Below are 144,179 nucleotides of genomic sequence, written 5' to 3'. Positions count from 1 at the left end.
TTTAGTGTCTGCTGTTCCTGTTTGTAAAAATCGTGCACAGAAAATGCAATAAGAATCTTCCCTGCTGGTGTGTGAATCAACCCAGAGCTCCTGCAATTGGCAATGGGAAGATGGCCTTCTGCAAAGACAGTTTTTTACTAGTATGAGATCCAGCTCTCAGCTACTTGTCACCACCCCTTTGCCTGAGACAATTAGATTTCTAGATCTAGTGGTGCAGATGATCATGTCAAGTAGTTCCATGAAGATTTCATCACACATCACTGGGTTAATTGATGCTGATGAAATAGCTGATCTGGTCTAATCCTGATGATTTTGTGCCAAAAGAGTGAAGATGAGTTCTGTTTGCACATCCATCAGGTCAGTTTCCCAAGGCAAATGAGATACTAGCAGCAGCTCACAGAAAACACCTCTTCTACCAGCACAGTTGTCTTTATAGTGAGCATTCATCTGCAGCTAAAAATGCAAATCCATCTGTCATTCTGATCAATGTAGACACGCTGTTTATACATGTGGCAATGGAAACAATAAGAAGCAGTTAATTTTAAGTCAGTTTATAATTGTGACTACAAAAGAAAGCTTACATAGCTTTCCCTGCCCACCCTATGTGACTGCCATGGAGAACTTGATTCCAAGTTATTTGACCTGAGTTCAGCATCACTACATAACTGTTGAAACTTCCATTTGAGTACTAATAATGCAGCAAATACATTTTTCCACCAGATTTTGCTTTTATTAGCATTTGCTAAACAGATAACTGAGGGAGACGAGGATGACCACATTATTTCAAGTCTTTTAAATAGTCTTTTCCATACAGCACACATATTTGGTTTATACCTTACCTATTTCTTCTTATCCTTCAGCTTTCCAAGTTTGTCAAAGAAAATGGTCAAATATATTATCCAAATCCACCAAAGATAGTGGCCCCTAGCCCCATTTTAAAAAGAGCTCAAATATAACTTTTCTCCAAGAATAACCAATACGCTACAAAACACTGAAAGGACTCTGGAGATCACAACATCCAGTCAGGTCTTCACAGGTAAGCAATTGCCATTAAATTAATTTAGTTGGGATAGCAATGTGAGACCACAAATTGTTAGCCCCAGAATTTCTCAGACAGTGATTTTTTTTTTTTTTTTTTTTTTTTTTTTTTTTTTTTTTTGTCACTTAGTAACAAAGGACAAAATTAACTGAGGCTTTTCAGGGGGATTGTGGATTAGTTCTGATTTTCCTAACCCATAAAAATGTGTGACAAGAAAACATGTCTCTATTTAGGAAGAGTTCTAATATATTGCCTTATCCTGTGAAACTATTACATAAAAGCAGTTTGCAGATTGACTGGAGAACTAGGTGAGGACACAGAACTAATAAATACTGCATTTACTAAGAAACTCATGCTTCCACCACAAGTAATACTGGCAACAGTATTATCAGATTCAGCTGGCAAAATTAAGCCTTCTCTTTGACAAGACTTAAGCACAGGGCAAAGCTCACTCTAAAGTAGAGGCAAAAGTTCAGAATACTAAATCAGTCCTGACACAGCTGGTTGACAGAACTTCTGTAACAGATTAATGGCTTCTTAGGGGTTTGCAGGAGGTGAAGTTACTGTGATTATCTGCTTACTTTTTATCTTATCATTTTAAGTTGGTACCAACACACAACAGCAATTCAAAAGTCCTTTTGCCTTGAGTAGTAGGTGTAACAGTGTTCATAAAATGAGTTGGCAGCTGTCATGTGAATCGGGCACCACGGCAGAGACTGAAATGTATTGGCCACATGTTCAGCTGCTATTAATCAGGACAGTCTGACTTAGCAATTTACTGTCCTTATTGCACTATGTATTTGATAAGTAACTTATTACCATTGCAGACTACTGCTTCCTTACTGCTTCCTTCCTAACCATACAATTTAAGTTTGGAAGAGCTTCTATGATTTATACTCCTCTATTTGCATGGGTGATTTGCCTTTATTCCTCCAGGGGGCATCAACAACATTAGCAGATTCTATTTTAATGCCAAGATTTACTCTTAAGGATGTATAAAACTATATTGAAAAACTCTGTTTGTTGTCTTGAATGCTTTTTATATTCTCTGTGACCTGCATAAAAGTGAAAAGGTATTATCTGCATTAAATGCTAATCATGCAAGCAGAGCAAAATACAGTAGACAACTAGAGTTGAGAGTTGTGTTTTGCTAATGCATCATTACTTGTGATGGCTTTATATACACAGCTCTGATTGATTGTAACTCTAAGCAATTGTAACTGACTCAGCAATTCTGCAGGTAAAACAGAAGGAACACATTCCTTCTGCTGCTCTGCTGGCTTTATAGCACTTCCAGATTCAAACTGCATGGACTTAAATAAAGCAGGGTAACTAAGTAAGGTACTGTTATTTTCTTAGTTCTAGTTCAAAATGGCCCTGGATTAGAAGTCCCCAAATTGTCCTGCTTTTCTTCTATTGGATTAAAACAAATCCAAGTAAGGAAATCCCTTCTGATTTACATTTTACATTTTCTGATGCATTTACAAATTTTTGATAACTGAATCCCTGTATCTGAAATGGAAAAGCTGTCTAACTTTTTTTCAGTGTGATGAAGGAAAAAAATATTTTGCTTTATGATAATGAACACTTCAAAGAACACTTTCATCAATTTGTCTCTGGAAATGACAATCCAGACCAGCACCTTACGTAATTCAAAGCTGAGCAATTTTACTGCCCTCTGGCTTCCAAAGTGTGATTGGCAGAGGCCTGCCCTGGGCCATGCTGATTTACCTGAACAGCACTCATTCCCTCAAAGCATACATATGTTGAATATCAAACACTGAGATTCTTCAGCACAGTAACTGCTCAAGTTCATTCTCTGGCTACGGGACTCAAATGTACTTTACAACTGAACGGCTCCTTTGGCTCTGCACCAGCATCTGAACCCTCAATAATGCAAATGATTCATAAAGGTTAACAGTATGTGAGCAGTGGATCAAACTGTGGTTGAGAAAGCTACAAAGTCAGACAAAAGTGAGCATCCTAAAAACCACCTGCAACTGTTCCTAAAAGAAGTTAAAACCACACTAACTGAAGTCACTGTTTATACTATCACTCATATGACAAGACAGATGCTTATAGAAGAAAGAAGAAAGCACAAGACATCTATACCCGTTTATATTTTATGCACTGGAGTGGAACAGAGTATTTTATTTTCCAAAACATAAAGAGTGACTCTGAGCTCCCTATATGACAGGGGCACTAGTGAAGGTCTCGGCTGCTTCTTTTTGACTGAGTGACCTCTAACTGTGCCTTTTCACTAGTCACGGTCAATGGTCTGCCAAAATAAGCAGTTCCTCCTAAGAGACATAGATGGCAGTATAAATCCTGCTACTTTCTTCCTACAGAAACATTTCTGCTGGTCTGTCACAAGTGAGATCTCCTGAAGGGCGCACTGCATGCTTACTTCAAGGTGAACATTCCCATGAATCAATTCAGCAAGAACAGTACTCCTTCAGATGCCTCCACCTGCACTCAGCATTCCCCCTGCTGTCACCAGCTACTAAGGCACAATGCTAAGTGAAATAAAAAGAGCAACCAGCTTAGGTCAGCAGTGCAAAGTGACAGAAAGCACAGATCAATGAGATGTGAGCCAAGAGCAGGATACTCTGTCTCAGACATGCTACCAGAAAGTTTCTCATCTACATTCAAGCCCAACAATAAAACAACCTTCTGAAAATCACTGACATGTTGCAAAAGGAAGCATTGTAGAGGTGGCAGCTTTCAGGAAGGCCCAAATTTTAATCCCTTCCAAAATCTACACGTTCACTTTCCTACGAAGACTTCAAGCCCAGATATTTGGACCAACATAAAATATGGGAAAACCCAGTTAGCCTAAGTAAGCGAAGTTTACCACTGAATATAAAGCATAAATAAAGTGGAATTTTGTTGCACAGACTTTTGCATTGAGAAACGTTTGCCTGCATGGAGACCAGAGGATGGGCCAAGAGAGATAACAATGCCTGAATGGATCCTTAGCTGTGAAGTTTCTCAGCACCAGACAGCACTGATGGGGCTGCAACATCTATTTTCTAAGACAGCAGCTCAAAAACATTCACATGATTCTGTAAAGGGAGAGAGAAAAAATCCTCACAGATAACAATACTGAGAGAAAGAGACACAAAAACTATGGTTTCAATGGTTTTTTACTTCTTTAACTGGCACATTCTTTTAAAAATGGTGTAGCAATTAAAAAGAACTTCAATACAAATTGTCTGGCCTTTTCCAGAGAACCATAATAAATTCAAACAGTAAAGAGAAGAGCAATCAGAGTAGCCCAGGACATGTGCAGACTATCTGAGAAACTAGAAGAGCTTGAGCTAGAGGCTGTGAAAACATGACTATTCTCGAGAAACACATTAGTGGGATAACCACTGGTTTGGAAAGAGTTGGTTCATTAAAGGCCAAATGGATTAATAAATGAGCATTACAGTCTGACTGGGAATAAACTTAGGGTGGGTATGACAAGAGGATTCTTAATGTTCACAGCAGGGAGCTTGAAGAACAGCTGAGGAGAGGATCAGAAAAGAGGCTTCTTCCATTTAGGAAAGGAGCCATGACACAGTTGCCAACAACAGCTGGAGGTCAGAGTTACTGCCCCAATGAGGCTCTTTGCAAGCCCTCCCAAACACCAAACTTCCACGTTAAATGGATCCTCTGCTACACTGCAGGGGGTCAAGCAAAACAGTCCCCAAATACAATATATTTAAATATCTTGAATATTTTTGGAAAGAGTTTTGCAAATAAGGAAGCAGCAAACGAAACTTCTGTGGAAAGCTATCTCATAATAGAATGTAAAGAATACACTTGAATTGCTATTTTCTGTGTGCTGACAGATTTATGATGCTGCTACACAGATTTCAGGAACATAATACTGGAACAGCTTTTTCAGGAACAGCTCATATTGGTTCAATGTATATCTTAAGCTGCAGCCAAGTGGGGATTAGAGAAGCAGAAACAGCACAGACATTCATTAGTTGGTTTTTTTTTTTTTTTTTTTTTTTTTTTTTTTTTTTTTAAACTCTTAATTAAATGAGGAATTATTCAGTTGTTTCCTAGAGAGAACCTGAAGAGGGAGCAAAATACCATTGTGTTTTTCATTGAGAATCTTTTTCATTGCATTCTTCTAAGCTGTCCCATCAAGGAATCACATATATTTCCCTCTCCCTTCAAGCAAATCACCAGAGTTCAGGAGACTGGCAGGATCATACCCTGAATACATGGCTCAAGCAGAACCTTGCTTCCAGCTAATCCTTACCCACTGAACTTTCCCTTACAAAAAAGAGATACTAGCAAAGAATCATGGCACAAATCCCCTATGACTTCCTTTATGTGTGAGATCTTCAGGTCAGTCAGGATCATGTTCCCCGGCAGCGCACTGTTTTCTGTGCAAGTATTCAGAGTACAAAGGGCTCCAAGGCTACCAAAAGGCTATAACTAAAATTATATGATTGGAAGTCAGAGACCTTATTTTCCATAAGAAGAGGATACTCACTTTCCATCCCAGCTTTACACATTTCAGAAACAATGAGACTTTGAGTTGTTAAAACAGAGGTGGTTTTTGCATTTATTAGGACACAAGAAGAGTATAGGAGAGCATCTAGAGGAATTAATACAAAAATAACCAATCAGCATAATAATAGATGAAATTTTAAAGTGAAGTATGAAGAAACTTACTGCAAAGAACTGCTGAAGACAAGTCAGCTGTAAATGGGTTTTTAGATGATTGTTACTTCCTGAAGGAATTATTTTTATAAAAATGAAGACCCCTGCCTTTTGCTCTGCTTCTAGTACAGCAGAATTCAGGACAGAAGACAGAATATTATGTTATTTGGATCTTGCATTTAGTTTTGTTCAGCACACTTCCTAATTAACAAAAACCAAAAAAGTCTGGGAATATGATGAAGACAAAAAGATTGACAATAATTTTTTTAAGTCTTAACAGCATAAGAATAACATCTTCCACACTAGCAGTTTGGATTAAGTGTACTCAGAGCTCTGAAACTCCACACCTTAGGATTATAAACTCATCCTGGGTAGTTTTTTGTGTCTTCAAAACATCCAGCATTCATCACTGTCAGAAACAGTACTAAACCCTTAATCTGGTCTGACAGAATACTTGACACATATCTGAAGTCAGATGTAAAAAGAAGCAATGAAGCTGAGCTAATAAATCTGATTCTAAAACTACCAGCCAGGTGATTACTTGGTGACCAAATTCATGAAAACTTGACACAACAGGCAGCAAAACAAGCATAAGGTCCTTACAGGGAGGCAACCCACCTCTCCCCTGACAGAAACACTCCATACCACTTGCAGGAGTGACCTCCTCTCAATGAAAAAGAGTATTAGAAAGACAATCCATAAACATGTTGTCTCAGGACTTGGTCAGGCTTCACATTCAACAGCTCCTCCTGCTGCTGTACACAGCAGCCTCATAGCTCTGCAGAGAACTGGGTTTACACTTGCAAGAATTAAGCCTGCCAAAGCACACTAGTCTCATTTCTGTGGGAGAGTGGAGAGAAATTTGCCAGTTTATGGCCTTATCTCTATTTACACTATAAAAGGTTTCTCCTTTGAAAATTCTAAGGTAAGCAAAGCTTTTATTTTTAAGGCTGCCATGTAACTCGTGGGACCATACTAGTGCTCATATTTCATGCAAGGTTCCCTGTCTGGCCTACACCTTAGACACAAGAAATGCATAGGCTTTAGTAGATTATATTAGATTAGCCCATCATCATTACATAAGGAGACCCAACCATACAAATCTTACAAAAGGACTCTTAATTTTAAGCTTTTCTTCGGGCTAAGTTGATGCTTTGGAGACTAATTTCACAATATCTTAATTTAGGCTGTTACAGAGGTACTTCTCACTCAACAGCTTGGATTATTTAGAAGACAACATCCCAACTGATCATGTAAGTGAGAAGACAGTAATCCTTGGCTCCCACAGATACACAAAGCAAATGTGTTATCAATGTAACTGTCATCCTTTCCAAGTAGGATATTCCATAAATTCTTCCAACTGTTTGATTCACTACAAAGAAAAGAAAATATGGAAAATGGGGTAGTTTTGACCAACTACTTACCATCCAAAAGTTGAAATTGAGGCCAGTAAAAATTACTGTTATTGTGGCATGCTTTTTGTCAGATGCAATCAGACTTTCGGACAATGTTCAAGGACATTTATTATACCTCTACTGTTTTAAGCTTTCCAGTAAACTGTGGCAGACTACACAATAGCATGAGACTAGCTCTAAAGTTAAAAACATAATGGACTTGATAAAAGAATATCCTTTAATTTGCCTTTCAGTTCTTGAATCCCTAAAGTTAATTTTGAAGTTCTTTTCCAAAAGAAACACAGTTATGTCTTTAAGAAAAACTGAACTTCTGGAAAATTGCTGGGTCCTGAATCTTTCAAATGTGAAAATGTGAATCACCTTCTTGGTTAATTTAATTAACTTTGTCCTTGAACTAAAAAAGTTCTTTCTTTTCTTTTCTTTTTTTTTTCTCTTCTTTTCTTTTTTTTTTTTTTCTAAATTACTATCTTGACTCACCTCTGTTTTTAACCTACTTTCACTATGGGAACTGGATTATAAGGATTCAGAATGATTTTTCTGAGAGTAAAACAGAAGTTGATGCAGTCCCATCTTAGGACAAGTCTTGCATTCAGTCCTTTCTTGCTATTCCATGCTTCAGTGCAAATTCCCCCAACTATAAAACATATGTTTTATACTCACTACTCCTCTGTACTCATCCAAACAAGAAGCCTCTGTTGTGTTACTTGTCTCAAACCATCAGCTGATTACAGAGAAGTTGTTTCCCACACATCTTGTTCTGAGGTCCAGGGTTACTTGTCTGTGAGCCCACCAATAACAAGGCATCTGTGAGTCTGCTGGCAGCTACTGGGGCAAGTGCTTGAGCAGGACAACCCTGCATCTCCACACAATGAAGGCAAGCATTGAGTCAATGTTCTCAGTTTGAGGTCTGTGTTTGCTTTAAGTTGACAAAGATTGACTCTGAACCCTAGATCCTCTTATCTACCCAGCTCCCCACAGGCCAGGTGAATGACAGACTTCTACCTTCCCCAGTCCTGGGGACACTTTATCATACAATAAATAGCTGCTGAATAAACCTTCATGCCTGAGGCATAAAACCACAGCATCAAAGAATGGTCAAAGTACTTTGCTATTTTCACACCTGTTAAACTCCTCAGTAAATTTATTGCTTGATAAGCCATGTCATTATAATGGTTGTGCAATTGATTCAGCCAGGAAAGCTTGGCAATCTCCCAGCTGCCCACTTTGCTTTGTACTCTGACTGGATTGGCTGCTGTCTCCACCTGTGCCTCCTGTAATATTTTTTTACAGCCTACTGCAATGCTGAGCAGCATTGCCTCACCCTGTGCCTAAGTGAACCTACAACATCCTGGTCAAGCAATTCTCATTACCCGGCACTTAAGAAATGTCCCTTAGTGCCAAGTAGTTGCTTTCAAAGTTTCACAAAACTCACTCTCCAAAAACACAGGAACAGCAGATACGGAAAGAATTCCAAGTTCTGCCTTCCTCTGCTAAGATCAAATCCTTCAACTGCCACTCTATGCATTGGGTGTGGAAAATATTTTTACATCTCACTCCCAAATAATTTGTCTTTATAACATAGGAATGGGACAATACAGAAGCAGCTTTTTTAAATGTGGGACTAGTTTCCTCCTTTTCAATAATGGCAATTAAGCACTGAATGCAAACCAGATACTCAAGTCAATGTAATACTTGTGATTAAAATAAAACAAAACAAAACACGATATTGTCAGAAACAACTCCACAAAGAATAAATACACTGCCACAAGAAATTACTAAAAGCAGTCCTCAAAATAAAACCAGGAATTTTTTGGTAAAATATTACACAAAAGTAGATGCTAGGTCAATATTTAGCTTTGTCTTAAGAAGGAATACAGTCACTTTTAGGAACTGCAGCATCTCAAAGATTGCCCCTGCAACTGTTCAAAGCAGTAGCAAAATTGGCTTCTCTGTCTCAGACTGTATAAAACACAACAAGCACTAAAGATTAGAGGCACACCATTCATCAGGCATTTTTATTTCCTTTTCAGTCTCTAATGCTTTTCAAGTTTGTTCCCAACCTGTTTGGGTGAACAGGTTCCTGTCTTCCTCCAGAACAGCCTGTAAAAGACATAATAAACATAAGGTCAGCAGCATATTTCAAATGACAGGACTTGTACCATAAAAGTGTTGAAAAATAACCCTAAACCCGTATGTTTGCCACTGTGATATATTCCTTTCTGAAGGATACTAGCATAAAAAACTTTTCAAGCCCAGACCAGAAGAACTCTTTCATCTTTATGAACTGGGCTTTGAAAAACCCAGGAAGAGATACACCTTTCTCCCAAACAATTCCAAAAGCAAAGATTTTAAAAAAAAAAAGCAGGTTTTCCAACTGCTTCAGCGCAATTCAGAAATCAGAAATCATAACAGTGCAAATTAGTCAGTACTTCTTTGTGATGAGGTAAGACTTATGACTCAGGTCATAACTCTAACTGTTTCTTAAAACCAGGTTACACCACAATGACTCCAGTGCAAATCACAGATTCCCCTGTGCTGACACACAGTTCGCAGGTAATCAACATCAGCTCAGGTTGTCCCACTTGCACATGGTAAGGGGATGAAAACAGGCCAAGGTACTCAAGCTGCTCAGGGATGAGGTGATGATTTCCACAAGAAATGTGTTCTAAGTTATTTGTCAAAGACTAAACCAGAAGTTTAGCACAGAGTTGAGAAAAAAGAATCACATATTCTTCTGAGTTACAGTCTAGGTCCATAATGCAAGGTTACCTATTTTCTTTTATTTGTAGTGTCCCTCTTGAAGAGATCTGTATGCCTCTTTTGACATGTTTTGTTTACTATTGGACTCGACACATTTTATTTTTCCTTCCTTTGGGACAGAATTACACAGAGTTACACACAGAATTCTGATTGCAAAATAACAGTAGTTCCAGTGTGTAATGGCCTAATCTAGTAAAAAGGAAAAGGTATTCCAGGTGTAACCACAGCGAATAACTGAAAGGCTAAATATGAGCCTTCTAGGCAAACCACACCAAGGCAAACAGTCTAATGAATGTTAATGTATGTAGAGTAAAGTATAGAGCACCGAAATTGCACCCCAGTCATTTTAGTTTATCCCAGCAATTCAGACCCACAAAGCCAGGAAAGTCCCGCCTTTGTCTTCAGTGTTGCCTCTGGAAGTTCCACACCACACTCTGCCCTACACAGGAAGCCATATGTAGGATTTCACATATAGGTTGCAGATGCCACATTTAGCAGAGAAGGGAAAAATTTCACTATTGGTCTGTCCTATCACAGAACATTTCAAAAAGTAAACACTGGGCACCTTGAACAACATCCTTTCCTACACCTTCTACTTTACTTACAGGTCCGTTCTTACCACAGTGTTGCTCCAGATCCACCCTTAGTGATGCCCAAACAGGCTCAAACAGATATGAAAAATCCTTTCCGTTTGAGGTACCTCTTTTTACTGGTGAAAACACATCCTCGAAACTACTATCTTGTTGTATCAGGCAGAACCTCTGCTTCCACTAATAATACAGTACTGAAACCCATTAATACTCTGTATAATTTACATCTTCAGGAAAGAGTATTAGATCATGACTTCTGGCAGCCAGTTACACTGCAGAGATCTACGTGGTCAGGTCTAAGGTTGATAAGATAACAGTTCATTTTACAGACTAATTTTAGTATACTAATCTTTAGCACTGGAAAGCTCAAAGGTTTAGTATTTTCCCTGAGAACATTACTTCCTTACTTCAGAAGTTTAATAAAAAGCAATCCAGTTGTCTTGAATTAAGCTGCACTTTTCAAAAACAGTTTCTTGGGAAAAAGAAAAACTGAAAAAAAAACATTGCTACAATGTCCCTCCACACACATCAGAAGGGTTAACGGTGAAACACAACACAATTCTCATAATGGAGCATACATATTTAAAAGGCAAAATGCAACAGAAATTAAGAGCGCTACGGATGCTTGAAGTTTGCGTTCTATGAAGAAAGGGAGAACCTCTGAATAGATGTCAGCAGGCATCAGTCCACCACAAGTGCTTAAAGAGGGTTAAGAATTTACACTGATGCAATTTCTTAGAGCAGCTTAAAAAGCACTTTCAGCTCCCGTCTTCTTTAACAACAGGAGAGACCCATGGTTTTAAAATGAGTCTTGTGGTAGTAAGTTACATCTGGCCCTTGGAATCATCTAAGACACAGAAGCCTTACTAAATGAAACTCAGTCCTTACAATCATGATAAAAAGTCTAAAAATGAGAGTGAAAGGCACCATGAAGGTTCAAAACCCAAACAGCAAATAAAAGAAATAATATTTTTTCCAGTCAACCTCATAATTATGGCAGCCTGACATGATTTGAGATTTGAGTTGGGCAACAACAGCAGAATTCAAGATGCTGATTTAAAGTGGTTTCATTGCACATATTTCTTCACTCTTAATGAAGTTAATGAATTTATCTGTATATCATTAGCAAAACAGTTTTACTATGGCCAGTGAACTGTCAATAAAATCACAGCATAAATTGTTAAAAGTTTAAGAATGCATATTTTGTATATACCTTGTGATGAAGTGTTACAAAATGCAAAAAAATTTGGTTTGTGCTCTAGACACCATGAGCTTTGGAAGGCAATGCACTGTCTGAACTAGGGAGTGATGATTTCTGAATGGTCTTGTGAATTATCTGCACAATTCTGCCATCAGAGGAACTCTTGATGTATTTTTACAGCCCTCGCTCCTTTCTGCTTCATGTTGACACTTCACATGAGCCCTGCCCCATGGGCAATTACAGAGGCCCACCAACACCAGTTCCAGCACAGCATTAAAGCACATACAGGAAAAAATGTTTTTCAAATGACAGACAGTGGAAAATTCTGACAGTTTTAATGTCCATAGTTAAAGCAAACAGTCCAGGTCTCGTGAACACTGGACATTACTACACTGGGCTTTCCCAACAGCTCTTTCTCCTCCTTGCCAAGAAGAGCGAGATGGCAGCCATGTCTGGAATTCACCATTTAAATTCTGCTTGGGAGGCCACAATGTGTGAATACTGATGTGTCCTCTTTGAGGACTACAAGACTGCTGGACTGGAGTTTGGGACACTTTCATCCCTTCTCGTGGCAGTCCCTTCCGTAACCCTCTCATGCGTCAGAGCAGCGTGGCTTTGGCATCCCACACAGATGATGGATCCAGGCACAGGCCTGCTCCCCTCCAGCCCTTTGTGGGGCCAGGCTGGCAGGGGGCCCTGGCCGCCTTCTCCGGGGGGATTTTGTCACACTTTGGCTACTGCAACACTTCCACATCATTACTCCCTTGGCTCCTTTGGAGAAGCTTTTAAAATTCATGGACAAGCTGGTGAAGAGTCTGGAGGACGTGCCCTGTGAGGAAGAAAAGCTAAAGGAGCTGGGGTTGTTTAGCCTGGAGAAAATGAGGTTGAAGGGAGACCTTATCCTCTACACATGCCTGAAAGGAGGGTGTACCCAGATGAGGGGCGGCCTCTTCTCCCGGGCAACCAGTGACAGAAGAGGGCACAGCCTTAAGCTACACCAGGGGACGTTCAGGTTGGACATCAGGAAGAATTTATTCACAGAAAGCGTGATCAGACATTACAATGGGCTGCGGAGGGAGATGGTGGAGCCGCTGTCCTTGGAGGTGGTTAAGACTGGACATAGCACTTAGTGCCATGGTCTAAATGACACGGTGGACCCGGTGATCGGAGGTGTATCCCGCCCTCACTGACGCTATAATCCCGTGACTGCCCGCTCTGCTCCCGCCCGGACGGTCCGACCGCCACACGCCGTCCCTGCCACCGCCCCTAATCACTGCCCAGGCCCCGCCCACCGCCGCGGCCACATGCTGAACGCGCCGCGCGACCCTTGCTTCCACTTGCGCTGTGCGCATGCGCCCGCAATCCCCGCGACCCTCTGCTGCGCGCCCCCCCCGCACCGGAGTGACGTCTGACGTCACTCCGCCGGGCTAGAGGGCAGAGGGGAAGGAAGGAAGGAAGGAAGGAAGTAAGTCCGGGGGCCCGCCGGTCGCAACCTACCCCACTAGCCTCCGGTGGCGTGACGTCAGCTGACTGTAACCAATCAGAACTCCAGAAGCCGGCACTTGATTGGTTTTCACGGCGGAGAGGCGGGCCGCGGGCGCCGGCAGGGGTTGGTTGCGGTGGTGCCGGGTTACATAGGGCGGAGTACAGCGTGTCCTTGGGCGCAGACGGAGCGAGAGGCGTCGGAGTGCGGTCGCTGTATCTGAGGGCGCAGCGGGGCAGGCAGGTGCGGGTGGGCGGCCGGGCTGTGGCTGGGCCCTCTGGGTGGTGCTGGCCGGCAGGGGGATGGGGCGAGCAGGCATTGCTCTCGGCCGTCCTGGGCGCCATTCCCGCCTGCCGGGGCCGCGGCCTGAGGCGGAGGCCGGGGTGCAGCGGAAGGTCACCGTGCGGCCGGGCGGCCCCAGCGCGGGCGGGGGCCTGAGGAGAAACTCAAGTCCGGGCCGGGCGCGGGTAGAGCCGAAACCGGGCGGTGCGGGCGCCCTTGGGCGCTGCCGCCTCCTGACGCGTGGCTGCCGGCGGACCCGGGGGGTCATCCCGGGTCATGGTGGCAGCCGGGTGCCCTCTGCCCTCCGGCCCTGCCCGGGGGCCTGGCTTGTCCGCTTTTTCAGCTGCAGAGGAAAAGCTTTCCGATTCCGTGCTTTTACACGAGGTCGTTCACGACTAGGAAACTCCTGTTACAGCTGTACGAGTTATGTTAAATTTATTCTTCAGAAATTGTCGCCGTGCCCTTTAAGTGCTGTGGGGCAATTGGTTTGTCCGCGGGTCGGTTTCTCCTGCCCTTCAAGTGTGTTTATCACCTTGATACCTCTTAGGTAGTCTCGTGATTCTATACTAATCTTCAAGCTCAGGAGCTGTAGTTTGTGGACAGACAGTGCTGGAGAATTGCCAGGTTCACGCTCTGCATATGTTGGGTTTGTAAACTAGTGGGACACTTTAAAGTTTCAGCTCAGTCGATGACCTTGAGGTTGTGATACTGACCTCTGTGTGTGTTCTTGGTCTAGAACTGACAATGGGAGACGTTGAAAAAGGCAAGAAGATCTTTGTCCAGAAATGCTCCCAGTGCCACACGGTTGAAAAGGGAGGCAAGCATAAGACTGGACCCAATTTGAATGGCCTATTTGGACGGAAGACTGGTCAAGCTGAGGGTTTCTCTTACACGGATGCTAATAAGAACAAAGGTAAACTTAAAGCTGCCCTTAGGGGACAAAAATACTTAGTTCTTGGTGATAGTTTTAAAAACCTGCCAAAAATTGAGCCGAGGACAAGAATATAAGTGTTTACTATTTTGAATTTAACTGGTTGCTTTTTTTTTTTTTTTTTTTTTAACATTTTAGGTATCACCTGGGGTGAGGATACTCTGATGGAGTACTTGGAAAACCCAAAGAAGTATATCCCTGGAACAAAGATGATTTTTGCGGGTATTAAGAAGAAGGGCGAGAGAGCAGACTTAATAGCATACCTCAAAGTTGCCACTGCAAAGTAAAAGTTATCTGCTGCCTTATTTATTTTACAAAGGAGATGGCAATGGAAATGTCTGTGATGAGATTGGTTTTTAAACTTTCTATTTTTACATGTACTGTGTCTAACCTTAGAATCTGTCTCACCCATCTTATGGTGGGTCGCTGGAGTACACGCTTGTTTGGCAGCCATTAACTTAACAAAGACTATGTAATTGGGTTGAGCCATCCCGAATCATAAAAATTAAAAAAAATAAATAAACATTTCCTGCCTCTTCATTGTTTAAAAAAATATGTAAATAATCAAATGAGTAATTGTCAGCAGCATAATAGCTTTGACAGCTCAGCTCTTTAACAACAAAAAGCAGGGTGGTTTTTTGGCATCTTCCACCATACATCTTCTGTTACATTAACAACAAAGGCTGTTTAAAAAAACCCCAATCCCAATATAATATTTTTCTAAATTTAATCAGTGCTAGGTGTTGCAATATGTATTAATCTGTCTGAAGCTTGTGATAAAAATGCATTTCATCTGATTCGAGTACTATTTGTGAACTGGCAGTTGTGCCCAGCCACTTGTATTTTATCTAGGGGAAGCATGTTACCTAATTCATCCAGACTTTGACAACTGCATGCATCTATAGAATAGAACTCCCCTTCAGAAACATCTCCAGTTTTGACCTGTTATTGATGCCCTTTGCTCAGTAAATCTTCTGAGACCAGCCATTCTTAGTGTAAGAGAAAAACACCCTGTTCTGGGAATACGAGTGCTAATGGCCAAACTGAGAGATATTTAATCTTCTTAATTCAGCAGAAACATTCACCTAGAATCTATTGTTACAGGCAGTTTCAGATGAAGGAGTACAGGAATGAGTGTGCTGGTAGACTAAAAGACAAAATCAAGCAGTCTTCCTCTGTGCCTGGTTGCAGCCACTATCATTACTTCAGAAGGTTCTGTTTCGCACATTGTAAAACAGTGTTTTTAATGTTTTAAATGCATTTTTTTCATACTAAGTTGTTCAGAAGAATGTATTTACTGTATACCAACAGTAAGGCATAATTTGGAGCAATCAATACTGTAAATTAAAAAAAAAATTAAAAGTCTTGCTTGCTGTATGTGTATGAAATTAAGTGAAAAACAGTGGGAATGCAGAGCAAAGTTGGGTGCCCAGATTTACATCATTAGGAAACAACAAAAAAAGCTCCACGTGGAAAAAGGTAAATTCTAATTGAGGTGGTGGGGGAAGTATAAATGTGGCAGTTAGTATTTTGGACCAGAGCCAGTAAAGCTCTTGCAGGGATGTCCTGCTGAACAGCATTTTCTGCTGTGCTTCCAGAGTGAGATGGGAGAAAACTCAAGGTAAGTTAGAAGCTGTGGCTGTGCTGTAGGATGGGCTGCATTTGATTTGTACAAAATAGTGTAGTTACTGCAAAGGACTTCACTCGGAGTAAATGAGTGAAAAGAGCTAAGATTACTAACAGTGGTCTCAGTGACTGCTACCATGTGTGTTGTGATTATTTTTTCTTTCCAGACTAACCTGCAAAGGGTCTTAAAATTATGGATACAGTAGTAACCAACAGCAGTTTTTTGAGTAAAATCTTGTTAAGAGAAAACTGGAACAGTAATAAATGACTACAATTTGAAGCTTTCATAAGTGATGAAAATAGCACTTTTATGGCTATGCAGAACGAACTGAGTGGTTTTCCATTCCAAAATCCTGATAGAGCAGTTGTAGATACAGAATGTATCTACATGGGTACAGCAGTACCCAGCTGTGCAGTCTTCTGAGATGATGATGGTGAAGAGAGAGAGTTGTGCATGGGGAGAGTTGTGACATTTTGTTCTGGTTCACCTTTGTGAAAGAAGACTTTGATCTCCAAGCTGCTCTTCTTTACAACTTGTTTCTTTGCTAGATCACTTAGGAAGGAGGATTTTTTTCAGTAAGGTGTGGTAATTCTGCACAGATTATGATTTACAACAAGTAAATTACCCATCATTAGAAAAACTTAAAGAGTAGGCAAGATATTTTTTTTTTTCTTTGCCTAGTGTAAGCAGGGGACGCAATTTAGCTTGGCTCTTCTATCTGTACAAAGACAAATGTTACTTCTACATAACACTGAAGACTGATAAAATTTCATTCTAGACTCAGAATGCATTCTTGATAATATGTTAGGGAAAAGACCATTTCGACCTTTAAACTTTCTGTGTATACAGACCAAGAACAGCAATGGCTTAAGAATTTTGTAGTAGGTAGCTAGCCAGCCATTTGCCACTGGAGAAACACAATACTGTGGTGTTTGTGCTAATGGATAAGTGAAGAATATTGAAAGGGAAGAAGCTTAGACTATCACATGAGGTAAGTGTTCATGCAAGGGCTTGGCTGAGTTCTTTGCTGCCTGGGAAAGGCATTGTGATCAGTGACATAATCAAGCTTTAATTCTTTGTTTCCTCGTTTATATTAGGGAATGGAGGGGTGGGGTTTTGCCTTTGTTTTGTGAAGCACCAAGTTCATTCTGACAGTGATACCAGTCTGGACACATGGTATTTCAGTAGTTCCTTTACAGTTCCCAATCCGGGAATCAAAACACCACTGCCAAATGTTGCACCATCCTGGAAAAATTGCGTTTGGCTAATGGTTCACAGCTTTGATGGGGCATGCCTTTGAAACTGATCTTGTGATATTTTCTCATGTAATTACGCAAATGAATGAAGGTAGTTAATGGCTGGAAAAAAAGCAAAATCCAAAAGAACACCTTTTCATAATATGACTTCCAAATAAGTAGGATGCTTATAAAGCTACAAAACTTACTAGTTGTACATCCAGTTGAAATTTAGTGATACAGAAGCACTCTCGCTTGTCTAGAGTCTTAACAATTCAAGTGTAACTACTCTGTAACCAGCTTGGGAAAGTTCTATTTGTTACTGCCTGTACAAATGTAAACTATTGTTGAAGATAAAGATTTTAATTTTGATAGATTTAGTCTTGTATGGGATTATGTAATACTTTCCCTTTTTTGGTATAAAATACAACATCAGTTTCTAAAAGAAATGTGGTGCACTATCCTCCTCCTTTTCACAGGGGAGAGCAAAACCAGCTAATAGGTAATAATTAGATATTCTAATCTCTGACATGTATCAAAGCCCCTTGAAACGCACACATTTACCTCTTTAGTAAGCCTTATCATTTGCCTTTATCCAAAATAGATCCTAAAATCTCATCCAGGGCTAAAGGCAACAGAATGTTTTACTACATACAGGATAAATTGAACCATTTCAAACTGATGCGCTGAAAACCAGGTTATTCTGGGAGGTGAGCAGTCCAGAGCTAGCAGGAGGACATATTGACCCTGGGAAAGAGTATGAAATCCTGTCCCTTCCCAATTGCAATTGCTGAGTCAGGACTCCAGGTAGTTGTAACTGTGCTCAGATTTAAAGCTTGCATATGAGTACTTGCATGCTTTTTTTCAGGTTTGTTCTTGTAATCTGAAATACAGAAAATACAGTGGTCACCTTTTGAATGATTGCTTTCTGCTTAGAGGTCAGTGTCACAGGAGGTAAAAAGTGGGTGATGTTTGCTTCTGTAACACCATTCAGATTCACATCCTCAGTTTTCAGAAGACTGCAATAACCAACAAACTGAACCTGTGTGCTGGGAAGAAGATGCTCCATCCTCTGTTGAAGCTGTTTTTATGCAAAAGGAAAGCCAAAAAGAAAATTAGCAAAAGAGGAACTAATTATAGCACAATGTTCAAAACACATACCTGGGAGCCGGGGAGATGTGTTCTCTCCTGGTTATTTATGCGTTTAATTTTAAACAGCCTTGGATAAAAATAAACCTGTCAGTGAAGTTCAGAAGTCATTACTCTGCTGGTTTTACATCTCATTAAAACTGTTCAATGCAGCTTGCTTATGTAATGTGAGCCACTGCTGTTTTCCTTTCAGAATCACCCACTCTTACAGATCCATCTCCCCTTTCCTCTCTGTGTTAGAGCATATTTTTTGTAAGTCTGTGCTGTCCCCGTGTTACTTCACTATCAGTCTTCTGATCATAAGCACTCAAATGAAAAGCTGTTAGCAGAAAAACCAAGCTGTATTCTCACCCTTACAGTAATTCACAGAAATTGACTTCTGATGGCCCCATTCAGTTGTGTCTGGTGACAATTTCTTTATAAGATGTCTCATGGTTCTTAGGATATGAGACATTGCCTTTTATTGGTGTTTTTTAATTCTATGTTTTTAAGAGCTAACTAAAGCAGGTAATTTTAATGTGACTTTTACCTGCACTATGGCTCAGGGTTTTTGTTTTTTTTAGTATGGGATACAGCATGATTATATGATCATTCCCTGATGTATAGTCCTTCCAGATAAGAAGAAAGGTGCACATACACTGCATTTTAAAAATACTATGGTTGTCACCTATGTGTCACCAGTACCCTCAAAAATCAGGTGCTCTTACTGAGATTTCGTTGCAGGAATGTTCCTATATTAACTGTAAACTGCCTTTTCCTGGAAGTATGTCTCATATTTCTACTTCCACTATTGATTTTTTGTTTGGAGAACAGAGAGGAAAGGAAATTAGGTTTCTCCATACCTTGCCATTTTTCCTATAAGACTCTAATTTTATTTCCATTTTTCAGTCAGTTTATTTGTTATTGATCACAGAATCATTTCAGTTGAAAAAGGCCTCCAAGATCATGGAGTCCAACCTGGGACTGACCACCACCTCGTCAGCTGGACCGTGGCGCTAAATGCAAACCATGTACAGTTGTTCTTGAACACCTCCAGAAATGGTGACTACACCATCTCCCTAAGCAGTCCATTCCAATGCTTAACAACCCTTTCCTTGAAGAAATTCTTCCTGATGTCCAACCTGAACCTCCCCTGGAGCAGCTTAAGGCTATGTCCTCCTGTCACTGGTTGCTTGGGCGAAGAGGTTGACGCTCACTTGGCTACAACCTCCTTTCAGGCATTTGTAGAGAGTTGGTAGGGTCTCCCCTGAGCCTCCTTTTCTCCAGTCTGAGCAGTCCCAGCCCCAGCTCCCTCAGATTTCCTTGTAGGACTTGTTCTTCAGACCCTTCACCACCTTTGTTGCCCTTCTCTGGACTCACTCCAGCACATCAATATTTTTCCTGTAGAGAAGCGCTCAGAACTGGACACAGAACTTGTGGTGCAGCTTCACCAGTGCTAAGTCGAGGGACAATCATTTCTCTGAATATTAGATATTAGATATGTATTCCTTCCAGTGGTATTTTTATAGGAAAGGTACCACATTTTCAATTCCACAAATTTCTGCCATAGTGAATAATTTTAATTCTAATACTCATGTACAAATTGTCACGGGTTAGCTTGCCCATCTGGTTTTTCTCTTCTTCATTTCACATGTTACTGTTACATTTTATACTTCTCATGTCTGAACTGCATGCAGCTTCTCATACTTTATTATTCAAACGTAGTCTTTATTTAGACATTTTTAACTCTACAATAGACTCTAAAACGTACATCTCTAACATGGACGCTGAAAGTAAAGACTTCAAAAATCCTTCTACATTGTTTAATTGTTTAAATTTTTTTGCTTTAAATTCAGTTTCAACTGGATACCTAAGAAAGTTTTTTATTGTGATCCTCAGAAATATGCTTCCAAAAAACAATGATAGGAGTGCTGAGAAATGTTTTTAATTGGCAGTTGATCAGTTTCTTGCTTGCGCTCAGTGAACAGGAGAGGGAGCCAATGTACAAAGAAGCTGCAGAAGAGTTGTAACATGCTCTTGAAGGTAGTTTTGAAGAAAAAACCCCGCTTGAAAGACGAATTTCATTTGTACTCAAAGCAGTCTTAATGCAAGTGCTCAGCAAAAAAACGCTGGAGGTGATTATCCACCCGAATACAATGATATGTCTGCAATAAATCTGTGGTATTCTGAAGTCTTAAACCAATTCATGTTTTATATTTCATCAGACGTGCTCAAGTTTGAAATAGTCTGTATTAAATTTCAGCCTATTCAAATGGTAAAAGATTCAGCTAGAAAGCAAAATGTTTCTTTCTGACTGCTCAAAAGAATCTTAAATCAAAGGTGGCAATCTAACGTGTATTCTGGATTTGTTCCTAATGTGGAGTTCACTTTGGTGTCATCAGTTGAAGTATTAAGCTTGAAATGGATATACAGGTAATATAGTTTCTCCACTAGCAGTTAGGCAGAAGCATTGTGACTTTTGTTAGCAAAAATGCACTTTAAAATCTGTTTTTAATACTGCTTTATGAGTGGTGCTTGGTGATTGTCTCAAATTACCCTGAAAACTATGATGTTTTACAATACATGTGTATCTAAATACTAGCATTGATACTGTATAAGATCCTACAAAAACTAAGATTTGTAACGTTTAGTTAGAATTTTACTTAGCAGGGATATTTCTTATGAGGATATCAATGTTAATTTAACTATCGGTATGGATTTTCTGGCACATGCCTTATCATGAAGCATTTGCAACTCTTCAAAAGACCATGCTGCCTTTCGTCCTGTCAATTCATGATCAAGGTGAATGTTACAAGTTAAGTTTGTTTTGCAGTGCCTAACCCTACCAGGAGCAGTCTGATCAGACATTAAAAATTTAGGTTTGCTCTCACTCTGAATTCTCAGTAAGATGACATCTCTCTCTGTACCAGCATCCAGTGACACATCGAAAAAACTCCCCAAAGGGAGATGCAATCAAAGGCAGAGCTTTGCAGATGAAAGATACTTCCACATCAGAAAATCCATCAAAAACATAGGGTAGTCTTCTACAAATGAACTGGATCATAGGATAGAAATCAAGATGACACAAATGAAGCAAAGAAAGGGAAAGCAAAGTAGAAATTAAATAAGGTTAGTACAGGGTGACATATGATATGTTCGACAGGGACAAAGAATGCACCTGTGATTTCACCTATTGCAGAATGAAGTGAAAAGCGGAAAAAAGAATGAAGTGGAAACCCAGAAGCAACAAAAACCAAACTTGTGTATCTTCAGTTGAAGGTTTAGAGGCAGTAGGTGTGTGTGCTCAGTGAGTATCTCTTTGGTTGGATGCATTTAATTTTGCTTCAGCTAATTGAAGTCATCGAATTGAGGCTACCTGGCTCCAGCAGTCTGCACTTCACTTGCACTGGTTTTACTGATATATGTCCGACGTTAGCAAATCAGCCAGCTGAGAAATGGTGTGATGTTTACTCAGTGCACCTATCAAGTGGTGTTTTGCAGGGCTGTAAGCTCTGATTCCTCAGAAGCGCCAAAGCCTAATGTTCCCGCTTACACAACATGCTTGAGTTACGCTGCAGTTGATGGCAAATTTAAATTTCACTCCAGCTCCAGAACTTACCTGAAAAGTACAGGTCAGTAATCTTTAGTAAATGCAGTGAACAAACTGTAGATAAAAAGGTAAGAAGAAGGGCTCTAGCACAGGAGAGAGTAGTCACACAGTAGAGTCAGCATGAAAAAGAGCCTTTGTTCCTTAGCCAGAATGTATAAAAGTACTGATGGGGAGCTTGGCTTAAATTACATTTACGTTGCTGATACATTTTATTTTAAATGTAAGGATGCTAGTTCTCTGAGCTGCTCTGTGCCAATCCAGAATGCAGTTGAAAATCAAGTCATCATAAAAGTCTCCAGAAGTGATGATAAAAAGCCCAGTGAATCCAGATCTACTGCAGTGCCATCTGTCTGGCTCCTTGCCTGTCTGGCTCTTTAACACCAGTTTTCAGTTTTTAGGTAGTACAGGCTGATGCTCTGACTGATCAGATTGGCCAACTTTATGTTTTTCTCTCAGAAAATGCTTTCTAATAACCTTTTTTTATCATCTCAAGATTTCAAGAAAACTATTCCTTCGGTAAAGCTGTTTTATTTTTCTCATACAATCAAATCAATGCTGTGTATAAAGCTGGTGCTATTGCCAGGAAAGCAGGAGAGGGAAAGGTCACCATTAAGGCTTCTCTTGCTGCCTCAGTGAGCTGGGATAATCCCCTCCCAGGGCTTCACACCTTGACCCAAAGACAGCACTGTCCCAAGCTGTGCACCCACAACAGTTTGGTGTCTGGCAGCTGGAGTGTTTATGCCTTAGCCCTCTAGAAAGCCTTTCTGGATCCCATGCCCATTGCTGCTGTGGCTAAAAGAGGGGGGGATGGAGGGAGAGATAGAAACTGCTGTCAGTTTCTGCATTGTGGTGTAGGGGTTGGGTCCAAGAGAGTTTGCAGTTTGGGATGGTGTGCCAAGGGATGTTTTTCCACACAGATTTATCTTAAATCTTGACCTTCCCACTGCGCATTGCCAATAATGTCTGCTACCTCTCACCTCCTCTCAGTGCAGCTTCTTTTCCTCCATGGCTGCAGCAGGAACTTCCAGTAACCAGATCACAGATACTGGCTTGACTTCTTCAAAAAGGGGGACAGTCTCCACTGACCTTTCAGGTGTGGGGAATTTCTTTCTACCGTGTTAAAATTTCCAAACATCCTTTCTTTCTCATGTCAGGGTTACAGATTTTGGGTTTTACTTTAAAGAACAGCATAGGATCTTAGGATCACTAAGAACAGAAATCTTTAGATTTCTCCAGGCCTTTGGAGCAATCCAGTCACTCATCTGCTTAACTGAAAGGGTTGGGATCCTCATTTTCTCTAAGGTCTTCTAAGATTCAAGGAGTGTTTTTGATTTTTTTCCTGGGTGGCTTGTTTGTTGTTTGCTTGTTCATTTGTTTTGCAAGAACTACTAATAGGTTTTTATTTAGAGAGTCTTTCAAAGGCCCATCCAGTCCCTTCCTCATGGGAGAAGAATATAATACCATAAACACGAGGGTTTTCCTTTTATTTTCCTGTTTGTCTATCTGCTTGAATTTGACCCTGAGAGACTTCAAATACAGGGCAATTATTGGGTAAGTATTTCTTACTACTTCATCTGCAGATATTCACTTTATTGGTACACATCATAGGCTCAATTTCTCTTTATTTATGCACCTAATGCAATATAAGAGCTTGTAATGTCACTGAAAGTAATAGTAAATATCAAATGTACATTTTATGGCAGCACTCAACATTAAAAGGTTTCAGAGGCAGATTTCTTAACTTTCAGTAGCACAGGTGCTTAAGTCTAAACAAAAGCTTTATAGTAGCACAATTAGAATCTTTAACTTGGAATTTCATATAAGAACAAGAAAATATTATTGAAACTCTGAAATGTTTGATCCTCTTATAACCCATCCTGTTTTCTTTTGCTGTCTACAGCTATTCCAGCTACATTTTTCCAGAGCATCAAATATATAGTTGTAGTGATTGCTAACACATTCAGCCAGCAAATGCTTGGTTTAAGCTATTTTTAAAAAACATTCTGCATAAACACAATAACTTGTTCATATTTCTTTTATTTTTATTTAATTGAAGGCCTTGTCTCTCTCTCACAAACATGGAGGGTGGAAGAGGAAAGAGGAGCTTGTGAACTCTGACTGCTGTACAGAGCTCTTTCCCATAGCTGTGGATGTAATCCTTATGAGTGGGACTTTTTGTCCTGTGACTTGTTCATGCTTACAGTTTCTTTCCAGTCCAGAGGAAGAGACCTTCTCCCTCTTCATGAAGCCACCTTTTAAAGCAAAGCCTGTTATTTTTTTACCTAAGCCCATCTTTTCCAGTAAATGTAGGTAGAACCAGTGTGAGTTTGGACAGTCTTATGATTTTCTCTGTTCCTTTGCAAGTTTTAAGTGGTGCAGGGGTTTTGTAATATAAATAGAAGAGTTTTCCCTACTCTCATGAGTAGTATCCACTTACAATTGTAAAAATTATATGCTTTGAAGTTTCTAGCTGAGGGAAAATATACATTTGTCTAAATTTCGCAAGTAGGTGGAATTTTTCTGTTTTACAAGTTTTGTAGGAATTACATAGCACTATAAGCATTTTCTAAGTATTTAATAGACTTTGATGAGTTCAGAAGTGCTGGGGGTTTTTCTTATGCTTTAATGCACATGTGAGACTGTGAACCTGCCAATACATACCTAATTCCAGAAAATGCAAGTGCCAGGAAGTCTACACAGCATGTATAAAGCATGTGTGTGAACTTGATTGTTTATTTCTTGTCAGTCTCAGGGAACCCAAGGTCTTAAAACATTGCAGGTGTTGACTTTAAATTAGTATGAACATGTGTCCCACATCTTCCTAAAGTTTGGCTCCTACACCCAAACATCTTTGGATAAGATTTACTCTCCATATTTGCCTTAGTTTTATTGCCCTGCCACCATAACCAAAATGAAAACCTCATCTGGGGGAATTTCACATGTATACAACACTTATTAAGGCATCTCAATAGGGGCTTACAAGGCTGGTGTGTGTGTGCATATATATATATATATATACACACACACATATATATATTTATACATTTGGGGTTTTGTCTTTCAGCGTTGCTTGGTTCTGCAATTCTGTGTCCTATCCTGAATTGTTTCTCAGTAGCTTCAATTGTTTCTCTGAGTTTCTGGCTCAGAAAGGCTTAGAGGACAATATTTATATTCCTTGCTTGAATTCCATGTTATGGAAGACAGAGGAGGCAGCCCAATAATTATACAGAAGTGAATGTTTTGCTGCTCTTGCATTGAATCTCATATAACAAGAAAAGCTAATTTAATGACTGAAGCAAAAAGTTTGGTTAAAAATACTTCCTATGTGTGGAATCCTGGATTTATGTCCTTTATATCCCTAGAGGGATCAACTCTTCATCCTTCATTTATCCAGCATTAAATAGTCCATTCAGGATGAGCTTATTTACCATGAATGGATGCTGAATTTTCCACCACCCCCAGCCCAGCTCCACCTGAAAAAGTTGTGGTTTCTCCATTCTCTTTGAATGAAGCCTTTTCTTTGTTTTGCTCTGCTGTTTGCTCATTATTTACTATCTCAAATGTATGTGTGTGTGTGTGTGTCTTCTGTAGTCTCTTGCTTCTTCACAGTTTATGTACAGATAATAAGAAATTTAAAGTCTGAATCATATAAATTATTTCAATAATGATTACATCAGTGCATCAGATTCGATGCACTGAGAGATTTTTTTTTTTTTTAAGTAATGATCCTAGTAATTCAGAACTCATAAATAGGATGTGGGATAAAGATATGTAGCCCAGGACAATGTTTTCAGCACTCCTCTTTTTGCAGCTCCTTTCCTTCTATTCAGATGCATTTTCTTGATTTGTGTCTGAGGCTCAGGAGGAAAATAATCAGCTTTTGTGGGATTTAGGCATTAGAGTCTTTCTCTGTTTCTAAGCACTCAAGTAATAAAGGCTCTGTGAATTATCTCCAGCATACAGTCTTAGTATCTTTCCAACATTTTCATTGCAGTTGAGTTTAATGGCTACTGTACAACTTAGAAGTAGCTATAAAAATCCAAGAGGATGGCACCACAGCTACAGACTGAAATCCAGAAAGCTGTAGTTCTCACTCCAAGAAAAAAATCAAATCCATTAGCAGAACATGACTTCATTAGCAGCATTAAAAGTTATCATTTACGGGAAGGCAAGCTCTACTTTGGCAAATATTTCAGTGAATGACAACAGCTTCTTGAATATTTCAACTAACATGCATTGACAGCTGGTTTAGGGCAGCAGATCTAAAAGCATTTAAAATTACAGCAATGTTCCTCAGTATAAAGCATTGTTACTGCACTAATTTTCTTCATTCTAAAAAGACATTTTCTACAGTGTTTAGTGTATACTAGTGTTCATATGTAAGTAGAGCCACAGACATGCCTCCTAGCTAATTATGTTGCCCAGTGTCTTTCTAAAATATAGTGTTTTGGAAGGGGGGGTATTTTGGTTTGGATTTTTTTTTTTTTTTTTTTTTTTTTTTTTTTTTTTTTTTTTTTGGTTGCTTGCTTGCTTGCTTGGGTTTTGGGTGGGGGGATTTGGAGTTTTTGTGTTGCCATAGAGAAAGAAACATATTCTGCATTTTGCTACTTTCTGACTTAAAATTTTGCTTACAGTTGACTCAATTTTGGGACTGGGGAGGGGTTTATTTTTTCCTTCTGCTTCTCCTCCATCTTCACCTCTATACATGAAACCACATAATGCTCATCAGTCCTTCCTTCAGCCCTGGCAGGATTTGTTGATTATCTCTTGTTTCTATGTTGCCTGCAGTGAGCCCTCTCCTAGGCTGCTGCCACTGCCACGCTGAGGTTTAGCTTTTGTGACATTATCCTTCTGGGAACAGTAGATAGATTTCTTGGATTGCTGCAAGCCACCTATCTGAATAAGAATATATCACTCTGCAGTTCAAAGGCTGGTATTCTTTCTTGAGCCAGCAAACCAATATTGATATTTCTTAGCTGTTTCAACAGTTATTTTTTTCTCTTCAATCTCATGATTGTTAAAAGAATAGCTGCTATAATTTTGATTTAGGACAGCATCATTCAATGTTTCAGAAAATCAAGATCAATTTTAATTAGGCTTTCTAAAATATCTTTTACTTACAAGAAAAGAAAATCAAAGTGGGTAGAAATGCTACTCTGTCTCTGAGGATTTCTTGTTTACACATGTAAGACTTGATTCTCTTCTGTTTTATAGTGACACAAATGAGGCATAAATGTTAGGCACAATGTAAATGTAGACTGATGTAAAAGTAGGGGGAAAGGAAAGAATTTGGGCTTAAGATGGGCAAAATAGAGAATGCTTAGATGCAGGTAGAGTGCATGATCTTCAAAGCAGAGAAGGCAAAGACAGAAAGTCCATGAATGTGAACAGGAATCTGAACTAAAATCCTGCAGAGAAGTACAAGAGGTAGCTGGTTTGATGCCCCCTCCCAGTCTTGCAGCAAATATTTGTTTCCAGATAGACCTCTTCAGACAGTAAGATGTACAGGTAAGACATTTGACAAACAGAAGGGGAACATAACCACATCATGCAAGCCTTCCCTGCACCTCCAGGGACTGGGACAGGAGAGGAAAGGCAGACACACTGCTCCCATGTGCTATTTGATTTTGCCTGGCTGCAGAGACCAAATGCACCTTGCCATACCTAAGAGTACCCAGGGAGTTTCTGGAAAACAGGAGAGCCTCTCAGCAGCTGCAATGGCTGAAGGGCTGCAGAGCTCCAGGGGCTGCCTTTGCTGTGCCCAGGCCTGAGAGCAACTCGAATAAAGGAAATTTCTCTTCCAGGCAGCCAGAGAAGTCATGGAAGCCTCATTTGCTGTCACTGCATCTCAACAGAGCCATGAGCCTTTTCTCTAATGGAGCTGGATACTCTTGCTGTCATATAAAAGGGATAAAAAATGAAGTTTAAAGACATTTGAAAAGAAAAAAGGAAAGTAAGCAAAGTCAAGGTAAAATCAAGCCTGCTTCTTCAGTGCATTACAGAGAAGAGCAGGGACGAGAAATCAGAAAGTTCTGGAGGGAAGGCAGAAGGCATTGTGCCAGTTAACAGTGGGAACTGGAAGTGCATGGAATATTCACTTGTTTGCTCACATCTAAATTTCTACTAATGTTTTCAACAAAATGGCCATTAAGCAGCATAACACATATATACACAAAATCTATATTGTGGAAATGGTCACTACAGTCCACCCCGTGGCACTAAAGAACTGCCTGAGCAATACAAGGAGCTGTTTCCTCTGGCCACCTACTGGCACTGCAGGCGTCTGTCCTGGCTCTAACTTACTAACAGGAGCTTTGGCATCCCTGATTCAGCTGCAATGTCACCAAAACAAGCAAAGTTTCCTCGAGTCACTGAAAAATCGACTACATAATTCTCATTTGGCAAGTGCACAGAGAGGAAAGAGCAAATCAGGCAAGTGGTTTTAGTGTGCTCCATATCCAGCACCTAGTTGGAGAAAGGCATAGGCACATATATAAAAGGATGAAAATTCAGTTGCAGAAAGGAGTAAGGGAAACATGGAAGGGGCTGAGGAGATGGAGAAGAGGCCTTGTGATAGAAAGGTCCCCAAGACTCCCACTCTTTTGGAAAAAGAGAACAAAAGACTGGAGAAAATCAATGGAAAGGAAAGCTGGTGAAGTGCTCACACAAAAATTAGGGAGGCAGACCTGATAACATTTATCAAGGAGACAGCACTGAAGGGAGGACAGTCATGGGAAAAGCAGGCTGCTTTAGGAAGGAACAAAGCAAATGCAATTTAAAAGAATCAAAGAATTTCCATGAACAGAGTGAGACATGAAGAAGACTACAGAGAGTTTATCCAGACATAAAAGGACGGTGGTGGAGAAAACGAAGGCAAGAATCAGAGCAGGACTAGGATGCTATTGACTCTGTTTCATTGAGTGTTTGGCCCATCGAGCATTCTGCCCTGTACATGACTAATAGCTTGCTTCCCTCCCTAGATTCTACTTCTTTCAATACAGCCTACACCATACTCTTTTTTCTTTCTTCTGAAAAGCTGCCTGATCTTGCACTCATACAGCTGAAAGTCCATAAAATTTTAAAAAAAAGTAATCTTACAGCAAAAAGCAATATTACAATAGCCAATCACTGCGCCTCCACAGGCAGCAGCTGCAGGAATGGGGTCTAATTTTCACTCTAACCAGCTCTTCAGCTGAGCATTTTCGCATTTTCATATGCCCATGGTCTCATTCTTTGCAATAAATGAGAGCCTACAACTGAAAGCTATGGAGAAGCTTCATATTATTAATTATGTAGTTACTTCATTAGTAAGTACAACATACATAACAGGACCACATATACACTGAAACAATTAGAAGTTATTCCATTGCAACCATACTTACCAAAATCCCTAGGCAAACTATGTTCTATTTCATATGGTTTTGAGTTTTGTATATTATTTGTCCATAAAGATATGAATCTTCTAATTTCTTAAATTTGTTCTTATACAGAAGAAAAAAACACCCATGATTCCACTTTCTTTGGAGGAATTTCAGAGCATAGAATAGCACTGGTGGCACTAAATACCTCATTTAGCTAAGACTTATTTGCAAAAAGATAAAATAATAGCAATTTGTGGAAGCATCTTTCATTGCTGAAATTGATAGTCCTGTAGTGTCATGTTCTGATTAAAGCTGTTCTGGAAATATAGAGTTGGGAAAATTACTACCCAAGTTCTGTTTGCCTTCCTTTTAATCATGTTGGCCTACAGTTCAGTTATAACCAAAATGTTGAAATGTTGATTATATGTAAATACATAGAAAGTTTCTCTCCTCTGATAATAAATAAAAGTCTAGGACCATCTGAAGCACAGGTTTAATTTCAACTGAAATGAAGTTTTAAAGAGGTTTTTGTGCCTGACAGGCCAGGAACATTACTGGGTCTTTGACTAGAGTATTTTCAATTCTGATCAGCTTCCTCTATTCTTCTTAAATGTGTGCTTAGGAAAAGGCCTGGTTAAAAGGATGTTCAGCAGTCAAGTAAAAGCTGCTTAGGAAGCAACGTTTCTGTACTCCCAGGTGGCAGCAGAAATGGGGACTTCTGCTATTCTCTTCCATTCTAAGCCTGCTCATCTTTTCACTCTCAGGGCTAGGTGCACCTGTGCTATACGATGCAGCACAATATACAGATTTTTCAGGCTAATTCTTACTGAGCTATCATTGGCAGCAAAGAGAGAAGAGCTGCATTAGCAGAGCACTGCATCAGAGCCAAGTCCTCCAGCTGAGAAACCACCCCAGATGCCTCTACTCGTTTAGCACTTAGCCTCACAGGCAGGCACTGTGTCCAGGCATGGAAACACAGGCAGTGTTTCTGAGGGGGAGAGCACTGACTGCTTCCCCTGCTGATTCACCAGCTCAGTCTGCCTCTTAACAATCCATGCATGGTGTCCTGTGGCCTTCCAGAGGACATGTTCAGTCATGGGTGACACACAGACGAGACCTTTGCATCTTTGGCCTCTGACCGAACTCCTCCAAGAGAGGAGAGGCAGAGGCTGTCTGGGAGCATCGATCTGAGTATTGACTGGTTTCTTTCTCTAGCCTGAGCAGAGCAGGATCCCTTCTTTCTAAGGGAACTGGCTGTGCGAGGTCCTGAAGCAGCAGCATGTGTCAAGTGCCCCTGGGAATGCCTGGGGAGGCTCTGAAGTCATTACAGCCAGTGTTTTGTCCAGCACCAGGAACAGTGTTATTGATTCTCCTCTGTTCTCTTGTCATCGAGCTGAGTCAAGAATCTATTCTTCTAAAAGCTGCATTAGAAAAATGTCAGCAGAGGATCTGCTGCACCTCCACAAACTGTTCAGGGAGCTCACAGGTTTATCTAGGCCTGATGTGGTAGGACAGTATATTGTCTTTCTGATTGATTGCTGGAAATCTGTTGTTATGCCAGGCTCTGACTGTCCTGAGAAAGAAGCAGTACTGTGCCAAGTTTCATACTGAGTGAGTGCAGTTCTATAAATCAGCTTTAGTGCTTGGCTTATTAGAACCAGAGGCAAATGAGAGGCTAAATGAGCAATACTGGTATTTAACTATGCATGAGATATTATTTAAGCAGCACAAGGCCTGTGTGTTGGATGTACTGTCAGTGGACTCAGTAATGAAGCTCTTTACTGAAGAACACTCACTTTCCTTTAGCCAAATGACAAGAAATGCTTTTTGGCATCATATGACTATGATATTGCAAGTTTTGCAATGCAGAAATAAACTCAAAAATCTAATTTAACACTGAGCAATAAATTGCTGATCACGGGCTGTTAGATTTATCTTTAGGTAAATCACTTTCCTCTAGACAACAGCAATTGATGTTTAGACATAGTGCTATAATGGGCAGTTAAAAAAAAGAGTAATGCCTTCATCCCCATGTCTCCTAAACTCATTGTCCAAAATACATGTGGCCCTACTTAACCTTCACCAATGTCCTCTGCAGGACTTACTGTAAGTGTTCCAGATATTTGTTGCTTAAGGAATGATCAAAAATATGAGATAAAAATGGTTGTGATTTATTCTTGAAGCTGTTTGTTGCAAAATTCAGACCCAGATTCAGCCTTCCTTAGGGCAGTTTTGTGCTGCACCCTGGAGTGCCCTTGAAAAGGGCAGAGCTGGCACTGTGTTTGTGGACTACACTCCAAGGTGTACTAAGCAGCAAAGGTCAAATTCTGCTTGCTCTATGAACTCTTTTTTAAAAGTCAGAAAAAGCTAAAGGCAAAAAAAAAAAAAAAAAAAAGTACTTAGTCTGTAAAGAATATGCTGTCTAAAACCTGTGTTGAATCATGTTTGGTAAACAGTGCATTAACAAGAAATCAATGTGATTCCTCCAGTAAATCTGAAATCAGACCTTATTGCTGAAAAAAAAAAAAAAAAATGAAAGGGACAATAAACCATTCTAGCTATGTTTGCACTTCAGTACTGGTGCCAGAAGTGCCAAGCTGTCACTCAGAGTCCAGCTTTATAAACATGACTCTACCTTTTACCTTTCGCTGAAGTGCTTTGTTACATAACAGCGTTCTCATTTCTTCTTTTCCTGAGAGATGGGATTTTGTCATACTCATTCTGCTAAGAAAAAGAAAGACTCATGGGAAACACCATTATGTCCACTGGCTTTAGCTCATACCTGAAACTCATTTTTCTTCTGCCAGTCTGTCCTGTTTGCATTCTCCTTCCTCCTATCCCATTTTCATTTGTCTTCTTCACCCTTTTCTGTCTCCTTGAGCAGGTAGGACCGTACACCTCCATGACAGCTGGATTAGAAAGCTGTGCTTTAAAGAGGCTGAATGCTAATGCCAGCTCACCAGATTTCACAGGCTGTGGATTTAACCTAGTTGCAAGGGTGCAGGAAATGCTGCAGCAGCACAAGCCTTATCTGTATCTCCTGCATTTTCACACTGCTGTCTACATTCTTTTGTTTATGCAGAAACGCCAATAATTTCTCAATGACTCTCTTTGTCAGTTCTTCTTTTCTAGAGACACTTTTCAGGCATGTTTCAGCCACTGGGATGATCAGATAAGTGTGCATCAATAAGGATTTCTGTCTCACTGTTGCTAGACCAGACAAATTCACCTTGATACATAGAAAAGCAAGTCTTCTTTCCTTTTTCTGCCTTACATACATGGGCATTAATACATGTATAGCCTCCTACCTGATGTTTCTCATCCCTATGGGCCTGATTGTCACATCAGCAGGCTACAGCATGATGGAATGAAGTTTCCATTCTCATATGATTACATAGGCCCAGTGACATCCCACCCCAGGAAAAACATACAAGATCCAGAGCATTACTCACAATCTGGAGTTTGTGGCTAAGGAGCCCCACTGTGCATTGGGACTGCCAGCAAATGTTTTATTCCTCGTTTATAAAGAACCTGTACTTCAGTGTTTTGCCTGAACTGTCTCACTTATCTGTCTTAAGGACTGAGGAGACTGTGACTATTGAACTCAGCACTCCAAACTGTGTTTAATTGTTACTGTCATTCAGAGATATGATTATGCTAGACCCATTCATTCACCTGGCCTGTTTCACCACCAAAGTTTGCTCAGCACTTGCCGGACAAGTATCTTTTACTTAGAAAGCATTCTATGGTTACATAAGAGCGCTGATAGAACACTTTTGCATGTCTATTAGAGGAGGCCAGCACAGCTGATCTGCAGAGCCTGGGGCCTAATTCTTCAACATGAATGAAGCTGAGATGGAAATGTCTTCCCACACTTCAGCTCATGCAGAAGTCAGAATGCAGAAAACCTTTGTTGTGACTGATAGCACAAGTAGACCACAGACAATCCCAAGCTGCAGGAAATGCATCTTACAAGATTAGGTAAGCATGCCAAAAGAGTTGAAGGCTGATGCAGTCTGTATGATTTCTATCAGTGTCAGAGCTTTTGCTTTCCTCACTGGAAAATAAATGCTTTTGTATTTTCTTCAATGGAAGATTTTAAAACAAGAGTGAAGCAGGTGTGGAAGTGTCAGGAATAATCCCCATATTGTCCTTGCTGCCAGTGTCCTTGGAAGCTGAGATTGGATTGATATTTTCTTCCCTTAATTACGTCAATTTTAATTTGCTGGCTGTTCATAAGGAGCCACTTGCCTGAAACAACTGCTGGGGCTGTGTAAAATTAACCTGAGCCGTGTCCAGGGCCCAGTAGATGTGTGCTGCTCTACACAAGCTGACACATTTGATGCTGACATCCGATCTTGAAGCAGAATGCAGAAGACTGAAAGCTGGATATGCCCTGGAGATCAGTATGTCCTGCCTTCCTCTGGGTTTATCTTCTTAGCCCTTGCAGAGATGGATTTGCAGGGGGAAATCAGGAGGAATGTAATTCTCCTCATCTCTAAGTACCACAAGTGTGTTTTGTATTAGATGGGGAAGTGCCCATGGCAGGGACTGCTTTCTCCCTCAAAGTGTCATCATGACTCTCTTATAACAAACATTGAGCTCTGAAAGACCTTTGGAAAACCCTAACTCCCTCCTTTCCACCCTAAAGGATATGACAAAGTTTCTCAAACTAAGGCAAATCTGCCCTGGCTGGTTTACTGCAGCTAAAACACAAAGTGACTCCTAGGTGGTAAAGGTGGCTTAGCCTGGGATCAGTGTCCTGTGTACTGTGGCCTGGAGTGGCTACCTCTGGGCTTTTGACTAGAAATTTTTACCTCATAAATAAAGGTTAGCGGTTTTGCCCTGGTTTTGCCTGTTTTCTGAATGATATTATTCAGCCTCCAGTGCTCCCAAGACAGTCCTTGGCTACAATTTTCCCAAGACTAGTTCTGTCCTGTGACTTTAAATGTTCATGTTTTAAATTAAGGTTATGTTTCATCAGGAAAATCAGCAACATCATGGTGACTCAAGAAGAAGTATGACTTAATTGACATAACTTGAAAAGGGAGAAACATGCACATTGAGATTTTATTCTGCAAAATGCCTTTGAATCAATTCAGAGAACTTTTTCATCAAGGACTAAATCCCCAAGGATTAAGGACAACTTTAGTCACATTAGGACCACTTTAATCCTAAACGAGGACACCCATTTGGGGCTTTAATGCATGTTGATTTTCCATGGTCAGATAAATTTGCTTAACTTGTTAAAGTGTGTCCCTCTGCTTACAAACTCCAAGTCTCCTTTGTTTTGCACTTCTGCCATGTCCTACAGGGAAGGACTGCTGTGTCACGCCTGCCACCCCACGTGTGCACAATCCTCTTTCCTTCTCTAAATCACTGACTCATCTCTTCCGGCAACTCTTGACTGTCTTTGCAAAGTTTTGTATGCTGCAAGCTATATAAAGAAACAATTTTCATTCAACTGTATTCACAATCAGCCTGAAGAGTTGGGGTCTTTTTTGTGGGGGGTTTTTTTTGGGGGGTGGGGGGGGAGGAGAGTGGGGTGTGTGGTTAGGGGGGTTCCGTACAGAAACCCATTTTCCCAAATCTTCAAACTTTCCTAAACACTTGACTGCTATTCCTGAGTTGTCAGCACTACTTCGTGGCTGTGTTTTATTTCTTCATTCATTGTGTTCTTTATTCAGAGCTGATAAGTTTTCCAAAATTATTTAAATGATGCTACAATTACCATATTTCACATAGAAATAAGAAGTCCATTTATTATCTCACTGTAATTAGAGAGTAACATAATGCATTGAAAATAAATAGCCCAGGCATGAGGTGGTTTTGTGGAACAATACAGAACAAGTGGGTGGACAAGAATGTGGAAGTAAAGCCAGGATTTGAGTGGTAAAAATTGGCTCATATCCATTAGCTTTCCAGAGTTACAATAGCTTGAACTCTTGCATTTGGCAATGAGTGGTAAAATTATAAAAATATGTAGTATCAGGAGAAACATGTTCTTTTAAGCTTTCTTTCAGTGAATTTCTGCTGGCAGCAGCACAGCTTTAGAACAAAGGATCTAAAGTTAGATTTCTGTAGTTGCACTCTTGGCTATAACTCATGGAGTTACAGCAGAGAAGCTGTGTAGAATGGGGGTGTCTCTGTGATAGTTGGAATGACTGGTAATATGATATTGTAGTGAACTGAATGACCAGGAAATACAACAGCACAGACCAACACTTTATGATTTTTATGCCATTGAGCAATGGAGAGTAAAGAACATTGAAAAACTTCTTTGATTTTTCCCCCTTCTTACTAGCATAGCTGCTTCTTTTCCTGGAGCACTGTTTTTGAACAGCAAAAAATGGCTACATACCTTTAATAAAAATCAGGATACAGGTTTCAAATTCAAGGTGCTGCTGGAAGTTGTATTCCTATCCTGCCAGTCATCCCTAACTTCATATCACAAGTCTCCTACACCATTGCTTCTGTTTATAGTTTTTTACAGGCAGATTTCTGGTTTGTGTAGATTGCTTGGTCCCTCTTGGCATCTTTCCAGAGATCATAGCTAGTGCTCAAAAAAAATGAAGCACCTAAAATCTGCTTCAGCCATAATTTTGTTAGCATTATAAGGAGAAAATCAGATCTTTGTGGTGCAGCTTTCTGGTTCAGAATCTTTGGATAGAAGACCTTATCTACTTGTTTGTTCCTGTTTAAGGAAGCCAGGTCATTAAATCCAGTTGTTCATATCAATCTTTACTTGAGAATTGTGTTTGTCTATTCTATTTTTCTATAAGTCAAAATATGACAGCTTAGAAATATCTGATTGTAGCTGTGCTATATTTATTAGTTAGGAGTCTTGATAAGATGTGGCTTTATGACTCTCCAAATATATTCTTCCACTCTTATTTATTTGCTGCTTCTGGATGAAAGCATCTCTTCAAATGGCTTAACATAGAACATAAATATCATGAATTTGCAAAATATGGAGCATCAAAGAGAAGAATTGCATCATACTCTGTCTTCCCTTATTTCTCAGGCTAATATAAAATGTCATATGCTTCTGTTACTGAACTGGAAACAAGTTGTTGCTTTTCTTAAAATTTAGGTTACGGTAAAAGGCTTAACTCCTACACACTTCCATGGGAAATATCATATATATGAATCAACATCACTGCATTTTCCTCCTCCCTGATTCTAGCTGTAGGGCTCCTGATCTCTCTCAGCAATGAGGTTTTGTATGTGGTTCCCATGCCTGATCTGATGGCTGGGGTTGTGACCAGTATGGGGTTTTCACAGTTGTTGGCTGAGTTTCATGCTTACACTACTCCTATTCTGAAATTAGCAAAAGTATTTGTGCAGAGCTCCAGTGAGCTGTTAGATTGTTTTGCATGGCTGTGTCAGGTTCCCTACAATGACTGATCCAACACTAGTCTGTATTGCCACCCATCTTGCTGAGGTAGACCGCAGGAGTATTGGATGACCAAAATTTGCTCAGAATTGTTAAACGCTGATAACAGTTGATATATCTGTGGCCTTTTAGATGACATCTGCAGCTCTGGGAAGGCTGGGCAGGAGAAGTCAGAATTAAGAATCTGAGAATTTGCTGGGTGCCTCCCTCCTCAAACAATAGCTGCCAGGGCCTGCCATCATCACTTATCTGCAGACAGAAGGACATGAGTAATGCTTTGGATGTCATCTCACACCTCCCCCACTGCAGAGAGGTGGTGCTGCTGCAGCAGAGCCACAATCGCCCCCTGGAATCCAGGGTGGCAGCAGGAATGAGTCCCACTCACACTTTATATCACAAACATCTGGGCATAAATGACAGAAAGAAATAGCTTTGGCTACAAAGAAATACAGAGCTGAATATGAGTTTTCTTCCCTAGATTTTTGGTAGTTCTTCTCTTACTTGGAGCAGCACATACCTCCTTTCCTTCACCAGGTTCTCACTTCTGTAGGTTCGCACTGTCCAGTGTATTAGAATGCTAGGTGTGCACATTCTTCTTTGTGGGTAGTTTTTCATGGAGAGAGACAGAAAGAGCAAGTTGGTTTGTATTTTTCACTGACACATCTTAAGGAAATAAAGTGTGTGTCAAAGAGGGATGGCTGAGCAGCGATCTCTGAGATGTGAAGATCTGACAGATGACTGGATTGGGAGCAGGAAAGAGGGAGCAGCAGGGAAAACTCAGGTGAGATTTCTCTCTGACAGCAGCTGGTTAACCAGTGACTGTGCCTGTAGCTCTTCATACCATGGGCTCATTTGTGCTCAGCAGAAAGCCTAAAGGCTGTAAACAAGGAGCATAAGTACGTCTCTGGATGCTGTATGAACAGGACAAGGGACTGTAAGAGGAGTTTGAGGTGAGGAGAATTTAGGAGAGACAAAGACTGGGGACATGGTGATGGCAGTAGTGCATGAAACGCGGGTGAGAGATGGATTACTAATATATGTTGGAGATCAGGGCACATAACACACATCTGTAGCTTGTTAGACTTAGTTTGCTTTCCTGCTAATGGAATAAGTTATTTCCCTCTTTAGTTTCAATTGCCATAACTTTGTCATTGTATCAGCTCCCCCACCAACGACTAGGAAGGCAGACACAAACATCCAAAGCAGCTTGAAATTTTTGCATGTCAAAAAAGAGTGTTTCCTAGCCATGGAACATCTCCTGAGTAACTGCAGTTAGCAGATGGAAGAGCCACAGCTCTGAAGCGTGTGTGTGCTTCTGTCAGCATTGGTCTTCTCTTTTGGTGCAGCAATCTCTACAAATTAGAGGCAGAAGTCACTATAGAGCCAGCTCATGGAAGTAGAGCTTGCCCAAAGTGTAGTGTTCATCACCTTTTCCTACTCTTGGATTTCTGATGTGTTTACTGTGGCTGTTCTGCAAACGTGGATAGGACTTATCAAGCTGTGACCTTGAAAGTGCTGCTGCTTTGCAAGAAACCAGATTCTGCTGTACAATGCTTGTGGAAAAGTTACTAGCAGTCTACAATAGAGTAATCTGCCACTTCCTTGATGACTGGAGTTTTTTCACTTGGTAGCATGCCTAGTTCAGGGTTAGTACCAGATGGAGGCTAAGTCTGGATCTGTTACCTACTTCCAAGAATACCATTTGCAATAGATCTGATTACTGTTCCCTTTGTCAAGGTAATGGTTTTATTAAAGTCATAAGGCAAAACACAACAGGAATAGTATTTTAGTGAGCTTCAAATGAAGTAGTGGGATATAAAAAATTGAAAAAACTTGGGATAATTACCCCCAGATTTCCAGGATCTGTGTTACTCCTCATGTATGTGATTCTCAGGAAACAAATGGCCACTGGAAAGCCTGGTGTCAGAGAATAAACCAGAGGCTTTGCCTGGTATTTTTTTCACCAAACTGAAAGATGCTTCAACAGTATTCTTTGTAGACAGACAATGGGGCCAGTCTGCAAAAAAATAGTCCAAAACATTAAAAGACCACAAGTTTACTTGCCAAAAATAGGAAAGCCGGGATGTTTTATTTTCCTAATCTAGGACTGTGAAGATCTAGCAGTAAAAAGTGAAATGGAAATTGCATGCCAAACTAGTGACACCATTGTTTTCCTTCCAAGAGTTCTATCACAGTCAGGGTTCTCACTACTTTGTCTTGCTGCCCTCACTAGTAAGTTTCAGAAAATCTCTGAGAAGATAATTGTTTACAGCTTTTATGATTGCATCACTGGAATGCTGTCAGAAGAAAATGCCTGCCCTGAGCAAGGTATTGAGCTGCCAAAGAAGCTGGGTCTTTGTAATCAAGGAACTAGAGATCTCTGACTTTTCTCAGCTCTGCTTACAAGACTTGTTGAAAACAGTGAAAAGCATGCTACATCCACATGGACAGCTTAACATGCCCTTAAAGCAAATATGTGACATTCAGAAAGAGTTGTCAAGAATTTATTGTGGAAACAGAGGAGAGAAGAGAAGCAGATTGCTAATACAAGGCTAGTGCTTGTTATCCAGATGAGCTTAAAACACAGAAAGACAGAGGATGTCATTGCAAATCTCCAGTGCTTCACTTCACACCACAAAAAGGACTTGAGCTTAGTCACTCAAGAATATTCACTGTTAGATGTGGGCAATTTCTTTGAAAAATAAATATTACTATGACTCATCTATACACCTGTCAATTTTACTGCATTGTAAATCAATTATATTCCTGATAATTTAATTTTACTTGTACACATTTTAACAGTTTACAGACTTCTTAATATTGATGAGTTTCCATATTAGATTTTTTTTAATTGCATCCAAAAAAGGCCCTTCCCATGCAAACATATTTAAAATACCTGCATTTTTTTTGACTCAGACCAGTGTCTACTTTTCCTGCTGCATTACTTTGGTTCAGATGCCTACTTTCAAAGGTTAAAAGTGTCAGTGTTCCTTTCCCACTGAGAGGTGTGCTTTGGAGTGCTTTTTGTACCAGCTGAGAAATCTTTGGAGGAAAACAGTAATTATATGACAATGTTCTTTTTTTGTCTTCTTTATTACAATAGCAAAGAAATGCACAAAAGTCACAAGATCTGACATCATCACTAGCCCTGGAAATTCAGACTGCTTTAAATAAGACAATGTCATGGATGAGACAGAGCAAATGACAACCCACCATTGATCTGGGAACTGAACATTACTTAAAAACCAACAAGATTAGAATTTTTACCCTTCTTAATTATTTCATATACTCAGTCCTACTGAGTCACTTCAGTGTCATGTCCTCTAAATCTCAACTTCACAAGCCAGCAGGAACATCACTGTTCAACCATCAAGGCCATCCCCTGGCACTCACCTACACACAGCCCCCAGGCCTCTAGGATCTTCCTCCACATTCAGGATCTTTTCTCTAGCCAATATCTCCACCTTTCTTTTTGCAGGCCACTTTATTTTTATTGAGACCATTTCTTATTGGGAACCTGTTATTTTATCACCAGCTCTTCTTTACAGAATTCAAGGACCCCATTTTCCCCAGTCTTAGTAGTCTGAAACAATGCGTATGATCAGCCTTGTAAGTGGTGGCTGTCTCATGTATCTTCACTAATTACAGGATTCAGGATATACCACTTCTGTTTAATCCAGGTGTTACCAAAATTTGCTACCAGCCTGTATTAGTTGCAGTTGGTAGCTGGTTTCTAGGCTGAGCTTGGTGGTCTAGAAGTTCAGCTTTAGACATTCTCCCCCATACACATACATCCAAATATCTGTCCCCTGTAGCTTTCACAACTTAAATCAGTTTTTCACCTAGGGCAGACAGGGCACAGACTTTCTACTTTCCTCACCCAGTTTTAGCTTGGACAGGATTAAAGTTCTTGGGATGAATGCTTGAGGACAAACAGATACTGAAGTATATTCTGCCTGGAGAAACACTGCTGAATCCTACCTGGGTTCTACTGGAAGAAAGAAAGTATTTGGGAATATCTTGTATGTTTCTATCCTCCCTGGCAGTCCATGAAGACCACCCTTTGTTTGCCAAGCCAGATTCAGCAGCACAATCTTGCAAAATTAGTCAGCATAATCCTGCAAATTTAGTCATGAGGGAGGTATTAGGATGAGTTAGACTAGAAAATACCAGAGCTAATAAAAATGCTGGTAAAATTGACATCAGCATAGGCAGAGTATTGTGCATTACAAGGCTTTTCAAACTAGCATAAGCTCAATGCAGCAAGTCCTAGAGTGCATCCTCATGAGAGCACGGCTATATTGCTTCCAGATTCAGCTCATCTCACATGGAGCCCATGGGGACATCTCCACACTGTGAGCAGTTACCGTACCACCTAGTTAATTCTCCACCAGCTGGCTAGGAGGACACTGTCATTGTTTTGGGTTTGGATGGGTTAATATAAACTAAAGCCCACTTGCCTGCATTTCATACAAGCTCAAAAAACAAGAATTAATCTGGTGGCTGGGATGATATTTTTTTACTGGAAATCTGCTCCATATTTGCAGTACTTCAATGCAGATTTTCTTAGAGACCCTTCTGCCTTTCTCTTCTTCTGTATTTCCAGAAGCTAATTTCCATTTGCAAAGTTATTTCAGCTGGATCAGATAGCTAAGCTTCACTTCATTTTCAATGGCTGAAAATGATTTAGGTCTGTTCATTGTGAAAAGAAGCCCCAGAGTGCTGGGCATTCGCAACAGAAAACTATTTTTAGTCTGTTTTCTTAAGGAAGCAATGCCTGCTCAGTGAAGTAATTTGTTCACCCATCTATCAATTTAGCTGTAACAACTATGAACATCAGACTGATTTCAGGCAGATTTGGCAAATTTGCAACATTCCTGCAAATTGTATTAAAACCCTGTGGTTAGGTAGAAAAAGCCTATTATTTCCTTCATGATGCAGGAAAAGGAGGCACTCAGGCACTTTTCTTTTGGGTGAGAGCAGGCTGACCTCTTCATCTTGTTACTGATTGACTAGGGCTGAGCTTGAATTCAGCTACAGCACATCTGGCCTCTTCCCTGCCTGGTAATTAGAGGGCCTGGAGTGAGGTGAAACTATTGTAGGAGAGCTGAGGGACATGTAGGTAAACTTTGCAAGATGAAGGGAAATCCATGGTTATTGAGTCAAGCTTTGTGAGAAACACGTAGAGAAACAAACGTAAGAGAGCAAACTTCATTAGTTCTGCTGCCCCTGTCATACTGTCTTCTCTTTCCCTCTGAAGTTTCTTACTCTGATTTTTTTTCTTCCATTTATATTCAGAAATCTCACCTGAATGATTCAGGTCTTTTCAGCTGCCAGTTTGAAGATATCTGTCATTGCCATTGAGCCTACATTTGCTGAATAAAAAGACAGTCACCTTTCTGGGCACCTCCTCCCTGAGCGGCTCGGGCTCACAGAAGCTCAAGCAGCACATCCATTCTTTGCCAAACACTTTGTGTCACTTTCCTTCCTTTTATTTTTTGGGAGCAGAAGCTGAATATACAATATACTCACATTGACCCTGGGGACCTTTTATGATCAAAGTTATGATTTGTCATGCTGGTTATGTCTGGATAATTTTCTTTTAGGTGAGAGATTTCAAGAATTGAAATTAAAATAGCATTTTAAGCAAAATGTGCTTTTCAAATTCAACCTCAAATATGGAAGTGATAGGATGGTCACCTGAGGAGATGAGAGGGGAAAAAAAAGGAAAAAATAGTAGAATAATTGTTTGGGTGTGCACTTAAGGTGCATGTGAGTCTGGTGAAGGAACAAAAGAGAGAAGAGATTGATGAAATGAGGGAGTGGAAATGCAAAAAGCTACCCAAAAAAGCAGTGTGGGATGTCTTTGAAAAATGCCTTGAAGTTTCAAGGGCTCCGATGCAGCCCGTTGTTAAGTGACAAAGTGAAGACCAAAAGAAGGCTATATGGCATCATATTATTTTCTTTATTACCTTTCATTTTCTTCTTAAAAATGTTAATACTTCACTCACTTCTTGACAATTGCTGGACACTCAGCAGATGTCTTGGATGAACTGACAGCATGCATTTGCATCCTGAGCACCACAAATTGATTTGACAGCTAAACTGGACAATTTAAACAAAAAGTGGTTACAATCAAGACTACAGTCTATCTTCTTGTCAAAAGAAACCCTGGATAATACTAGTTCATTTGACACAAATATTCCATTCAGCCTCAGAGAAATATTTTGCTTAGAAGAAAAATAGAAGAAAATATAGTCTAACCCAGCAATTTTACTGTTCCTGCTTCTTTAGTGAGTAAGCATGAAGTGGGAGCCCTAACCTCTTGTCTAAAGCATTTTCTGGGAATCAAGCATTTCCTGACAGGAATCAAGGTTTTTTGTTGGGGAATACCACTTATTAAACCCACTGGATTCATAAAGACATTAAAGCACTGCATCTTCTTAGGAATAGTTTAATCACTGCCAAGGTCAGGGATTCATTATTTTCCTTTTTTTCTCCAAGAAAATGAAATAATTCAGTCTGCACCCTTTGGCACAGCTTTTGCTGTGGTAGTCCTGTGGCATTCCCCCATGACATGTAGACTTCCCTTACAGGAAGGAAGGGGAACTGGTTCTCATGCATCTTTTCCAAGTGTTCTAGTTGCTAGTTCACGTTTTTTAATCTGGCCCTTGACATCTTTTGGGTCTTGTCTTGCTGAAACTATTTGGCTAGTCAGTTCATATTTGCAAACACTCTCAAGATGACAGCAACCACACCAGCAGTTTTACTGGTGCTTTTTTAATGGTGCTTCTTGCCAGTTGTGCTTAGAGCTGTCCTTGGAAGTTGCAGTTCCACCAGAGCCCGCTACACTCAAGTGCACTACTACTTCCATTCCTTCCAACAAGCCTTATCTTGAACTTTCTTTGTTGGTGCCCTGATTTTGGCTGAGACAGGGTAAATTTTCTTTCTGGTGGCTGGTGCAACACTGTGTTTTGGATTAAGTATGAGAATAATGTTGACAACACACTAGTGTTTAGTTGTTCCTAAGTAATGCTTTCTCTAAACCAAGGACTTTTCAGTTTTCCATACTTTGCCAATGTGGAGGCACAAACAAGCTGTGAGTGAGCAGCACAGCCAGGGCAGCTGATCCCAACTGACCAAAAGGATATTTCACACCACAGAACATCATGCTCAGTATATAAACTGGAGGGAGGTGGCTGGGAGGAGCAATCTCTGCTCAGGGGTGTGCTGAGCATCATTCAGTGGATGGTGAGCGACTGTATTGTGCATCACTGGGGTTTTTTACCTTGAGTTTTATTTCTCTCTCTCTCTCTCTCTTTCTCTCTTTCTCTCTCTCTCTTTCTTACCTCCCTCTTCATTACTATTATTAGTAGGAGTATTAGTATTATGCTGGACTTTATTTCAATTACAAAACTCTTATTATTTTAAACCACAAGTTTTACCCTGCCCCAATTCTCCTCCCTGTCCCACTGGGGTGGGGGAATATGTGAGTGGCAGTGTGGTACTTAGTTGCTGCTAGGGTTAAACCATGACAGTTGGTATTTCATTTACAATCATACTGCTTCCAAACGTTTACAGTGGCTTTATTAGATCCATCTGGTATTCTTCATAATTCTCCCAAACTGTGCCAAACCCAAATAATCTGTATCATAAGCAAATTTTACTACCAGACCATTCATCTTTGCAGACTGTGAATATTATACAGAACAGTGGCTCCAGCCAGGGTCCTTGGGGCATCCTGCTATTAACCTTTTTCCATTTTAAGAGGCAGTAATTTATTCTAGCTCTTCATAGTCTCTCTCTCAGATAGTTTTTAACACATGATATGACTTTACCTTTCACTCTGATTCTCAAGTTCCTTTACAGCCTCTTGGAAAAAGACTTTATAGACAGTGTATCAAGGCTCTCAATTAATTTTGTCTCTTCATCCCTCACTAGTCAGTATTTTAATATTGAAATAATGTTTACATCTTAGAAAATAAATGCTCACAATTAGTAAGTGACTTCATTTTGGCTTATCAAAACCAGTGCTGGCAGGCATATTTGCTAGTTTTTCTCTCCCTATTGTTATGACTGTTTGCTTCCACTCTATAATAGTCCCCCAGCTGCCTCAGAAATAAATACACCTTTAATTCTTTACCTCAACACTGACTAAAACTATAATCTATGAAATTCCTAAAATCAACATGAGTTCTACTTTAGAGAGTGAATATTGCGTTGTTTCATTTTTCTCCTTGTAAAGTAAATATTTGATGTAACACATTGCCTTAGCTTTTTGAGGTCAGTTTAACAGCCCATTTAATTCAAAGACCATTTTTCATTTTGTGGGATGGATTTTTTGAATTCAACTGCTTCTTATTTTAGTTCTTACTAGACATTCTTATATCACCTGCTCCCAGTTATGTACTGTGATTTAATTTCACCTTTTCAAAGATGTCTCCAGGAGTCTTTTGCCTTTATTACTTGTAAAAACCAAGAAAACCCTGAATTCCCCACAAGTAGTTATTTCATGCCATTTGATTATACCAATTAATGTGATAATCCCAGAATCTTGAGGCTGGAGAAGGCCTTTAAGATCAACCATTAACCCAGCACTACCAGGTTCACCTCTAAACCATGTCCCAAACTGCCACATCTACATGTTTTTTAAATACCTTCAGGAGTGGTGATTCCACCTCCCTGGGCAGCCTGTTCCAATACCTCACAACACTTTTGGTGAAGAATTTTTTTCTAATATCTAATCTAAACCTCCCCTGGCACAACTTGAGGGTGTTTCCTCTCATTTTAAGTTTATTACTTGGGTGAGGAGGCTCACTCCTACCTGGCTATACCCTCCTTTAAGGCAGTTTTAGAGAGGGATGGGGTCCCACTTGAGCCTCCTTTTCTCCAGATTAAACTCCCTCAGCTCCCTCAGACACTCCTCATAGGATTTTGCTCCAGACCCTTTCCCAGCTCTGTTCCCCTCCTCTGGACACTCTCCAGCACCTCAATGTCTTTCTTGTAGAAAGGAGTCCAAAACTGGACCCAGGATTTGAGGTGTGACCAGTGCTGGGTGTAAGGGGACAATCACTGCCCTGGTCCTGCTGGCCACACTATTGCTGATACAGGACAAGCTGCCACTGCTCTTGGCCACCTGGGCATATTCTGGCTCTTGTTCAGCTGCTGTCAACCAGCACCACCATGTCCTTTTCTGCCAGGGAGCTTTCCAGCCACTCTGTCCCCAGCCTGTAGCACTGCATGGGATTGTTGTGACCCAAGTGCAGGACTCAGCACTTCATCCTGTCACTGTCATACCCTTGGCCTTGGCCCATCGATCCAGCCTGTCCTGATCCCCCCTCAGAGCCTTCCTACCTTCCTGCAGATCAACAGCCCAGCTCAACCTGGTGTTGTCTGCACACTGACTGAGGGGGCAGTCCATGTCCTTGCCCAGGTCATTGATAAAGACATTGAACAGGACTGGCCTCACTACTGAGTCCTGGGGGATGCTGATGATCCATGTCTCTGCCAAATATTTCCCTACTTCAGTTCCTTCATTTTTATAGATCATAGTATACACTTGTTCATCCTCAGTTCCTTCAAATGTGTACAAATTAATCACCTCAATATTTTTGGTACAATAATTGCTGAACTTTCCAACAGGTTTGGTTTTTTGTTTGTTTGTTTTTGTTGTTGTTGTTTCTCAAATTCTATTTTAAAATAACAGTTTATTAAAATAAAAATCTTAACAGCTGGTAAATATCTATTTATTTGTATTCAAAAAGAGGTTTTAGAAGTGGCTGACTTTAAAACCTTTTACAGATATCTATTTCCGACACCTCTTCTGGAGGCAGAAAAGTGGAAAGGCAGCTGCACATCTTTGTCATGGCTGAGGGCACTGTTAATTGAACTTGTGCTAAGTGACTGATCAGCAACTGAGTGGATTGAGGATTGAAGAACTGGCTATACCTGGGCTGCAGGTGTGTAAACTTCCTTTCATACCTTTTACTCATGACCTCTATATTTGTATTTGCCCAAGGCGGACTGTGTGGGAGGTTTGCTTTTCCTCTATTTCACTTTGTCAGCCAGTTGTGTCAAAGTGTGGCACTAATGCCATAAATATTCTTGTTCTTCTCTTTCTCAGCAATCACCTTTGAGTTCAATTAAAGGCTGTCATTGATTTATCATTGTCAAAACTTTCTTAACCACAGAGATCCCTTCTCAGCAGTAACCCCTTAGAAAAACAGCATGGATGAAAGGATGCATTGAGCAATAGCCTGTGTGACCCATCTTGCCTCAATTATCATGAGGCAATAGTGGGGGGCAGTACTTGTCTTCCCACAGCTGCCTGGATTCTCATCAATATCCTAAGATGCAAGGGAAAATCACAGCCACTCAACATTTTGATCCATTAGGTGAGGGATCTGACACAAAACTCATTGAACTTAAAGGATGATTTTTCCACTGATTTCAATAACTCTAGATATGGTCTGATGCTCTGCCTGGAACAGTACTGTTACTTCAAAAAAAGCAGAAGATTTTATTTCTTGGATTTCCCTTCTGTCTGGAACAATTTCTGACCTCTGGCAAATAAATAAATAAAGTCTGCCTGGATTTATTGACTTGTTTTGTGTGGAGCCAGGGTTTTGATGTCTAGGAAGACATATTTTTCTGTCAAATAAGGTCTAGCAGTAAAAGTGAGAAGTAAGCTTACTAGTATGCATCTGAGCTATTTTAAAACTCAGGCTATGACACTAATGGCTGCAGTACAGAAAGAGGAGAGGCTACTACTGTACCTCAGTAGAACTCAATCTACCTAGCTTAGTTTTTTCCCCCAGCTAACAGTAACTTGGCAGTCATAATGAACAGTTTTCCTGATGGCAATCTCCTGATGCAAAATGAGCAGTTCATTCACAGCAGTAACAGGCATGCTTTCTACAGTCATCTGGTGAAATTCTTACCTATGTACCTGTGTCTAACAGCTGTGACATTGGATAGTTTTGCTACATTAAGTGTTACTGAGGTGCATGTCTGGGGGTTGTGCTTGTTTTAGCTGGGGTAGTGATAATTTTCTTCACAGCTAGACTTGGGCTGTTTTTTGAATTTGTGCTGAACACAGTGATAATGGTATGTTTCTGTTATTTGGTTTGCACAGATCCAAGGCCTTTTCTACACTTCATACTGTAATGCTGGTGGGGGGACTGGGGGTGCATGAGAGGCTGTGAGGAGGCACAGCCAGAACAGGTGATCCCAACTGACCAAAGGGATGTTCCAGACCACGGGACATCATGCACTGTATAAAGAGTGAGGGGAAGAAGCAGGAAGAGGGGGACATTTGGAGTAACACATACCAACAAATATGTGTCAGGCATGATGAGGCCCTGCCCTCCTGAGCACCTGTCTGCCCCTGTGAAGCAGTGAACTAATTCCTTGTTTTCCTTTGCTTATGTGTGCAGCTTTTGCCTTGCCTATTAAACTGCCTGTATCTCAACCATGACTTTTCTGGCTTTTTATCCTTCTGATTCTCTCCCTGATCTCACTGGTGGGGCAGTGTGAGAGTGACTGCATGGGGCTTGGCTGCTGGCTGGGGTTAAACCACGACAGAGTGGGAAATATCAATAGGCACAAACTGAATGTAACTGCCCCATCTGAGAATTAGGAGATTGTCTGATCACTGGAGCAGGAAGGCTCTGGAACAGCTCTTTGGCTGGAGGCCAGAAGCCTAACTTTCAAGTGAGTGTGAAGAGAGTTGGTTCTCTGTTCTTCTGATGCCAGTCAGTAATAGCTGTTTGCTAAGTTTAATGGTGTAGCTGGACTTGCACACATTGTCGGGGTCATGCTTTTTACTGCCATTATTGACACTTGCTGAGTATCACATGCACTCAAGTGAAGTACTAGCAACTTCGAGGTGTTCACACAATGGAAAACTTTGTTCATGCAGGCAGGAAATGTACCTTGTAGGTCCAATTAACAAGGTTTGAGCAATATAATTTATTTTCCTTTGAAGTGAAATGCAAAGGTATCTATCCTATGGTCTTCCAGATGTCTTATCTTACTTCTGTGTTTATGGTCCCAAAAGAATGAAATAACATGGCATCAGCAGGTTTTGTGCATTAGTGTTTCCACATTTTTTCCTGTTGTGTGTATTCAAAAGAAAGGACCAGCAAAGCTAGTACTAATGAGAGAAGCTGGGATCCTACTCTCAGAGCAGAAAGCGTGACAGTCATCAGAGATTAAAGAATCTGTGTGCAGGTCCTCTGAGGAAAGGAGAACAGGGACCTAACCTCTGATTTGAAGTGCTCCATGCTGTGTGCAATACTTGAAAGAAAAAGAGTAACACAAGAGGTATGCCTGAGCCTCACCCAGAGCCCAGGGAAGTAAGTAGAAACTTTGGTTGCAATGGACAACATATTAAGTCATCCATCTACATCTAGGTGGGACTCCAAAAAGTCGACCCATGGGTGTGGAGTATCTCTGCTAATCCTTTGTGCCCCACAGGAGGTTTCTGTCTCTCCTACTCCAGGTAGAACTCCTCACTAGCAATCCAAATAACCAGGCCTGCATCAGTAGGGAGGGATAATCTGGCTTGCAGTGCACTGAATTTCACTGTTGCCCAATAGCTGTATTGCCCTCTGCCAGCTGAACGGCGTCTGGCTGCCAGATTCTGCAGAGACCTGTGCCACATCTCTGTAAACATGCTTGCTGAATGCAGTTAACCTCCATGTACTCTGATATTTTCTGCCTTAAGTAATACCCAAAAAATAGGACTAATTTTTTTTTCCATCTGACTGCTTTTTAGATAAATACTAAAATCCCAGAACACTGGGACAAATGAGTAATAGTCACCAATGAGGGGGAGGAGGATAAATGTTATAAAACAGCATCTGGTATGTATAAAACCAGCACTAGACTGAGAAATCCAGACTCTCCAATTGCCAGTTTGTTTAACTTCTCTTCTGAAGGGAAAATGCTACTATAAAAAAATCAGAAGAACTTTCTCTTGAAAACCTTGAAATTTCCTCTCATTTCCAAGACAATATTAAATTACTGCTTGAAAAACATCCTCATCTGTGTGAAGAGGAAACTCAGTGATTCTTAATTCCCTGTTTCACTAGAGGTCTCAATGTTAATTTTACTCATCCACCACACAGTGACCACTTGACATTTGAAATTGGCTCTCAAATGCAGTAAGCCCAGGAACCAGACCAAATGCAAGTGGGCACTCACAGTTTCCCTGGAGCTAAATAAAATAGACAAGTAAAACTCAAATAAACAGCAAGAAAAGTACTTTTAATGAGCATTATTATTTGGAATTCAGTGGCTGCCAAGTCCACAGATCCTATTGTGGCAGGTAATGCACAAACAGACACATTCACAAAAGACAGGGTTCTTGAGAGACTGCATTTTTGACTTTTGGGTCTTTTTTGAGCAGCATATATTGTATGCCTTCTCTATTTCTTTGGTATGCACTGGTGGCTTCTGGGGCAGATCAGCAGGGTTGTGGACAGAGGCTGTGAAGCCATGTTATGTTATCATGTCATGTTATATAGATCATGTAATATTGTGTATATCAGGTCATGTTATGCTATGCATGGTCACGGCAGCTACAGCAAACCTGTGCATCTCTTTAATGTTTGCTGCCTGGTTTGTCCTGTCCAGCTTTGTAAATTTTAGACCAGGTCAAACTTCTTTTAACCATTTGGCACAGGAAGTCTCTTCCTGAGTGCCCAGCTGGTGAATATTCATTCCTTTTTAGTTTTTCACCTTCCCATTTTGACTTACTTCTGGCCACACACCTGCTTTGCCAACACAGAAAGACTACAAGCCTTCCTGTTCTCTCTCTCTGCCCTCAGAAGTAAACAACAATCAATGTAGAAGTTTGTAAGAAGAAAAAGAGTAAAGGATGCTGTGACATCAGGTTTGCTTTCCCCCACAGCTGTAGGGCTCTGATCACCATACAAATTATAAGGCGCAATCAAGATTGCTAAAAGTACTGCAAAAGTTAATGAATTTTGCAACATGCATGATATGCTTTTACCTCAGAGGTATCCAGAAGGGCTCCAAAGGGGATTTAACAGGGCTAATTCTAGCTGGGAAGACAGACAAGTCATGGAAGACCTAGTAACCATGGCCATGTGAAAAGAGGCCTGGGCAGCCTAGGGAGATAGGCAAGCATTTAGAAGTGCCAGCAAGAAAGACACATGAAAGGTGGTGCTGATAGCTTCCATAACACCAGCCAGCAAGTGCAACAGGACAACAGCAACATTTGCCAAAGCACCATCAGTGGGATAGAGGCTCCCCAGTGGTGACAAAGAATAACATAGAAGGTACTGGCATAAGGACAGAAATTACATCATGGGGAGGGCTGGTGGCAAGAAGAAAGCTCTCAAGGACAGATTTATTTTTGTGCATGAAGAAAGATGTTTCTGAATTTCAAGATACATAAGTCCTGCCCAGGACTGAAAATATATGTGCACAGCCATCAGAAGAGTTAGACAGATGAATCCAATAACTTTGCAACATGCGCAACTCTTCTGCTGCTCACACCTCAGCCACACAAATACTGATAAACATATCCATCTGCTGTAAATGTAGAAGCTCTTTGCAAAACTTATTTGTCAGTTGTTCAGCTCAAACCACAGGACAAAACTTGTTTCTCACAATGAGCCTTTCTCTTTGTGGTCCATATACATGAAATGGAAACTGGGTCACTCACCAGACTAAAATTGCTTAAACATGAAACATCATTGCCTGTCTTTGAGTTCAATAGGGATGCAATAATTATTTTTACCCAATAATTAAAAGAAAAAAATCAAGCTGGAAATCAAAAGACAATCCTTTTCATTGCAGCACTGGAAACATTATCATGAACTGTCTTTACAAAACCACAAGGAATGCACAAGCTAAAAGAAGAACACACATTTTGGTAGAGTTTTAATTCAGACAATGTAATTTAATTGTGTATTATAATAGATCAAAAGGAAACTGAATTAAAAAAATAGAACAACCTGTTGGATTATGCAGTATGGAGTTCCTCTCCTTAATAGCTCTGAAAAGATTACTGTGTCATGAGGCTCCATCAATCAGAACAGAAAACTCAAAGAGCAAGGATAAATCAAAGGTTAAGTGCATGTTGCTGAGGAACACCCTAACCACCTTCCTTTTATGATTATAAACCGGATGAGTTTGTGTTGATGGATGTATTAAGAACAAAACCCAGCAATCCATATTCACACAGAGGCTTTCTGCCCATACATTTCCCCCAATGTGTACAACCACATTGTATTTTGCCATCTCAGTTAAAGAACTGTCACTCTTTCTCTGTGTGTTGCTTTTCTAACCAAAAGAATGATCTTATTCTCAAAAGGCTGGTTATTACTTTATTTCTAAACTTTTCTTTAGCACAGGAGAACAGAGCACTCCAATATGTTTTCATTGTTTCTTTTTGACAGAAGGGAAGAACAAAAGAAAAGGAAACAAAGCCCTAAATCCGTAAGAAGATCCAACTCCTTCCTGATGTAACTCCAGTGAAATAATACAATACAGCCCATGGATGCACCCAGTCCATGATTTTACACAGGAACAATAGAAGTCCTATGTTTTTCAGGAATCTCAAACAGGACAATGTCTATGCAACAGGACGCAAGATGGAGATTTTGGTCTAGAAGATAATTTTATTTTTGCAGTTTGTGTCTTTTTTATTGCAGGGCCTGGAGATTGTACATCTTCAGGGAGACACACGGTTGCTTTCTAAATTAAAAGCTGGTCTGAGTTTGGTTTCAGTAGAAGTTGGAACAGGCCACACATGCATAGGAAACATGCTGTTACCTAACAATGTGCTATTACATCATGGGAACACTAGAAAGGTGTACCATCAATATATTCCAAATGTCTAATTTTTCCTTAACTGATTTGATGCTGCAAGCTGTTTGGTGGTTTTAGTTTAAAAATTGTGCTCTTTAGAATGGCAGGGGTTGCTAATTTTGTTGTAAAACTTAGATTTATAAAATCAAACTTTTCTAAAAACTGAAACCCAAGGAACTGCTATATGCTATTTTTAAACTCTGCTTGTTTGCACACTGATATATATCCTCTGGCAATGCCTGAATTCCCATACAGCAGTAACTTGGAGCTACATTAAACAATATAATGAAAACTAAAACAACCTCTGTTGATTTGCATTGACTTTGATGCTTGATGCTGACTAAAAAGTTGTTGCTTCATTGTGTAGGCAGCATCTCCTTAAGCTATCATCAGGCTATACAGCTACAGTCAACAGCACAGGCACCAGAAGCCCTCTCTGCTGGAGCATCACACAGGCCAGCTCTGAAAGCAGCTTTCAGGTTGTTTGGGTCACTGCTGCTGATGGCTTGGGAAGCCCATGATGGATAGTGTCCTTAATAAAAGTGATACTCTGTGGCCTCTTTCATGCCCTCACAAGATTTTGTTCAAGGTGCAATGTACTGCTCAGCTCCTGGGCTATGCTACCTCAAATTCCAAGATTCTTAACTTTTGGGATGTCACTTAAGCTTGCTTTTCCAAATGCTTCTGCTCTTTTTTAATGCTGTATGATGGTATACATGAAGAAAAACGTTTCCGTTTCCCTCCAGTCGAGAAAAGCACCGAGTTCTGAATGGAATTGAGAAGCAGCTGATCAGTTTTGGACTTGTGAATCTGAGTAAAGAAACCGGGGTGGTACTTCCCCCCCGCCTCCGTTCCTCCTCAGTGTGGATTCAATCGCACTTTGTAAGTGAAAACGGTGCGAATGGTGTGCCAGGTCACATCCCGTCTGCCTCCTCGCAGGCAGTAACAATTTCTGGAAGGTTTAGCGTACACATTCAGGGGTCATGGAAGACGTCCAGCGCGCTTCTAACGGCTCGGATCTAATTAGTCATTCAAGTTGTTTATTTTTAAATAAGGTACAGAGAAACAGGATAATTTTAGGATGCCGGTGCGGGGTGGGGGTAGGGGGGAAGACGGGGCGGGGTGGTTCTCCCAAGGAAGAGCTCTTCCCGGGGCGGATGGCGAGGTGGGGCGCGGGAAGCGATGCCCGTGGGCGGCTGTGGATGCGGCGATGCCCCGACAAAGCCTCTCCTCCGGCGCTCGCCCGCACTTCGCCCCTGCGGGGCGGGAAGCCGCGCCCTGGGGACCGGGCGGCTCAGGGAGCCATCGCTGCCGGGGCTCCCCCGGGGCCGCTGCGGGATTAGCTCCCGCCTGCCCCTCCCCGGCTGCTTGAGGCGGGCTCGGGGGCTCAGCCCGGGTTCATCCCGGGTCTGCCGTCCCCGCGTCCCCCGGGGCCGCTCCCACCTGTCCGGGGCGCCGCCCGTGACGTCATGGAAACACCCCCGGCCCCGCCCGCCGGAGGGAGGGGGCCCCGCGGCGGCTCCGGCTCCGGGCGGGGCAGCCCAGCCCAGCCCAGCCCGGCCCAGCCCAGGCTCCTCCCGCGGGCCGGCGCCGCCGTCACTCCAGCGCGGCGGTCCCGCCGCCGCTCCCGCTCCTGGGCGCTCCCCGCCAGCCGGAGCGAGCCTCAGCCCGGACCGGCCCTTTATGCTGGCGGCTGTCGCTCCTGCCGGGCTCCTTCCTTCCTCCCTCGCTCCCCTCCTCGCTCCTGCCTGCGGGGCGCCGCTGCCCGGGGCCATGGCGGGGGCGCCGGGCGGGCCGTAGGTGTGGAGCTCAGGTGGGTGTCCGCCGTAGGGATGGGACGGGACGGGACGGGGCTGGCGGCGGGGGCCGCTTCCCTCGCTGGAGCGCCGCGGGACGAGCCGGGGCTCGGCGGGACGAGGTGGGCCGGGAGGCGGCACGCGAGAGAAGTGGCGTTTTGGCGCCCAGAAAGCGCCTTTCTCCCCCGAGCGGCGGCCGGGGCGCGGGGGGGCGGCTGCTGCCGGTGCGGCGCCTTATCCCGCCCGCCCCGCCGAGCCCCTGAGCCTCCTCCTGCGCCCCCGGGGGCTCCGGCTGTCACAGCCCCGCGAGGCTGTTCCGGAGCGACAGCTAACCCTCCTGCTCGGGAGGGTGCCGCTGAGGGGCTCATTTGGCGGCCGGTGCGCTCCGCGTGGCGCCCAGACGGAGCGGATTGCGGGGAGCCGGGACGGCCCGGGCGGGCGCTGCCCCGGGGGGCGCTGGAGCGGCTCTCCCCGCGGGAATCGCCCCCCGGGCTCTGGAATGGAACTTCAGAAATCTTGGGTGTGTTTGCAAAGCCGTCGATCTTTGCTCGATCTGTGGTTCTCTGTGCTCAAGTGAAATAAAGAAGGAAAAAAGCGCCACCATTATTATTATTTTTATTTCTTGCCTCTGTCTTAAATAGGTTAATTAAATCCAGCTTGTTTCCAGGTTGGTTTAATTTCCATTTGAGGACCAGTTAGGCAGTGTGAGCTTTTAAATAGTTCATTATTTGAAAACTGTTTGGTGTAAAGTTCAGTGACAGTGAAGTACTCTTCATTGGGACTGTTTTATTTTTACTAGGGGGACATCTAGAACAGCTAGAGAAAAGGGCATTTAATAAATGTAAGGTAATTTTCTGCCTTATGTTTTTGTCCTAGGCCGCTAGTGATGGTAACAATGTTCTTCTCTCTCTGTTTTCTTGAGAAGGGACAAAGCGAACAGTTGCTTCATCACTTGACTTTCATCGATTAATCATAGAGTTCAGAGTGTTTCACTCATAGAGTTCACAGTGTTTCACTCTACCTAATTTCAACAGAGCTTGTAAGTCCGGTTTGGGTATTTAAAGCATGTGTTTTCATGAACACTTTCTGTAAAGCCATGAGTAGCATCAGTTTTAATTTCCATGAGCTTTGTTTTTTTTATTGTTTTAAATTTTTTTAAAAGGTATTTTAAAATAATACTCCCCAGTCTGCACTCTCAATAGATTAAGCTAACTAGTTTTCCATTGTGGCTCCTATCCATTTTCAAAGCAACAGCATTCACAAGTCTTGATTCTCTCTTTACTCTTACATTGCCTTCCCACGCATTGCATTAGGCCCACTTATGTCCTCTCTTTTATAATTTTTATGTAGTATCTGGTTTTGCTTGCAGGAAAAATGGGAGGGGCTTTCTAGGTGTTGGAGATGTTCTCTATGTGTGCACTGAACAGTTGTGGTTGTGCTGAAATTATTAGTGTGTTCACCAAGGACAGGAAATGATGGTAAGGCTCAGCTGGAGTCTGCCTGTTGCAACACTGTGTGTGGCTAGCTCATTCACTGTTGCAAAAGTAAGTATACTGTATTTTATACAAAACCTTATTTGGTTTTTTTAAAGTAGATGTGTGTACATTGTTGTAGAGAATTGGGTCTTGTTCAAACCACATCTATTATAAACAGATGCGTTAATTCCTGGATTTGTTGCATTTTCTAGGTCTTGTTACGTACTGAGGAGAAAATAAACTCAAACATGGCACTACCCCGACCTTATTGCTTCTAACTGTAAAACTGAGTTTTCACTTTCTACAAATGGTGCTCTTAGCCACCAAATGAGAAAAGCCTCTCTGTAGAAAAGTTAATTCTTATCTAAAGTGCTAATATGTTTTAGGTTTAAATTGGGTTTGCTGCAAAGTCCATTTCAAAATCATGCAGTGATGTACGAGGTAGCAGAATGTTACTGTGCATGGGGTACTTTTACACGTCAGCAGCAGTGTAGTATCTGGCTCAGCATATTTTGATCTCATTAAATTTAATCTACTTTACAACAGTTAAGATTTGACTTACCAAAGTAGCAAAGTTTTGCTGGTAAAAGGCTGGGGTGTAGATACTGTGATACACAGTACTACTTAGGTACCAAAGAAACTTCTAGGAGAATCTAATTGCTTTTTTTCTGTATCAAGTTTCAGATAATAGGATGCAGATACACTGAGATCTGACAAACAACTCTCTGGACCGGGACTAATGTGTTACCAAATTTACCCTGCTCTGCTGTTTGAGATGCTGGATTTGCATGTCTGTCTTCTGCATTAGTCATTATGTTCAAACATTATACTTTGGGGGTCTGACACTGTTTTTAGGCTCCTGCAGCTGTCACTTTTACTACGTCCTTGAATACTGTGCCTTGAAATACATATTTTGTTGCTTAAGTTTCTCATTTGTCTGAAGGACAAGGAGGTTTTGTGTATTGTAACATTCTGTCCTGTTGTGGGTACTTGTCTTTATTCTGCTAACATAAAATAGATCTCCTCCAAGTTAATTTCTAATTACCTTAGAGGGAGGTTTTCTGTCTGCCTTCAAGGTTGAGTGATGTGGGTAATGATGCTAATGACTATGATAGTCTAGGTAAAGTTGTAGGCATAATAGCTAAGAAAAGCACGGCTCTGGGTCTGCCCTGGGAGGCAGGATATCTAACTCCTTTCAAACTGCTTTGGCTTGTTACTTGTGCAAAGTACTTGAAGATGCTTGTGGCTTTCACATAGGGTATATGTTCAGAAATAGATTCTATTATATATGAAGTTATGACATGAATGAACAGCGTTGGGTTTTTGGAACTCTGTCAGCACGAAGCTCATGCACGTTGTTGCAAGTCACTTGAAACATTTAAAAATAAAGTTGACAGCCTCAGCTGGGAAAGAAAACTGAGAACTTGAACAAATTCTTTCTGATTTTCTGTATTCAGCTGTTGCAACTGAGATAATTATTAAATGATGAGAGCTGTTGTGGCTGCTGGGTTTGTTTTGGTTTTTTCTAAAATACAAATTCGATGGCAAGTCTGGTACCTGCCTTGCTGCTAAAAGCAATGAGGACTCTAGGAATGCTGGCTGAAACTGGGAAATGTACTTGGCCATTGCAGCTCAGCTTCTGCTGTCCTGCCTGTCTGGTGTGCCTGACTCAGTGCAAGCTCCTTAGGGATAGGAGTCACGTGTTGGTGTGTGGCACTGAGCACAGCAGGGCCTAATCCTATTTCAGTGTCTGGGCACTCCATGATGTTAACCATGAAAGTAAAGAAATAGAGTTGAGCTGCTTTCAGTCTGGCAGGTGCTGAGCAGTTTTTGCAACGTCTGTTTGCTATTTGCTGATGATTCTCAGTCTTTGAATGCAGACTATTCTAGATATGCCTCTTGACTTGTGGAAAATAGGTACTGATTAGCAAGACTTGACAGGAATCCCTGTTATGTGCAACAGGAGAAACAAATAAGAGAGAGAACTAACTTTCACTGACTGCTAAGCCCTAAGCTGAACTAGTACACTGAGAATTGCTATGTGCATCTAGCTCTTAGAGATATCTCTGAACTGAATAATTGTACATCTGGCTATGAGACAGACAACCTGACATAAAGATAGTGGCTGCCTAATAGCATCTGGTAAGTCACAGGAGGAAGGCTACAGATAAGATGTTTTATGTGTCTCTGTTGTTTGTCAATATTGTAACCGTTTAGACTGAAGGTGAAAATTTGTCCTTTGAAGTCATTGAAAAGCATACTAGGCAAACTCTGCATTCCTTGCCCAGCCATGAGGTGTGTGGATACATCTGTGGTTTTAGATTTGTCAGTTTCAAGCCTGGTTGTTAAACTACAAGTACCTGATCTGAACATTTGCTCTCTAGTCTTTAAGTTGTGGGAGTTTGGTACCTGAGTCATATTTAGTTTGGCAAACACAGATGCTGCCATGTCAACATTTAATTATTTCCTTCTGAACATTTTCTTTGGCAATTATGTTAACATGAGTGTGCAAACAAATCTCCCTTTCCTCTGCTTTCGAATGTAATGCGTTGATTGAGACTTAAGGACATTTTTCTTTTGATTCATCTTTACATATTAGCAACTTTTTAAGTCATCTTCAGATTCTGCCTGCATGCTTGTTAAACATAAACCTGAAAAAAATCACAGCAAAACCATAGTAGTATGTGGTGCTATAGTTGTCATGCAGCACTTGTATGTAATTACTGTCCTTAGAACAAAGACAGTAACAATACAAAATAGTAAAGGTGAGAAACTCATCCTTGTTTGTGTTTCTGTATATACTGCAGTGGAATCTTTTGAATTTCAGTAGTGACTTTTTTATTATCATTAAAAAAAAAGTAGTATTGGGCTTTCTGGCCATTCTGTATATCCTCTGATGAATGTTTTCAGGGTAAAAATCTTAAATATTTCCCTTACTCTGAATGTAGTCATACTGTTCTCTCATCTTAATTGCAGCCAATTCTTTTATTATTGCTCATGATGATCCTGCAGAGTCTGTTATCAGAATTGTAATCTCTTATCTCTTGTACCAGTCACTTAGGTCACTTTTAGGTCATTTCTGTCTTATCTGATGCCACTTATTCTCATGATTCTGGAGGCATTTTCTAGTCATAGTGAACACTTTTTTACCGTTCCAATTTTAGTCTGTTCCACTTTCATATAGTTGTTGGTGAAAATGAATGAAGCTCCTGGTGTTAATGGTTCTGGTAAGGAGCAGCTGTGTGGATATACTCCATTTGCCTCACATGTATGCTCTGCCCAGAGAGTAGCTGAAACCCCTGAAGAGACAATTTCTGAACAGCCTGGCAATCAGCGGAAGAACCATGTGTTCAGGAGACTTTATCCTTCTCAGTGCACAAGCCCATCTGTGTCACTGTTAATTCTGCTTGTTACAGAAGGTTAAGTCCTGCCCTTCAAGTTTTCATGTGAGCAGAGTTAGGATATAGGTCTCTGGTACTACTTTCTTCCATCTTGCCAGTCATGCATGTTAAAAACATTTCGTTGCAATGTCTCTCTCTTCTCCAAGATAATTGCTTTGTCAGTGGGCCTAGGAAAAATAGCCTTGAGGAGGGATAGAGTTACTTCATGCTCGTAGTTGCTGAAGTGAAATGTACAATTCTTATTTTTACAGAACTTTTTCTGTCCTGTCTGCAGTGACAACATATGACTTTGAGACCAGTCTTGCTAAGTGTTACTGTCAGAAAGGTTCTGGTGCTACCTCAGGCTGTGAGGCATAATCCTGGCATCTGCCCGAAATATGATGTGGAATGCATCGTGCTCACACTGGCAGCTGAGACTGCATTGACTGTAACTGTGCTGCCAGAAAAGAAGTTTGTTTAATAGTCTGATGAAATACTGTGTTCTGAAGGAGAATGAATGATTGTATAATTTTTCAGTATCTCTTGCTTGTGACAAATGTATGTTGTGTGCTGAGATTCCCTACACAAAGCTTTGACAGCATAAAATCTGAATTTAAGTGCAATTTATGATAAGAGGAAGGAAGGTTCACTGTGAACGTGATTCAGTCACTGACAGTCTCATATACCTTAAAAAAAGGAACAGCAAGTGTCTGTTAATCTTCTGTGGTAGTGCTTGACTGATTTAAAATAACAATGTGTAAATCATCAGTAGCAACAGCGATCCTGAAGACAGGCAAGTGATTATTGTCTGTGTATTTGGGAGCAGATGAAGCGAGCTCCAAAGGATGTGGGCTACTGAGTCTCTGCTAGTTCAAGATGACTGTGGTTAGGAGTTTGTGGTGGCTTTCTCAGGTTCACTCCCTGTTACCTTGCTGCTTGCCAAAGGAAGGCAGGCTGGTACTTGCTCAGAGATGCCTTTCTGCAATTTGGTAGCTGTGTGGGGTTTTCCCCCTCAGCTGGATGCATCTGTGTTTGTGCAGCATAGAGGCACGTGAGCTCTTAGTTCATGGGAACTGTGCAGCCATTTAGGTAGCAGGTCCATCTTTTTAGCAATGACTTCATCACCTCCAAAGAAGTAGGCCACCTAGAATGCATGAAGCTATTTTTGCTGGAAGATTGAAGGTATTTGCTTATTAAATAAGCAATATTGGAATAAAGAAACAAAAAAAAAAAAAAAGGAAAAGGTGTTGGGACTATGCCTGAAGAAAAGGCTTCTCTCCTCCTTTTTCTCCTTTTTTTTTTTTTTTTTTTTTTTCTAATAAGAGTAATTGATAGGACTCTATGGTCTACCCTGGGAATTTGTCAGGACTCCCTCTTACTTGCTGTTACTGTTAAATAGAGTTAGCTGAATCACTCAGAACAGCCATGTCAGTTTCCCTTAAAAGATAACATGTTGGTAGTGGCTTTGTCACCTCTTGAGATGTGTGAGAGGACCAGAGACAAAGGGCATTGAAACAGGAGAGGTTCCATCTGAGCATCAGAAAGTTTTTCCTTCACTGGGAGGGTTAATGAGCCCTGGCACAGGTTGCCCAGAGAAGATGGAGTCTCCTGGATGTGATCCTGGATAACCTGTTTCAGGTGATTCTGCTTGAGTGGGGGGTTGGACCAGATGCCCTCCAACTGGAGGAGTCCCTTGCACCATTCTATGATAATTTTACTAGGGTATTTTGAAGCTCAGTGTGGTGCAATTCTGCTCTTCAAAATTTTAGACAACAAATTAATTTTAAAAAGCCAGCCAAAGTCTTGGTGGTTTTTTCTGGTCTCGCCTCCACCTTAAAAAAGTCAATAGGCAACCTTGTGGTTGGGATACAGGTCATCTCTCACACAACAGGGTGCACCCGTTGTTGGAGTAGGCTTCCTGTGGAGGATTGGTGATGTCTGAGGGAATTTTGAGTTTTAGAAGGAGCTAGAACTACTGGGGTTTTCTAATTTGCCAGATACTGAAGTCAAGTAACAGCAATATGTATATGAAGAGAGGAGAATCTAGGCTAGATCTTGTCCTGTTATTGAGCTCTAGTAACAACCATGTCAGGAAAGAAGGGTTAATATTTCTTGTTTGCTTTCTGATAAAGGTTAAACAATGGAAGGAAAAGAGTTTAGGTGTTGGTCTGCAGGGTTTTGTCATGTCTTGGCAAGAAAGATACTGGTTTTTAAAATGTGAATTCAGTAGGTGTGCTCTTACTAGTGTCAACAAATACTATTTAGTGACTAGAATGATGGACAACAGAGATGTATCATGGACCCTCATTTGCCTACAGCTGTGGTATCTGTACCACTTCTAGGCTGAGAAGGCAGCCAGCTGGCTTTAGGTTCCAGGAAAATTTCTGTGCCAAAAATCTCAAGCCCCAAGCAAAGTATTATGATTGATTTTTGTCTTCCTTAACTGAATGATACTGATACTGTTTTACTGAGTGACTTAACTAGGAAGTTAACAATTCATAGTTCTTACACTACTGCCACAGCTGCTGAAATTCAGGAAGTATAAAACACATTCATTCTTTCCTGTTGTTAAAAAAAAAGTTGTATCTGTGAGTTCACTTGCAGATTTCTTACTGTCTTTCATATCCACCAATTTCAACTGTAAGACATTAAACCAGAAGCACTCAAAATTATAATAACTTTATAAACCTTATAAAATGAAGGCTCACTTATTAATCATCTCCCAGCGCTTAGGGAGTATCAAATTGTTGAGGAAGGAGAACTTGCTGAGGTAGGGAAGTGCTGCTGTGGATAAAGTAGGTTCTTGCCTTTTAGCTGATATCCAATCTGTTTTGTTGAAACAAGCTTTTTTAACATCCTATTTCTTAGAACTAGAATACAAATGCTTTGCTGAAATCATGTTGTTTCACTCACTGAGAATAAATATGGAACTTCAGATTCAGAGATAAGAGGTTTAGAATTTTCCACAGGATGGCTGAATCATAGACTTCTCTCCACACAGGGACACAATTTTACAGCTTATTTTCCTGTGTATAATACTGTATTGTACTTTACTGCTTGAAGTTCATCAGGATCAACGCTTGCACTTGAAAATCAACAGCAGAGACATTGCCGGGATAACACTTTTACTGATGACACTTGCTGTTTGTTTGCTTGTTTATGAAAAAAAAAAACAACAACAAAGTAATGTCAGGCTTTGACAAAATGCCATATTTGATAAGTGTGGTTTATAAAGTCTTTTTTTTTCCTTTGCCAGAACACTTAAGTATACAATATCACTTTCTTCTGCAATGTCATATGTGTGCAATTGTTGGTGTACTGAAGATCCCTTGCAGATAATATTACATTTTAAAAGATCAGGTTTCAAGTAATGGGACACCATTGAGTATTTTTAAATGCATGCAAGTAATTGTTTTCACCAGTAAAGTTTAATAATCTGCTTTTAGTCCTAATTGATTACTTAGATAAGCTGAGCAGGGAAAATGCAACTTCCCATTTATTTCTGGCTGTGGTGTCAGCCATCTCTGTTTTTAAAGTGTTTTTCTTAATTTCATAGTAATTTGGTGCTAGAACAGTGGCTGTATCTCAGTGACATCAAGTGACTGTTCTCACTTTGGGAGATATCAGCTTCCTATTTGAAGAGGTTTGGGAAATCTTGGTTTCTGAGGCACAGCTCAGCATTTGAAAACATTGGTGTTTTCCTAACTATGGATGCCATTTGAGTCTTCCAGACATGACAGTTCACACTGAACTACCCAACACTCCTTGCCAAGTGAGTTTGCATTATTTACTTTAATATGACTAGAATGCATGGTTAGCATAAACACACCCTTCTGTTCAGTGTAGGATGAGAATTGTTTGCTTCTGGTTTGCTCAAATTTAAATAGTAGTTCAGTCTCCAGAGCTCTTCTACACGAGAATGTTCTTTGCTTGATGTGAAGTGAATTTTATGTTCTAAACTTAAAAGAAAAAAAAAAAGTTTGTCTCTTGACTATTAGAGAGATGCAATGCCTTTCTCACTATGGCCTGTCTCCCAGCACTCACATCTTGCAGAACTAGAATCCTTGAGGGATTTTCTTTCTTAATATCATTACTCAACACTCTGCAAATGCATTGCTACTTGATCTACCTTGTGATGGCTTACCTAAGAAACATGTTATAAGCTGTGCATTTGTTGTACATTAATTTATTGATAAAATCATGTCTTATATTAGCCCAGCATAATGCACTTACAGTTGAGAGGAAGGATGGTATTCAGTAATGGAAGTAGAGATGAAGGGCAGGAAAATAGGGTTTTATATTGTTTTCTTAAATATTAATGTACAAAACTTAAATTCTTCTCTTTTTATTCTGGCTTCCTGACTGCTTTTTTATTTCCTTGTGGGTTTTTTTGGCCCCTGAAAATCATGAGGGTGTTTTGAGTAAAACAGCCAAGTCATCTTGTGAAACTGTTTTGCCCAGTCCTTGAATGCTACTGACACATTTGCATGCAAAAATGCTTTGCGAAATGTAGGAGGAGTGCAAACAAAAATTGCACAGCATAAATGGGTTAGATTTGTGCTCGGATTGACTTTGAAGAAGGGAGTTGTTCTAATCTCCTACTTCCTCCTTTCACTGAGATTTTGAAGCTTGTTTCTCTGTGTCTGTGTCCCAGAACTCTGGGGACTGTAGTTGTCTTTGGAAAGGCAAGGACGTGCAAAGCATTGGCATCAAATCAAGAAGAAAATATGCGTAACTTTCATTGTTAGAATTGAAGCTACGTATGACTGGTAGCCTAAACATAGATTCTAAAATGTAACACTTCTAAAAATTACATTCCTTAAAAAAATGCCATAAAGACACACAAAAACTTTGCACAGAAGAAATACATGTAAGTAAGTAAAGACAAAGTAATTTCTTTTTATTAATGGAAACCTAAGAGTATTAAGGCAAGGTCAGTTTTCAGCCCAGATTAAATCAGCGATAATAACATTGGCAAGTGGTATATAAAGACTTCCTTGCTGCAGGTGGCTGTACTGACATATAATACGACTGGAAGAGAGTTTCTGGATTCTCATGTTCAGTATCTGTTGCAGTCAATGCATTTGTATATTCCCTTTTGTAAAGTTCCCAAGCATCTTAAAGTACTCAAAGCTTGTCTCATTAACATATTATTTCAAAGCTTACGTGTTTGGACTAAAACTTTATTCCAGGATTCTGGCTAAAAGTACTCACAACCAGTTTGTGTGTCCAGCTGGATAAAATTGTTTTTTTCTCTTGGTATTTATAAGAACATGTGCATCCTTTGTAAAGGGATTTTTCTCTCTGTGTAGGGGAGACTCTCTTTCCCCCAGTCAGTTTAGAAGACTTGCATTTAGACTTGAAGAGATGCAGGGAATCTTGTGATATGGCTGATTAGGTATGTTCATGGTACTCATTTCAGGACAATATTCTGCTTTCAGTCTTCCCTGCATAAACTTACATATATCTCACCTGTGTCTTAGGTGCTATTTTTACATTTTCTAACAGATTAGATACTGGCCAGATTTTTTGATGCTTCCCTATATGGCTCTGTAGGAAATACCTTAATTTATGTCATGGGTAGCTTTTTTCTCTTTTCATACCTTCATCAGTTTTGTAATGAGTTGATCAGATATGTATTCCATGCATGTGTGTACCTTCCTCTCCTTGGCCACTTCCCACTGTCTCAGCAGATCTTGTGCTTGACTTACTCCTTGGATCCTGACATTGCCTCCAGGGCTGATGAACTGCATTCCCTGTCGCTGCTTCTGTTCATGTGACTCTTCTCACATGGTGTCCTAGTTGATTAGTGGATCAGGTGTGCCTCTATACCTTTTGTCAGCAGCAACTTTTAGTAGACACCTCAATTCCCTTGCCAGTAGTAGGACTGTTAAATAAAACTAGCTCCAAAATAATTCTTGGCAACTTCTTCTGATGATCCATGTCCAGCCTGATAATTTTTTTTTGTCTGTGGCCAGTCAGTCACTTAGCAATTCTACCAAATAAAATTATCACCAGCATTTTTTAATGCAGCTGTTGTTGAGTCCAGATGAGATCTAAGATTTCTCCTGTCTGTTTTTAATTTTTTACAAAAAGTTACTCTGTTACTGTTGACTGTATGGTACTGATTGTAGTAGGGCTGGTGTCTTTTTGCTTTTCTCCCCCCCAGCTTCAACTCCAAAGACAGGAATTCTGTTTGCTCTCCTGCCATCAGAGAATAGCTCCAACTGGGGTTTTTGTCTGCTTTAGAAATACAGATTATAGGTTTTAAATTATTTTATTGGCTAGAGGTAAAGTAGACATAAAAGCTTGAGAATACATGAAAGTTTTACTTGCAACTCCATGTACAATTTAATTTGCCTTTTTTTTTTTTTTTCTTTTCAGAAATCTGTAGTGGTTTCATCTGTTTTTCTTCACACATGCTCATGAAGATGTTACTTTTAATTTCATGCTGGTTTTTGTAGTTAACAGCTCTGTTTCACAGTTGACATCCTATATTTGTTTCTTTACTAAGATATTTTCTCTTCCAGGTTGCTACTTCACATAGTTTCTATGAGTTGTTGAATTTTGTTTCTAGTATCTTTTAAATCAATTTTTTTTAAGCTATAACTTTATTCCTGTACTTTAACATCTGAGGTGCAGCTTCTTTAATCAGCTTCTTCTCTGCCTTTTGGGAGCTGTGGTGAAGTGCTTATCTAGTTGGGCCTATGTGATCCTTCAAGTTATCTACTGCTTGCTGCATCCCATGAGGCATTTCCAGATTTGTTTATGCACATTTAATGAAGCAGCAACTCAGCATTTTCAATTTAGAGAGTCTGAACTCCTCAATCTACCTGACTGCTTAAGCTTCATATGAGTCAGAAGTTAATCTCTTGTAATACCCAACTCACTGGGATATTTTTCATTCTAATAAAATAAAGTCTGTAGCAAGGCTGGTTTCTTTGAATCTACTGTGGACTCTGAGCAAGGCTGTCTTTTTTAAGTGTGGTTGGTTTTGTTTTCGTGTTTTTTGTTTTATTTTTTTTTTTACTCAGTTGGGTTCCGTAAGTTCTTTTGCAATGGTGTTTGTTGTGTTTTTTCTTAAATCTGTCACAATATTAAGGGGTGCATATTTGAACCCATACTTCTCTGGGCTCTTTTTGAATAGCATGTGCATTTCATTATGTTTTAGCCACTAAGATGCTGTTGTCTCTGTGATCTTTAGTCTGTTTTTAATTCATGTGCATTACATTGTTGGAGGCCTCTTTTTTGTAAGTACACAGATACTTTAGAATGTCTTATCTTGTCATGCCTGTTTACCCAGGCAGACTGCTTGTCTGCCTGAACCCTGTTCTGAACTGTGCTAGGACTTTCAGCCCTTTATCAAACAATCAGAGATAAGAGTCCTTCTTGGTCACACTCTCATTTTCCTTTACTTGTGCATCGAGGTTGGATGTGGAGGTTGTGTGGGTGCCCAGCAACTCTCACTTCTCACTTTCATCTGTAGCTCCCTCCCTGGGTGTGTCACTTTGTCCTTCATGGTCAGTGTCCTTGTCTCATAATTGAGAGTCCTTGAGCAGGAGGGTCCTGCTGAGTGACTCTGCAATGCTGCAATGTTTCACCCATCTTTCTCTCTCCTCATTATTTTAATGCCTCTTTATCAAGTCACTTGAGATATAGCTGGATCAATTGTTTGAAGTCCTGCCATATAAATAATCTCTAGAGTCTGTCCCCCGCCCCTTAAGTAACTTTGAACACGCAGGTAGAATATAGCTTTGAATCAGCAGGGAAATACATAGAGAGCAAGAGACAAGAGGAAAGCCAATATGTGTGAAACTGTTCACTTAAATGTGACTTTTTATATTTTATAATCATAAACCAACATCCCCCCCCCCCCACCGGTGTTGCATTTAAGTGAATATAGATAATTAACTGAAAATACTTATGTCATTTTCCTTCAGTCACAAATACAGTAGTAGCTGTTGCCAAAGTTTATCAGCAGCTATTGCTACAACTAAGGCAAATTTGCAGGTCATCAGATGTAGAGAAAAACATCTGGTAAATAAATAGATTCTGGAATTTGTCGACATCTTGACTGGTCACACCTACTTGATTTTATTTATTTTTTTTTTCAAGAAAATGTCTCTGAATAAACTTACTGTGATTAGGTTGAAGTTTCTGCAGGATAGTGTTTATTTATTTATTCTGGTGGATGTTATGTATTTACTCTGATGGATCTTGTTGCTTTAAGGTAATTGCTTTTAAATTAATGCTTTCATGACAGTTTTGTGAATATTTAGGCCATAATTGTCTTGACCTGAGGCTGATAATGTCTTTTTTTTTTTTTTTTTTTTTTTTTTTTTTTTTTTTTTTTGGTGGCTTTCTTTATATACACGTGACTCTTAAGAGGGGAAGGAGTTACACTGTAGATGTTCTAATTTTGGAGGGGAGAGCAAAATCTCTTTAGTATTATGGATGACAAGAAAACAAATTACCTTTTTCTGGTATCTTTTCTCTCCTGCTAATCCCCAGATCCAGATTTAGAAGCATTATGTGTCTGTCCACCGTAGCTACGTGGTTTCTTTCCGGTCTGATGCTGCAGTTGCATTGGCTGATCTCCACTGTTCCTCCCTTCTTTCACTCATGTGGGTTTTCATGCTGATTTCTTAAAAGGCAGCATGTGGTGTGTCTCTACTCACTGCACCTCATGTGGGGATTTCAGGCGTGGGGAGAGGGTGAGAGGCAGTTTGTTGCTCAGGACTGGTGCAGCCCTGGCTGACAGGCTGCCTGCCCTGCCTCTGTCTGCTTACTGTTGCCTGAGAGCCAGCAGCTCAACTCGGCAGAGCCCCGTGGAGGTCTGGGGCACTAAGCTCTGAATCATGACAGCTAACACATAGCTGGGAGACTATATTTATCCACAGTGTGTGCATGATGTTTTGTACACTTTGCATGTTTTTTTAACCTGCAGTTGTTCTAAGTGGTCTGTTGTGATCGGCAGTTTTAAAATAAAAATGTGTTCTGTAAGAGTAACCAGATCTAGTGTGCAAAATGCCTCCAGTACTCATCCCTATTTGTGATGCTATTTACCCACACTTTGATTTGTTACTTCAGAAAGAAAAATCTTAATGAGGAATGAGTGTTGTGATTTTGTGCCTTACCGGAAGTTGGTACATGAAGTCTGCACCTGCACTGACAGTGGGGAGCTTTTCTGTTCTGGGGCAGCTCACTTGCAGTAGAGCACAGATGTCCCAGTGCAGAACAGTGCATGTCAGGAGACTCGCTTTAAAAGCTCTCTTAAACAGCAAACAGAGTTCATTTAACCTGTCTTATTCAGCCTGGTCTGCACCTCAGAAATGGTAGGTCAGAGGGCAGAAAATCAGTGGCCTACTACCTTTGGTCTTGTTCAGTGTAGTAGGTACTTCTTGGCAGCCCTCCAGGCAGTGTTTCTAAAGTGCTTACACAGCTCTAAGACAGGCAATCCTGGAATTTTACAGCTGAAGTGAAGGGCCAGGTAATGTGGCATTTGGTGATTCATATAAATGAATGTAAATACTTTATTTTCTGTAAGTAGCATTATTCTTCTTTTCCCCATTGAGTAAAGGAGAAGGGGATGGATGAAACCAGAGAGAAAATAGTAAGATGGTCAGATGATGGTTTGGAGGGGGGAGGACAAAGTTCGGACTTCTGGCCTGAGGGATAGTGGGAAGGCTTGTCATTGCAGCAGTGGTTACTTTTGATTTAACTCCATGGATTGTAGAAAAACTGTGAGCGCTTTAATTACACGATGACCTCTAAAATGAAGGTGAACAGAACTGCTGAATTCATAGAACACATTTCTAGCTGTCAGCCAAATTTTCTAAGTGAAACCCGTTATCAGCTCAGAGAGGGGAAAATGAACTTGACTATATGAAACTTTTTTTTACATTTTGAGAGCTTTATTGGGTATTAGCAGGCAGAAGAGAGAATTTGTTTCATGCCTTTATTGAAGTTCAGCTGTTCCAGCAGATTTTGAAGCCCCTTGTGTAAGTAGTGCCAATGCAGAGGCTGCAGGGAAGGGGCAGGCTGTATATGAGTGTGCAGCCTTGCTCTTCTTCCTGCCCCGTGGTGCCCAGCAAGGTGGCACAGGAAGAAGTGTGGGGGCACCACAGCAGCTTTCCGGCAAAGACATCATCTTTGACTGGAAGCACAGGGCAAGCAAGATTTATAGTCTGCTAATAAAGCAGCAAAATGGCTTAGTTTGGAAAGGTATGCATGCTTCCATCACCTGCTGTAACTGGAACCAGAGTGGTGGAACAGGGAGACATTTGGTCTCTTGAAAAACAGGAGTTCTGAATGAGTGTTGGAGACTAATGTAATCATCTTAATGGTTTGCTTCCTGCTTCGCTGTGGTAACATTCCACTGTGTACGCCTGTGTGCTTTTTCTAACGAGAAGATTTTTCCCTCCTTGAAAGACAGAAAAGCTGAAGGGGAGCTATTAAATTCTGAAAGCTATATTTAGCTGGGAGCAATTAAAGCTAGCACTGTATAATGACACTTGAGACTAGCTTATCCATCAGGCAAACGGTAAGATTTTAATGTTTGGTTTCAGTCAGACTTAGCATTACTGTTAACTTTTGCTTACATTCATTAAATTCTGCATTTTAGAAGGTGTGTCTGGTGTGGGTTGTTTTGGAGAAGTTATTTGCTTTCTTACTGTTCTTGCTTTGTTCCTTCTTCCATTTTCAGTGTAAACCCCCATAGTCTCATGTTGCTTTTGAAAGAGGTAGTTCTCTACCCTCCAATCAGCAGATGCCTGGTTTGCTCTTTTCATCATCTTTATGCTTGCAGCATGTTGGTGCAGTGAAATGACTCTGCAAACACTATGGCTAAAAATTTGGCTTTTTCCATCTTTAGTTATTAATTGGATTAATTTTCCACTCTAATTTCACTCTGTAGTCATGTTGCTACCAGCTTTAGTAGAACTTGCTGTGGGGATAAATGGCTAACTTTGAGAAGGGAGAGAATTGGCTGGTTCTTCCCCAAGGGCCCAGTTCTGTGTGATGCAGACTTATACCAAATTGCACTCCATTGCCAGACTGAGTCTTTGCCATACTCCTGGTAGGCTCTTCTGGAAATACTTAGAAATGTGTGGCTTCCTTAAGACTAATGCAGTACAAAACAGCTTAATTGCTGTAGAGTTGTGAAAAGGTCAGTTATTGCATGTTCATTCTTTTTTTTTTTCCTTGGGTACTAAATAATTGATTTTCTCAATTCTGCATTAAACGAACATCTCTCTATGGTGCTCACATGAGCCATAGTCATCCACTGCAAAATATGTTTATTGCTCAGTTTGTTCTTCTGTTCCAGTGCATCAGTACTAGAATTTTTCTGGTCTAATGTTATCGAGTATGTCTGTACAACTATGGGTTACTTTTTTATTACACAGACACAGAAAAAGTTATAAATCAATCAACAGTGTCTTTAAGCTGATCTGGATTTCCCAGATGATTTTCAAAATTGTGTACCTGTGTTGCAAAATATTTAGAAATGAAATTGTATGGGTACTTCTTTATGCTCACTGATCAGAAGAAATCTCTTGAGTGCAGTGGTTTGGGGACCAAGGGGGAACACAGAGCCTTTTTTGGACCAGCAAACTGTGGGAGAAGTTTCATTTTGGGAGAAGGAAAACTCGATGTCCATACAAAAAGTGGAAAGATTGTGGAACAGCAAAGGCATCACTTGGATTTTTGGGGTGACTGAGTGGTTGATACAACCATCAGCTTCCTGAACTGCTGATGGCCTAAGGTGCCTCATGAAGGATGCTTAGGCTGTGTCTCCTTATATTTGTCACTTTCCTTTAGGGTTGTTCTAGGGTCCCTGTTACTTCAATATGATGTGTAATATACTCCTAGTAACTAAGGTAGTTCTTTGTGACCTGTGTAAGATAAATTTTTTTCCTGTTTTTCTTACAGTGTTCATGCAAATAGCACAGAGAATTAAAGGCACAAATGTTTCAGATCTAGCTTGTTGGGGTTTTTTTGAAGGCTTTTTATAAGGTTATTCTGTTGCCTTAACCATGAGAAGTTTTTAATATATAATTAGTTGGAAGTTTCAAATGTAGAACAGCTTAATTTTTGAGTTACTGGGAAAAATGCCAGCCATAGATTTGGGAAAGTCTGAGTAATAAAATCATAAAGCTGGTTCATTGCTCAGATATGTTGTTATTTCAGCTGCCTCTGCCCACTGCATGTTCTTACAGGCTAAAAATGTCAATAGGCTCTTATATTAATAGCTATTTTAGGACTCTAATCTTAAAAGGCAGTACAATGAAAGAGCCTTAGATTAATCAAAATTATCAAAGTTAGCACATCAAGTGTTCTTTCTTACTCTAGTTTAAAAAACTTCCACCCTTAATACTTAGATGATTAAAAATGCACAAGTTCATGTGTTGAATTATCCTAAAATTAAATCACAGATGTTTAAACTACAAACCAGATGGGGACACTGGCATTTTTAGGAATTGATATAGAAGAAGCAAGAAATTGAGTGTAAATGTGAAATTAGGAGATATTAAATGCAGACAGCTAATAGGAGAAGGCAAAAATATAGCTCAAAACTCTGAGTTGAAAACAGGGAAAAGAATTTCCTTTTTCCTTGAAAAATATGGTAAGACTGTAAGAATAATATTAAATAAGGGCAGTAATACCAATTCAAGAAATGCAGAAGAATTTCATTTCAATACTGAATTAAAGCTGTAATCTGACAGCATGTAGAAGTAATAGCTAAGAAAAAGTTAATTTGTAGCAGTAATCTAAATTCAAAACTGTTATCACAAGTAATTTGAAGAATTGTCTGTTTCTAGTATTGAAGAAAGATTAGGAAAGCCTCAGCGTTGGAGAAAGCTTAACAATGTGCTAGTTTTTATAAACAATATGTGATACTCAGACACTGGTTTGTCTGTGGCTGATTGATTGCAGACTTATGGAAAATTAATCATCAGCCTGATATGGGAACCGACTCAGTGCAGTAGAACTTCAAATCTAATAATTGGAATGAAGGACCATGGTTACATAGTCCATGAATATAAAGGCAGACTAAACAATTGTTCCTTTTTAGCTCAAATGGAGCACGTGAAACTTTGTCATAAGCAATTTCTGTTTGATGGTGTTCACAGTGAAGTCCTGCAGGCTGCTAAAACTGTAGAAGTGAATTGTTTTCAGAAAAAGTGCATTTGACTAAATGTCAAAACCCTGTGTTAGTTGCTTCAAAGCAATGGCTGAATAATGATACAAGTTTGTCAAGGAGTAGCACCCTGGCATCTATTTCTGTTCATGATTCTTCTTTCTTGTTTTGTGCTGACAAGATGTTTGGGTGTGTTCCCCACAGCCTCAGTAGAATTACACACTTGTGCAGAGTTCTGGATCTTCAGAGCAAGAAGGGTTTCTGGTACAAAGTGCATTGCTCTCATAGTGTATTAGTAGACTAAAACTCGAGTTGCTTAGTTATACTGGAGAATGTGGCTAACCTGAATTTTTAATGTATATCTTTCAGAAAAAAATGTCAGCTGTAGATGCTGTATTTTAGGGATATATTTTGGGAGAAGAGAATATTAAAAAAAACAAGGTAGAAAAATTTTCATTCATATATTCTAGTTGTTACTTCCCTTGTGCTTCTCCGGTATGAAAGGACAATGCAGCAGGAAGTTTTATTTCTCATCTGTTTTTTTGGTTTGTTTTTCAGATCCAACACAAGACTCGTGAGCTTGCCACGTCTTGCCTAATGGTAATAGCTCATGCTTTCACTTCTGTAAGAGAAGAGATTTGGATTCTTACTAGTGGCAGTGATGCTACCCACTCACTGTAAGTCAGTCACCCTTCTATCATGGCTGTGTTGCCCTCCTTCTAGGAAAGCAGAGGTTAAATTGCTGTGGAGCCTGTTTTAGCCTAGAGAGAGCATGATCAAAGAAGCTGTGTAAGGAGCTTCCTGGTATGAAGAATCACTCAGTCATGGAGAATGGGAATATACAGTATAGCTGTGAAGAGGCAGCAGTTCAGTCCCCTTTTGGGATGAGACATTGTGCTTAATTAGATTCTGTCTAGAAGAACAGAAGGAAGTAACAAGGAAATAGAATAAGTAAACCTGAAGCTGTGCTAATGTAACCTTTTGTTCTGCTGAGACGAGGGTAATTGTTCAAAAATACCTCAAAGCTGTGTTACTTTTGAGGAAAATGGGGAAAAATAACATTTGTTGGGTTGTGCTGTGTTTGGGTTTCCTTCAGTCTAAAGCTTTGAGTTTCCACTGAGCACCCACCGAATCAGGGAGGGGGTCTCATCCATTGCATCATTGGACTGTGTGGTTTGTGTCTCATTCTGAAATGTTCTCTCTAGACTGCAGCCAAATAAAAGACTTGGGCAAGGTTGAGATTGCGTTATCAGTGACAATGGAAAAACTTCTTGTCCTACTGATGGATTCCTTTGCCTGAGTGTTCACTAATTGTGAGATTTAGCATTAGGAGAAAATTCTGTCCTGAGTCCTATTTCCAGTCATGGCACTTGTGGCATTTTATCTTCTCTAATAGTATGTAAATGTAGTCACAATGCATTCTGAATACTTTACAATTTCTCTTTTGGTGTAGGAACATTAATAATGTATTTGAACTTTCTGGCTAGCTACTTGTGCTGCATTTCAACTTTTTAATGTTTGTAGATGTGCATATGTGTATAAATAATATATTCTTGTCCTTTTAACCTGTAGGGACTAGATAAGTATTTTAGAGCACATAGGGTGGTTAGGATGTTGTAAGGCCTTTTATGTGCATGTAATTTACATATTTGATTGCAGTTTTGGAAGGCTGGATGTTCTGAACTCTGCAGTTCTTACAGTCCTTATATGAATTGATGTTTTTAAAGTCTGTCTTGATAGACTTACATGGATCTTATACTTGTAAACCAGAATATAGCACTGCTGTTTGCACTAATTTCTTGTTGTACTTGCACCTGTGTCTAGGTAGGCTTAATCAGTGCTTTAAACTTGGTGAATTTTTAGGTTGAATCTCTGTTTCTCTTGAGAGCATGTAAAAGGTAGCACTAGCTCTATGATGCCCACTAGGAATTTTCTTTCCTCTGGAAAGCTGGAGATGAGTCATAAGAACTGAAGTATGGAGTAGGCACAAGGACTGAATCTTTGCTAGATGTGACTGCTGTAAAGCACATTAAAAACCACATATGTTTTCAGCTTCTCTAAATTAGAAGCTGTAAAGGTGTCAGTGGAGGAGAGCAAGGAGTGGAAAATACTTCCACTTGGTTATTTCTGTTGGTAGGTACTGCAATGCTGCTCCAATGGGAGGTGCTCAGTTGCTATACGATCCTTTTACCTATGAAGATAGTGGAATTTATCAACGCTATTATAAAACAGTTCACTGATAAAGTTGGGAAGTTTTATGTTTAAGTAGCAAACCAAAGTTTTGTGATTGTCTAAGGACTTTCAAAACATTTCTGTACAAGGCAGAAATGACTATAGACCTGCCCCACCCCAGTATGGAACACGTGGCAATTTTATTTACAGAGGGGGTTCCTGTGGAACAGATACGGTTGTGACTTCACATGGAGTCATGCAGGAAACTTGTGAAAAACTCTGCTTAAGACCTGGTCTGCTTGTCCTAATTTTTCTGGTGCTCCCCATTGAAAGGCAACTTTGATAGCAAGGGTGGTAGATTTACAGGGATACAAAACTGATGGCATTTTAACAGTTGCAAAAAGGGAATTCATTGCTCCTCTAATAACAGCAGCAGAAGACTGAAATGAAAATTATGGTTTATCTTAACAATGTTTCCATTTTCACACTGACATAGTACAGTCCTGTTGGTATATGTTTTCAGAATGCATTAATACTTTCACACCCTGGTTTTGAGATACATTAAATCTCCCATTAACACGTGGTCTAATGTCACTGAATAACTCTGTATCTTTTGAAAAAATGAAAGAAACAGTAGCTGGTGCTCAAAGTGAATTCACCTTTAAGTGGCTATCTTCAATTCATTTTTACAAAGCTTGAAAATTGAATCTATGGCTGTTACAGAAGCAACTTCCTTGTGTCACTGAGCCTTTAGAATAATTCTTTACTGATCTCCTGAATGTAGGAAAATACAGTGAAATAAGTGCTCTTTCATCCACATAGGTTTTTTTTAAAGAAACTTAATGGAAACCTTGTGTATTCTGGTCTTTGCTGGTGTTCTGTTAGTTTTGCCAACCTAAAATGCCAAGCTGGTTCTTTGCTGTAAATACTATGTACATTGACTATTTGGTTTTATCTCTCTTATGAAAGGTATTTAATTTTACTTTTTAAGCTGAATATTGGCAGCTCAGTGTTGTCTGCTGACTCTGTACTAATAGTCTTATATGAAAAACTGTTATACAGAACAAGATTCTGTGTTAAAATGTCATTTAGTACTTCCTCTGAAGGAAAAAGAGGCTGAATCTTAGCATGCATGTGCTTGTAAATGCAAAAATAACTAACGTATAACCCTAGCTTTTGTGTACCAGCTCATGACTATAAAGTTAAGCCACTTCTCTCAGATGTGTTTATTTTGGAATTAGCTATGAATATTTGTACTAACTTGTCCATTGAATAGTAGCATAGATAAACCTCTTGCAAAAACAAAGTGAAGAGGGAAGGAAAAGGCTGTTTTTAAACTTCTTGTCTTGCTAGTTGCTGTTGAAACAAATTAGTTTTGTTATTTTTTAAGGCCAAAACAAACCCTTACATCTGAGTATCATGGATGGCATCTGTGGTTGGGAGGGGTGAATGAGTAGGTTACCTACCTCATGGAAGCATGACTTGTATTTTTTAGTTTTAGTCCTAGATACTTTGATCTAAAACAGAGAACACCTGCTTAAACAGAGGAGCTGTTTGAAACAAGCAGACTGCTGATTTTATATGATCTCAGAATAAAGTCGTTTTTAGGACTTGTTTCAGTAGAAAGTGTTTGTGAAATTACTACAAGAAGGATGAAATATACAGGCACAGTTTTATTAATACAGCATGATATAATTTACCATTTAAATGCATCTCTTAGGGCAAATTGTTGCTTGTAAATGCCAAATGTGTCAGGCTGATGTTTTGCTTGAGGTGGTGTGACAAGGTTGTGAACTCCTTGGTCCCGTGGTGCCAAGGTGACAGGCCATTCTCCCTGGATTAGGGACAGAGTATGCCACACACAGGAAAATTCAGGTCTTTTTGGTAGTTACTGCTTGCTACTTTGCCAGAGACTATGAACTTTAAGTGCTTGAAATAGCTAATTAGCATAGCCAGAAGTAACTTAGAAGATCATGAGTCTTGTCTTATGTTATGGAAACTTTAGATTCCTTACACTTAAATGCAGAGAAAAGTAGCGACTGCTGCGTGTCTGGTTGTTCCAGAGACAATCAGCTGGGAACACATTGCCTTCTTACTGACATTACAGTGAGGATTTTAGGAAGTGAGATTCTGCATTTTGCTTACATAAAGTGATACAGATAGTCCATATTCTTGCCAGTGAAAAGGTTTTGATCACACCCTCGCTGAGCAGAAGCATACTCTTTTCATGAACTCAATCCTGTGATGTACATATTTTTTTTTGCCTGGAGAAGCCAAAAGAACTTGTCTCTTCTTTTAAGAGTAGCTCTAAGAAACCATCTCTTTCTTTCAATATATGTTTGAACACATGCTTCTGCCAGCCTTATTTTTTTTGAAAAAAGATGGGGTAAATTTTTCCTCTTTGCTAATGTATCCTCTGGTAATTTCACTATTTGTCCACCAGCTGAAGAATAGAAATAAGGCCACAGATACATCAGAAGGCAGAAGATTCGTCAAGTTTCAAAGGTGGCCTTACAAATGAAGACCAACAGCTATATAGGTGTGTAGTTGTAGAGCTTCAGGGCCCCTCTTTCCAATTGTGCCAAAGCAAAGGTTTTGTGTGCAAGCAGATTGCAGAGGAGTGGAGGAGAAGATTGCAGTTGTTGGTGGGCTCCTCTAGGGTGGTAATGAGGATATGAGACTGAATCCTCAATCCTGCCATGTGTAATAGTGAATGAGGTATGGCTTTGGCCTCTAGTGGCTGTTGCTCATTCACTGATTCCTAGTTTATATGCCTTATACTCACATTTGCTTCAGAGAAAATGTCATATTCTTGTTTTAATTCATAAAGCAGGTTCTCGTAGCACTAGGTATTTGAAGACAAAATGAAAATGGTAGTTTATTTAGTTTGGAAGAAGCTTCCTATTAAGCAGAAAAATATGATTATTGAAGTAGTTAGTTCTCAAAGAGAAATAAAGATTACTTTTAAGAACAAGTAAAATGTCGACAGTATAATTTTTTTGAGCTATGAGTATAAAGTTCAATGGCTTCTTCAGTTTCACTCATTGGGCTTCTGTTACATGAATGTGTTTTAATCTTATTTTATCCTTGTGTGCTTGCCCAAGAATGTAATGTCATAGATTTTTTTGTTGCATTTCTTATCAAACCATATATGAGGGTGATTAATAAACAGACTTTTTTTATTGAAAATGTAACATTTGCAGTATTTGTTTAATGAGTTTTTTAAACTTATCCAACTTTATCCATCTCACACACAAAATGTCTGTTGTAGAGACACATGCTGTTTAGTGACCAAACCATAGCAAGAATTTTTCAGAATAGAGGTACATTCTCACATCAACTTATGTTTCAAGAGCATTAACATTCTAAAAGAAAAATAGGAAAGCTGTTGCCTGACAGGGAGTAAAATGCACTGACACACCAGTGAGCATCAAAGCAATGATAAAAATAAATTGATGATAAAATTATGAAAAACCTTTACGAAGCCTTCAGTGCAGCAGTGTGTTTTACTGTGTCTTTCACTGCTCTTCCTTTCAGAGGAGTCCAGGTGAATTCTCTGTCTCCAGATCTGGAGGAGACCTGGGCTCTGCTGCTGTATTTTTGGAGGATGGCAAGTTATTAAAGAAAAGGAAGGTTTTGATCTAAGACCAGATTTCATATGATGCTTTACCTTGAAGAGTAGCAAAAAAAAATTTTTCCCCTTAAGATTTGCCCATGGTACGTTTATCCCATGGAATTTTTTACTTCCATTGCTTAAATGTCTGTACAACTTAATGACTGTCCACAGGTGTGTTTAATTGTACTTCAAGCTGTACTTTATTTTAAACAGCAGGAGTTAGGCTTTCAGAAAAAAACCCAAAGAAACTCAAGTTATTATTCTACTTTATAAGTCTAATAATAAAGGATTAATAAAAATGTTGACATTAGTCTTTCTGTAGCACAGCATTTGTTTGGAACTTCTAACAAGCTGCCAAATGCTACAAAAAATAATTTTAATTCTTGGGGGCTCTTACATCAGTTGAAAGGTAGAAGCTCTCAGCTGCATGCTCCAGAGGCAGCAGTACTCAGTGTGGTGACTGAAAAAACTGTGTATTTCTGCTTGAGGGGCACCAATAGAATTTGGTATTGCTGATGAGAAGGACAAGGAAGACTTGAAGAATGGCCCTCTCCCTTTGTGTGTGATGTTTTTAATGCCAACTTTTATTGGGCAACAACTCTTTGCTTGTAAAGATTTAGACTGTTAATGTTGTTTTGAACACATTGTAATGAGTCATGTGCCACTCCCTGCCTGCTTTTATTCTTGCCATCACTGGACAAAATCATAGCAACAGGTGGTTGGCAAAGTAAAATGTACCTTAATAAAAGCTGGGTTTAGTTTTACCCTTAATACCATTCAGCATCTGGCCAGCAGCTTTTGAGGGAAAACTTTTGTTTCAGGAGAAATAGAAAAAGCATTCATTGTTTAGGTCAAGCTTGAGAACTCCAAAGGAAATTGGATTTTCCACTGTATGGAGTGAGACAGGCTGCACAATCTAGAACTTAAAAGTTCAATAGATTTTGATTTGTTGTGAGGGTAGTGTAAAATAAACATTTTCTATGGCTCTTTGTTTCATCTTGTCAAATTATAGTTTGTACTTCACCTTTAGCATTTTTACATATGGTTTGTGTTTTGAGCTTGAATTGTCTGGGTTTTTTGATTGTTGGGTTTGCTTTTTTTCCTCTTTTTGTTGTTTTGTGGTTTTTTTCAGTGCTGTATAGCTATTGAGGAAATCTAAAAGAAACCACTAATTAAGAGGTGGTGATAGCGAAGTAACAGCTGTTAAGGGCATGATTCAGCATCTCCTGCTGCAACTATCTTCCCCTGCAAGTTGTGGAATCTCAATCTATCCTGTATTTGCAAAATCCTTGGTAAAGAAGTGCAGGTAACCAGGGTGCAGGGACTGTCACAATGGATGTGTGGTGGGTTGACACCAGGTGCCCACATAAGCCACTCTGCCACTCCCCTTAGCTGGATGGGGCAGAGAAAATATTGTGAAAGGCTGATGGGTCAAGATAAGGATACAGAGAGATCACTCAGGAATTGCTATCATGGGCAAAACAGTCTTGACAGAGGGAAATAATTATAATTTAATGTCAAATATAGGATAACAAGAAATAAACCCAAATCTTAAAACACCTTCCCTTCACCCCTCCCTTCTTTCCAGGCTCAATCTTCACATCTACTTCCTTCCTCCCAGTGAGCAGGGAGTGAGGAATGAGGGCTATAGTCACGTCATCACACGTTGTCTCTACCGCTCTGTTCTCCTCAGGGGAAGGACTCCTCACTCTCTTGCCCTACTCCAGTGTGGAGTCCCTCTCATGGCAGAAACTCCTCCAGGAATTCCTCCTTTCCGTGGGCTGTAGTTAATCATCAGCTGCTCCAGTGTGCATCCACTGTGGGGGTCACAGAATTTGTGGAATACTTCTGAAATGGAATTTTGGCTCTAAGCTGGAGGCCCTTTTAATAGAATCTTGTGAGAAATAAGGAACCACTAATACCAGCTTTTGCCTGGATGTCTGGCTCTGCGTGGGATGCTCCAGCTGTGCTGTACAGGCTATTCACTGAAGAGTTGGACTCAATGATTCTCATGGGTCCCTTCCAACTCAGAATATTCTGTGATTCAGTTGTCACCTGTGGGAAGATAAATTCATGGTTTTTTCAGTTACATAACCATGCATCACATTTCATTTAACTTATAGCCCAGAAATCTGACTGTAAGGCACGGGATATGATATGTGCATTTAAAACACAAAGACATTGTTATAAAAAAAATAAATGTGGTTATTAAGACCTGATTAAAAAGGGATCATTAACACTTGAAGAAGGCGTTAATATCACTTCAGATGCATATATAGAAAACATGAATATCAATATGCCTATGCATTGCATAGGTATTGGAAATGCAACAGTTTTATGGCCAGCAAGAATTATGGGATTTGCCATGGAAAGTGCAGCAGAAGTTCTTAGCCTGATGAATGGAACAGAGCTGCTGAAGGTGTATTTGGTATAGAGGAAGGCTGCAGTCCCCCTGAGTGTCCACCTGAGCAGGTGGGAAGCTGATTGATCTGGGCCAGCTCAGAAGGCCCAGCCATGCAGATGGTGAGTGAAATGTCCAGATCTGAGTCTCTGCAGTGAGTCAGAGCTCAGGGGCTTCTACCTTTGCTTCCAAATGTGCTGCCATCAGTCTGGGTGTAATCTAATAGGCAGTGACCTTTAATTGCCTTTTGGCCTTGTGGCATCAAGCTGCTACTGCTACAAATGACAATTAGTAAAATTCCTCTCATTAGACTGCAGTGAACAAAGGGTAACATGATAGAAAGTGCAGGGTAAGGAAGATGTATTTTCCTTCATAAAGAATATTTTATTCCTATCACAAAAGCATTCATGTGACTGCATGCATTTGAATTTCAGAGTATTCTGAAATGACTGTGAAAACTAGCATTGTTGCTACTTATTTATGTAAGTTAGCAGTAGCAAAGGAGTTCTGATTCAGTATGTTAAAAGGAAGATCAAATGGAAGACTTTAGTGGTTTTGGATAAATTGTGGCAACTCAGTTTGGACTGTTTGCTTTCACCTGATTTACTTAATTTGCTACCTGTGCAATACCGTTTCTGTCCATGGGCACATGAAGGGTCATTAATGTTTTTGAAATAATGTCTCTCTGCTTGCTCAGCTGAAGAAAAGTCAGGCCTGCAGCATCCCTGAAAGTGGTTCTGAATCTAAAAAACAGGGGTTGTTTATGTACAAAATGTTAATTGTCACTCTGCTGTCTTCAGACATAACTAATGTGTGACTTAATTTAGACACGTTAGCTGAGAATCATTAAGTTCACAGGGGAAGTAATGCATTTGTCACATGTATTTACTTTCTTGTGCTTAATGCATAACATCCAACTTGACAATTCCTGCACTTGTTGGTGAGTTTAAGCTTCTTAGATTTACTGTGTAAGGTGGTTAAGCTGCTGGTTTTAACTTCCAAATGCCTAATGCTTTTTCCATGTCCTCACCTAGCTCTAGAAAAGTATCCCAGGCATGAGGAATGGGGCAGGGAGGAAGACAGAGAGAAACTGAGCCGTCCATACTGGTAGAAGGAGATGTGAACTCTGAGGAATTAGTGAAGTCCCCAGGCAAAATTAATATAAAGTCAGATTCCTTTGTGCAAGGCAGTAGCATTTATTGGAAAATTTAATTATTTTAAAGCATTGTGTGCTGGATTTGTATGGACAATCTCTAAGAACTAATGACAGACTTTTCAAAATTAGTTGCTGAATGCCATGGGGAGCAGGAGCAAATTTACATTCCAATTTTGGGAATAATACTGAAATTTTGAATAGATTGGCTGTTGGTAATAGGTCAAAATTGTATTTCTGGTAATGCTATCATTTATGTGAAAGAAAAATGTGAGGTGTGAAGGTGTGAAAGCTTTGACTGCAGTTTTGTGTCTAAATGAACTTCACCTTAGTGTGGCTATTTTAGGAAGCACAAAGATGCAATCAGCTTTCACTGGATGCTGTTCAGAGCCTGGCATGTGACTACCATTTGTCTCATTTTCAAAATTCTTTTTTGAAAGCCTAATGTGCTAAAAGGAGAAAAACATAAGGAGGGAGATCAGAGTCTTTTATGTACTTGACACAAATATAAATTATGCACATTTTTATGTATGCACTTCATAAATGAACTGTTTTGTGTCTCTAGTAGCATTTTATTTCAATTGGCCAAAATGACCAGTTGGAATACAGTACCAGGTCCCCAAGAAATGTTTTGTGTTGTACTGTATTTTCTTTCACCTTTTAAGAGTGTGGTACCCATTCAACATGATAAACAATCTATTTCCAAAATCATCTCTTGTGATGCAAATGATACTGGAATGTAGTAGGAGATCCTGCTTGTCACTGTGTTTTATAGTTTAGTAGTGACTTGAAGCAGTGATCGTCCTCACTGTGACCTGCCTAACTGGTATTGTAAAATCACTCTAGAGGACAATTTTTTGCTCTCTCACCCTGAGAACCATATGGGAAGAGCTTCAACAACACCTCTTATATTATTCTCACTGTTAGTGTGAGTGTCCTTCTCTGGAAGATCATTATAGTGACAGATATCATGGAGCTGGAGAGCAGTCAGGTGAGTCAATCAGTTTGAGAAGAGTCAGAATAGGAGCTGGGGCACAGCCAGCTCCTGCAGCCACCTTGTTTGTTTCCAACTAGAACAGACAGTGGGCTGATTTTCTTATTTTTTGAGTGCAGAAGAGAAGACCGTCAAACTTCAAATGCTGAAAATGTAACTTCTCCAAATGTCATCCTTCCAACTGCCATTGGTCATTCCCAGATTTATTTTTAATGTTATGTTCCATGTAAATACTTGTGATTTTGGTGTAACAACACTAAAGATTTTTGACCTCTTTGACAAAATGAAAGAGGATGTGATCTCAAAACCAGTATAACATATTAGGAGAAATATATATTTTGTGTCTGTATGTATATACACACACACACACACACGCACACGCACACAGAAACAGTATAACATGTTGCAGAAACAGTATAACGTGTTGGGTGCATTTTTATATGGAAATCTTAGGGAGTTTTTATTTAAATTACCATTCACTGTAAATTTTTTTGACTTTTCTTCTCCAGCTTCTCATTTTCTACATACATTTAATTTTTCTACCTTTTCACAATTAAATGCATAGAAAAAAATAATGAAAATCGGTTCGATAGTTCTAAGTGCCTGTATTGCAGAGGTGTATTTTTTTCTACAAGACAGTGTGAGTTATAACCATGCTTTAATGTCTGCAAATGTCATGTTTTCTGATCAAGGCGGGATGAAAACTTTGTGCATAGAGTTTCAATATTGAACAGCCTTTGAGAAGACAATTTTATGTCAGAAGTGTAATTTTATGTCCTGAGCTTTTCCTCCTTTATGCATTCTATATTTTATAATGTTAGAAATATGTTCTTGAATAAGTTTCTCAAACTCTTAATGCTAAAAGTATCACTTGGTGACAAAATTATAAAATACACAATTAAATCAGTGAAAGATTAATATTAGTAAAACTTAAGGGAAAAAAATATGGGTCAGCACAGGTGAAGTAGGCGTGAGTGCCATCTGTTAAGAAAACAGCTTTCAGTATTATTTTTCCTGCACCTTCATATGTTGTTATTTTAGTAATTTTAGACATTTTTATTAAAAAACCCCAAACCTTTTAGTGCCTTCCTCTTAGAAATTTCTTTGTTCTACTTTCCTTTTCAGAAATTCATCAAGAGGGTTATATGAAATAAGACTTAAGTATTGTGAGAATTCACTTTATGTGCTATCCATAATTAACCACAGGTTTGATTTATTTTTGTGTTGTAAGTCCTGATGTCTAGCAAAGCCAATGCCATATGCCAGCAGTTTAAAAAATAACACAAAACTGATGAAGGGTTGGAAGGAGAGTAGAGAGTGAGAAGGAAAAGACTGGTGGAACTATTTTAATATTAAGCCATTCAAGGGGAATCTACATCACTTGTGAAAACTTCTGTTTATTGCTGTTTTATAGCCTATAATTAAAATCCAGCTTGTTAGTTGCTGTTCAAGTATAACCAACCTCAAGAATGCTATGAAGCAACAAAAATGTTGGACTGTACACATTATAAAACTCTGTGTTGTCTGCCATCTCTGTGGCCTGCTTGCAGTGACTGGAGCTCAGCTAAAAAATTATATACTACTTAGAAATAAAAAAATATGGATAGTTTAGTTGTACCACCCTTTCATTGAGCTCAAATCAAGTTCTGTGTAAATTATTCATTCTCTGTTATTGCTGAGGCAGCCTAATTAAAACCTTCCATCTTTTAAACCTCTAAAAATACTTGAGAATGAGAGCATAGCTAAAGCTTATTTTAATCATGCAGCATTTCATTTGTTTTTAATTAAATTCAAATAGAGAGCTGCTAGCTTGCAAAACCTGAATCTAAATGTAAAATGAGGGACAGAGTGTCTTGTTCAGAACTGTCTGGATCAATTGAAAATAACACTGCTTCCACTGTCTCGTCCACCAGCTGGTGATGACCATCCCAAAGCAAAGTGTGTGAACTGCTTGCTGTGACAAAAATTGTGCTCTACTGAAGTGGATCAGGGAGGGCTCCTGTGATTTTTTTAAAAAAAATATTTATTTTTGGCAGGAAAACTATTGATCTCCAGGAAAGGACAGTGACAAATTGCTTGGGAGCAAGAATTTCTTTAATTAATTTGGCAGGTTTGAAAATTAATGTAAATTTGAGCTCTAACTTGTCAATGGAGGCACTGAACTGCTACTGAGACTCAGCAGATTTGTATTAACTTTGAGCTCTATTGCTGGAGGCAGGCCATATTGGGATGTCAGATTGTAGTAGACTTGTAGAAACAAACTTACTGCATTAAAACTCTTTGGGTCTTCTTTGTTCTGGGCTGCCTGTAATAGTTATTCACAGTTTTCTTTTTTTGGCTCACCTCTGAACTGGCTTTTAGATTTCATACCCTTGTAGCTAGACAGAGGCAGGGCAAGATCTGACATCAAGTCACTCACTCTGAGATGGACTTTCTTCCCAAGTATAGGTTTGCAATTTCTGCAGCTTCATGTTTAGTTTCTTCCCTTTCCAAGGGCAAAAGTTCCTTTTCCAGCTCTGTCCAAGTTGAGCCTCTGTGGTTACCCTAGTTGGATTTGTCTTCCCTTCCAGTATTTCAGAACTTGACAACATGGTGGTGAGATTGTATCATTTCAGGTCAGGAGAGGATCCCTTTTATGGTTCTTTCCTGTTCAAGAGCTGCCCTGATAACCAGAGACCCTCACTTCGGGCCTGCATCCTTTTTTGTCTGACCCAGTTGTTGTGATTGATACTTTCCCATTTCTTATTAATTAGGCAAAACATTGCATGTAGTCATTCAGTTTTATAATCTGGATTCTGACATCTCTTATCTCTCTGCTTCTAGGTCTTTTTCAGTTCATCTTTTCCCTATGCCATGAAAATAACGTTGCAGAAAACTTGATCCATGGAACTGCTTTCCTGGTTCCCATTGTCAAGGTGTTCATTGCAAACATAAATATGAATAGATATAAGACCAGATGTCTTAAATCCAAGAATCTTCCAAGAGTGTAATTCACAGTATCTGTGACTTTTGGTTCCTGTCACCTGCATACATGGATGTGGGTGACGTGTGGTTCCAGGCAAAAGGACAGCTGCAGGCGTCCTGTCTGTCCTGGAGGAGCTCCCAGTAAAGCCTTAAAGGTTTTAATTTGTGTTTAAAATAAACACAATTCTGTGAGATATTTAGATTAAATATTAAGAAGAAATTCTTTGGTGTGAAGGTGAGAGGCACTGGCACAGGGTGACCTGAAGAACTGTGTGTGTTCCAACCCTGGCAGTGTTCAGTGCCAGGTTGGATGAAGCTCTGAGCAACCTGGTCTAGTGGAAGATGTCCCTGCCCATGGCAGGAGGGTTGGAACTGGATGGTCTTTAAGGTCCCTTCAAGTGACCTAAGCCATTTGATGATTCTGTGGTTCTCTGTATACTTTTTTCCTTCATGCTGGCTTTTGGGGTGTTTTTTTGTTTGTTGGTTTTATTTTTTTTTTTGTTTGGTGGGATTTTTTTTTGTTTGTTTGATTTTGGGGTTTTGTTGGGTTTTTTTGTTGTTGTTTTTTGGGGTTTTTTGTTTGTTTTTTTTTTAATTGAAAACTTGGAATTAGCAAACTCCTACCTTTTGGCATTAATAATAATAATACTTAGCACTTGAAGTACTAATTGTTCTCAGGATACTTTATAAGTTATTATTTCCTACAATGCATTTCTAAAGTGTTGATGTTTGTTTGCACATTGTGTTTAGAAACATGGTGTTCAGAAATTAGTGGCCTGTCACCTAAGGTGGTATTAGAAAGAGTTAACACTGATCTGCTAACAACTACCTGCCCTTGTTCAGAACACCACACACCTCTTTGGTGGTTTCAAGCTCTCTCAATATGAAAGACCTTTTGTAAAAACCCAAATCTACATAATATTTAAAAGAAAGCTGAAGCGCTACATATATATATATATATATATATATATATATATATATATATATATATATATATATAATGCTTCACTAATGTGAAGTACACTGAAAAAGGTGTCCTGGAGTGGACTTAGAGACAGAAACCTCTAAAGATACATTAAGTTGATCAGGAAGAAATACAACATTTTTATAACTCATCATCATCACACTTTATAAAATGTGTGAATGAATTTCTATGCATCCTAGGAAGAACTGAACCTTGTTACCACAGTTATTAAAATTAATAAGATTTAAATTCTGAGGTAATAGGCCTGCTTACAAAGGAAAAGTACTAAACATTCTCAAAGGGAAGTGCTGTTTACTTTGTACCTGTTTTCTCTTAGCAACTAGTGATATACAGGATGAATGACAATTCCAATGTATCATGGAAAAACGAATTTCTAAGAGGGGATCAAAAATTTTGTTTAATTGGTTTGATGGGGTTTTGTTTGTTGCTTTTCATGGGGTTTTGGGGTTTTTTCAGGGGTGGGTTTTTGTGGGTGTTTTTTTTTTGTTTGTTTGGTTTTTTTTTTGTTTGTTTGTTTTGTTTTGTTTTGTTTTGGTTGGTTGGTTTTTTTTTGTTTTGTTTTGGGGTTTTTTTGGTTTTTTTTTAGAAGTAGATTATGCCAAAGTGTGAAAGGTAAAACAGCACATCAAAGAGGACAAAGCAGGTTTGTTGGATCCTGTAACTCTTTAATGAACATGTCTAGCTCTCCTGCATGAGATAAAGAATCTGTGTTGTGTTTGCTGGTAATAGCACCCTCATGATATTTTCTTTCAGGCTTTGATGAGGATCATTCCTGGGCCAACAAAACTCTTCCATTATTTCCATTTGCTGTTCTACTTGAAACCAGGGGTGACTGGGTTTGGGTTTCTTTCTCCCTAGATAAACCAAGTATGTCAGCTGGTTTAATAAAATATATTGTTTTATGTTTGCCTTGATAGATTTATGCATCTCACAGGATTATGCAGTTCATCAGGTCACAGAGAGCCTGTCTGATTCAAAGTTACACCAATGCCTTCAATGATTTGACAGAAAAGACAGAAAAGTGATGTCTTTTTCTTATGTGCAGGCAGTTCTGTCTTAAGATCTTGATCTACTACATGCTGACAGACTGACAGATATTTCCAGAGCTAACATTGTGCCTATCAAACCTCCGGGACAACAAATAATGTGTTTTTCAGTAACACCTCAGCAATAATGACTGCAGTTTTGTAAAGGAATAAGCCTCAGGGCCCATTTAAAATATCTTTGTTGTCGTGAACAAAGCAAAGCTTTAAGTAGCAAGAGCAGAAAAATGAAAGACAACCAAGCTCCTGCCAAATATTTCCCACTCAGGGATGTTATCACTAAGAGATGGGCCTTTCCAAGGTTTTCAGTATAGACTGTAAAGTGATACCATGTGCTTGGTATTTTCCTTACTGGAAATGATAATAAGCTTGTCTCTCCCCCTTCTATTGCCTGATCATCTTTTGTAAGGTTTTCTCTAGCTGAGCAGCAGTTGGGTGCAAACAGACCTGCTCCTGGTTTGTTATTTGAGCAGAGATAGGACTGTCTGCCTCCTTAGCACGGCTGTGTGCAGTGTACCTGCACCCAGCCTAGGCTTTGATCACAGCTCTGGAGCTCTCCACCCTCTTGGCAGGGACACTGTGGACCCCTCTTTTACTGGGTCACAGATTGTTTCTCGTGGTCCCTCAGCTTTTGGCTTACTGGGTGAGTGTTCAGCTGTGCCAGGAGCTGGAAGGGGCTGTGGGGCCCCTCAGTCCTGCTGGTGAGCCCTGAGCTGCCAGGCAAGCCCTAGGGAAGGCTCTTTCTGAAAGGGGCAAGGAGAGAAGAGGAATATTAATTATTGAGGGCCTGACTGTGAGCTAGGTTAGACCTGTTAGTTATGATTCTCAACTGCGATTGAAATTTGGGTGGAAAAGTTAGTATGACAGGTGACTAATTACTGTAAAAATACTGCCATTACAGTGTGTGTTTTCTGTATCACTTGTCACCAAGACTTTTAACATGTCTATCTAGTTTATATACCCGGTAAGTTTGGAGGTTTTTTGGTACAAGTGCAATCTATCACAGATCTCCTGGGGGGATGGAAACACTGTCAAGAGTATGCGTTTAAAATGAACCGTGTCATGTGCAGTATTATAGTCAGTTTCTGTGGCGGATGTGAGGAAAAGGTGGTATTTTTATATGTACTCATATTTCAGGATGCTGAATGACCTATTTTAAAATTTATATAAGATTTTCATAATGTAAGGATTGAATTATCTGCCCCAAGGTTCAGTGAAGCAGCAAATATTTGCTTTTTTTTTGCATCAGGAAAGTGCAACTAGACTTGACATCGAAGCATGTTCTTTGATGTCTTTCTTGGGAAGTATTCTACTGCATTGTTTCTGGGGTGTTGTTTTGTGGTTTGTTTTCTAGTTTTGGGTTTTTTTGCTTTCTGTGCACTGGAACATACAGGATTTTCTTTCATCAAGTGATGAACATTATACATGATAAGCAATCTCTTGTTAAGTGCAGTATGGTTGTTGTTTGTCTAGCTTTTCCCCTTTCCCTCTCTGTCTGTCTCTCTTGATTAGATAATTAGGAGAGTTTTCTTTGAACTAAATTTTCCTCTTTTGGGTCACCGACATCACATGATTGTATTGCTACAAAAGCCTCCTTAAGGAGACAGGTTTGATGGAACTGTTTCTTTGCACCACAGACTACTTCAGAGTAGTATTTTTTCATGGCTGATGAAAACATCTGCTCAACAGAAGTTGTGATTTGGGTGAGCACCTATCTGATGGAAGGCAGTTCTGAAATGCTTCCTGTTATTGTTAGTCTCCCTAAGCTGTTTGAACTTCTGCTTTCAAAGATAGGTTTAATAACCTATCAGTAAGAGTTGTTTTAAACTGCTTTTGTTTGTTCGTGCAAGTTTTCTTTACTAAAAGAGAATAGCTAGTAACAGACAGGATTTATGTGCTTTGACATTCAGTAGTGTGAATCTTACAGTAACTGAGGAACAGCAAATACCTGCCTTGAAAAGACATCTCCAGTAGTTGTACATGGTGCATCTGTAGCCTATAAATAATTCTTTCCTATTTTGAGCCAGATGAGACACCAGGATAGTCTAAAGCTGGCAAATTGAACTATAACAGAGAGAGACATGAAAGCAATACTAGGAAAAGACTACTGCTTTGTTTATCCAGGCAGACGTGAGTGAATGTAACTTAATAATAGCTGCAGAGCAAAGGTTTCAGCACAAAGTCTTTTTTAATTCTGTGAAAGTCACTCAATGTTGCTTCATCTGATTTGGATTACTCAGTTCCATCCTTGTGGTATCCACCTGACTCTCATCAGGCTTTGTTGTTTCTATTCTTCTATCCAAAACCCCTTAATTGACTACAGAATGAGATGTACACTTCCAGTTTTGCTCCTCAAAGTCTCTAGTGTTCCTTCAATGCTGAATCAGCTTTGAAGCAGCTGTTAAGGCTTTATTTTTCCTCCAGAACTATGGCAAAAATAATTACATAGTGTTGATTTTTTTTTTTTTACTCCAGTTATACATTTTTTTTTCTGAAATTCACTTCCCTTCTTTTGTGAGATGTGAAAAAAAATCTTTGATTTTGCTGTAAGCTTATTGTTTTCAGAGTTGTGAGGGACGAAATGATACTGCAAGGCTGCTTTGAACTTGTGCAATTTTAAAGGTTTGAGGGCAACCTGGGATGGTACTATTTAAAAAAAAAGAATTGTATTCCTGTTTTACATATGATCATGTGTTTACTTTAGCTTTAATTGATGTAGAATGATAAAGCTCTTAAGTTGCAGATGATAAGTAGAGATAAGTGCTGTTTATCATTTTATGGGGTAGTAGCTCTAACTAATAATTGATACTCATGTATTCTTAATTTTTCAAAATGTACCTGGGTGAGGTCATTTGCAGAGGTACTCTTGGCCTACTTTTGCAGCAGAAAATAATTAGGCCAATACTTAGCACTTGTGAAAATTACTGTCCTAAATTTATTTGGATTTGCCTCAGCTTCATACCTTTAAGTTGTTTTTTTGGAGTAGACCAAGGAAAGTGGCCCTGTGTGCTCCAGAGAAATGTGGGAACAAATACAGTTCTGAGGCCATCCTGTGGCATGGAAAGAAGCAAATTCCAGTGAATTTGGATCGTGATGACCTTAAAAATCAATATTAGTTGCAAACTTCGCCTCTTTAGCATAACACTGCTTTTTATGCTTGCTTTAAAGTTGTAATTCCTCTTATACATGGTGGCCTTAATTTCCACAGGTAATGCAAAATATCATTTGCTCTAGAGAGGGCCAGTCACTACTGCTGAAAGCCAGTCAAATTGGGATGCAGGATCAGTTTTCTCACCTTCCTGGAAGAATGAGTTATTGTTGAAGGGCAGCCACAGTTTTCTTTTTTCTCTTCTAATCTTGAAGAGAATTTTAAGAAAGGAGCACAAAGTTGTTGCTGGAATACACAACAGTTTTTACAGAGGAGTTGGGTCCACGATCGTTATTGACATATGCTTTTTCATTCTTTAATCTGGAAGTCTCAAGGTAATAAGTTAAATTACTAGGAAACACCAATAGAATAAAGTACTTTAGAGAGAGGATACATTTTTCACTCCTGAATTCTTCAGGGCTGGTAAGAAAAGCCTTTTGTCCAGCCCATGAAGTAATTCATTTGAAGGAATAAAGGAAAATTCAAAACCCCTACTTTAGAAGTAGAGTGACAGAATACTTCAGGTGCACTCTGCTGGATTTACCTCACCTGTCTCCTGCTCCTTGTTCAGGCACCTCTTGTTAGGTAGTGAGTCATCTTCAGCTCATTTGAATTCTGGAAATGTGCCCATCTCACTCTTTTTGATTCCAAAAGGACAAATGACATTGCCCTAGGAGATCTTAAGTGCTTTCTTAGGTGGCATAAGTTTGTGTCTCTCTGACGTCAATGTTAGCAAGTGGAGCAGTGCAGTAAAACTGGATCCTTGTAGTCAATCATACTTAGAAGATCTTATATCAGACCCTGCATAAGACTCACCAGGACTACCTCTGGTCTGATGTTGTGGAGTCAATGCTTTGAGCACTGGATGCAGTCCTGGAGCACATTTAACCCAAAAGGGATTCAGTTTCCATGTTCCAAGGTGCCCTGCAGTGCAAACCTTGTCATTACAGATTTGCAGAGGAAGTACCCCTCTGTTCTGTCCTAAAACATTAGTGTAGCCAAACCTTAAGTTCATTTAGACTCCATACCAAAAGCATGATGATAGAAATATTCCTATGATTATGTGGCTTCTCTGTGTTGAAGTCCAAGAGACCTCTAGGGTTTTTTTGAGTTCCTTTACATTTCCAGGACATCACAACTATCGTGCGTGTTCGAACAGGCAAAGGGCATTGAATACCTTAAATCTAGCATGTCGTGCAGCTATACCCACAAGGTACTGAAGGCAGTAATTTTCAGTGCATTTGGCTGCAAATGAGAGCCTGTTTCTTGCCATGAACTCTGCCAATCACTGCCAAAATACCGGATAGTCACCAGTGAAAGCTGAAGGTGCTCATTCTGAACAAGAGCAGTGAACAGAACAGGGATTTATCTGAGCAAAGTGTATTCCAGAAGCAAAGCACTTGCTGCCTGGTTTCAAGTGGGTATCTGAACAATGAGTTGGCAGAAGTATTTCTGTTCCTGTTGAGAGTGTTTGATCTCTGCTTGTTAATGCAGATGTTACCATTAAACTATCTTGCTAAATGGAACTTGCAAGTAAGGAAGAAAAGTATCCTTTATATTTACTCCATAGTTAAAAACCTGAGATGCTTCTAACCTGCTTTAGAAATAAAAGTAAAACAAATCTAAACCTCTGAAATGTAGTAGTTCTCAATGAAATGGCACATGAATTTATCTTCTAGATAGAAAGTGGCCATACCTTCTCCAAAATGCACTACTCCTAATCTCAGTCATAACTTCAGTCTAAAGTCCATGTGTTGGGCCCAGATCACATAGACCTTGCTGTCACGTTGCTGTTCTGGGGTTTTTTTTGGCCTTCCTTGTGCTCACTGTCTTTGTAGCTCTCTGATGGTTCCTGGAATATTTACCAAGCTGACTCACCTTCACTCCTGGAAGAACTCCAGGAGAATTCATTTCTCACCTCACTTGTGGAGGTTGGGGCTGTATCACAGATTTGTTCTGGAGGTAACAGAGTATTTCTAACTAGGTAAAGTAAATGCCATAAGGAGAGATTGTTTCAGGTGAAAAGAGGGCATGTTGATTGAAATGTTACAGCAAACTATATTGCCAGAAAGCACTGTAGATTGGAAAAGATTTCTGTTCAGAAGGTGGATGCTTCAGACTAGAGCTGCAGGGAGAGATGTTTAATTTTGTGTTCTGGTTAGTTTTTCTTTTCTGTGACTTTTGATGTGTTTGTTTTGTTTTGATTTGTTGTTTTTTTTTTTAAGGAAAATGAATTCTTAAAATACACAATGTTTTACCAGGGATCTGAAATTATCACTTCTCTCAGAATAGAATGTAAGCCTCTTAAAGAAAAAAATAAATGGCAAACTTCAATAATCAGTGATCCCAGCTCAGGACTGTTGTGACAGTGCACTCAAGGGAATTGCAAAGCAGTGCCCCCCTGTTTTGGAAATGAGATCATAATTCATTCTGTGGAAACTTTCTTACCTTTCTCAGTGGTTGTTCTTGGACTCTTCCTAACTGTGACTTCTTTGCCCAAGGCAATAAAATTTGAAGTGATACACAGTTTATACAGCCACCTCATGTTTTGGAAAGCATCACTCTTTTGTAATATCCTCTATTTGTTGTTTTGGTTTGGTTTGTTTTTAAAAAGTATGCAGTTACCCTGGCAACTTTTACCCACGCTGGAACTCCGTTACTGGGAGTTCCTGGCATGACTTTTATTTGCATGTGCTGCAAGGAGCACTGTCATTAAACAGACTGTTAATTATTCTACCAGTCACTTGCTGAGACAACTGATGTGACAGTAGATAGAGCTTTCTGATTCCAGGTAAAAGTGGTCATGCACAGCTCTATGCAGCTAAGTTTTCATGCTCACTACTTTTAGGTATTACTCTCTTATACAGAGGTTTTTGTTTTCCTTATAACATGAAGCCAAGCTTAGTTATTTAAATTATCAAGGAACAGAGAAAAAGAGACATTTATTTGATTTCACCATCATTTTTGGTGACATTTTATTGGATATTTGCCTCTCACTTTGGATCTATTTTGGGCCATTTAATATTGATATTTATGATTTTCTTTGTGTGTGTTTATTATTTTTTAAGTTAATTTAAATGTATAAAAAGATGCTTGATACTGTATTTTGTCCTCTGAACAAATAGCAACAATTAAATTGTTTTTAGGACCCAAAATCTATGTCATTCCTGTTTGAGACTTGCAAATTTATCTTAAAGTGATTATTCAAGTTATTTCTTATAAAATACAGTAATGTGCTCAGCTTGTTACCAAAGGCTAGATGGTTATGATTCATGCTAGAATATGGCAGCAAGAGACAGCATCTAATAACTTGGCTTTTATTGTTTTCTTCTCCCTTTTAGGAGTTTCCATGGGATACAGATCATGCCACTGGACTGCATTTTGGTAAAGGATGAGTTCAGTGTTTCTCTGAGGAGTCTTCCAACACATTTTCCAAATTACCTTTTCATGGTGGTCTAAGTGAGCCTATGTGAAACAAATAGTATTGGATCATGAGTGAAGAAAAAAACTTCGGTGCATCCCAGAAAATGTTGTCTCCTTCAAGAAGTACTAGCAGCTGCTCCTCCAAGCAGGGAAGTCGACAGGTACTTTTTTTCACTAAGCTGAAAGTATTGCTAAGATTGGCTGTTACTTTTTTCCTTGAATATCTGCAAATCTCTTAAACCTTGTTTTCTTGTTGCTTGCTTGTTTTATTTTATCTCTTCTTTGCTTTCCTTGCTCTCTCTCCTTTTGTTTTGTTTTTTGTTTTTTTTTTTTTTTGTTGGTAGCAGCATCTTGTTTTGAGTCAAATGTGGTAAACACATATTACTGAATAGCAGGCGTGTATAAGACTGGAATGCTTACAGTGAATTTTGATTTCTATCTCCATATATGTATGGTGTCTTGATAGTGAAATGGAGCTGCTGTAGCATCTTGGTCTCAGTGGTTTGATCCTGAAATACCAAATCTTTTCTCTTAGGCACTACTTTTGTGGTAGAATATTGTGTAACTGCTCTGTTTATTTCAATTTTCCAAGGAAAGGTGTACATGCATGTGTGAAAGATAATTCATTTTTCATGAACCTAACACAGGGTTTCTTTGAATACCCATGTGTGCTGGTTGTTACTGTAGAACCATAGATAGCAAAATGAGCATTCCTGTAACGCGATGCATCTGTGTGCAAATGTAAAGGTTGCTTTGTTTTCTGCAGAGATGATGCTAATCTTTAAACCTCTCAGTTTCAAAAGACGTGTCTACAAGTGTTTGCACCTGACAGGTGAGGCTGCTGGAGACAGCCTTGTTTGTGGGCAAGAAATGCTGACCTGCAGCCGCACTGAGATTTAAACTTAAATGTGCTCAACCCATGCTTGCAAAATCATGAGCAAAGTGCTCAACATAAACTTTTATCTATACAAGTACTGGCATAGTGGAGCTCTTCAAGCTGCCTCAGGCAGAGATTTTAATTGGAATTGAGCATCACAATCCCCCAAAAGCTTTGGAGTCCTCAGCTGTGTTTTGAAACAGCACCTGCTCTTCTAGGACTTCTGGCCCTGTTCTTACAGTTGGCAAGGCAGACAAATGTCTGAACAATTTATGACTTTTAAAGTGCTGTGCTTGTGAGAAGTGCTGTGCATTTCTAGTATGCTGAACAATAAAATCCTTGCTCTCAGGATGTCTTTTTTATTTTCCTGTGATGCTATCTTTTATATCCTCTGTATGAGATTACCTTTGAAAAGCATAATTTAAAAGATTTGGTATTGTCTGTTCAACAGTTCATGTCTATCCAGTGTTATCATGTATTATTTAAATAATAGGATTTACATGAGTATGACTAAATCCACTGATGTGTAATACAGCCAGTATAAGGAACCATACTTATGCCATTTATTTGCCCTTTCCACCTATATACTAGTTTAAATGGCAATACTTTAGGTGTTCTATTAAGAAAACAGCTATCATCTAAAGTTGTAGGAAACTGTTAAAAATCCCCTAATCAAAAAAGGACCACATGTACCATAACCTTCAGGTGCTTTTGTTTGTTTGTTTGGATTTGTTTTGGTGTTCATTTCTAAATCCTGGTAGAATAGTGGAATATAACACGGTTACTGATACTTTTTTATTAATAGTATCCTGAAAGTTTAAATGATGTTGCCAAGTGCTGTGCAGGTTAGGGAATGATACGCTATGATTTTGATATTCTTTTCTTCATATTCCAGCTCCATGGAGGGCTTCTTATTCCTCCTTCAAACACTTGCATCTCTTGTGCTTGTGGCTTTTGGGTTAGTGACACATCTTCCTGGCAGGTGCTTTTCTCTTTGCTGCTGCTCTGATGCAGTACTTCCTTGAATCAATTAAGTAGAAAGAAGATCTGACAATTGCAGGGGGAAGAAGAGTTGGAGCAGGGTAAAGTTTGCCCAAAAGTAGCAGGATCTGAATTCTGAGTCTCTCTTGATTTCCTAGACACAGGCTTTATTGCTGGTGTACGCCAGCACCAAATCAGTGACCTGAGGCTGGGGTATGGAAGCACACTAGTGCCAGGCTGCTGAAGTTTAGTTACATGTTGGAGGGCTGCTTGTATGGAACATGACTCCTGTGATGTGGAAAATCAGCCACTGTTCTAGAAAGGAGTTGACTTAAGCAGAGCTGCAGGACTTTGAGGGATCCATTCGTTCCTTTGCTACATTTGGTGCCTGTTTCCTGCCCTATATAGTACATTTGTTGTGTGAACTGAACAGGTTAATCCTCTTTCACTAAATTCACCTTCACTTTGAAGCCCCCTGAAAAGTTGGAAGCTACTGCCACTTCCCACCTCTTTCCCTCTCCTTCATTTATGGAAGGGGATTTCTTCCACAGAGACACAACTCAAATTCAGTTTTATGAGAAAAGAAAACGAGTTTTGACCTTCCTTAAATTTAAGTAGACCTGTGATCAAAAGAAGGATGTTGTGCTAGTTATTTTTAAATCTAATATGCTAACTAACGTTTAAAATAGATCCACCAGGGAGAAGCTTTGTGACAGGAGAAGTGTTTAAAAATGCATGTTGCATAAAAGAAAATTAAATAATTTCTGCCAATTTTATGAACTGTAACAAATGCCTTAGTTGCAGCTGATGCCAACCCTTATCCTCCAAAAAGTAGGTTTCTATTTTTGGCAGCTAAAAATATTTGGTACAACTGACTGCATTTTGCACTGAAAGAAAGCGTGGCACTGTCATCTGTTTTGTTCAGGGAGCTGCAACTGCAAGCGTCACTCTGAGAGACATTCAGAATCATTACTTCATATTTTCCCCTGAAACAATTTGCCTTAAAGAGCTGTATGAAGCAGAATATTGTAGAAAATGAGAAGGTTTTGATTATATCAAACAAAGAAAATTAATACATTTACCTAATAATGGACTTATCTCTGAAGACTAATGTTTGAGTTTTTTCCTCAGCTGTAAACCAAGTATGGGACAAGGAGTGTGTGCAGAGGGATTTTTCAGTGCTGCTCTCAAATAAGCACCTGTGGACCTGATAAAAGTAGAGTTTGTTCCTCCCTTAGCCTCAAGTGAAATTTCTTCCTGGGCAGCAAATGCAGTGTTGATCATTTTGTGTAGATTTTGGCCCATAATGATGCAACATCTTTTGTAGTGTCATAATCTTAAAACGCAACCAGTCTAGACATCAGACTTATGCTACAATTTTTAAGGGCATTCATCTGGGAGTTTTGGGGTCTTTTTTTGGGAGGGAATGTAATTTTTTTCAAGTTAGTGCCGTGTTTTGGGCTATCTCTCTCAGTTCCCTATTGTGGGGTAGGAAGAGGAAAAAGGGAGTATAATCTGAATGTTTTCAGGATATTCTTTGTCTCAAATTTGTTCCTCTGCTGTTTCAGAGGGATGAGTAGAGATGATAATCGACCAGCCTGATTCATTTGCCTTCATTTTAGAGAGTAAGCAGTTTTCTTTCACTTCTGCAGCTGTTCCCAGGAATAGCCAGCTGATGCCTTTTCCTCATTCAGTGAGGTGTCAAATCTCTCACAAACAAAAACTTGGTCAAGATCTGTAGGGCTGGGGTCAAGTGAATGGATCCAAAACCAGTCACAGCAGCAGTTTTTTAAAAAACGTGAGAGTTTGTTCAGGTGGGAAAGGTTGGAATCTGGTCCTCTTCCATGTATGTGGAAGAGGACCAGATTCTGTTAATATATCATGGCACCTCGCATGTGTCCAGCAGATCCCCAAACCTTTAATTTTGCGAGCTTTTAAGAGGATCCATTTCTAATTCAACTAAGCTACCTTTAGGTACAGCTGACAATTGAAGTGTGAGGTTACCAGGGTAGAGAGATGAGTAGCAGACTTGCCTTCCACCTGAGATTTGGCAGGCTGTCAAGCCTGCTTGAGGGGAAGCAGTTCTTCCACTTCAGCTTTTCTTCCCATTTTCACAGTTTTTATTTGAGAAGTCACAATCTAGGCCACCTTGCTCCCCCTAAAGAACTATGATAAATATGACTTTCCTGCAGGAATGTGCGAGACACCTTGTGTCTGTGCTGCAGGAGAGGTCCAGGCAAAATTGGAGTTATAATGCAGGGAACGTTGTATTCTGTACTAAAAATTTTAATCAAAACTATTAACACTGTATTTATTCCAGATGGGTGTAATTGGCAGGGCTATTTCTCAGCTGGTTCCTTTTTCTTCACCTCATACACCTTGTATCATGGGTCTGTCTCATTTCAGGATTCCCTCTCATTCTAAGCTTATCCTTATGGAAGTATGAAGCTCCATGGTGACTCATTGCAGCCTTTTTGAGTACTTAATGGAGCATATAAAAAAAGACAGAGGATGGTTTTTTAAGGTAGTGATAGGATGAAAGAAGGGAAATTTAGATTAGCTGTTAGGAAATTTTTTTTACTGTGAAAATTGAGACCACTGAAGCAGAGTGGTCTCAACTCAGAGGACTTGTGGATGCCCCAGCCCTGGAAGTGTTCAATGCCAGGTTGAATGGGGCTCTAAACAACCTGGTGTAGTGGAAGATGTCCCTGCCCATGGCAGAGGGGTTGAAACTAGATGATTTTGTAAGGCCCCTTCCTTCCTGAGATAATCTATGATGCTGTAAATCTTCCTTGACTGAAATCAAATTTCTGCTTGTCTCCTGCAGCCAGGCCACTCTTTCCATGATACACTGTGTTTATGCTTGATCTGATTCTGTGAAAACTTGATCCCACAGCTGGAGAAAGTTCTTTCATTAGGTGCAACACTAAAATATTGAAAAGGATCTACTGTTCACTACTACTAGATTAGTTATCAGTGGAAAAGTTACATGCTTGAGTACTGCAGTTTAATATATTTTGGCAAGACAAGGGAAACACCTTGTGTGGGATTTGGGCAAAGCAGCTTCTAAGCTCTTCTGGCTACTTTCAAGAAGAAAGAAGCAAAACCATAAACACAACGTTTTTCTTAATCTTGCAGCTGTTCCTGTCATTTCTTGATTAGAATTGTATGACAAAATGTGTTCCCTCATAAACGTTTTGGGAAGGACAACTGCATTTTTGACTTGTGTTGTGGCAGTACAGCATTGGATGGGCTGTAGGGTGTTGAGTGGCAGGAGCTGCTCAGCCCTACATTTCCACTGCTTGTGGCCTATTTGTGGTGAGTGTTGGGAGACTAAACTCAAAACAGGAAATCAGAGCAGCTTTGTTTGTTCTATTAAGTTGTTCTATTAAGCAGAGCAGGTTTGTTCTATTAAATGACACACAAGGAAAATGACAGAGGGAAAACGGAGTGCCACCAATAGTATGGTGGAATTCATAGATGTCTGTTCGAAGATGGTTTGCTTGGAATGCCTTATTACACGAGTGATGAGCATGTTACCTGATGTAATTTTTCTCTGAGTTTATAGAGGTGAATTTTAAGGATTCTGAAGATGGATAAATGAAGACAGCTAGCACGCTTGCTGATTTTTGGTTTAATTTTGTTTAATTTTTCTTTTTAAGTTTTTTCTTAAGTTCTTTTTGGGAATACTTTCCTATGTATCTTACAGGGAGCACCATGAGTACTTACCTACCTAGAATAGTTGTCTTTTCACTAATGTGCTCCATACTAGTCCCTTTTTGTTATTATACTCTTATACTACATACTCGGTATACTTTAATACATATTAAAGTATTCTTTATCTTTTTCAAATATAAGGGGATGGTACTAGCACATATCATTTCCTGTCAGCTCTTTATAATTCTACATCTGCCAAATCCTGGCAATAAATAATTCATGAGATCTCTGATCCGAAATCTTGAAACTCATGTTACATTGTCATTTGTAGTTGTTCCATAAATAAAAACTATAAAAATACTATGAGATTTGGACTCTTCTCTGTTTTGTTGCTGCAAGGTCTTTCAATTAAGAGTTCCTGGTGGCAAAAAAGGGAAATTTGCTTTTAATTAGTTTTATCTGAGGAAGGGTGACTTCTGTTTTTCTTGTAGTTTTGATTTATGTCATATTCCTCATTGTACTTGAGTTACTTCCTTGGCTTCTTAATTTGTTTTTTAGTTTAGTTTCATTTAATTTATTATTTTTACTTTAGAGAGGCTGTAATTAGCACCAAACACAAAACCTTGAGTTACTGAGTATGGACAAAAGAGTTTTATAGGAAAAAGGTCTTCATTTTTAGTGTTGTATTTTTTTTCTTCATAACCTACAGAAGCTATTCTTTTAACATAGGCTGTTTCTGTCTCTGGTGACAGAAAATTTTTCGTTAAATTGTGACTATGCTATTGGTTGTGTACTGTGTGTATGTATGTGCAGGAAAAGATACATATAAAATTCTGGCAAGCCAGTGAAGGATAGTGTCATTAAAATTGTGTTTTGTTTAGTGGTATTATTTTATCAAAATTAAAAAGAACCTTATCTCTCTGATTATGCATAACAAAGTGTAAAGATGGATCCTTGGTTATATTTCAACATGAATTGGGTTTTGTCTTTTTTTCTTATAGCCCTCTTCTTCTTCTTGAATCTCTCTTAACAATTCAGTTCTTTGGAAGAAATAAGATCTACATTTGGATTTTCTGTTTAAGCAGGACAGCTGGGAAATTGTAGAAGGACTCCGGGGAGCAATGAATTGTACCCAGGAGCCACAGAAGCAGGAGGGCTGCTTGCTGAAAAAGAGGAAATGGCCTCTGAAAGGCTGGCACAAGGTAGGAAAGGAATGTGTATCTGAAAGCTTGAGTGGGACTTACTTGGTGTGGTTTTGTGACAAAAAGGTTACATAAAAGCAGAGAAAGTGTTCTCCAAAGAAATGGAAGGGGGGAGGATGTTTGTGCTATTTTTCTGTTTGTGGCTTTTTTGGTGTGTTTTGTTTGTTTTTAATTCTCTACATTTCTGTTTACAGAGATACTTCTTTTTGGACAGAGGGATTTTGAAGTATTCTAAATGCCGAGCTGATGTAAGTGATCTGAAACCCTTTGAGGCCATTATAAACTAACACCACTCTTTTATCCAAAATAACAGTAATTCCCTATTGTTGGCAATGAGAAACAGAGTTTTCAGCAGTTCTGAACAGTAGTTTGAGAGGGGAAGAAATGGTGATTTCAGAAGGTAATATTTCTCCTTTTGCTTCCATCTGGAGTGATTGTGTTTTTACTTTTTACTTTTTTTGCAGATAGAGAGAGGAAAACTTCATGGCTGTATCGATGTTGGACTTTCTGTCATGTCTGTAAAGAAATCAACAAAATGTATAGATTTGGATACAGAGGAGCAGATATACCACCTGAAGGTAGGTCTTCAAGATTGTTATAATCTTGCTCCCAAACTAAAGACTTAAGCTTTATGTGTTGGGCGGAGCATTTTATTTTTTGACAACAAGAGGTCTCTTAGCTACACTAATAACTCCTTAGTCTCATCAGTTTAGTTTACGCTTAATAACTTGAGAGGTCTTATTGTACTGTTTCAGGGCCCAGAATCAGTAGCCCTGTTCTGAACAGAAACCTTGAAGATGCCTCACGTTTTAGCAATGCTTTGTTCACTTCTTGCACAACTGCTTTTATTTTCAGTAGTTGTATCTTCATCCTTGTCTTATCCATAGGAAGTGTTTTCCATAGTCAAGTATGGGGATTTATACTTGTGGAATAAATTGTTTTAAAATACACCACCAAAATCTAATTTCTATTTGTAATTAGTTAAACACCGACCTAGCTTTAACTAGAGCAATTAAGAAATGACAAATTAAATGTGAGGGGGTTTATTCAAATTTTAAGGGTTTTTTAATCTGTAAGTTGCTCTAGTATTGTGTTCTACATTGGAAGGCATAATTACTAACTGTAGTTTCTTTTTATCATGACTTTATCTTGTGGTTAATTTTCTGTCCTGACTAAGCTCATACAGTGTGCATTTTGGTAGGAACATCCTTAGAAAAACTTTCCTGATACTTTGCCAGTAAAGGTCAGCCAGGCTAGCTGTCTAACGAGCACAAAATACTGTCATTTCTTTGTTAGTTATTTTGAATGCGAATGTCATGAACCCTGAAATTTTGTGTAGGTGAAGTCTCAGGAGCTGTTTGATGAATGGGTAGCAAAACTTCGCCATCACAGAATGTACCGCCAGAATGAAATCTCCATGTTTCCTCATGACGCCAATAATATTTTCTTCCCTGGGTCTACTACTACAGACTCTGTCCCTGGTTTCTATGATTCTGCTCCAGGTAGAAAGGTAATGGTTTTGATTTATAAATAATGAGCTTTCACGAGGAATGAAATGAGTCTAATCTGTGTTCATTAAATAAAGAGCATAATGGAAGTTTGTGGTGGCACTTAAGTTGTGTTCTAAAATGTCAAGAGGAAAATTTATTATTTATTGATTTACATCCAAACAATTTCCTTTATGGTGCTGTTAAATTTTATAGTAGTTTTCCACTATTTTAATCCAGTAAATTGTATTTTCACAGTGAATTTCAAAACTGTATATTGAGTTAAAATCCTCATAATTTTTGGGACATATATCAGTATTTGTCTGATATGTGCTCGTGATTATTAGTCACAGAGGTGTACTCATCTGGGTATTTTTTTTCCTTTGGCATTTTGCTGTATGTCCTTTAGTTCATAAACCCTCTTCCCTTTTACATAAATGAAGCTGACTACTTAACTAAGGAGTATATAGGAATTATACAAAAAGCCATCAACTGGGACCACTATTTATATTTTTAACTGAGGCAGAAGGGTTATTCAGATCAATCCAGGGGCTGTGCTGTGGGTGGATATGGGGTCTGGGTGGGTCTAGTCAGCAGTGTACTTCTCTTCTGGTAAAGTCTGTGAATTAGTTTCACAAATGTCCTGACAGATGCTCAGTCCAACCCCATAAATGGCCTCTGCAGTTTCACGGAAGATGGCGTGTATTCTGTGCCTGAACACAGCCTCTGTGCCTTCAGCTGTCTGTACAGTGATTGGCTGACCTTCACCCAAAGCAGCTCTTCTGCTCCAGTGTAGAATCGCTGATTGCTTTGGAGAATCAAAAAAACCTGTTCTGTGTTACTACAACTGAAATGTAGTAACTATTTCTGTCAGCTCCAGAATGACTCCTAAGCAGCAATACCCTTCTTCTATCTAAGGCTTTCTTTTCCCTGGTGTAATTACTTTATGATCTGAGTAGGCTTGTTCCCCAACACCCGCAGTTCATCACTTTATCCTGTAACAGAACATGAGTTTTAGCCAACGCAGACATGTGTCTGAACAGCTTTGTGCTCGTGGTGGAGAGGGAGGGGACGTGTGTGAGCGGGCAGCTGAAGGAACAATAACTCACCCTGCGGTAACAAGGCCACCCTGCACAGAGCTGTCTGCACGCATTGCGTGTGCCAGCAGCTCCCTGCTCTGACAGCCTGCTCTCCTGAGGCACTGCCTGCAAGGGAATGGCAAATCTCCTGTGGCCATTTAGTTATTTTCTCCCGAAAGACAGCAGGGATAGACGTGGGGAAGAATATCAAGGGCAGAAGTGGAACATTGCAAAATCCATGGTATGTTTATGCTGGTGCCCTCAAAAAAACCCAAAAAAAAACCCAAACCAAAGAAACCTATGTGACCAGCATATCTAAAATCTATGCTTACTGTCAGGAAACTAGACATTTCTTCTTTGGCATGAAAGACTTTAATTCAGACTATTAATCCAGATTTGCACTGCAAAGAAGCCCTACTTATTTTCATGTGAAAAATAGAAGGGGATAGTTCTTAAGCTGGAGTTAATCACCTTAGCTGTGCTCAAGCTAAATGGAAGTCTGCCAATTTGCACCAGCCTTAGCTTGGTGTTAGTTGATATCAATCCAGCACTTAGGTTATTTTGAGAAATATATATCAAGTGAACTTTGAGTTGCATTTTATTTGCTTTTAGCAACACCTGATTGGTTTTTGCATCTTTTTATGATTGTTGAGAGAGAGAGAGACAGGTGTAGGTATCTCTCCACATGTTTATGTGGAATTCTTGGATTCTAAAGCTTAACTGTGCTGATTCAAAGCAAAACTATGAAAACTGGAGCTACACAAGCTCTTTCTTGTCTGCTTCTTGGCAATCCCTACTTCCTTCCTTCCTCATGCTCATGTCACTTATGTATATGAGTTCTGGAAAATTTGTTTAAGTGAGGCCAATTTCTGAAGAGATAAATGTGGAATTGGTTCACAAAATGCCAATATTATTGCCCATCATTAAATTCAGTTCACTTGTGCTTTTAAAGGTGCTGAGATTATTATTTGGATATATGTGTGTGTGTGTGTGTGTATACATATGTCTAAATATATGACTAAAGCTTGTACAGCTTTATGTAGGAATAAGCCAGCTAAGCTGCATTGATTAATTTAAAAACAAGTGTGCTCACTGATGCTTACTGCTATTGCATACTGACACAATACTGAATGACATCACATGGATCATGCATTTTATTTATTCTGAAACTCAGGTTGGTGGTTATGTTGTAAATTTTAAAAGGCCAACTAAGAAAGCTGCACCTGACTGAGATGTAGATGAAGTTTCTTATTAATATATTTTAAAATTAGTACTACTGGAGTTCTGATATAAGGTGAGCAGGAGGTAACAAAGTTTGTAAATTGTATGCTTCAGAGAAGAGCCAAACAAATTAGTCAGCTTTTCTCATAACCAGTGAAATGTCTGTGTAATGGCAGTAGGATGAAACAGTTTAAAACTGGTTATTAACAAGATATTGACAAAGCATGTGACTTGTGCATCTTCCTGACCTTGGTTTTCTTGAAAATGAAAGGTTTAGTAAGATGTACAAATAATTAGGTATTTGAATGGCTATTATATATAGTTATATCAGAGAAGAAAACAGCATTATAGGCCAAGTGGTAATGGTACTGGGTAAAAATTCTTTCCATTGGAAGCTATTTAATTATACTGCTCAGTTAGCTTTTATGAAGAATTTCCATCACCTCTTGAATCATTTGATGATAGGCACTGCTGAAATTGAACTAAGTGTGAAAATGTTTACTGAGGTGTTGTCAAAGGGTAGACTTTACCCAGATAAGGTGTACGGCCATCGCTGTATTAAGGCCTGTCAAGCCAAATCCATGCTGAAGTCATTCAACCTTGTATAAAATTTTTAATGACATCTAGTGTCAAAATTTTAAATGATATCTTGTCTTTACTGAAAACCAGCTTTAACAAATGTGTGTTACATCTTAGTTACTTTTGAGGCTTCTTTGGGAAGCATGGGGGAGGAACAGAATGTCTGAATTTGATCCTCTTAAGAGGATCAAATGTTCCAAGATATGGTACTTTGTTTTACTGAATCACAGAATGACTAGGTTGGAAGAGACCTTCAGGATAATTGAGTCTAGCCCAGCCCTAACACCTCAACTAAACCATGGCACTGAGTGCCACATCCAGGTTTTTTTTAAACACATCCAGGGATGGTGACTCCACCACCTCCCCTGGCAGATTATTCCAGTATTTGATCACTTCTTCCGTAAAAAACTTATTCCTTATATCCAACCTATATTTTTCCCTTGGCGCAGCTTAAGACTGTGTTAAGTTGACTTAATTTATGCAGAACTTTGCTCTTCCTCGAAGTTTAGTTTTCAGCAAATTTTCATGGTTCCTTGAGTTTTTCTACTGCTTGTGGACAGTAGTTACATTAGTTATCATGGCATTGTGCTCAACGGCTATATGCCTAGTCTAGATCATACAATTTTTCCCCTCCGTGTAATTGATGCCTTCAGTCTTTGTCCATGATCATGGTCCTCAACTGTTGGTTGTCAGAATTTGTGCATACAACATTAAAATATTGTGTGTTAATAATTCACTTGTTCTTCTTTGGAACAGGCAGGCAGCTTGACCAAACAGAATTCAACGTCAACTGGAGGTAATTTGTCATTTTCTTTTTCAAGTAATGAGTCCAGGATTTCATCTTGGCTACAGTCTTCTGAAGACATGGAAAAATGCTCAAGAGGTAATGATATTTGAAGAAACTTGAAAGTAGCCTAATATTTCTCCTAATTTTTCTTAACAGTGAGAGTATAATACACTAAGTAGTCATTACTGTTAGAATTTTCTCTGAAACTGGAGGAAGGAAAGAGGTTGTTGTTGATTAAGTGGTTACTCACTTGTTTGCAAAAGAACTGGTAATTTTGGATGTGGGGGTAACAATTGTGGGCAGCTCTTCAAGGAACTCAATGCGTTTCAGTACATTTTCTTTTATATGGGAACATCACGTTCAGTAGTAAAATTTGAACATTCTTAGGCTGGCAAAAGGGAAGCATCCAAAACCTAGTAACTTAAAAAGCACTAGTCTTTGTACTTCAAAGTCACATTCTGCTTTGATACTTTCCTAGGAGCATGAAGATCTTTCTCATATTGGCAGTGTCTATGTGATATTTATTTGTTAAATTTCTACCTACCAGTGAGCTTCATCTCTAATGCAGAGGAGCCCTACCTCTAAGTCTGAATGCAGAATTCAGTGTTGATGCCTGTGGCATTGTTACCCTCACCATGAGGAGCTCTGGCAAATCTCAAACTGCAGAAATTATCACATTCTTCTCATTTTTCTGCATCCAGCTAGGAAAAGATACCATGATCATCATACATGCCAAATAGATGCATTTCAATATTTTGAATTTGAACTTGACTGTAGGATACAATCATTTTATCCAGCAGTCTAATGCTTTTAGTCAATGAATAACTTAGGCTAGCTGCAATCAAAATAGGACTAACCTACAAAGAAAGCAAACTGTCAGTGTGTCTGTTACTTTAGGGCAACTGAAAATATTCTCTTGTTCCAAACAGACCTCTCCAACTGTCACACATATTTACTGGAAATGAATCAGTTGTTGCAGAGCATGGATGTTCTTCACAGGACATACTCAGCGCCTGCGATAAATGCTATGCAGGTTTGTTGTTTAAAAACGAAACCAAAAACTATTTTCCCTATTTCAAAAATTATTCAATTTTTTAAAAAAAAATTCAAAAAATAACCCCAAATCCTAAAGAATCAAGTTGTTTCCTAATGTTGTTAGATTTATGGCAGTCTCTACTGTTTTTGTCCTCTGTGTTGTTAAAAGGTTGGACCTTTTGAAAGCCCAAAGAAGGAAAAGAGAACACACAGGAGGTGGCGATCCAGAGTTGTTGGGAAAGAGGCTAAAGGAATGTTACAGGTAACTTCAGTCTTTCCAGGGCCCATCTTCCTCCAAGCCTTAGTTATTGATCACTTCTTGGCATGACCTGTTAAGGAAATACGAATAATTTTTAAGTAGCATCCTGTGTTAGCTCATTTTAAGTGGTAATATATCAGACAAAACATAAATGTGTTGTCATTGATATCTGCAATAGAATCTGTCCTGTTACCTTCTGGACACTGGCCATGTTTTCTACCCATTTTCAATCTTCTCTAATTTGTTGAGTTTTTGGGTTTTTTTGTTTTTTTGGTTTTTTTTTTTTAATGAGTACATATTTTTGCAAATTCCCTAGATATTTTTGTGCACGTTTGCATCCAGAGGCGGTGTGATTAGATATTTATAAGTGGGGTGAAATAACCTAGCATATGTAACAGCTCTCAATGGAGTTAGCTTTTTGAGTTTGGCAACCTCCCATTATGGCACCTTGTGCAAAGTTATATTTCTGGTTTCATTTGCCAGGTGTCATCCATTCAAAGCTTATTGATAATAGGCAGTAATTTTTTTTTCATTTTTGGTGTCTCCAACATGGAATCTGGGTGGGTACAATAAAACAACATTTTCTTTACAGTTTATAAAAACATCACTATCCTACTTACAGGTGCCTTCAGTATTTTCTGCCCCTATGAGACTGCATGCTTCCAATCCAAACCTATCTACAATAGATTTTGTAGAGGAGAAAAATTACTCTGATGGCTCTGAAACATCATCAGAATTTACTAAAATGCAAGAGGACTTATTTCATGTTGCACATAAAGGTAAATGAAATTGTCTTTTATAAATGATTTTTTATCATCCCGGTTTAGATAATGATAGGACTTCTGAGAATGCTTCCTGTTTATTGTTTAGAAAAAGCAGAAAACACCCTTCCTTTAATTTCCTTGAGGAATTGCAAGTGTTGAGATCTTGAGTAATTTGAAAAAGGTGGCTTAATCACCACTTTTTAGGGTTTTTATTTCATAGTGAACTGCTCCTAGGTTTATGTGCTAAAAGCCTAGATTTTTTTATTTGTTGCCAAAAGGTAAAATACCTAAAATCAGTTGCTTGAAATGCAGCAGTCTGTACTCTCTTGTGTTTGCACGCATATTTGTGCATATGGGCACATTTATCTTTCTATATTCTGTGTGCTTCACTGTAGTTCAGAGTCAACATTTGTTGGTGATGCAAGGGTTGCTATGGTAGTAACCTATTTTTAGTGAATACAGAAGAGTAAATCATGCAAAGCAGCCAGAGGGGGAGCTTGACTAGAAATATTTCTTCCCTCAAAATCATTTTTCATTAGCAGAGCTTTCTTCCATCACCCTCACACCAGAAACATTTTTATTGTTTAAGTGATCTTGGTGAGGGGAGGCACTTAAGCATTTATAGCTGAAAGGCTTTTGGGAGTATTGGCTTTGTCCCCTTTGGCACATGATAATGGTTGATGGTATCAATAAGCATTCCTTGCTTGCTGTTCGCCTTTGGTGCTGATGTATCTTGATTCTGTTATGTAAGGAATATATGCAAGTAGTAAACTTCATAAAGCCAATTATAGTCAAAACTGACATATGTTTTCCAAAAGATGAGAAGAAGTGAGGGTGGGATGCAGTTGGAAAAGTTGCTGTTAAGCAGAGCAAAGAAATCACCTACTCATGATCATCTTACTGGAATTGTCCACGACAGAAATTTTGGTTAGATTGATCCACACGTTTGAAGGGACAATTAACTTTGTTCCATTGACTGCAGAATCATTTTACTAAGAGGATAAAGAATTTTTCTCCAAAGTTACTTCATAGCACACCCCTTTCAAGAAAGAGTAGTGGAGAAAAATCTTGTGCCATCTTTTTGATAGAAATTGAATAAAATGTAACATTAGTAGTTTAGTAGGTAATAATTCTTGAAAAGTAAATTTAGTATGCAACATACTAAATGTCATTGAAGGTCACTGAAGATTCTGGTCATGTTATCTACATATAAAAGAAAGCCTAACAGAGTAGATCACATTGGATATATTTCCCTCTCCACTCTGTGGTACTGTTAAAGATTTCTTTGGCTAGTATAAGAATTAGCTTTGGAAATGCTTTGTAGTGTTGGAATATACCTTAATTTCTCAGAAGACTAAATTAGGTTACATAACTACTCAGTGAAATTATAAAGATTCAGGTTAACTCAGAGCGGATGATTAGGAGAGAGAACTATTGGGAATTTCTTGTTGTTTGCCCTTTTCATGCATCCATGCTCAGATTTCCTATCTTTGCTTCCCTGTAAATAGATTCATTTTTGTATTGGCAAGTGTCTTGACTATATTACAGGGCTTGATTAGGTCCTCAGAACTCCTCTAATATTCCAGTCAGATGAATGTTGAAAACCAATACAGACAAATACTGCTCAAATAAATTTTTATTCCTTGTTGTTAAAGAGAAGATGCAATGTTGTAATGGTGAAAAAAATTCTAAAAGTGCATTCCCCCTATAAAATCCCCTGTAGTGATTTTAAAACTGCATGATCTGTTGTCTGATTTAGATGTATTGTGCTGGTGATAATGCCTCAGGAAGGAGCAGAAGTAGCAGCATAACATGCACATCATTCAGGATCTGACCCTTTGAGTCACTAAATCATCTAACAAGCTGAAATTTCTCTGTCACAGGAAGAGATAACAAAGCACAACACCACAGTTGACTTGTCTATATGGAAACTACTAACCCTATAGCTGTGGCACAGTATGTGTTATAGCTGCCCCTTTTTTGATTACTTTTTTTTCTACTTGATTTTTTTTTTTTTGTCTCTTCTTCTCCTCCACTGGAATTTATAGAGGAATATGGAATAGAGTCATGACCATCTGAAGATTCAAGCTAATTGGGAAACAAAAGCAAGTGAAGAGCAGATGTGGTTAGTTAGCTTTGTTGCCATCTGTCACAAATAATCAGAGTAATTTTGACCATGGCTAATATAGTCAACCTAGTAGCCTTCACCATGAACATGTCTCCTACAAAAAATCTACCCTATAATCTTGATTAAAATTACTTGTTTTTAGTAACCCACCCTGGATCTCTCAACCTGAATTCTTTTTTCTGTCACTGTAAATGATGCTTTATTGGAGTTTTATGTAATTGGTGTGTATACAATTGGTAGCAGCTGTCTTAACTGTCACTTTTTATGGAATGGTTCTAGTTTACTTCACCTTGAGGTCAGCTTTCAGCACCATATCCACAGAGAGAGAAAAGCTGAAGCAGATGCTGGAGTACGATGCATCGTCATCTCCATCTGCACAAATAGTGGGCTTGAAGAATGCCTTAACATCTGTAAGTGACATGCTGAACCTCAGCAAGCTTCATTGTCATCAGATACTACTTTTAAATTTTAGAGTAGTTATTTTCTGTTTCTTTAGTGTCAGCTGTGTGCTAAAATTTGCAGAATTTATTCACAGTAAGTTATTATAGATTGTGTTTTTTAAGACTTTGCTAAATGTTAAAGGTATTGCCAGATCATTGTAGTTTGATAGGCAATTGATTTAGGTATGAACTCTTCTGTATCCTTTGAGATGAAGAATTAGAGGGCTGCTCTGTGACCATGAGTCTGCTTTCTTTCTAAACATGCTACTACTCATTTCTGATGGGTTGCAGGTTTCCTTTTCCTTTTCTTTACCTGAACAGCACTCAAATATTCACTGAATGACTTGGCATAAAATAAAGGTGGGAGTGGCTGAATGCAGTCCCTTCTAATGCACTAGAGCTTCACCATGCTGCACCAAGACACTGCAAAGCAAATTCAAGTACAGCTTATTTATATTGACTTCCAACCTCAATTATCTCTCAGTCCTCTAAAAGCAGAAATGGAGCTGTTAGGGCAGAGTTCTAAATGACAAAAGAATGTGCTCTTTAAAAAGGTGGGGGTTTGGTTGGTGTGCTTTATGTAGTTGGTTGAGACCAGAACTTTTCTGGTCATGTTTAAGAATGTCAACCAAACTGACCTGATTCCAGAGCAATGAGGGTAATCATTACCATGGCCTTAAAATTTCAGTGCTTATTACAAACACCACATCAGAGGCAGGGGAGACTCTCTGGCACTGATCAATGTGATCTAGATCATCTTAGAATAATTTCATTATGAAAACTTCCCTTTGCTTAATAAAAGCTGCATGTGGTTTTAGTTTTAAGTGTATGACATGCCTCTTTGCCTGGACCTATAGAGGCTGCCATGTCTCCACAATATTTAGAGAAAATTGAAGCCTTGTTGCATAACTGTACTTGTTCACATGCACTTCTTTGTTTTTGGCTTCCAGATGTCCCACTTCTGGTATCTGAATAGTGACTTCTATTTTTCTAGTGTTATTTGTCTACCATTTTATATCAGAAAATCAGTTGTAAGATTGTTGAACTCAGTGAACACTCAGCTTTGTTTGTTTTCTGGGCAGTGAAATTTGGTTGTCCATCTTCATCCTGTATGTGTCCTTTAAAAATAATTCCCTTTGGTCTTATCTGATACTTAATTAATCTTGTAGCCCATCCAGAAGTCATCTGTGAGCTTTGGCTGTTTCAGCAAGGTAATCACCTCTGAGGGCTCTTCTTAATCTGCAGATCTCTAATGTCTTGATGCCAATAGAAATTTTCTCACCCCATACAGCAGAGATCCTGTAGGAGAATGGAATGAGCTTCCTTTGAAGAAATTTGGAAGCATGAATATGATAAACTTAACATATTTTTTAGACATCCTTCCAAGAGAGAGTCTTATGTTAATGACTTTGGCTTAGTATTTTTTATTGTTCATTTTAGTTTTCTTTCTGTACAGGAGGAGCAAAAAAATCACTCACAGGTTAAAAGCTATCAAATATAAGTCTCTCTTGCTCCCATCAGCCTGGCAGTGGAAGAAATACATACAGATTTAAAGTAGATAAACCACCACAAAACTAGCATATCTGCCTCTATTTCTCCCTCATTAAGATAGAATGTGTGTAGGTCAAGGATACTAAGAAAAGGAAATCCAGAATGGGAAAAGATACAATATTTCTGGTTTGGGAGGGAAGAAGAAGAAGACAGCAGGAAGAAGAAAACATTTTGTGGCAAATAACTTAAATGGTAATGTGCTGTTACGGGAGAGCTATTTTGCACTTGCCTGCTGAGGATTTAACACAGTGCTGAGCATTTGACACTAGGGATATATATACCTTTATGGCAAATTCAGACCACATAGAGGTAAAGCCAGAAATAAATTTTCTCCCCTCCATCATCACATTGATCTTACTGTCTTTCCTGCATCCAAGAGAATTTTCAACACAAATTACTGCCAAAAGCAGAAGCATTTGTGGGATAAAGTGGATGTGTAAACAGCAAGATTCTCCACATCCTGGTATTGATTCGGATCACTAAAATGGGATGTAAGTCTTCAACATTGCTCCAAAATTAGTAAAACAATCTTTTATTTCAGAGACATTTTTATTGTAGGGTTGAGCTTTCTTCCTACGAGTCTACTCTAATTGACATCTGTCTATCAGATGCACCCAGAATAAATAAATAACATGTAACAAACATGAGTTTGCATTAGAGGCTTTTTATTCTGACCATTGCTATTATAATCTGATAGGACACAAATTGTACCTGTTACCTGTGTGAATTTATGTCTTATTATCCTCTCATTTGGAAGGCAAAGGAAACTGTTAGTATGGGAAAATCAAATGGTTTTGGATGTGGCAAGAACTAATGTTGAGAGAGGCTATGTTGGAGATGGGGGTGAAGGAAAGGAGCTTGAAAAGAAAAATATCCCTGCCATCTTTAACTTTTTTCCTCCACTTATGTCTCTGTTTCCTCACACTGGGAAAAACAGTTTTAGTTTGAGAGATGAGGAGTAAGGTTTGAAGCATATATAATAAATGATTTGCTGAACCAGTAAAAAAAATTATGTGGTGGTGGTGTTTTATACTGCACTTTAAATAGTCTTTGCCCCTTTTTATACAATAAAGCCACGTTCAAGTTAGTTGAGAGAACTTTATATCCCCAATATTTTTGTTAAATATTCCAGGCAATAGCACAAAACACAGATCTTAAAGACCGGTTACGCAGAATACATGCCGAATCTAAGATCATTGATTCAGCATCTAATGCAAAAGCAAGCCCAGATTTGGTGAAGGTGGGTATGGATTTCCTCTTTCAGTGATGTCCATTCCTCTAGCCCCTACATCTAGACAGTGCTGCACAGCTGCCTCTTGTCCTGTTCTCCGTGTCTCCCCTGTGGTGTGGTGTGTTAGCCAAGCCAGTCTGCTTTCCTGGTTGTGAGTCATTTCTGGTGATGCATTGTGTGATATTTGATTTCAAAGACTTTCCCTGTGAGCAGGTTTCCTGAGCACATCTTCCATTGCTTTTTGCTACTGGTTCCTGGCGTTCTCCCTCGCCTCCTGCCTGCTTCTCATTCAGCATGTACAGAGCTGCCACCTCGTCACCCTTGTGCCACTGTTTCCCTTGCCCTTTTAGTCCCTTGTTAAATTCTGCGGTTCTTTTGTTGCCCATCTAAGTGCTGTTAGCTCAGAATGTTGGCTACCAGTATGCATCATGTAAGGTTTAGAACAGTTTTCAGACCTTTCCATGAAAGGATCAAAATTAATGGGACATACAAGAGCCCTTTCAGCCATTTAGTCTTCTTTGTGTGAAGCCAGGGAGTTTTCTACATCAAGTTAGCCACTGATGTTCAGACAGTTTTTTGGCTCACTGCAGAATGCATGTGAATATGGTGTAATTATAGGTCATGAGATGTAGGTGTTAATGGTGTTAGTGAGGGAAGCCAGAAGTGTGTTATTTTTGATGGATTTTCCTAAATGTTAACTCATACAGAAACCTCTGCTGTGCTTGTAGTATAAATCTTTTATTAGAAGTTGAGTGGATATAACACTGGGGCTTTTATGTAACTAATTATTTCCTTTTATTTTTAAAGACAGTTTAGTCATTCTAGAACAGATTCCATCTGTTCACTTCTTGTTCAGTTCTGTTTTAGTGGAGCTGTGTTTTGGTCATATTTAGCTGTTCAGTTTTGGGCTTTTTTTTCCTTTAGGTACTTGATCATTCTCATGCCTTTTGCTTTAAAACCCACAAGAATTTGAATAGTACCTAAACTACTATCCAGAAAAGCATTTATGCATTGTTACTTAGTTTCAGGAGTTATTTTCTTTTTTTAGTGGAGGTCCTTGCAATGACAATGAGTTATTTCTGAAACTTGTGCTATGTGCTATACACACAAAGAGACACACATGTTAAAAATAGCTTTCAGAAGGTCCTTTGGAGGTTGCATTCACAAATTCCCTCTGGCATGGCTTGGGATGGAACTTAAGGATGAAATCACTTATACTGGAGAAGCTTCATTTTAAGACTGTCTGAGCATTGTGATACAGTAGTGCTGCTTTGAGGAATACAAGGCCACTGCACAAAACCTGTCACTAAATGATACATGGGGTGCTGTGATACACCTGTGAAAATTGAAGCAGTATAAAATAGAATCTCAAGCCTTTGCAAAAGGGAAAAGTTTCATTTGTCTATTGGGTAATTTAATTGTAGTTCATCATGCCAAAGTGGGAATATAGAACAAGAAAAACTGAAGCTTATGTGTTAGATATAAAAACCTGATGCTCTTTTATGAGTCTTTCCTGCTCACTTTCCTTCTCAGATTCAAAATAGTATTGGAAACAATCCCAGTAGCAATGCTTATGTGTGTAAGGTATTTTTCTTTTACTTGTAGGCTAGTGTAACTGCCTTCCTCCAGGAAGGACAATGTTGAGGTTCTCTTTTATCCCTGCTGTAAAAGGAGGGGGTTTTTTGTATAGCAGTTTGTTTTGTTTCCATGTCACCATTATCAGGGTGTACCAAGTGACATGCCATATGATAGCAAAACCTACCAACAGAAAAGCTTTGAAAGAAGGTGTGTCAGCTTGATTGTGGGCTTGTCAGACTGTTTATTATGTTGTTCTGAAAATAAAATACTACAATTCCTGCAATATTATGGTAGGGAAGTCATGGTTATAAGGTAGTAAAGCTTATTTGCAGAAAATCTTGAGAGCAGCTAATACACTCCTTTGGGGCAGGATAGCTCATTTTCTTTATGTTCATGGAGTTATCCAGAAAAGCAGTAGCACACAAGCTTCTCCAACTTCTTTACTGCCACCACAGAATGAAAAGTCTCACTGGTCACCCCACCTTTGCCAGGCCATCTGTTGGAGCTCTGTTTACACCAAAGACCTGTACAGCTTCTGTGGGAGGGGCTGTCAAGATCTCTGTGGCAGTCAAATGTGCCTCCAGCAGCAAAAGCAATTCCTGTTACATGGCTTTAATAATATATTGGTTTTGGGTAACATGGAGATATCTCATATGAAGGAATGGTTTCCAAACCACAGCACAGTAAATTAGTGAAGAAAAAGAGCTAGGAAAACATACTATTATAAAGAAAGCAGCTTTACCCCTCTGAATTTTGTAGACTACTCTATGGAAGGCTTTGCATTAAGCAAGGCTTGAGGAGAAAAAGATTCTGTAATTTGCTGAGATCAGGAAGGAATGTGAATCTAGGATGTAATATAAAGAGATGGGAGTTTTGTTCTTTTGTGGGCATTTTGATGATACGCTTGGATATATCTGGCTAAGTCATTCAAATATCAAAACATTTTTATATGCAGCACCTTAGGTGATTTACTCAATATGCATTGCTTTATTTTCCTTCTTTTTCCTCCTCTTTGGTCTTTTTCACTTTGGTTTTAAATCCCACCTCAAAACATGTGCTATATTTCACATTAATTGTGAAGAGGAACATGTGCAATCTTCTCCCAATATTTTACACCCCTTCAAGTTAGGAGACTGTGGAATTGCATGCATGAATGTTGTTTGTGGTACTTCCCCACTCAAAACCTTCTTTTCTTTTAAACAGGAAAATTCAAGAGAAGAAGGCAGAGGTCTGGTTCACCAGGTCTCCAATGAAAGCAGACTGTCTATCGCTGACTCTCTCACTGAATTTTTTGATGCACAGGAAGTCCTACTGTCTGCTAGTTCTTCAGAAAATGAGGTCTGAGCAAGAAGATTGACATCACTCAGATGTATTTTCTTATCTGCTTATTGATGTGCAATCTTTCTTAGTCCTAACTGTACATCAGAAGACTGCCAGAAAATTTAAATTTTCAAAACATTTAGAAATTAATATGCCATTTATATTCATTTTTTGTCATTGTCTCTTCACTATGAAAGGTAGCAATTATGAAGAAGTCATAAGACTTCTTCAAATACAAAATACACAGTGAGAGAGATGGCAATTAAGTAGCTCGTATGCAGATACTGCATTGTAGTCTGCCTTGATACAGGTGCCCAGGGAATTCCATCACAAAAACACTCATTCATACCTGTCCTTGTGGTACCTGTAGGTACCTTGAGGCTGATGTCATGTATATTGAAATTTATTAGATCATTATTTCCTCTCTTGGGCTCCATAAAAACCTTGGCTTTTAATATGAGGAAAGCCTTCGTGTTGTGAAGCCTAGGGGAGGTAGCATGTCTCCACTCAAGTTAAGATTTCAATTATAGCAGTCTCTTCCAAACTCAACTGTGTCTTCTTAGGATTTTCTAGTACTTTTCTATCGTACTGAAACACAGCTTAAATTCAATTATATTAAAACAATAACTGCAGCTGAAAATAATTTCCACATCGGTGGGTTTATTTTTTCTGCATAATTTCCACATTGGGGGGTTATTTTAATGAGTGATGTATCTTCCTTTTTTCCCCACCCCACACTCAGGTATCAGATGATGACTCATATGTAAGTGATATCAGTGATAATGTCTCAGAAGATAACCTAAGCAATGACGCGGAGAATGAAAGACAAACTTTAGGTAAGTTCAGTGGGTTTTTTATGCCATGTTTTGAGAATTTTGTTTCTGTTTGTTTGGGCTATTTTTTTCTTCTCTTACTAGATAATTAGATATTATGGGTTTTGAAATGTAAAAAGCCTGTAGGTTTTTTTTTATATAGACTCAGATTGGACTGGAAGAGCAGATTCTGGCTAATCTGTTTATCTGGGTACTGTTGATTAAGCAGGATGGTAGTTCTGTATCAGTTCTCTTTTCTTGGCTTCTTTGATGCAACTCCCACTCCCTCTCAGTTTCTCATGGCCACAGGATTTTTCAAAGAAGTAAGGCCCAGCTGCTTTCATTTTTTCAAAAAGTTATTTTCTTTTCACACTGTTTTTCAGTCTGCAATTTAGCAACTGCATTAAGAAGTCCTGTTGTTTTAGCAGAACTCAGTGTTTAAAGGAGCATGAGAATAATTACTCACTGGCAGCTCTGGTGCATGACCATAAGAATTTCTTTCTTGCATGTATTAATCATGGTAGTCTTGTTAGTACATATGCTAATTTGTCCTTCTAATAGAATGAGACTCAAAAATAGAAGAATTGGTCATTACAACCTAATTGGCTTTGTGCCTTTAACTCATTTCAGCTAACCATAATGTTCTTCCCAGTCTAACAATATATTTTTATTTTCAAAAATGCTGAACAGTGATTTCATACTAGCAGCTGTTTCCTGATCATCTCTAAGGACCCGCAGATTCCTATGAACTTGGGTAGCTTGATATGTGTTCTGTAACTGTTCAAAATGAAGATTTTTTAATTTTTTCCTTTAAGGTATGAAAGAACATAAATAAATTTATCTCATGGTCTGCACCTTACAAAGCTGTATTAATGTGGCAGTTCATTTTTCTCTTAACAAAGAGAGGAAAGCTACTGAAGCTCTTCAGTGTAAGAAGCACCTCTGCATGCTTCTGGTACCTGCTATTTCTGTGCTTTGGGCAGCCTGCCACTGCCATTAATAGAAAACTGGATGTCTTTTTCCTACAGGGCTTTAGCTGCACCATAAATTGTGGGATTATGACAAAATCCTCTGGCCACTGTAATGTAGAAGGTCAGATCAGATGTTGATAATGGTCCACTTTGGCCTCAAAAGTCATTGACTCTAACTGGAGGTCAGATGTCTCAACCTCCTTCGGCATTCATCCTGTCTGTCACAGCTCTCACAAGCCAGAACTGCCTGGGCCTTTCTGTAATAGACACTAGGCAAACTTCACTGCTTAGAAAATTTGGTATATGAGTATTGAAATTCTTGCTCTACTCTGTTTTTTCAGTAGATTACCTCAATTAATGGACTGGTCCAGAATATGTAAATGAGTCAATTGGTATTCTGCTTTTAATCAGAAGCGGTCAAAAGACATAGCCAAATCTCATTTCTGGGAGCTCTTTCAAACAAGGATAAGTTTTTAGCATTTACCTCATTCCTGAGGTATCTAAGGGAACGTCCTTCTTTTTGGCCTCTTCTGATATTAAATAAATTCTTCCAATAAGGAAGACTAGAAGTTACCTCCTTAACTCTCAACAGTATAATTGCTACAGGTAGATTTTTTTGACTCATAGTGCCCATGGCATTTTTAAGCAGAAAGAAAGATACAGGCAAGGGACTACAAATAGTTCACCTGACCTTGTTAGAGTAACTCAGTCATATGAGGTATTAGGACTTCTAGTTTGCCTGTGGCAGAAAAGGAGGAAACTCCTTCCTCAAAACTCTGAGGCTACTGATTACCCTTTTAGAGCTCCACGTGAGGCATGGGCGGGGAGGCGTGGCAGGCATGGAGAAGTTTGTCCTTGTGGTCACCCTCACTGCTGTAAGCACTGCTGATACTGTGCTTATGTCAGTGGCAGAGAAGAGGAAGTACTGGTTATAAGTGCATTTAAGGACAGGGGTTCTTCAGGCATGTGTAGCACAGTAGGAGATGTGCTGCCCAGTGTGGGTTTAATTCCTTCAAGACAGATCTGTGTGAGGAAAGCCAGAAAAGGGCGAGGGCTGACAGACAGGGGCTGTGCCTGAATGTCTCCAACTAGTATCTGATCCTAAGGCAGGAGCTTCCTAGGTGCTCCTGAGGATGTGGAAAGATAAAATATGTTCTTGTAGTGGCAAACACATTCGTCTCTGAAACAAAAGTGATGTACTGATAAGAAATATAATCACTTCAGACTAGCGCCTGTTGTGGAAACTTGTAGCTCTATTTGGATTTTGCTACAAATCCTGTCATGGCACACTTAGAACTATTTATCCTGTTCTGATTGCTTTGATATAGCAACACAGACTTCAGATGTTCATGTCAAAGACTTTTGACTTGAGTCTTTTTTTTTTTTTTTTTTTTTAATCTTCAGCAAACCCATAGCTCTACAGTTGCTTCAGCTTTTCCATCCTTAAAACACGTCAGTTCTCCATCAATGTATGGGTGTATCTCAAAGTAACATCACTGAGTTTAAATGCTATGGGGAGCAATGTGAAGAAGCCTGAATGTAAATTCATGGTACAGTAAATTTCCCTGGTAGGAGTATGCAAAAAAGCAGGAAAAGATCAGTAGGAGTAGTTATTATCCTTGCATCTGTAAGTTACATCTCGCCTTCTGAGAAGTGTCAACTTAATTGAAGCTCTGTCAAGGAAGGAGGTTTTATGTCCCCTAAACAGATAGGAATCCATCTCTGTTACAAATAAAATAGTTATTATATTTACTTCTTAAAATTCAGTGTAAAGTCTGAGCCTTTTCTCACAGACTTTAAGGGAAAAAAAGGTCATTTTTATGCATCTCTTGTGCTTGGCATTTTACTTCCATTAATGTACATAAAATGTTATCCTTAATTCTGTCATTTTTATAATAGGCTATCTTCAAACCACAAGCAAAATACTTAAATGCATCGTGGGTGGAAGGAAGTTTTGACAGAAGAAAAGACGGTTGCATCTTAATGCATGTTTGCAAAAGAGATGAAACTAAGAAAATGTGAATTTAATTGTTCTGCCACTTCCTTCCTTTCCAGATTGTATTTCTGAAAGCGGAATTGGATGCAATTCTAAACGGAGAACATGTTTACCAGCTCCATGTCCTAACACAAGTAACATCAGCCTGTGGAATATCCTGAGGAATAACATAGGCAAGGATCTCTCCAAAGTGGCCATGCCTGTTGAGTTAAATGAGCCACTGAACACCCTCCAGCGCCTCTGCGAGGAGCTGGAGTACAGTGAGCTCCTGGATAAAGCAGCGCACACACCAAACCCCTTTGAGAGGATGGTAAATGCCTTATTCCAGATACTTAAGAACATCCAATAGAATTAGAATAAACATGAAATAATAGAATAAACATGAAAGCAATGCTGAAGAAATGAAGATGTTCTAGTCCATTTTGTTTCTGTCAGCTGAGAGGCAAACTCTCCAAACGTGTCTGTACATACTCACGTAGCCACTGTTTCTGACTCTTCTGCTCCGTTTCTGTTGCTCTTTCAGAAAGTCTCTCTCTCCTCAAGTACTTTGCCATTCTGCAAGTTTAAACAAAAAAGGAGCTTCGTTCTGTTTTGCAGTTTTTGCTCTCTAATATTAAAAATTCACAGCAAAAAGGGAGGAGGTGATTGAAGTTAGTTCCTTCTCAAAGATGAAAGCTACAATAGATCTTTTTCAAGGGTGTCTGATCTGGTGTTTGTTCATAGAGATGCTGGAACTTCCAGCCCTACTGACTGTGATGTCTCTATATTAACTAAATGAGCTCCATGTTTTTATAAACTGGTTTTCTGAAGTTTTTGTGCTTATCCAAAATGTTCAGGATCTCAAGACCAGGCTGTATGCTGTATGTTGGGTACAATAATGATGTCATCCTCTGACAGTGCATAACCCTGAATTCTGCATTTGGCAAAAGAACAAGAGAGAAATACATTTCAGTTGTTCTGCTTCCAGGTGTACAAGAGCTACTTAATATGCAAGCCCATAAATAAAGGATTACAAACTCCCTAAATTCTCTTAAATAGAAGATACAGATTATCCCATAAACTGAGTTAAGCCTTTTCAACTCAATATATCATATCTCAAAATGAGGTTATTAATTTGAGAAGGTAGTCATGTTATAAATACTGCTTAAAAAGTCTCTTTCCTCATTCTGACACTTTCAAGGGTTACAATTTAGGTCCTATTCCCAGGGTGTGGGCATTCACTGGGAGTTTCAGTCCATAGCTTCTTTTGTTCTCTTGAGAACATATGCTAAAAGGAAAAGGAAATGAGCAGTAGTTGTTCAAAAGGGAGGGAAAAGAAGCCTTTTTCCTCCTCCCCACACCCGAGCATCTGGAAATTACCTCAGACTGCTGTATCCTTTGCCTTTGAGAAATTCCTGAAGCAAAATTTAATGCTAGCTGTTGCATAGTAATTGCAATAGTTCATAAAAGAGCCTATCCTCAGCGGATTTGTTTTCTGAAACTGTGAAAAGAGTGTATCTACATTTTCACAAGATGAGGAAAGGGAATGAAAAGAGGAAAAAAAGTGTTACAAAAGAGACTTGAGTTAAACAACCATGAATTCTAATTCCCCATATTATGCTTGAGTTGACTGCAAAAATTTGGAAGACCATTAGAAATAGCAAAGTTGGTGATAACTCATCCAATACTTCCTGTGTCATATTTATAAAAAGGATAGTTGGTACATTTATGGAGTCACAGATATAACTATAAAAACCAGTTATTATACCAAATTTAACAGTGAGTTTTAAGGTTGCTTCTTTGAACTGTGTTGCAGAATGCTAAACTGTTTCAAACACTTTTCAGAAAGGCTGTTTTCAGTTGATGAAATTTGCAGTATCTGACCCTAATAATTCTATCCCTGGCCTATTGAATTACTCTGAAAATTGACTAATCCTCTACTGTGGGAATGAGGGCTTAGCTTGCAGGAGGTGTGCATGATTGTAGTCTGCAAGTGCAAGGAAAAATACAGAATCAGGATAAAACTTGCTTTTGGTTTTTTTTTTTTTTTGTGTCTGTTGTAAATGAATTAATCTAAGTCCCAAATATGTACTTCCCAGGTATACATAGCTGCCTTTGCAGTCTCTGCCTATGCATCCAGTTACTACCGAGCTGGAAGTAAGCCATTTAATCCTGTGCTTGGAGAAACCTATGAATGTATTCGTGAAGATAAGGGTTTCCAGTTCTTTGCAGAACAGGTATTGTATGCTGCAACCTTTAGAATTGCCACTTGATACATTGCTGAATTCTGAATGTGTGACTGGAATCCTCTGGAATTAAAGGCAAAATACAAGATGACTTTTACATTACGTGATCCCAGCAAAACCCAAGGGACCTTGCTGAATTACAAACAAAGGGAATTGGTTTTTGAGGAAAGTCTGCTAAGTCTGGCATGCAACATCACAACCAGCAGCTGACACTCGAGGAGCAAAGGCTGGCAGGCTGCCTACTCCAGTAACAAGATAACTTGGTTAAGTAGAGCGCAATTCTCCATGCTGAAATCTGATCACAACTGCAGCAAAAGTTTACACTCTTGTCATTTTCTTTTGTGTGTGATCATTAAAATGACTGCATCTTCAGCTGTTTAATGTCTTCTTTTATAACAAGTGTATCCTTTGTGAGAGTCAATCAACCAGAATTATTTACAATGGCACCGTGACTATTTCTGCTTCCTGTCCAAATACTTAGTAGGCGAAGCCTTTTCAAGTCTGCTACCACAGCTGAGTAGGGGAAGAATGTATACAGCACATGATGATCTTAGTGTTTATGAATATAATTCCCCAGTTATGAAGATAATTCTCCAGTAGGAGAATAATTATTAAGTATGAGTGAAAAATACTAAATTTAAACCAGCCAAGCTGGTTTAAATTTATCAAAATTGCCAGACTTGAAGCTTATGTTAAAAAGAGATAAAATACAAATACCTAGTGCCTAGCAAAGTAAGATGACTGAAAGCTGTCCTATTCTGTCTAGACATAAAAAAATACAAAAAGCGCAAGTGGGCAAAGGTGTGCAACCTAGAAATTTGATAAGAGAAAGGCCTCTAAGAGGCTTCCTTTAGGAAATGAAAAGTGCTTTTGACTGGCTGTGAAGGTACAACATTTTGCACATTGTTTTAGAACTGACAAAAAGGAATGTTATATGATCTTTCCTTAGTCTCAGGAAATGTCACAGGCAAGAGTAAAAATAAGGAGGGGATAAAAGAAGTAATACAGCCAAAGCAAGAATTACATTAAAAGTTCATGTATCTGGTTCATCACTGTGCTACTTCAGTACTAAGATGATGTGTGTAGAGCACTCCAAGTACCAGCACAGCATCAAATCTGAGTAACAAAGTGATGATAGAGGTTAGTACTGAGTTTACTGTTACACTGAATTAAAAGATATTTTCACTTGAATATTGGGTAAACCAGTACAAAGGCTAGTTTTTATAAAGAAGAATTTTACTACATGAGTGGGCTTCTGCCATTAACAACTGTTGTTCTAATACAAGTAAGAAGTAAGTGATGTGACTTTATGGAGTGGTAGAGTTACTGTAGGAATATGGGGTGGAGAAATATTAGGAACAGAGGACAGTATAAGAGGAAAGAAATTTAATGCAGCTTGCAAGCATTAAATATTTTCTCTTTACATCAGGAACAGTGGTTGCACAACTGAATCATTGCTTGCACAAGCATTTTGATGCTTACTCTTGATACCTTGTTAATGCAGGCAGAATGTAATTCATGGGCTAGACTGACAGAAGATACAAAATAACAAATATTCTGTTTTATCACTAGAGTGAGTTTAGAATAACTCCTGTTAGCACCATGACCTTACTCTGGAATTATAACAGTTTAAGTGAGAGCTAAGTTTAACCCATGTATTATAGTGACATCTGGGGTTAATCTGGGTACACTATGTAAGAGAGAGAGAGAGTGTTGCTCTTGCTGGATTAGGGCACAGCTGAGAGTAATTAGTACTTTTATCTTAGTTGGTTTGTTTTTTTTTTTTTAAACCAAGTAGAGGATGTTAAATAAATTAACTGGATGCCTGAGGAAAAAAAACCAACTCATTAAGAGATTTGTGAAATGAGTAACAAACCAAAAAAAAAAAAAAAAAAAAAAAAAAAAAGTTGATTTGAGCCATGTAGATGGTTAAGAAATTAAATTCATGGTGAAAAATAGCAATTTGACTTGAAAATAAAGTTGCCCAAGAAACAGCAGGTGTTACACATGTAAGAGCTGGTCCTGGTCAGTTGTTAGTTGTGTTCACCCAGAAGGGAGAATTCACGTCAAGAAGGAGTGGCTGCTTTCACTTTGTGCTTTTATTTACTGTTGCATTTTAATAGTCTGAATTGTTTCTTTGCTCACAGTCCTTGCTTTGCTAGTTTGGTGGTTGCCCTAATTCATGCACATGCTGTTGCCCAAAGCTGATGAAATGCAGTGCATGTGGTTAGAGTTTCACACTAGAAACACCTGGAGCGTCACTGTTGCGGTAGTAGGGATTGCTGGATGGAATTTCCTGGCTTGATATCTTCACCCCTGGCCCACTTAGAGATGCTGATCATTATCTCCTCCCTCATACTCAGGGTTTTGTGGTTGTTTTACTGCATAGAAGCATTTGGCCCTTTGTTGTGTTTTTGGTTTTTCGGGTTTTGTGAAAATTTTTGTCTGTTGGCTCAAAGTGTGTTTTTTGTTAATCTGTTAAGAGGTCCTAAGAGTAAGTTTAATTATCACCTTAGAGACAGTGTACAAACTACATAGCTAGATTTTCACACTAACAAAATCTCAGGCCTTTTAAAATAAGTGTTCCCCATTTTCAAGGTTTCTTAGATCTGAGAACCTTTATTAATCTCACTGCCTCCCCCTTCAGGACACAACTGCAAATGGAAAATTAATGTTCAAATTGTAAATGCCATATGGGAATGAAGGAGAAAACAAAATAAAAGAAGCCAAACCAAAATGACTGTTCAAGTGTTCATATGTTAATCTTTTTTCCCCCCTCTCTTTTCATGTCTTGCTATTAGGTCAGTCACCACCCACCTATTTCTGCATGCCATGCTGAATCTGTGAATTTTGCTTTTTGGCAAGGTAACTCTTCAGTCTATCTATTTACTTTTACAGTGTTCATAATGTTTTCATTGTATGTCTAACACAAAATATCCAGAAATTAGGAAAAGTTCAAATTCCTTGCTGAAATTTGTGTTAGAATGGTTTTATGAAATGTTTAACTATACTTACTTGCATGCTTCTTTCTTGATCTTCTGCTATTATAAACACTCTCGAGATATTTTGCTTTATTTGGATTTTTTTTGTGTAGCATTAATTGGTTATTATTGTCATGTGCAAATATCTGCTCTCTGAAATCAGGTTTGTTTGGGGTTTTTGGAGGAGGTGTTGGTCTTTAGTAAAGAAGAATTGTATGTCAAGATATTTATAAAACAAACAAGCTCGAAGACAGCAGGAAAAAACTACAAGTTAAATCCTGTACCTTGGCAAATCTTGTAAACCTGCTCTGAAAGCAATTTTCGAAAATGAGCATAACAGCAAGGATAAATACATTTACCTTCTCTTTCTCTGCTGGCATTATTACAGGATGTAAGTTTTTGTGCTATTTGACTACTAATTTTTTTTTTCAAAAGATGTGTGTTGGAGCTTTGTTTTCTGTGTACTGCTAGGGAAGGTGTCCGCCAGTAACAGTACCTGTGTGGTTAGATAATTCTGGAGTGTGCACAAAACCTAACCATGCCTTTTAACTCACTTAAAATCCTTCACCCAGGGGTTTGTCAAATCACAATGTAGCCATATTGTAATTTTTTTTTTTTTTCTGATTGGCTCTGCTGACTTGATTATAGTTATTACAGATGGAGCCATACTGAACAGATATTGGAACCCATTAGTCTGGGTTTTATTATTCTGTGTAATTCTTTGCTTTGTAAACAAATACAGGGACACAGGAATCCTTTTGTTTGTAGCCCAAAAGCTAAGATGACCAAAAATTTATTCAGTAACTTGAATACTGTATAAATAAAATTAGATAGCAGCCTGTCTTAATAAAAATAGATGAGACTGATTTGTTTAACAGATCTTGACAACTGTTATCGTTCAAATATTTTAACGCTTCCATTTAGAGAATGAAGTTCTTCTCATGAGAGCTGAGAATCTGATTCATGTAAGAGTCTGAGATTTGGCCTTGATGAGCACAGGACATTCAATCAGGGTGCACCAGGGCTTTGGGATTTTTGTTTGCTTTGCTTTTAAATATGGCTAGCTGAGCTTATGGGAGGGCTAGACAATGATTTTTTTTCACTGTAAAGGCAATTTTTAAATGCTGCGGCCTCTTGTAATGAGGCTGTATTAACTTACATGGAAAGATTAACACCAATCTAATCATAAAGGCAGCTTGTCATTGAGTTCAGTTCTTTCTGTGTCCAAAGACCTTTTCACTTACTGTGTCACCTTCTCAGCTGAAAAGGAGACAGCAACATTGCCAGAGCAGTGCTGTCATCCCACCAGACACTGACCTCAGTTCATGTGTTTCATCACCAAGAAATCTCCTGATCATGTCTAGTGAGCTAGAAGACTGGGCTCTGATAGGGACCGATAGTTTGGAAATAGCTTTCCATGACTTATGAAGCTGACTCTGCTTTTGCAGAGGAGTGTCGACACATGAGCAGTGGAAATGAAGGAAGTTTCAGCTATTACAGCATCTGTGCCTGAATTAGTGTGAGCATAGCTTTGAAATAACACTTGCTTTTTCTCTTCTGTCCTAAAATTATTGCGTGATCAAGTTGCACACTGGCTCCCAAGATACTTCCCACATGCTGCTCTCTGTGGGATAGCTTTGCCATTTACAAGAGCATAGAATTGGGCACAATATGCTAATGTATTTTAATTGTTAAACTCAGTCTGGTGTACTTTTGCCCTCTCTCTTCCATCCCACTGCAGAAGAGAGAAAGCCAGGACAGAATTTACCTCAACAGCATCATACTGGAAGTAGCTTTGGAGCACTTATTGTGCAGTGTAGGGATCACAACAGAATTGCTGTCGCTGAAGATGCTGACCCAGCATCAGACTTCAAAACCAAAAACCCCAAAAGGTCCTTTACTCATGCAATAAGAAAAATAACTTTCTTGTGTGCAGAATTTTGCCCTACACCCCATTCTAGTCTTTGCAATGATAGACAGCTCGGTGTGGCTCACTCCTCACTTGCATATATACAGTCAGGAGATACCTGAGTAATCTCTTACGTGTAGTTTGAGCATCCATCTCACAACCAGTGTAAGAGTTTCCCCCAGAATTGCATAGGCAACGGTGTTTTCCTTCTGTTAGAAGGAAAACATATTTTTGAGACTAGAGCTGAATTTTCCCTTCTTTTTCAGGTTGAGCAGGGAATGAAGTTCCTAGAGTCTAAAATAGGAAGGGTGCTATTCTTCTGAGCTCTGAAGTTACTAAGAAAGTTACTGCCTGATTATCTAGCCCAATTTAACTGTACACCCCTTTTGCCATGCTCCTCTCTCTTTCTCTCTCTTCCAGGTGCTTTTTCTCAATAAATTTGGCTAAAACTTGCATTGAGTTTTCTTTTCTTTATGTTTTTGAAGAAATGGCATGAGACTTGAACACATCTTTCTGTGATTCAAACAAGATTTCAGGAGACCAGTTAAACTTTCAGAGGGAGTTCAACTAAAACCCTCTGCAATTTTTGCAATTTTGTGCCCTTTGAAACCTTCTTTAGCCTCTTGACTGTGGATGTTGTTGCTATATTTTTGTATTTGAAATTCTACTTTTGTTTTTGAAAATGTCTGCATTCATTCACTAGCAACTGAATTGCAGACAAGTATATGCTGCCTATAGCTTATTCAAATTTCTTTCTTTTGAAAAAGTTTTTGAAAGGACTTAAACATCTGTTACTTTGCTGTTTAAGTAACCAATATTATGATGAAAATCAAATAAAGCAAACAGCAACAACAACAAACCCACCAACCAGTATTTGAAGGTCCCACAACATTCTTTAAACGCTTCTGTTGCACTTTGTTATTTTGAATTTCTTGAAAATAAAGTAGAGCCCAGAAACAGCCTGATTCACCTACCTATGAGTAAACTTGTCTTTTTTTACTTCTTGTTCCAGATGTCAGATGGAAAAACAAATTCTGGGGAAAGTCCATGGAAATTGTTCCAGTTGGCACAACGCATGTAACTCTTCCAGCGTAAGTGCTGCCCTTGGGCACTGCTGTTCATGCACAGGTGCTTGCACACACTGGAGCCACATTCATTCAGAGGACAGCAAGCTCTGCTCTGCCCTTTGGAAGGACTGGTGGCTATGATTCAATTTAAAAAGAAAAAGGGAGGAGGAAGAAAGACCCCACCAAACCAAAATCAGAAGCACTGACTCTTTCAAAGGTTATGAAAAAAAAAACAACAGTGAAACCGCCCCCGCCACCCCCCCCCGCCTCCCGTGTACCTTGAAAAAAGAAAAGTTGTTATTTTCATGTTTCAGTTGAATTTCAACCTTCATGCATTTTAACCTCACAGGGAAAAACTGTAGGGTAAAGGAAGCTATAAATTCTTTTGCTTGAGTATGGGTTTGGAGGAAGAGGTGGTATTGTTCCTGTCTTTTGTAACTATATTTGTAGGGACCCTGACACTATGGGGTGTTCTGAGCTGTAGGCAAGGCCAACAACCATCGTCACTGCAGAAATAATTACTGAAAGTGATAAGTAGAACCAGTTACATATCTGGTATTTATTATCCAAGGAAGCAGCCACTGTAGTGAAGTGTTGAGTACAGTTGGTTTGTTTCCTTTTGTTTTTTTAAATAAAAATCTGCAGTGTTTCAATGGTGATTTGTCAGAATGCCCATTATTGATGAGCAATTAAAATCCCTTAAAATTTGGCCTGTATCCATCATGTTTGCAGAACCTGAGGTCTAAAGGTTGAGTATTGTTCCAACTAAATCTGTTTTCCAGTGAGAGAGTACAAAATTAATTAATCTGCCATCTGGAAAAAACCAAAAACCCTCAACCAAAGAATTCAAGAACCTAGCACTCATCAAATCAAGCACGCCTTTTTCTTTTAAGTGGATAAAATTGTAGTCTAGTAAGATAGTATCCAAAAGGTAATGTATAAACCATGCTATGTTCATAGCACCTGCCCTAAGCTTTGGAATGAAAGGTTTCTAGGACGTGAATGAGGGCTCAGAGCCAAGATAATTAATATATTAGGGCTTATGATGGGCTGATGAACTGGGAAGCAATCTGATTCATATGTGGTCTCCATGTGCTGGTTTGTATCCCTGTGTATTTGATACAGAATTGGGTGCAAAAAGAGTGCTGAGGATATAGGGAAAAATTAGGCGTTAGTATTAAGGTTCATTTTGAAACAAATACATTTTTTTACCATTTATGCTAACATGTGACGTGCATAGGTAAGGGCAGAAAAACAACTTACTGTGGGATAAATTTGCTGCATATCTGCTAGTCTGTACAAACTGTCCTTGTGTGTGCCCTTACAAAGCAGCAAGTGAAAGCAAGTGATTAAGGGGAGGTAGGGAAAGATTCTAACATCTTCACAGGATGTGTGTGAGGCACTTGCTGTGGGAAACTGGTGCTTTGGAAGTTTATAGTTTACCTTACCACTAGTGAATTTGCCATCCATACCCAGAGCAAATTGTAGAATATATTTCTTCATGAGACTTTCCTTTCCTTGATGCTTTATAAAACTGCTTTATAAGAGCATCTACTTCCTTCATAAAAGGTAAAATGTTGTATTCTCTACTGGTATTTGTTTATCTCTCCCTGTCTGCTGTTTCCCAGTGTGCAACTGCATCTTGAACTGCCTGGTGAGAACTTTTGCTCCTGTCTAAAACACACATATTAGGCTCAGCCTTGAGAGCTCGAGCCAAGCTTATTCCTCTCAGTACATGTTCAGATCACTCAGGCGGCCCACGTCCTTGTGTTTTCCATTGTCACTGTGTTACAAGCTTGGAATGGGCATCTCAGACTGCAGAAGATACCAGAATGATTACTTCTGGAAAGTTAAAACTTGTTAGAAGGACAAATAAATTGAGAGAAAACTGAATTCAAGATCAAGTATATAGCAGAAGTGAAAAGGATTTTCTGGGAGGTGGGATTGCTGTCATAGGGTTTGTTTTTGAGAAGGTTGGAACAAGAAGATGAAGCATTCTAGAAAAAAAAAAATCATTTATTTGGTTTCTATAATCAAGTTCTCTGCAAATTTTTTTCCTCAAGTTTGAGCTTATTTGAACATGGCATGAGACTTTTCTTGTGTGCATTTTTCCTTACCTTACAGTTTTAAAGACCATTTTGCATGGAACAAGGTGACATCCTGCATCCATAACATCTTAAGTGGGCAAAGATGGATTGAACACTACGGAGAGATCATCATAAAAAACCTGAATGATGACACGTGCCACTGCAAACTGACTTTCATAAAGGTAACCACAGTAATGTTGGCACTTCCTTTTGTAATGGGCACAGCAGTGGGAGGATCGTCTCTGCTGCAGCTCAGTACTTCTGCTTAAAAGCTGTAATTACCTGTGATTCCTTGAAAACTGTAACTTTGAAGGAACTGCCACTCACTAGACAAAAAAAAGAAGCAACAGCTTTCTTGAGTGATTCCACTGGAAATGGAGGAATTATGGAGAAAGGAATATCATGGAACACCTACTCTGGGCTTCATGAGAGACTTAGGCACAAGGTGTCTACTGACAGTGGTTTACCACATGTTTAGTTCTAGCCCACTGGCACATGCTGTGGTTGCATTCATTCAGCAGCTGTAGGACCAGTGCTTATGCAGGGTGCTTCTCCTGATGGTCTCTTCTAGCCCTTTGCAGGTACTCAGAGGAATTTTATAAGTAAGAGGTTGTGGTGTTACTCAAAGCTTTTTCTTCACTACAAGTGCAATATATATTGTCCTTAAAACTGAAATTGTCCTTAAAACTGAAATTAAATTCAGTTTTTGGCAATAGATGACTTTGTAGTAAAGAAAAACCAATGAAAATGTAAAGCAATGCCAGAATTTCTAACCTGAGAAATAATTTTATAAATCATCCTCAGAGACTTACCTTAACCTGCATTTTCTGTATCTGATTGATGGAGAAAGGCTCTGCTTGACATAGAACAGACCATACAGACACAAGGGAAGTACTTCAATGTACCTATGCAGCATGGCATGCTCCCCAGCAAGCTTGAGGTTTTTTTATTTGTTTTCCTGAGTACTTTGTGCTTTCTAAGAAGCATTTAGGATGATTTTTTTTCCCAAATACTTACTTGAAGGTACTTTAATGTATTTTCAGAGCCGCACTGGATGTTTCAAGTGCAAATATTAAAGACTGTGAGCCTGCAAATCTTACACCTTTGATTTTGTAAACTGTTTAAAGTGGAGATTAACATATGAGTTCCTTCTCTTCTTCTTCTGCTAATTTGGGAGAGAGGTAGATAACCAAGTCAGGACTCAGGATCAACTGCCTTTGGGCAAAATTCAGTCAGCTGCACTTCACCTCACACCGCCCCTAAAAAAAGGCAAACAAAATAAATGCAATTCTCAACATTAGTATTTTAAGAAGCTAACATACTAATAAGTTAGTTGCTTGCATTTGATATTGTAATGCACACCTAATTGAACAATTTTCTTTGCTCTACTGCTCTCTAGCCTGGTACTACTGGCATGGCAAAATGGCCTGCACTTGAGCTCTTATGCACCTTCTTTCCCCTTGTTCCTTTTGATTCTAGGCAAAGTATTGGAATCCAAATGCACATGAGATTGAAGGCAGTGTCATAGACAAATCTGGGAAAGTTGTGCATCGACTCTTTGGGAAGTGGCATGAAAGCTTGTACTGTGGGACAACTTCATCTTCAAACTGCATATGGAGAGCAAGTTAGTGATCAGAATGGCTCGTGTACACAAACTGAGATCTTCCTGAGTATAAGCTTACTGTTTTCGTCTCTATTAGGCCCCAATTTCTTGTTATTTTTCTGTAGAATATTAGATTTTTGTCAAGCATTTAAAAGCTACATCAGAAGAATTTATCATTTAAATAATATAAGAACTTAATCCCATGACTTCCTGCATTTTCTCCATTCTCTCTCATTTTCATATTTGGGCATGAAGTGAGTATTGAGGACTCTAGCAGGAAGGGAAAAAAAAAAAAAAGACAGAACGAACTCCTCCTACTTGCTTGTGCAGAAAAGTGTTGTTTGTTTCATGTGTTGAACACTGGAGAGTAGCCCACAAAGCTCAGTTCTGTAATGACAGTGATAGCTGAACTTCTCCCAAGCTTGTGGAGTTTTGTCTACTGTGTTTTGAAAAAAACATTATGATAATAGCATGGCCTTCATCTCAGTTGTGCTGTGATTCAGCTGAGAGAACAGAAATCTGTCTTGTTGCAGTGCAATTATCAAGGGGGGTGTTCTCTTTTGTCACATTATTAAAAACCTCTTGTTTCCACAGAACTGACACTGTGGAACAGGCATAAACAAATGACTGGAGGGAGCTTGAAATTTTCCTTCTCAATATAACAGCAGTTAATTGGAATTCTGAATGTACTCTTTTCTTCTGTAGATCCAATGCCTAAAGATTATGAACAGTGGTATGGATTTACACAATTTGCACTGGAGTTAAATGAACTGGACCCACAAACTAGGTCATTACTCCCATCCACTGATACACGTTTTAGGCCAGACCAAAGGTAAGAAGCTTTAATTCTGAAATATTTTCCTTAAATAGTTCTTAATCTTCTGTCCACTCACTTTACCCTGAACTCAGACTATTTTCTGTGGATAACTGCAGTGTGTTTCTATTTTTACATTAATGTGCATCTGAACAGATATCGTAATCACTTACTGAGGGATGGTCTAGTCATTATGGAAGTGTGTCCTAAAATTGCCTCTTGGATGCTTCTAGATAACTGCCTTTCCAAGGATGTTAAAACTTCAGAATTTCAGATACTGGATGTTGAGCATACAGTATTTGAATAACCAAAAACTAAGACACTTGAAACTTCTTTCTGCAGTAAAATTTTTACTTTTACAAATTTCCAAGTAGAAAAATCAAATGTAACTGTGACTCTGAGCTTGTTACAAGAGTTAGTTTTCCTTAAGTTCTTTTTTGTAGTGCAGCTGTTTACCTTTCAAGCGCTGTGAAATACCTGCTTGAAAGATTAGATTCTTCTGGGGGCAGGAGACCACTTGTCTCATATCATTGCTGCTGCAGGTTTCTAGAAGAAGGGAATATTGAAGGAGCTGAAATACAAAAGCAGAGGATCGAGCAGCTACAGAGAGAACGACGGAAGGTGCTAGAAGAAAACAATCTAGAGCATCAGCCTAGATTTTTCAGGTACTAAATAATAATTAGCATATACTATCATTTATTAAAATTCTTATAGATCTGATTCTAAACGGCCATGTGACAGGCTCCAGTTTTTTCCAGGGTTCCTCTACGTACTTTGATGATGCAGAATACTCCAGATGTAGTTAAAACTCAGAATTATGTATTAGTTTTTTATTAGTGCATCCCTGAATTTCATTTTTTTTTGCCTCAATGGCAATTGATTATTAGTCTGCATTTGCATTTGCCTGAGCGAATGTAGCATCTTTGATTCTTTGAAGCAAGCTGAAGTAGCTGGATTTAGCTCAATTACCTCTGCTGAAGTTCTGCAGAATTGCCTGATGAAATTCTGCAGTGGGATTGCCTGATGTGGAGAGTTGGAGCCTTTCACTTCCAAGGCTATTTTTGAACATGTTTCCCCTGTTTTATGGGGAGACAATTATTGTTCTGAGGGCACTTTCTCTCTTCCTCTTGTAAATCAGTTAAACAGGAATCTTAGGGCATCGAAAGACAAAAAGGAATCCCAGTGAAGATGTAGTCTCTTGCCCTCCAGCTTCTCTGTTCTCTTGCAGTGAGAGAGTTGGAGCCATGATGAATGTTGTATGGGCCTATAAGCAGATTTGGGATCCTATTTTTTCTGGACATATCTATGCTGTACTTCTGAGGAACACAGGAATGTTTTAAATAGGTGCAAAAGGGGAATGGCTTAGACTACTGCATCTCTGACAAGCTGGTGAGCTAACTCATCACATGCCAACCACATGTACTAAAGAGAAGCAGGATAGAGGCAAATCTAATACTCTGTGATTGTATATTCACAATGAGAACTGTGAATAAGAATGAGGATTTGAATCCTTACAATGAGGATTTAGAAGCTGAGATTTATCCTGTAGATTTAAATGATGGAATAAAGAGCTTAATTATTATATAGCAAAAGTATTAGAGCAGATATGAGTTAATGCATTTGGCTGTTCAACAGTGATGTTCTCTGGTGAATATTAGATTGACACACCTGTTCAGCTCTCCAAGCTGTACTGCCTTGTTTTCAGGCTGCAATGAGCTGCACTCTGCTCCTGGTTCATGGGCTGGATTTGGTTCCTGTGCATGGTGCTACACTGCATTACACAGCATATGGATGGAAACTATAAGCTTACATTTGTTTAATTTTTGATAGGAAATCCAGTGATGACTCCTGGGTGAGCAACGGAACCTACATGGACCTTAGAAAAGAGCCTGGTTTTTTCAAACTGGACAATCCTGTCCTCTGGTGAAAGAGGAGCTAAGTGAAGATATTCTGTGCTGTATTTTTGGATCTGATTTAAAAGACTTATATATGAAATATAACTATATATCTATATCTATATATACACACACATACAGAATATGTGTGTGGTGTGTGCAAATGTGCATATCTACAGAATCGTGCTTAATTTAGAATCCAATAATCCATTTGTTTCCTTTATTCAACTATTGCAGTGATTGTTTGAATGTACAAATATCCTAACTTCTTTTTATAAAATATTTAATAAATAGTACTGAATGTTAACAGATGGAAAAGAGAGGAGCTTTTACACTACTTTTTCAATGTGTGGTAATGTCAGTCCTGAGTTAAATTATGCCTTACTGAATTGCATTGGAGACAGTAGCATCAGCATCTCCTAGCTGTGCTGAGGATGAATGCAAGCCTTAGTAACTCAAACTGTAGGCAGGCTTCCACAATGCAATGAGTAGTTCAGCTGTCTCTAGGCTGGTATAAATTGCTAAAACAGATTATCAGCTGTGCTGGAATCTGACTATGATGTTTTGCCGTCTGTAGGAAAGATTTAAGTAAACTTTTGTTTCTATTAACTTTCTTCTTAGCTTTATGGAAGAGGTAGTTCTGAGCTTATGTCAGTGGTTCTACTGCCTTATACATAAACTGTACCTGGTTAAATGTAGTGCTAGAAAGTCAGGAATCGCCAAAATTTTCCACTGGGAAAAATTTTGACTTCAAATTTATAGCCCCCAACAGGGCAAGAAGAGAGGAGATCATTTGTATATACTGCCTGAGCAGTGACTAGATGAAGAAGCTCTCTCTTTTTCCAGTAAATGAAATCTTATACAAAGCACGAAATCCTGTGCTTCCATAGCTTCATTTGTTTCTATTCACTTAAAAATTGCAACAGTAAGACTTTTTAAAAAGTAAGCAAACTGATTGTTTTAAGCTAGAAATTTTTTCCTAGTATTTTGATATTTTCTACCTCTTAAGAAATAACATATTTAAGATCTTATATTTAAAAATTACCATCTGCCTTATGGAGAAGTGTACGGAGTCTTTGATCTTCCTCTGTTTGTTTGTTAAGTTCAGATAAATATTTATATGTCTTGCACTAAATCAATTGCATCCCTTTCCTGTAATTTTATATGTACGGTTCGATTTGTGAAGCTACTAAACCATAGGTCAGAAATTTAGCAGGAAACAAATGTAGCAGAATCCTCACTTTGGAATGACAATTATAGAGATGGGCAGTTTTTATGGGTTTTTTCCATCAAATCATGATGCCATAGTCATTAACAGAATAATTTGCATTCCTATATACCTGCAACCCAAGCCTGATCCATGATTCTTCAAATCTGCCCTGTGTGTCTGCAACTCTCTGGCAGCAATGCAGTTTTCCATGTGATAGATCTGCATCTTATCACCACACCCTTTTCTTTTCTTTACATTCCACCGTAAAGACACAAACACAAATGCTGGCATGTTAAATTGGCTTATGACTGGAACAACTGGACGTGGCATGAATAAAGTGGACTCCTAGGAGGACAGACTAATAGCTTAGAAAAGCTTGCACTTTACTGCAATTGTGCTGCATTATTCTAGAGAAAATCTATTAGAAATGGTTCCATGTATTATATGTAACATGAAGGAAATACTATGAAAGTTTTAAATTTTAAACAAAATCTGTGGTGTTAGATTAGATGTATATTTGAACTTTGCTTTCTATTGAAGCCTCATTGTCTCAGAGACAGATGAATGCTTTTTCACCATTTTTCATTTTGCTCAGGATCTCTGCCTCACCATCATTTCCATAATTTATTACCAAAGAACTTAGCATAATTATGTCTAATTAATATGTCTTCAAAAAACCTGACTACCATGCCAGCAACTTGTAACAAGGCAAGGTTCACATTTATATGAAGACAAAAATCTGGGTTTTTATTCCAAAGGAAATCTTAAACTTTGGGAATCAAAGTTTCAAATCTTAAACTTTGGGAATGTTTGGCTTTTCAAAAAAAAATGAGGTTCTCTTCATAACTTGTTCCCTTCCTGTCTTTTATCCTTGTATCAACTGTCAAAACCTGGCACAGAAATGAGTTGATAATTGCAATTATCCTTGCTGTTGATAATTACAATTTATACTAAAAATAAGGTTCATTTAAAAACAAAAGAGGGTAGAGGAAACAAAAGCTTTTAAGAAAAGGAGCAAAATTTGTGGAGGCTGCATTAAGCTTGCTCATTGTCATATTTGGCAGCTACTGTGATACTGTGTGATCTGATTGCTGGGTTTCTATATTCTGTGTGTGGAGGGGATTCCCTCATACAGGTGTAAACAAAACCAATCTCATATGGGGTATTTGAGTCATGATTTTTGAGAAATCAGACTGGCAGTGCCAAGTCTGATTTCTCTAACACTCCAAACTGTCTGAAATACATGGGATTAGTGACAAGAAGCATTGGGCTGAGCAGTGCCTTATATAAAAACTTCATTAAAATTTCTGTATAAAGAAAGTAAACTCCAGAATTTTAGCATTGTCTCCATAAATATGCCTGAGAATATCCCAGGGCATTTCTTAAATGCATGAAGCAAAATCATTGAACAAGTAATTGCTCCTTTTGTAAATCTGTAATACACACCTCCAAACACAATGTAACCAGTTGTGAATGATCCTCTGACCCCACATTTCCAACTGCAGTATAGTCTTCCCTGCTTACTTTTGTATGAAACAATTGGGTTTAGTTGTTAAACTTCTGTTAATTGTATATTAAGAAGTGGAAAAAAATTGTCTTGATGTTAGTTCTGTGTATTTCTGCATGTAAATATATTCAACATTCACCGACTTAATATATTCTATAAAGTTATTCTTGGTAAAATATGAAATTTTGGTAATTTTCTTCCCCAAAACTTCAGCTGTGTTAATAGGTACAAAATTTATATTAGCTTTCTGCAGTATAATTAAGACAACTGTTATTTTGAATAACTGACACTGAGGGACTTTCTGCCCACTATTTCTACACTGAAGGTTAAAGAAAGAATGGATCAGGCAATTTAACTGCTTCCTTTCATACACAGCTGTGATCCCCAAGGTGTGTAGCTCAATGGATCAGTCTTAAAATTTCCTGATGACCCTTGCCTGCTGTTATAGCTCTTTTATTTCATGACTTTATAAACATTGCTTAATGCAATTTTGGAGGCCAGTTTGAGAAGCACTCGTGCAGCTCTGCCTTTCTTTGTGTGTCTCTTTATAAAGTAAAGCCCTCACTATAAACTTCCATCAAGGTGATGGAGCAGCTCAGGTCTTTGGGTGTTGAAACCCTGCTTCATTTTTCAAGTTGCAAAGCATAAAAAGAAAAAAAAAAATCCGGGGAAATATTGTACATAGGAACAGAAACCCACAGCTCTACTTTCAGATTTGCAGGCTTGATGCTTAGCTTCTGATTTTTATGTAAATTTGGGATTACAAAACAGCATCACTTGTTCAGGAGGGGACTCTGGGTATATAGTGCCCTTTAGACCAAGTGGAACGAGAATGAACCATTAATCACTACATTCCTCTCTGGATCTCTGTTCTCTAAGATATGCTTGATGTGACAGTTTGCCAGCACTGAACTATTTCTTTTAGACACTTTTTGAAATACAGATCCAGCAGTCTGTACTTAGGTTCTTCATGCAGAGCTTGCAAAGTTAAATGCCAGGAAGAAAAGACCAAAACCAGTCCAAATTTTGATAAGGAAACATCCTGGAGATCTGTTCTTCCACCAACCAGTTTTCTTTGAAGGACTGGAAATGGGATTGCTGCTTTCTTTTAAAAGCTGGCCCCTGAAGTACGTAATAGTTGCAAACACAGTCATCTTATTACTTGGCAGCTTAGTGTTGAATCCAGATCACTGTCCAAAAAGAACACCAATTCATGGGACCAGAACTAGGCCCCAACCAGGGACAGCTTTCACATTGCACAATGGTCCAGTGCTGGTCTCAAAACAAACAACCCACCCAAAAAACCCAACCTAACAAAGACCTCACCCCTTCTCATGCCCCCCTCTTTCCCTCGCTGTTTACAGTCCTGTTCAGGTTTTCTATGTGGTCCCTTATTCATTGTCCCATTTTTCTCTTTATTAAAAAAACCTGATGAATAGGAAAACAGCCCATTCTAACAAATGATAAATTATATCTAGAGGCATAGTTAAATTCTGTTCCCCATAAATTCTTTCTGTATCTTTTCCTTGACTGTGAATGAGACTTTCTTATACTCTGGAGTCAAACCTGGTAAGGGTAGTGTGCTATGGAAATATGCAGCTGTATCTGCTCAGCAGATCCTAATTACAAATATCCTTCATCTGCTTTTGTGTAAATCTCTTGGGTTGTCTCTCCAAATGACCAGCTTGGCAGAGCAGGAAACTTTCAGCATATCTTGCTTTGTTCAGTATGGCTTCCTTTTTGTGTACAACTCATGCAGAGAGGGCAAGCTGAAGAGGAGTGCAAAACTTGGCCCAATGGTGCATTTTAACCGAGAGAAGGATGACATCCAACTCATCCACATAACTGAATACATCTTGCAAGGGCTAGAATGAGATGGTGCTATTTGAAGGAGTGACATTAAAATCAAAGAGGTTTTTTTGGTCGAGTGTGTTTTCATTCACGACTTATGCCTACAATAAATAAAATTCACAGTGTTCAGTAACTCATCCTTTCTATTTTCTAGCTACTGGTGGGTGCACCTTACTCCAGCAGCTGCAGGCTCCTAAGAAACTGCACATTATCTGACTTACCTTTTGAAACTTAGTAAATGCTGTAACTTACCACCAAATAAATATATGACTGTACTGCTCAGTTCTTAGACACTGTTCTTGCTGCAGCTTTTTGAAAGCAATAAGAGAAATTTTACGCATAAGTAGTTGCCATATGTTAAAGAATTATTTTAAATTGTTCATTTTTTTTTAAATATAAATGTGGGTTTGGTGTCTTTAATGTGTAAAACAGAACTGTAATAAAGCTTATGAGAATGTTTGGGATGTTGATCCACAAGAGGTGATGACCTCTGTCAGCTCCACACCTTGGAGATGGTTGGCATCCCTGAGAATCTGAAAGCCATTGTGTTAAAATTTCTTGTTTGTTTTGATAGGGCATTAGTGATTTCAGAATGAGGAACAGTATCTTGTATTAGAATTATTGCTGACTTTCAGATACTTGAGAAGTCTCTCTGTAGTCAGGACCACCCGTGTTTGATGCTTCACTCCAAAAATTGTAATAATGTTGGAGTACCTTGATGCACAACTTGATTTATTATTTTTGTCTCTGTAACCAATTTAGTTGGATGTTAATAAATCATATTTGCAAAAGGTCACAGAGCACCCTGACTTTTTCCCAGGGGTTGTAAGCATCTTTCTTCAAAGGTTGTTCATGGCAGCTGAAACAGATCTCACTGCTGTAGTGATCTGTGCTTTTTACACTTCGCAAAATGGCAAGTAGGAAAGAGCTTCCATCTGCTAGAACCCTTATTTATCACTCTTACAATCTGTCTGGTAGTTGTGCAATGTTCCAGTTGTACTGCTCTCCACAGCTCTGCTGCATGGCTATTGTGCCAGACACCAGAGGCAGGAAAAGGGGTAAGCTGATGGAATCCATTTACAGCTGGAAGTTTATTCTTAAAAGTAGTTTTTAGCAGACATATGTGCAGCATAACTATTATGCTTTAGTATGAGTGTGGAAACCACAAACTAAATGCACTCCATAATATAACCTTTAAAAACAAGGAAACATAGTATTAAGTGGCTAAAATAAATAACTGGAAAGAAGGAATATCAGTGTGGTGGTTTTTCCCTTAGAGAGGGTGATTCAGGACAGCTCTGCCAATCAGACCTCAACTGTCTCACAGTCCCACCACGTGTGTATAAGATGTAATATGGATGAACTGGGATCTTGAAAAATGTGGTAGTACAGTGAGTGTAACTCCTGACCAATGTGAATTCCTGACTGCAGTTCTGCAGCACTTTGCAGCCTCAGTGTCTACAAAGTTTTGGTGGGAGGGAGCATGGAGCTTTCAGGAAGAGCTGGGAAAACTGGATCTATAAATTTGTTACCATGCAGAAGAAAAACAGTCTTTATAGTGGGCCAGAATCAGCTCTTGGTTTTTTTTGAAATCCAGCCATTTTGGTTCTGTTGGGTTAAGACCTTTGGAACTTTCTCACTGTGCTGGAGAACTATTTAATTGCTGATTTATTTCATATAGACTTGATACAGTTTAATTGGTATCTGAAATATCTCGTATTTAGTTCAAGTTGTTGGGAAACTTCTGGTTTATAGAAGCAGCAGTATTTTTTTCATAATTTTAAAAGGGAGAGGAAGGTTGCAAGGGATGCTCATTATTGGTACCCCACTGATGAGCACCCAGGGCAGCAGGAATTTCTCTTCCAGAGAAATGGGTATGCAGTGAACTTCTCATCACTGCTCCTTAAGCTCATCCCATGCCAAGTGCCCACAATGGGGTCAGTGCTACCCAGACAAAACAGGCTGTCCTTTTCTACAGAAGTGCAAGGTAAACTTGGCTTGTGTAGACCTTGCATCCAAATTGTGTTTAAGCTCAGTTGTCTGTTCATTTACTGTAATCTCTATTTTAAAGTCATTTTGCTTACTGCAAAATGATTCAAACTTTCATAGGGTGAGGAAAAGTACCGACAGCTGAGCAAAGCTTGCTCTATATAGTAACCAACACACCTTGGCTTTTTTGTTGGTTTTTTATGCCTCGTTATATTTCTCTCATGCTGCAAATGTTGCTCTCTGTGCTTGGTTTATTGATTTTTAATTTAGCCCTCTCTGTTTTATGCATAAGAATTTGTAGGGTTACTCTCTGTTTTTAAATGGAGTTAAAAGCTGGTGAGTACCAAATTCTGACATATCCTTATGAATTTGTATCTTTTGCTTGCTCTGTACCAAGGGAAATATTTGAAATTACTTTGTGCAAACTCTCATTTAAGGTAAATCAACATTGCTCTACTGAGCTGAGTGTAACCGAGGCTTAAGTTAACTGAGAATTTGTCTCTGTGGGTTCACTGATGTAAGTTTTTACAGGCTCTGGAAACAGTAATAAATTCCTGGAACACAAAATGTTGTGTATGAACATCCGCTGATGTCTCTGACTGCAATTTCAGACTCCAGGAATTACTGTCTTCCTCTAAATATTAGGGTAGTGCTTCTCCTTGAGGATTTTCTGTGCTGATGTTTCATGTGCTATTCTAGTAAAACTAGCTGTTACAATTCTACTTTTTCTTTTTGCTTAGTTAACACTGTCTTTATTAAAACTTCTTGATAAAAATTGATTTCCAAAATTACAAATTCCTTGTTTTTCAGCTTGTGTTAAATAAAAAAGAAATAAAGGTTGCAGTAAGGCAACTTTGAATTACTGCAGTACATGCCTTGAAAAATCCTCTCCTCCTCAGGTTTTTATGAGGCTGTGTCTGCAATGCCTAAGGCAAGGAAGATTATGTAGATTTATCAGTAGATGAGAACCTGTCTAATAGTTGAAAGAGATTTACAGTTTTGTTTACTGCAAGGTTTGTTTTAATTTTGGCAGTTGACAGACTGAAGATGGAGTGACATCGAGATCATCCTACTTGTATTCATTGTTTGCTACTTGCATTTCAGTCAATGAAGTAAACCTTGTAAAGGCAACTAGAGCTATAGAAGTTTTTTTGATGGAAAAATCATTTTTTCTTAAAAGGTTCAAAAATAGCACACCAAATTATGAAGTTCTTTGTGGGGAAAATGTTTTACTAAAGATTAGGCCTAAGAGAGCACTGCAAATAGATCAGTTAGGGCAAGCTTGACTTTTTCAGAGTACCCTAGTTACTAAAGGATGATGAGCCTTAGCCCTTCCTTAACATGTGCACTTTCATTTTGGAGACAGAGTAAAGCTTCAGTTAAAGTTGATGCAATGTAGAGAACTCTAGGATAATATATTCTCACGTTTTGTGAATATCACAAACTGAAAAAGAGAATGTGCTACATCACAGAAAAAAAAGAAGAAAAAAAAAAGCCATAGTAGGAGCTGCATTGTACTTACTTTATCTAGGTGCAAAGCTTCCTAAAGCTGATGCTCATGTGAATGCTTTGGTCTAGATACCAATATGAATTGGTTGTTTGACATGATGGGAGAAAGGAATGAGAGGAAAGAGTATATGTTGAAATACGATTCTCAGTATTGAAGTGTCCAGTCATGAGGTCCTAGGATAAAGGAGTAACTGCAGTTCATGCTTTCCCAGTACTGCTTACTCATTGTTTCTTTTCCTGATAATGCTTCCTCTCAGGACACAACTGGTCTTCCTTTTCTTTTAGAAACTGTATTGCCCACACTGTGGTACGTTGGCATTGGTGAGGCTGGACAGTAACTGTGAGAGAACCAAATAATCCCCATCTCAAGCTGACAGAACCAGTTCTGCAGGAGGAGTACAACCCCATCTCCCAGCTGCAGAGTTGTCTCTTTGGCAGTAAGAAAGCCACCCACCCAAGGGTACTTGCATCACCTGTTATGGATGCCATTCACCCATATCAGCACACCATTCAAATAGACAAGGGAAGTACAGGCAGCAAGGACACCAGTTTTAGTCCTCTGATGAAGTAAATAAATTACTCTCTTAATTGTCAGAGAAGAGGTCAGCACTTTATTTCATACATGAGATTGTTTTCCAGCATAGTGAAGACCTGGTCTGCATGTGGAACTGCAATATGACAAATAGTGTTAACAACCTGGAGTTGTGTGACTCTGTCGTGGGCCACCACCAGTGCAAATTTGCAGAAGATGACTGCTCTATAGTGGTTCCCACTCTGTTCAGAAGGACAGCTGCAGCCTTTTCACAGAATCAGGTTGGAAGGGATCACAGTGGGTCATGTGGTCCAACCTCCCTGCTCAAGCAGGGTCATCCTAGAGCACACGGCACAGGCTTGTACCCAGACAGTTCTTGAATGTCTCCAGCAAAGGACACTCCACATCCCCTCTGGGCAACCTGTTCCAGTGTGGGGTCCCTCACACAGTAAGGAATTTCTTCCTTGTGTTCAGGTGGAATTTCTTGTGCAGCAGTTTCTGCCCACTTGCCCTATTACTCGGCACCCCTGAGAACAGCCTGGCTGCAGCTTCTTGGCACCCTCCCTTCAGATACTGACAGACATTTGTGAGGTTACCTTTCAGTCATCTCTTCTCGAGGCTGAGCAGGCCCAGCTCCCTCAGCCTTTCCTCATAACAGAGATGCTCCAGTCCCTTAATGATCTTTGTAGCCCTTTGCCAGACCTGCTCCAGGAATTCCATGTCTCTTGTACTGAGAAGCCCACATTGGAACACACTGCTTTTATATCTACCAATCTGGTTTGACCCAA

General features: G+C 39.2%; 2 protein-coding genes across 3 annotated transcripts; both read left to right on the top strand.

Annotated features, from left to right (window-relative positions):
* Positions 1-13,269: 13,269 nt before the first annotated feature.
* On the top strand, positions 13,270-15,728 carry CYCS (cytochrome c, somatic). Its single transcript, XM_083857468.1, has 3 exons — positions 13,270-13,396; positions 14,172-14,348; positions 14,505-15,728. Exons 2-3 carry the CDS (start codon positions 14,180-14,182, stop codon positions 14,651-14,653), a joined length of 318 nt encoding a protein of 105 aa, XP_083713594.1. The 5' UTR covers positions 13,270-13,396; positions 14,172-14,179; the 3' UTR covers positions 14,654-15,728.
* Positions 15,729-54,327: 38,599 nt separating this feature from the next.
* OSBPL3 (oxysterol binding protein like 3) lies at positions 54,328-139,907 on the top strand. 2 transcript variants are annotated; one of them, XM_083856994.1, is made up of 24 exons: positions 54,328-54,379; positions 72,917-73,035; positions 94,176-94,418; positions 100,858-100,974; positions 101,169-101,222; positions 101,439-101,552; positions 102,314-102,484; positions 106,097-106,223; positions 107,057-107,160; positions 107,332-107,424; positions 108,044-108,200; positions 110,593-110,723; positions 113,437-113,544; positions 116,317-116,451; positions 117,176-117,269; positions 120,272-120,522; positions 122,291-122,428; positions 125,239-125,302; positions 128,340-128,418; positions 130,519-130,663; positions 131,961-132,105; positions 132,790-132,916; positions 133,441-133,563; positions 134,729-139,907. In XM_083856994.1, the coding sequence occupies exons 3-24, from the start codon at positions 94,326-94,328 to the stop codon at positions 134,823-134,825; spliced, it is 2,667 nt and encodes an 888-aa protein (XP_083713120.1). In that variant the 5' UTR covers positions 54,328-54,379; positions 72,917-73,035; positions 94,176-94,325; the 3' UTR covers positions 134,826-139,907. The 2 variants fall into 2 exon arrangements, with proteins under 2 accessions (XP_083713120.1, XP_083713121.1); XM_083856995.1 differs by lacking the exon at positions 113,437-113,544.
* The last annotated feature ends 4,272 nt before the right edge of the window (positions 139,908-144,179 follow it).

The sequence above is a fragment of the Zosterops lateralis genome (assembly GCF_965231275.1).
Source record: "Zosterops lateralis genome assembly, chromosome: 1".
Lineage (NCBI taxonomy): Eukaryota > Metazoa > Chordata > Aves > Passeriformes > Zosteropidae > Zosterops > Zosterops lateralis.
Note: the sequence above shows the minus strand (reverse complement) of the source record. Positions and strands in the feature narration are given on the sequence as shown.

Bases quoted from the DNA above. Each gene is read 5' to 3' on its own strand.
- CYCS (XM_083857468.1), top strand. From the start codon at position 14,180: ATGGGAGACGTTGAAAAAGGCAAGAAGATCTTTGTCCAGAAATGCTCC. The intron at 14,349-14,504 runs GTAAACTTAAAG...TTAACATTTTAG, and splicing joins GGATGCTAATAAGAACAAAG to GTATCACCTGGGGTGAGGAT.
- OSBPL3 (XM_083856994.1), top strand. From the start codon at position 94,326: ATGAGTGAAGAAAAAAACTTCGGTGCATCCCAGAAAATGTTGTCTCCT. The intron at 100,975-101,168 runs GTAGGAAAGGAA...TTCTGTTTACAG, and splicing joins CTCTGAAAGGCTGGCACAAG to AGATACTTCTTTTTGGACAG. The intron at 125,303-128,339 runs GTAACTCTTCAG...TTCTTGTTCCAG, and splicing joins GAATTTTGCTTTTTGGCAAG to ATGTCAGATGGAAAAACAAA.